The sequence below is a fragment of the Dysidea avara genome, chromosome 3, assembly GCF_963678975.1.
Source record: "Dysidea avara chromosome 3, odDysAvar1.4, whole genome shotgun sequence".
Lineage (NCBI taxonomy): Eukaryota > Metazoa > Porifera > Demospongiae > Dictyoceratida > Dysideidae > Dysidea > Dysidea avara.
In genome coordinates this window covers 8,150,693-8,294,871 of record NC_089274.1, presented here as the reverse complement: position 1 = coordinate 8,294,871, position 144,179 = coordinate 8,150,693, and the positions used below count along the sequence as shown (strand labels likewise).

Genomic DNA, 144,179 nt, shown 5'->3' with positions numbered 1-144,179 from the left:
GAATACACCCACTAGCCAAGTTATTATTATTATTATCGCTGTGCCTAGAGTCACGGCACCATGACTGGTGCTAAAGTCACGGCGCAGTCAACCAGAATTCACACAGTGGTTGTATGAAGGTAAATTTTTGTTGAGTTTGAGGCGAGCTAGGGTTGGCAGGAGTCTAGTATTCCCCGAGCATTCGACTTTAGGTCACGCGCCTAGTAGTATTCCCCGAGCATTCAACTTTAGGGGACGCGCCTGGTAGTATGCCCCGAGCATTCGACTTTAGGGGATGCGCCTTGTACTTTAGAGTTAGGGTAAGGGTTCAGGTTTAGTTTCTTCTTTATTGGTGTTATATAGGCTTCTTCATGAATGACATATATAAGGTACAAACTAAGGGAGTAGGGTAGCTGGAACCGCAGTGATACACTGGTAGAGCGCTAGGCTAGAGTATGGGACGTCCTTGGTTCGATCCTTGCTTTAGCCAAACTTTTTATTTTTCGTTTTCTAATTGCTAATGTACATTAAATTAAAAGTGATTGTATAATAATTGTTTGAAGCTGTTAACAGTTTGTTGGTTGATGATGTCTTGTGGTAGTCCATTCCATTCTGGTATTGTTCTTGGAAAAAATGAGTACTTGTAATTAATTGTCTATTGATGTATGATAGTGTAGGAATTTTTGTTCATGATTAGATCTTGTAATGGTGACAGGTGATAATGTTGGTAAGCAGCTGTTAGGTATTTCAGTTAAGTTGTGGATAATCTTGTATAATAGAGTTAATCATGCACATTTTCTCCTTAATTGGAGTGGTGGCCATTCTAATGATGTTAGCATATCAGTTATACTATCTCGCATATTCCTTCTCCATGGTCGATTCAGGACAAATCTAGCTGCTCTATGTTGTATCATTTCTATTTTATTTATGTCCTTTAGGTGGTATGGGTCCCAAATTGCAGCAGCATATTCCAGCACAGGTAAGATAAATTGTTTATAGCTTAGGTGCACGTGAACAGTTTCTTAAGTTACGTTGTAAAAACCGATTAGTCTGGTTGCCTTGTTGCATACATGGTTAACTTGTGGTCCCCAAGAAAGATGGTGATCTATTATTATTCCAAGGTAAGAATGCTGTTCAACAACTTTGAGGGGTTTGTTTGACATGTGATAAAGAAATGTTGTTTTATGGTGGTGTTTGGATAACTGAAGAATGCAACACTTGTCAAACATTAAATTTCATTTGCCATGTTTTAGCCCAAGTATTTAGTGTATTTAAGTCCTGTTGTAATAGCTGATGATCGTTAGGAGAATTTATCGGTCGATAGATAAGACAGTCATCAGCAAATAAACGAACAGTGCTCTGAATATTTGATATTAGATCATTAATATTTAGTAGAAATAGTGTTGGTCCTAAAACTGTACCCTGAGGTACTCCAGAAGTGACTTTACATGGGGATGCGTATGTGCCCTCAATGACTACTTGCTGTGATCTGTTGTGTAGAAAAGATGTAATCCACTGAAGTGTTTTCCGTCGTATTCCATAATAGTCTAATTTCTTCACAGTCGCACTGACTGTGCTAAATTGGTCTTCAGACTTACACATGTTGTTTTGGCACTTGCTGCAGCTAATTATTTTGATTTTGGCACCTTGGTACATTCTATTTATCCATGTTTATCTTGGCACCTTAACTGTCACATTGTCATGGGCGGATCTAGGATTTTTAGAAGGGGGTTTCCAGTTGTAGTGGGAGGGTCTGTGTGCTGACAAGGTTTTAATTTTACAATGATAAAGTGGGGCCCCAGGGGCAAGGAGGACGGTTCCAGTCTGAATGCACAACTTCAGCCTAGCTGTAAGCAAAGACCAAAAAAAAAAAAAAGCTTATTACACTGCTCCTCTGAAGAATAGTGTGACTGCTCTATTAGAGTATCAAGATCTGACTGCTCTATTAGAGTATATCGATCTTTTAAACAGGTATTCAGGGCCTCTTTCAGGCTGGGGCCCGGGGAAAAATTTCCCAGTTTCCCTCCTGTGGGCGGCCCTGCTTATATAAGCTGTTTAAAAACTATTTTACAGAGTTTCAGATCTGCTGATGCTCACTAGCATTTAACATGTCATGTTTTCACCAATAGTTATGTAGTTAGCTATGATAGATTGGTCTACTGAATCTTTATGATTAGTTTCAAGTATTTAGCTAGCTTTATAGCTATAGTCATGATCTGTGACAAGATTTTTGAATTGTGGGACAAGATTTTTGAATTAAACTTGGAACAGCTGGTTGATAAACCAACCCACATTAATGGCAACATCCTGGATGTCGTTTTAGCAAATTTTGTCATCAACCAGCCAACAGTATCTGATGCTCACCCTCAAGGCCTCTCATCTGATCACTTTATAATTAATTTCAGTGTTCCAACATCATCTCACACTGTGGAACAGAAAGCCTCCTATGTTGCTTACGATTACTCAAGAGCTGACTGGGACAGTATGTATAACTCTATGATGAATCACAATTTTCATGAATACTATCATCTAAGTGATGTTGAAGAAGTTTGGGCTACATTAAAACATATTCTACAGACTGCTATTCAAGCTTTTGTCCCACAGTTTTTGGTCAAGACGAAGCAGCATCCCAAATAGTTTACACCAACCATAAAGCATTGTCTGAACTGTATTCATTCTTTAAGAAGAAAGTACAAAAAGAATCCCAGTAATAATCTAAAGCTAAAGTTACAAGCAGAAGAAGATAATCTCCAAGCATTGATTGTAGAAGCTAAGAGTGACTATGAATCCAACTTAATCAGCAACTATGCTAGTGGCAATAATAGTCTCATCTATAAATACATATCCTCTCTTTCAAAAAGTGACTGCTTACCACCTCAGATGCATTTAGGTACAGACACCGCCACCTGTGACTAGGACAAAGCCAGATTGTTTAACAGCTATTTCTACTCTGTTTTTAATGATAAAGACTTGATCAATGATTCCCTGACTACCACCAATGAAACTTCTGGTGCTTCCTTAAGTGACATAGTAATCACAGCTGAAGATGTTCATGAAGCTCTAGTCTCCCTAGATCCAAACAAAGCAATGGGACCTGATGGCATCAGCCCTAAAGTATTAAAATATTGTGCAGACGCCCTTTGTCAACCCATCAGTTATCTTTTTCAATTAACCATTACAAATAGCTATTTACCATCTGAATGGCGTACACATTGTGTCATTCCAATCTTCAAGTGTGGGAACCGTACTACTATATCCAACTACCATCCTATATCACTATTATGTATCATTTCAAAGGTTTTGGAAAAGATCATCTTTAATATATCAATCAAGTTTTTATCCAACTCGTTTACCCCTCATCAGTTTGGCTTTCTACCTGGTAGATCTACCCTACAGCAGTTGTTATTATTCATCAATGAACTATTGGAAGCGAAAAGAACAAACAAGGTATCAGATGTCATTTATCTAGACTTCAAGAAAGCCTTCGACTCTGTTACTCATACCAAGTTACTACACAAAATAAGATCTTTTGGCATTACTGGAACATTATTTAACTGGTTTGTAGCATATCTTTCTAATCGAGTACAATATGTCCGAGTCAACAACAGTCTCTCAGAGTTTCTACCGGTATTATCTGGGGTTTCCCAAGGAAGTATCCTAGGCCCATTATTTTTTGTTCTATTTATAAATGATCTACTTAAGTGCCTAAAGTTTTCTAGTGCATTTATCTATGCTGATGATACCAAATGCCTGAAACATCGAAGTGGTCTGAATACAACTGAAATGAACCTCCTTCAAAAAGATCTAGATAACCTCTTCCAATGGGGCATAACATCTGATTTATATTACCATTTCAGCAAATTTGCGCACTTACAATTCTGGCTAAAGAGTTACATGACTGCTGCCTCCTATTTTATTGACAACAAGCTGATTGCTACTGTTGATAGCACTAAAGATCTAGGGATAATAATAACACAGAACTTAACATGGGAGAACCACTACAAATTAATATCAGGCAAGGCCTACAAAATTCTTGGATTAATTCGTAGAAGTTTTTCAGGTAGTGGACCAGTTGAGACTGTATATCTCACTTGTTCGTTCACAAATCTTATATTGTTCACAAGTGTGGAGACCTTATCTAATTAAAAATATCAATATGTTAGAAAGAATACAGAGGCAAGCTACAAAGTGGATTTTGAATGACTAACAATCATCATATAGGTCACGCCTGGTCACTCTACATCTATTACCACTAATGTACGTATATGAAATGAATGATATTACATTCTTCATCAAGTCCTACAAGCAACAGTCATCACATTTCAACATTACTGAATATGTCCAGTTTAGTACCTCTAATACACGATTTGGTGCATCTGAAAAAATGGTTCATCATAGATGTTCCTCCAACACTGCTCAAAACTTTTACTTTTATCACCAGTTTACCACGTCTCTGGAACTCATTACCAAAAATAGACCTAGCTATCTCTGTCCACAAACATTATTAAACACAAACTGTACAACTACATGTGGGATCATTTCATGCGGCAATTCAATGATACAAACATTCAAACTTTCCATTACCTCTGTCCCTGCTGCCACTGTTCAACAGCGTCACCATCACCAATATATGCAGTACTGTTATAAGTAATTATTTACTGTAATTAGTTGTAGTAGAGTCACTGGCAGCACTTGTCAGTGGCTTTGAGTACCTTTTTTGTGTGTGTGTACTGAAAAACAATAATTATCCAACCAAGTAACTCTGCTCCGTTCACCTACTCTATGCTGGACAGTTCCACCAACTTACCCTTTGAAATCACAGAAGTGCAAGAAGAAAAAGATCTTGGTATTTGGTGCACTGAAGACTTGAAACCATCTCTACAGTGTCGTAAGGCTGCAGCAAAAGCTATGCAAGTTCTTGGTTTGCTAAGAAGGTCCTTCAAACTTTTTTCTGTTGACTTGTTGACTTTTTTGTACAAAATGTATGTCAGACCTCACTTGGAGTATTGCATCCAGGTCTGGAGCCCTTACTTGGCGAAAGATATTGATCTCCTAGAGAAAGTACAGAGACGTGCCACCAAGTTATTACCTAGTTTATTTGATTTACCATACGAAACTCGTCTAGAGAGACGTGGTTTATATTCACTGCAGCGGCGGAGGAAGTAGTTGATATGAGGGGGGGCTGGGCTGACCCAGACTTATTTCTATAGTTTGGTAAGGTGAGACCAAAAAAAAAAAAAGGTCGCAACCAACTGACAAGAGCTTTCCACCTCACCAGCTACCATTTCTAGCTGATAAACTACATAAAAATCCTTTCATAGCTCGCTACACACTGACTGCTTTATTAGAGTGACTGCTCTATTAGAGTATCTCGATCTTTATCACGGTTTTCAGCCCCACTCCAAGAAAGATAATTTCGGTGTGATATCATTCTGAGGGGGGGCTTTAGCCCCCTAGCCCCCCCCCTTTCCGCCGCCTATGATTCACTGTATTGTAGACGTCAAAGGGGAGATCTAATTGAGACCTACAAGATATTGAAGGGTTACTATGACATCAACCCTACCTCATTTTTCACTTTGAGTAATATGGATACCACCAGAGGTTACCACCGTAAACTCTTTAAATTTCGATCTCGGCTGCTAGTGAAGCATAATTTTTTCAGTAGTTAATTTGTGGAATTCTCTTCCTGCAGATGTTATTTCTGCACCAACCGTGGCATTGTTTAAGAAGAATCTTGATGATTTATGGAGAACAACAAGATATGGGCACTCTCAAAGGCCTGCGGCTAGCTTGACAGTCTTGTACTGCCAAGCAATTTTTGTCCATTAATAATAATAATAATAATAATAATAAAGTAGTAAGAATAATACGAAATGCGGTTAAAATTACGTCATTAATAAATAAATAAATAATTAGCACATATTTATCGAATCACGTATTGTGGTTGTTGGTGGTATTAAGTATTCATCGAATTACATTTAGTAGATGCTGGTAGTATCACTATTAACTATATTTTTTGGCAGGCGGTCAGGTTGTTTAATCACGTGATCAGGTGCACGTGATCCCCTCTCAACGCAGGTCGGTGACAAGCACGTAGCTGCTATTGCGTTTTCGAGCCTTTGTTGTAATCTGTATGGCTCGATGTAGGATTTTTGGCCCCTGCAGCTAACTCGAGCCTATCTGGACGAGAGTTCCATAGCCCAAAGAAAGCCCATAATGGGGTAGCAGGGGGTTCTAAGTGGCTAGTTGGAGTAGGTTAAACCTTGTCAAAAATGATCATCTTGTTTGAGCTTGGTTTTCCTATCGCCCAGATGAGGTCTTGTCGCCTTTGATAGGCACTGTTAAGCGTTAGCGCCATAGGGTTAGCACGTGTGTCTGCCTATTCATGGCTACCTGGCCACCTCTATGTAAACCGTGCCGGCAGCGCAGTTTAGGAGCTGCAAATTGCTATTGGTTGTTGATACTGGCCGGTATAGAAAGGAATATATTTCAAAACGTTAAGTGAGTGATGTTGTATCAGTGCCATGCCCTGGTCTGGCGAGCAATCCGGCGCTGTCAGCGGACTACCCCAGCTTCATCGATACTTAGCTGCGTGACACTACAGCCTTTGTTTGATTGAAGTTTTATGGTCATAGTTATGACTTATGCTAAGACTGCTTGCTATAGGTAGAGATTTCCAACTAAATTAAATGATTTACATTCCATACATTCATTGGTATGATAAATATTGTGCATTTTTTCAGGGTCATTTTAGTGCAAACCCCACCCCAATCAGTGGTTCCTATCAAAAGATATAAGGAAAAGAAGTTGACAGTGTGATGATTTTTGTGTACAGCATTTCAATGCTTTTTATGTATATTGCATGGCACCAAACACAATATACAAAGTGTCATAAATCTAGATAGGAAACTAATAACGACATGAAATTTTCACCACATATCTATTTTATGAAGAACAGCATATGAACTAAGTAAAACCTCTCAAAAGTGACCACTTCTTTGTAGATTGACCACTCAGAATATTACATGAATAAAGCAAGTGATTCACAAATAAAACTGTGTGTATTGTGTAATTCTAAGTATACACTGGTACCCAATGCATTTTCTGGAACAGCTAACTAGAAAAATCAGTAATATTTTATAAATGGCAAGTACTGGCATCACAAGTCACAATTAACACGTACTTCGGAAACATGCATGACAATCAGATAACACAATGTAAGAGCAACATTATTTTTAAAATAGATTTGTTTGGACACTGCTCAGCTTTATTTGTCACATTGTAAGCACTAAGGATGATAATTATTATATAACACAATGACATCAATATACTACAAAGAGAAATTATAAATAGTTTCTGATCAAAAGTACAACCACTAAAGCTGCTATAAAATGGATCAAAACAGCAGTAAATACACCAGAATATAACAACAGGTACGTGTGAAGCCATGTAAGGTTGGTATCACATGCCAGTCTCCACTTTTGAAAAGATTATGCTCAACCTTGAACCTTATTTTGCAATTCCGCGCAAGACAACAAACTGCTCACCTTCAAACTATACTTGCATCGATGCAGGGGGATGCCTTGAAGTCCAGGGTGATTGTAATGCTGAATTCTGAGCAGTGTTAGATAGCGATTTACCTTTAAAAGGGTCATATTTCCATCGTAATCCAACATCAATCGTCCTCCAATCAAAAAACACATGGTAAAATCGAAATCAGCATATACGGTTTGCCCAGAACCACTTTCTTCGTCCTCATCAGCAGCAGATTCACGCGGAAACACTCGGAAACTTCGGCTATCACAGGTGCCGCATTCTTCCAATTAGAATTACGTACGCAATCATTTGTATAGGCTTCTTATGGGGATTTTTATTTCTCAAACTTTGATTTGCTATATTTCAATAAATACCGTATGGATTTTAATCCAGTAAAGTGCATTACGAAGTACGAAGCATTGGCTACCATTTACTGGAACGGCAGCTTGTGAAACGTTTATTGAAGGTGTATAATTTAAGTAGCAAAAATATGTGTGAAAAATTGGTAGGTTGGAAATCGCTACTATAGGTGTGTCACCTGCGTGGTGCAAAGTTGGCAGTATCAGTAGCCGTAGCTATAGCTTGTTATTAATCTATAATGTACGTGTGTATGCAAGTGCGTTTTAGTGGCTGCATGGCCTGTTGGATTTTTGCACTGTAGTCATGTGATGACCTAGCTGATGTGCAGTTGCGCTCTGTCCCCGGCTCGCAGTGCAGTCATAGTGAGTAATATTGGCTCACCTATTTGTGCACTCTTGACACAATCATAATTGACGTGTTCCCCGTATCCGGAGAATTGAAGCACAGCCCAGTCTGATGTGTCTATGTGTCACTAATCTGATACTGCTTAGGGCAATGTCACATCTCTATTTATAGTATAGGTATGTGTGTTAACCATGCCTGGTGTGATTTCAATAAACTAGTGCATGATACCGCTGGCATGTGGTAATGATCAAATACCTTAGTACAACTTTGTCTTGTTGCCTGAAGTAGTGCTACTAGATCTAGACTCACTCGGTTGCTTTGTTCGGTGGTCACCATAGCTGTTATAGTGTGCTGCTTATCTGTCACATCCTGACTAGCTGGATATAGAATATTCTAGTCTGTTTTTTTTGTTTTTTGTTTTTTTTTGATTGCTAGGAGTTCTAGTCAAGGTGTTCCCAGCAAGTGAGCTGTACTAGTCGCAGCTGGTCATCTTGATTATTGGTTATTGATTTAGCTGATATGTGTGTACTGTACATGTGCTACTGAACATCGCTGCCACATCTAGCTACAGCAAATAATATAGTCTGGTGCTAACGCTCAAGTTGATGACTGACTACACTGTGCTGGTCACTTAGCAGGTATAGTCATATGCTCTCGGTGTAGCTGAAGCGTGCTTAAACTGTGGCCACAGCTGCTGCAAGTCCTGCCATTTAGTGGTAGTGATCAGCTGATGTGTCACTGTACCATGCTACAAATGTAGCTGTCCTGTCCTTCAGTTAAGTGCAGTAACTGATATGCTACTGTATAGGCAACTGAGTAGCCATTTTGTTTACTGTCATCGATGTTGTCATGTATAGCTGATACATGTCTGTAGTGAACTGTGCTATACCACTGTATAACTGTCAAATATACTGCAAATGACACTGTCAGGTGCTATCGTTATAGCTGAAGCAGGAACTAGGCCTTTATTATCATCAGTGTGGGTGAAGAGGAGTCTTTAGAGCACATGGTTGGACATGCTAAGTATGTAAGATTTTGCAGAGACCAAAGCCCTCATGTGATTGCTATGGCCACTGCACTGCACTGAAAAATGCATTACTGACATAGTTGTCTCACCCACTGTGACTGATACTGAGTGATAGTGATGCAGTCAGGTGAGAAAGCTCATAGCTGCCCTGTGCTGTTACTATCTGTAAGATCTGTCAATGGTGCAGGTACAAATAATGCAACTAATGTGTAGCCGCAATCGTGATGTGGTCAGGATTATCTATCCTGGCATGGCTGTTACGTCTGCAACTAATGCGTCAGGTGTTTTCAGTATGCAGTTGAAATTCCTGACACTTCTGCTGTACATTATTCGTAGCAATCTATCTGATGTGTGGATGTAGGATTATGACAAAGCCAGATGTCACATCTGCTACAATTGATGCAGTCAGATGTAACAATATACCTGATATATGTGACTGCACAGTGCTACTGATGTAGCCGTCATGTCCACTGAAGCTGCAATTGATGTAGTGAGAGTGTGTGGCTACGCTGGTGATGTTTCTGCTACCTCCATTGTATTTGATATAGTCTGATGCTAACAGTATAGACTGTACAGTGCTACTGGTGTAGCTGTCCTGATCATGATGCAGTCAGGTGATGATGTAGCTGATATGTAGCTGCCCTGCTGAAGTTTCTACCACCTCCGCTGTGACATGTTCCTATGTAACAATATAGCTGATGTGTGGCTGTTGCTACAGTGCATGGTAATAATGTATAGCAGTACTATGGCTGTCCCATTTTTCATTTTATTATTTTTTTTACCACTGATGTAGTCAGAAGCTAGCAATATAATGACTGTACAGTGTTGTTGACGTAGCAACTACAGTTGATGCAGCTGTCGTGTAAATGTGTGATGACAAGAGGTCACGTTCACTGTGATTGATAGTCAGGTAGCTGATGTATGCATGATTGTACTGTGATACCAACATAGTTATCACATTAATTTTACTAGAATGGATGTTGCATCATTCATGTTTGAGAGCTACCAATGTAACCCATGTTTGAGTACTATGGATGTAGCCCACGTTTACTGATGTAGCTCATGGTTGAGTACCATTGACATAGCTCATGTTTGAGTGTTACTGGCGTAGCTCATGTGTGATTGCTACTGACATCACTCATGTTTGAGAGCTGCCAACTTACCTCATCTGAGTGCTACTGACATAGCTCACGTATGGCTGCAATTAATGTAGTTCATGTCTGGTGCAGCTCGTGTTTGAGTGCTAGCAGCTTACCTCATTTGAGTGCTACAGACTTACATAGCTCATGTCTGGGAGCTCCTGTCTGGGTACTATCAATATAGCTCATGTCTGAGTGTTACCAATGTAGTTTATGTTTGAGCATCAGCGATGTAGCTCATGTAAGCATGTTTGAGTACTACCAACATGGCTCATGATCATGTCCACATAATGCTAATGATATAGCTCATGTTTGATTGTTACTGACATAGCCCATGTTTGAATGTTACATGGACGTAGATCATGTTTGAGTGCTACCAACACAGCTCATGTCTGAGTGCTACTGATGTAGCTCAAGTTACCAGCTTACATCTTTGAGTGCTATGTACTAAGTAGCTCATGTATGAGTGCTACTAATATAGCTCATGTTTGAGTGCTACCAAACATAGCTCATGTCTGAAATTGAGTGCTACTGATGTTCGTAGCTCATGTTTGCATGCTACTGATGTACCTCATGTTTGAGTACTGCTGATGTAGCTCATGTTTGAGTTTGAGTGCTACCAACATAGCTCATGTCTGAGTGTAGTAGCCCATGTTACCGACTTGTATAATTACCTCTTTTGAGTGCTACTGACATAGCTCCTGTCTGAGTGCTATTATATAGCTAATGTTTGAGTGCTACTGACTGCTCATGTTTATGTGCTACCGAGATAGCTCATGTCTGATACTGAGTGCTACTGATGTTTGTAGCTCATGTTTGCTTGCTACTGACATAGCTCGTGTTTGAATGCTACCAGCGTACCTCTTTTGAGTGCTACTGATGTAGCTCATGTTTGAATGCTACTCACTCTTGAGTGTTTGCAATGTAGCTCATGTTTTGAGTGCTACTGATGTAGTTCATGCTTGAGTGCTACCAATATGTTTATGGTGGAGTTCTACTGTTGTAACTCATGTTTGAGTGCTACCGACATAGCTCATGTGTGAAAGCTTTTAACTTACCACATTAATTATGGGTGCTACCGATGTAGCTCGTGTATGGGTGCTACCGATGTAGTTCATGTCTGGGCACTACCAATGTAGCTCATGCCTGAGTGCTACCAACGTATAGTAGTTCGTGTTTACGTGCTACCGACGTAGCTCGTATTGTGAGATGTAGACTCATGTTTGAGTACCCACTTACCTCATTTGGGTGCTAGCAACATAGCTCATTTCTGGGTGCTATAGCCGCTCATATCTGGCTACTAGTGATGTAGCTCATGTCTGAGTGCAACTGACAGCTCATTTTGGGTGTTACCAACATATTGAGTGCTACCGATGTAACTCAGATTTGGGTACTACCAATGTAGCTCATGATCATGTTTGAGAACTGCTGACATAGCTCGTTTGAGTGCTATACCGTCTTAACTCATGTTTCAGTGCTGCTGACATAGCTTATGTGTGAGTGCTACCAATGTAGCTCATGTTTGAGTGCTACCAGCATAGCTTATGCTGTGTGAGTGCTACCGACATGGCTCATGTTGTGAGATGTAGCTTATGTCTGAGTGCTACTGATGTATAGTAGTTCAGTTTGAGTGCTACTGACATAGCTCATACTGTGAGCTGTAGCTCATGTTTCAGTACCAACTTACCTCATTAGAGTGCTACCAACATAGCTCATCTCTGGGTGCTATACGTGTCTGGCTACTAGTGATGTAGTTCATGTCTGGGTGTTACTGACATATTGAGTGCTGCTGATGTAACTCAGGTTTGGGTACTACCGACGTAGCTCATGTTTGACTGCTACTGACATAGCTCATGTTTGCAACATAGCTAGTGTTTGATGGTGCTACCAATGTAGCTCATGTTTGAGTGCTACCGTTGTAGCTCATGTGTGAGTGCTACCAACATGGCTCACATTGTGAGATGTAGCTGATGTTTGAGTACCAACTTGCCTCATTTGAGCGCTACCAAGTCTGAGTGTTACTGACAGATCGTGTCTGGGTGTTAATAACAAATTGAATGCTACTGACAGCTCAAGTCTAGGTGTTAATGACATATTGAGTGCTACTGATGTAGCTCAGGTTTGAGTACTACTGATGTAGCTCATGTTCGAGTACTATTGACATAGCTCATGTGTGAGTCCTACCGATGTCGCTCATGTGTGAGTGCTGCCAACGTAGCTGATGTTTGAGTGCTACTACCAATTAATGTAGCTGATGTTTGAGTGCTACCAACGTAGCTGATGTGAGTGCTACTGACGTAGCTGATGTTTGAGTGCTACCGACGTAGCTGGTGTTCGAGTGCTGCCAACGTAGCTGATGTTTGAGTGCTACTGATGTAGCTGATGTGAGTGCTACTGAAGTAGCTGATGTTTGAGTGCTACCGACGTAGCTGATGTGAGTGCTACTGATGTGGCTGATGTTTGAGTGCCACCGACGTAGTTGGTGTTTAAGTGCTACCGACGTAGCTGATGTTTGAGTGCTACTGACGTAGCTGATGTTTGAGTGCTACCGACGTAGCTGATGTTTGAGTGCTACTGAAGTAGCTGATGTTTGAGTGCTACCAACGTAGCTGATGTGAGTGCTACTGACGTAGCTGATGTTTGAGTGCTACTGATGTAGCTGATGTGAGTGCTACCGACGTAGCTGATGTGAGTGCTACCGATGTAGCTGATGTTTGAATGCTACTGATGTAGCTGCCAATCCACCTGTCCCAACTGAACCAGGCCTAGCTATCATTCCCTTTTTCCCTCCCTCCTAGGGGCTATACTTTAAAATGTGGAATCCAACCAGCTTAATTTGCGGTCAACCAATCCATAAATTCTTTTCAAAAGAAAATTCCAGCAACCTTACCCTAAAAGGCCAGGTACCCTCTACGCCTACCTCCAGGATGTACTATATTTCACTCCCTTCCTGTGTGAAGGGAGGAGAATGATCGATGACTGGTTAGTGGGGATTTCCGGTGGTAGGTGATAACTCACTCGGCGAGACGATACTGGAGCATCTACCGATAGAATCAGTTGTGATCTGTGTGTGCCACCGCGGCTAGAGCACTATTGATCAAACTAGTGCCGGAAACTTTCTTGAGAATCTTCCTGGTCACATTCTGACGGTTATCACTGTGGTTCGCGGGGTAAAAGTAGAAGTTGATACCCTATTATTCATCACGATATCATTCCGTTTGAGGTAGAGATGAAATATCATTGCTCTCCGTCTCGCACTTTTACGCACGACGAGTTGAAGTTCGATCACACGAGCCAACAAATGGCGCCTTCTGCATCACGTGCGTACTGAGGTTTTCACCAGCGTTCGAATCTGCGTGACGCCGTGCGTGAGAGCGTAGCAGTTAGCGTGATTGCACACTCAGGCTTTTGCCTTCACGCTAACCGGGTACGCTCTCACGCACGGCGTCACGCAGATTCGAACGCTGGTGAAAACCTCAGTAACTGGCTGGAGGCGTGCGTGATTCTTTTTGTGCTAACCGGCACAGTTAAGCTATTATTATTATTATTATTGTTACTGAGCAGACAGCACAGCTGATATGCTCAGGAAAAAAGCAATCATAAAATGAATTTAGCTACGTAGTTACAAAGATTACAGTTATTGAGTTCCATACAATGTTTGCAGTTCCGCTGAAAAAGAGTCAATATTGTTGCTCTCAATGATGGAAGATGGTAAGTTGTTCCAATCCTTAATTGATCTGGAGAAAAAGCTCTGTTGGTATGAATAGGTAGATGAATTTGGTAGAATAAAATGATGTGGGTGATATAGTCTGGTGGATCTTGTCATTGAAATAAAATGAGGAGGAATTGACAGTGAATAATCTTGATGTATAATTTTAAAAAGTGCTTGTAATCTGGATATTTTACGTCTCAGCTGAAGGCTTGGCCAAGAAAGATGCTGTAACATAGCTGTGACTGAGCTGAATCGATTGAAATCATTTAGGACCCATCTAGCTGCCCTACGCTGCATGTATTTTCTCTAGCTGTTGAATATTGTTATGGTGGTATGGGTCCCAGATGACTGCAGCGTATTCCATTGACGGTCGTACTATCGTAAGGTAGGCTGTTGCTTTGATGTTAGACGAGCAGCAACTCAGATTGCGTTTCAAGAAGTTTAATGTTCTATTGGCCTTAGCAGCTATATTACTAATATGTGGAGACCATGATAGTTTGTTGTCCAATATAACACCAAGGTAGGAGTGTTGGTTTGATGTACCCAAGTTGTGATTGTTTAGCTTGTAGTTGAAAATGATTGGTGATAATGATCTGGTAAACCGCATAATAGTACATTTGGTTACATTGAATCTTAATTGCCACTTAGTTGCCCATTCGTGTAGTTGATCAAGATCATGCTGAAGTTGAATGGCATCCTCCTTGGTGGTGATAATTCTGTAAAGTAAACAGTCATCAGCAAATAACCGTAGTGGCGAATTTACATGTTCTGTTATATCATTAATGTATAGAAGAAACATCAAAGGGCCGAGGACCGTCCCTTGAGGGACTCCTGAGTGAACAGCTATCGAGTCAGAAAAAGTACCGTCCAAAGCTACTTGCTGTGACCTTCTGGTCAGCCAAGTATTGACCCACTGACAGATGTGATCGTTGATACCATAGTGTCTTAATTTAACTAATAGTCTTTGGATACCAGTTGATGCGCTCATAAACAACCAGCTGGAACAGCAAGGTAATGAGTAATGTAATACTTGTACCGGTAGTTGTATTATAGGTCTACATCTTCATCCTTCATCTGGCTTGCTAGCGGTTGGAATTATTTTCATTATACCGGTACCTTCATCTGGCTTGCTGGCGGCTGGAATTATTTTCCACTCGGCTTAACTACTAGTCTACTGTGAGTCTGTAATAGCTAAACAAGAAGCCAATGCAGTGCTGCATATACAACAATGTGTAACTATCTCCTGTATGTTGTGCCTGGCTGTATGCATAATATTATAGACTGTGATCACTGTGCCAATGCCACACCGCTGATATACAGGTACATCACCAGTGGCCTCTAGTTACAACAGAGTCTGTTGTGCCATATTGGCTTGATTGCTAATTGTGCCTTCACCATATCCCTTATTCTGCATAGCCTCACTTCACTGCTGAGTCATCTTCAGAGACACGTCACACCTACAATATATAGTTACTTTCAATATAGCTAACTTAACTTGGTTTTTTGTATAGGTTGTGTTTTAGTATTGTGGTTTTCTGATGCCAGTTAAACTCCCTTGCCTGTGTACGTATGCATATGTATCATTTCCACAGGTACACGCACACTGCTCTGAGTGTTTCCTATGGCACTGTTTATACTTTCCCAATGTATGTACTTGGTTGCATGTGACGCGGTCCTAGTAATAATAATAATAATAATCAACTCTTTGCTTCTTCATAATTGGCATTTCTGCTTCGTTATCACTATTATCATCACCTTCTATATCCTCTTCTATTTGCTCTGTAGTCTTGGAAGGCTTACTACTATGTCAATATCAGGGGTGGAGAATACTACTCTAACTTGACAGAACAGTACTCTAGCTAAGTTGGGGTAAGGGGGCAAAGTCATACGAGGCGGTTAAAATTCAGGAAGTATCTAAGCAGGGGCGAATCCAGGATCTGGCAAGGGGAGGGGCACAAACAGGCCAAGTTGTAGGTGGTTGGGGAGAGCCAGCTGCAGATCCTCTTGTTAGCTAGTTGTGCAATTTTGAAGCAGCAAATAATCTCGCAAATAATACACCTCTTAGTAGTATCTCACTATTGATTTTTACCATTTTGGCCTTTTTTTTAGGTGGTTGTGAAGTCTTTAAAGGCTCTGAATGTCTCAAACAACACGATAATTGTTTTAGAGGCGCTTAATACACACGAAGGTGCTGGGTGACAATTTTACAGCTACTTCGACTTTGGTTCGCTTTAGTTTCAGGTGAATTTGTAATAAATTGCTAGTAAAAGCATATTTTCATGAGTTTCTTGGCCTGACATAAAGTTTGGTAGCTATGTTAATCAGAGGTGTGGCTGGCTCCTCCACAAGGTGAAGGGGGGGGGGGGCATTTGCCCCAAATGCCCCATCCTGGATCCGCCATTGCTAAGAATCATTAACTGCACCTTAGTGCGTAAATCACACCATTAGGGCATATAAGCCTCACAGGACAATTTTGAGAACAATTTCAGTGGTGCATTAGTGCATGAATTCAGTATTCCTCAATGACTGTCATTAAGTACTGTACAAGTAGCTTTGAAATACACACATAAATTAGTAAAGATACATATAATTGTAGATAAACTGCATCCTAAAAACAAATAAATCGTGGAACTAGTATATATATATTGCCTAATGTTTCAACTGAATGTTCTATTAGAGTAGATGACTGTTCTATTAGAGTATCTCGATCTTGTGCGCTCTCAACAATACTTGCGATACTTGAGTTTTACTACAAGAATAGTGAAAGTATCAGTTAGCAGTGGCGGATACAGGGGGTTGCAATGGTTTCAGCTGAAACCCCTCTCTGAGAATAGCACGTGCCCCAAATTTATTAACGACTCGTGATAAAATCACCACTAGTTATACGTAGTGTGTTATAGTAGGACTTTCTACTGGCGAAACTTTCACTTTTTCCTTTGAAATGGCGTTGAAGAGCAGGTTGTGACCTTTTTTTTTTTTTTTTTTTTTTTTGGTCTTCGACTTACAGCTAGGCTGAAGTTCAGTGGAATCTGAAACCCCCTCTGAAAATTTCTAGATCCGCCACTGGTTAGCAGATGAGCATTGGTGAGTATATGCATAGATAATATATACCATTATCTTATCTATGGTATATGATTCATGTGTTATGTCCTACGGGTTTGGGTATTTGAAACCATCAAAGTTGTAGTTAAGGAAGAATCAGTACACTAGTTGCCTAAAGGCTGGACAGCTGTTCTGAAGTAAGCCCAGCCCCAAAGGGGTTTCTGGAAACTCCATGCAGAAACCCTCTAAAACTGTCCCTACAATAATAATAATAATATAATAATAGATTTGATGTACATACCTCCATAAGTGGAGTATAATCATGCATATCTGAATCATAATTATGATTGTGTGTGAATGTATGTTAACATTAGTTGTTTGTCAGTTAGTTACAAGTGTGTGCATGTCTGTGTGCAAGTTGGCTTGAAAATTTTCCACTGAGTTTTGATTGACAACATCTCCCGGCAAGGTATTTCAAAGTTTAATCGATGATGGCATGTATGAATATTTGTTTGTGTCCACTCTTGTGTATGGCTGCATGAGGTGACCATGTGTATAGTGACATGTTACTGGTACTAGTATATTGTCATCAATGTCAACATCAACAACATTGTTAATTAACATTATCAGTTTTGCATTTGTTCTTCTGCTTTACAAACTAGGCCATCCCAAAGATTCCATCATTTTAGTCATGCTAGCGTACCTGTCTTTCTTATTTAAAGCAAATCTTGCTGATCGTCTTTGCACCATCTATAGTCTGTCGATGTCTGTCTGGTAGTGTGGTGACCATACCACTGATGCATACTCTAAAACTGGTCGTAAATAAGTTTGATAGCATGATGACTTTACAGCAATTGGACACACTGTTAAAAAAAGGTGTTTATAAAACACCTTTTGGGGTGCTATAGCTGCCATTTATACCAAGCTCCTCTAAGGGCATTCTGTTACACCTATAGGGTACTTCAATTACAACCATGGGGTGTAGAAGATATTTTAAAAGAAAATAGAGTGTTTTGTTTGTCATACAGCCAATCACATTTCACTGAACAATTTCAAACTTCATCATATCATTGACACAAAGAACATGCAAGAAACATGGATATGTGATAGTAATACATACATTCAGTATCATCAACTCTTCCTACCTCTTATGGTTTTCAGTTTGTATTTATAATGTAACCAATAAGCATGACTTTCGATTGTGGATTTCATTTTAAAAGGTTCTGAAGTGAATTACTGCATGGTTGTCACAAGAAATAATACAGTGTATATGTACAGGTACGTGATAATGCCATCATACTGTCATCTCACTAATTAGCACCTACACAAATCTACTGCATGTACATCTTATGCATGTGCATGAGATACATCAGTAGTAGAGTCACATGCTATATTTCTTCCATTGTTTTGCCTTCTTCATTGTTTATGATTTAATGTACATGCAATATTAATGCTAGCTGGAAGATATTTTTGTTTGTAAATACTAGCCTGTATGCTCTTATTGACTTACAAACTTAATGTGTGACCGAATTGTGATAATTTTATTAACTAAACCAGGTGTACATAACAAACACCAAGAAGTGTTCAAAATTGAATTAGTGCAGTGCAAACACCCAAGGGTGTTCCTACCACACCAAAGCAGGTGTGGGTGTTTAGGTAACACAACAACCTGGGTGTTTGAGAACACCCAACTTTAACAGTGCAGTTTGTTAAGTTTCGTCACAAAAAACCAGGCACAGAATTTCCAAATTGTGTACCTCGTATTTTCTAAGTGTTAATTGAAACATTTAGTATACATTTTGCCACAACAAGCAACATAATATAATATGCTTTTCAATTTGCAGCTGTGTAATTTCTAGTACTTAAATACACCATTGCAACTATAACTCAACTTTTATATTTGCACCTAAACTATAAATACTACATAAATCGGCAAATGCTACATATGTGGGTATGCGTGCAGCAGTGATATTTTTGGCCAAAAAAGCGTGATCCCTATAACTGTATATATGATAACTAAACCTCTTGAAAATCTAACATCTAATACTATAACTAAAATGTATTGAAGATGGCAGCTAAAACTATAACTTTAATTAAAAGTATTAAAATCTAACATCTAAAACTATAACTAAAATATATTAATGATGGTAACTAAAACTTTAACTAAGACCTTTTCTATTTACAGCTATACCTAAAACAAAAAGTTTAATGCATTACTAAAGTAACATTAGTTTCCAGAATCTTTTGTTAGTTATTGCATCTACGTATACATGCAGCCTTAATTGACATCGTACATGTAACTTTATATCCACCACACAAATTCATACACTATAGATCTAATTTACCCCCAATTATATATATTTATATACCCCCAACCAATTGTCAATTCTCCATATTCAAAATGCTGCTGGACAGACACTACAGTAATCATTATTTTATTTTGTATAGTAATTAGTTTAGCTAAATTTTTATAGGAGGTATTATTCTATTATGGATCTACAGGCACGATCTTTTATTCTTAATTACAATTTTATCACATTTTAGCAAAATTTCCTTCCAAACTACGGATGCATGTGCCCTGAGCAGCTACCTCAAATATTGAGCACTCATTAGTACACTGCAGCAGTGCAAATGACAAGCAACACTTTAACCAGCCCATATACTAAGAGTGATGTTCTTCTTTCTTGATACTGAGCTGTTCTGCATCTTTATGATGCATAATACAAGTGTGCTTTTAAATATGGGCAGATAGATAATGTTATGAATAATAACACATATAGCTTTGCCTATATATAGTAGGAACAGCTATGTGTACAAGTGCATGGGTCTTCACAGACTATCCATGAGTGGTGTGGCAGTGTTAATCGAATGGTCATGCAGACAAATAACATAAATATATGTAAGTGAAAACTGGGGAATTTCCAAGAAAAGTACTTACATGGGTTGGTACATATATCTTTGGTAGTTGGCAACCAAAATACCAACTTAAAAAACACGTCTTTATTAAGTAAAACCAGTTGCATGCAGCACTCTTTCTTGTCCAAGTTACTCCTGTCACCATACATCACAGATCTAAGTTAAACATCACCTGAACTAGGGCCAGATCTAGCATTTCCCAAGAAGCCAGGGGCATCATATAAAGGGGCTAGCAAGTTACTGGTGTTGATACTATAGTAGTGCAGTGTGACTCACACTCAGCATAAGGAGCATGCTTTATCTAAGGGGTCTGGGGAAATTCCCTTGCAGGAATTTTATTTTGCAAATTTGAGATTGAATTTGGTAATAATTTTGACTGAACCTCATTGAATAAGCATTAATTGTGAGTCAAAAACTAAGTGCCATTATTTTCTAACAGATAAAGCAAAAGGCCGTGGTATGGTTTGAGTTCAAAGTTGAAGTTCAAGGGGTCTAGGAGTTGATCTTTGTTCTTTATACTTTAAAGAGTTTTGATAATGCATGTCATGAAGTTCTATTCTAAGAGTATTTGACTGTTCTATTAGAGCATTTTGATGTTTAGCAGTTTTTTGCAGTGAAATATAAATCTAAAAAGATCTCTTCTCACTCTTTCCATGCATGTTTCATTGTCCATGCATGCTTTAGATGCAACTACATGTACCTGTCTGTAGCTTCCGCTATCTTTTCTAGCTAGCACAAAGTAAAATTTTGGAGGGAGCCCCCTCCCTAAATCCACTTTTGTGAGCTATCATTAAAGCATAAAGTTTTATCCTGTTTATGTACTATACTGTAATTCAGAAGACATTAATCATTTCTATTCTGACCTTTTTGGTTAAATGAATAGGTTGTAAAACTATAAATGTTATACTTTCCTTTTTTCACAGCTAAACCATTGCCACATTTTAAGTTAACAGTGTCTGGGGTTGCACCTTTACCTCTGGAAGCTGTGCCCCTACATGATCGATCACCCGAGCTCCACACATTTTCTATTCGTTGGTTTTTATAGCATTAAGCAAATAAAATGCTTGTGATAACTGTGAAGCTATATCCCTTCTAACATAAATGACAAAAAGTGCACCATCACCTTAAATTTCAACTTTTAGCCACAGTATGAATCAACCATAAATAACTGCCCTTAAATACAGCTGGTAGATCCAGTATTGTTGGTAGTGGTTTCATCTTTTATAGTGTTATTAGTTGATTGAGTTGATTTTAATTAATCTGTGAAAATTCACAGGGAAGAGTAAAAGGCTAAGGGGCCTATAAGAACACCCCCAAACAAATAATACAACATTTACACAACACACAACACAAACTACAAAATAAATATTTACAAAACACGAATAACAAGAAGTTAAATACGTGCAAAATGATTAAGTACAGCAGAACAAAAAACCTCACACGAATTTACATTACATACAGAAGCTGGTAATTTGTTCCACAAGAAAACTATATGTACAAAAAAGAGTAACAATATGCATTAATCACCGATGGTTTAGTCATAAGTGTCCTAGAATGGGATCGTGTGTTGTTAGAGTTAAATTTGAAGTGATCATCAAAAGTAATCAAAGTTCGGTGATGCGTCAAGTCATATAAAAATAACAATGATATGGTGATGAGCCATGCATGTGTAAACAGAAGGCCAAGCAAGTTCAGAAAGACAGGATCCTGATGATGGTGACCATGTAAACATAGAAGGGTTAAAATGGCTGCCACAAATCCAGTGAGCAGCTCAATTCTGAATAGATTCAAGTTGTTTGAGGTCCTTATTGTAATGAGGTAACCAAACTGGACAGCCATATTGGATTAGCAGAAGAACAAGAGCACAGTGTGAATGGCTTTTAGCAGATTGTGAACAACAATATAGCAAACGACGTAGCAGGTTCAAAACTTTACTAGCCTTACTGCAAACAAACTTACAGTGATCTGTCCACGTCAAATATTGATTGATGTAAACTCCTGAATGTTTCACCACACTACCCCACTGAAGGGGTTGACCACCACAGAGTTAGGTTAACAGAATTTTACAGCTTCTAAAGGGTGCACTCTTTGAGATTCAACTTTTAACAAAATACAGTATGATAGTACTGCTTCATCATCAGGGAAATGGTTTTGGGTGATGTTTTTTCATGGGCCAAAACCTTTGTGGTCCCTACTATACGGTACTATTGGTTATGTAAAACTAAGCCCAAACAAGCCTTCAGATTGATCCAAACACTTTCAACAAGTTGTTAGGCAAATTGCTATGAAATTTTAATAAAACAAGTACACAAAAAATTTGAAATTTTCAACTAGATAAGGGACCATAGCACATTGATGGAAACAACTACTACTGGAGTAGTGCATGATATTAAATCACAGTAAAACAATAAGAAGTGTTATATTCTTATTGTGTTCAAGATACCACAAGCAGTAGGGGATATGACATTTCTTATTGTTTTACTGTGATTTATATAATATTGTGCACTACTCCAGCTTGTTTCCAATGTGCTATGGTCCCTACTCTAGTTGAAAATTCCAAATTTTTGTGTATTTGTTAATTTAAACCACACTGCAGCATTTAGTACTGTGCTCTTTATTATTATTATGACATAATAGTTATACCTTTGCTAGAAAACAATGATTTCACTGAGTTAAATAAAGTGCATGGCTTGCGGTGCTCAGCTATGCTTATTCAATAAAGTTGATTACCACCCCAGAAGGTTAAATTTGCAAAACAAAATTTCTCTGTGGGGCATGCCCCTAAATAGAGCATACTCAACATGCAGATGGTGCTTCACACACTGTATTAGCTAGCTACTAGTTGCCACTTCTCTTGCATGCAACTCAATGTCCAAGCTTACCACTTTGGGAATTCCTGTTGAGTGCACACAGTAGGGGGGGAATAGCAGCCCATGCAGGTGGTACGTATATAGAGCATTAGCCTGGTAATCAAAAGGTTCCAGGTTCGATGCCGGATGCCTGGGCTTGGACTTACTACTACTGTTGTTTCCTTGAGCAAGAAACTTGCTCCAACCACCAGACCCAGCTGTTAAACCATACTGCATATAGCTAATTAGGGCACGGCTGAAGAGTAACCTACTTGGTTGATGCCGTCATCCTTGTAGAAACAAAAAAAAGAGTTATGATGAGTAGCAGATACTTTTCTGGGGAGACTTACGGAGCTAGTTAGCAGGTAGGCCCCAGATCTGGTACTGTTGGTGTTAAAGAAGACATATGTTGTGATGTCAATACTATCTGTTGAAGTGTTCAAAATTTGATTAGAAATATTAGATTTTTCAGTCAATCTGAGGTTATTAATTAAATTAATTGAATTCTGGTTAGCACTACACAACACTACTAATAGTTGGCATTCTAACCTGATTTTTAAATTTTTGGAAAAAGGACTTTTTTATATTCTCAACAGATAGAGTATTGGTTGCCAATCTCAGCTACTTTGGCATGCAGTGCTTTAAACGAAAAAAGGCCACATTTTTCTCTTGGGCTCCCATCCATTTAATGGCACAATTGAATCAGGAAGCCATGTAGCAATTACATCTTATGTTCCTGGGGGAGCATGTCCCAGATCCCCGCCAGCACTAGTTATAGTCAGAAAATCCCTAGTTTTCGTCTTTACTGGAGCATCATTATTGATGAATAACATAGTCAGGATACAAAAATAACTAGCAGCCAAGTCAAAAATCTATCTAAATGTAATATAGTTAGCACTGTTCTGAAAGGACTGGCAGGTACTGGCCTAAAACGCTTAGTTTAATGGTATCACACGGTAAAAGCAAGCAACTCCTAGAGGATCAAATTCCGACTGTAGCTCTTGGTACTCTCTCGTCTCTTGTTTTTGAACTCTGGCAGACTTGAGATGTTTTATGATTATGATTATATACTGGAAAGACAGCAATACAACTGAACCAATTATATCCAGGAGGGTTAAACCCTCAGAAAGTTTTAAAAAATTACAACAAATCTAAGATAAGAATGTAATTATTAAAGTTTCTGTTTCAATAATGTAATTTGGGAGCCGGCTATTCCACTGTTTAATGGAATGAGGAAAGAAGCTCTGTTGGTAGGCAGTTGTTTAAATCTTATCTGTGTTGCAATAGCTTTTCAGCCACTGCAACACAGATAAGATTTCCATGGTGATAACTAGGCATGTGGATAAACCCTATAGCGATTTTCATCCATTGGAGCTAGAGTTAAACGGGTTGTATACAATTATTGGACTGGACTCAAGTTGTTCTTTCTTTCTTTTGTCTTGAAGCACATAGCTATTTGGACAAATATATGGTTGTAGTTATTGCTACATTTAATGTAGAATATACAGGTAGGCCTGTCTACTTTGCACTACCTGTGCATTAGCACAATTAACACAATGAGCAGGTATAGCTATCAATTGCCATTCAATCTTGAAAGAGACAGCTGTTAACTATACATCAATGTGCTTAAAGCTTACAAGAAAGTAAATACTTATGTTTTACAGTCAAATATTTCTTTCATGGCATGATCTCCACAGAGTCATGCATGACTACCTTTCTTCTTATCGGCTAATTGAGTATAAATCATATAGAACATGTTTTATATATTTGATTCCACCCATTGGTAGCCGGGCGATACATACACCCTGTATAACTGCAGCTGGGAAAAGCTGACATATTCTGGCATGGCTACACTACTTTCTTTTCTGTGTGGAGGTGGGAGTGGTCTAACTACATAAGATTAGCATAACAAACAATAGCCAGTTGATATTTGGTGAAAACTGAAAGAAAAACAGTCCTGAGTCCAGTAGCTAGTACAGTCCAGTGATTCATACAACCGCGCGTTGGTTCATAGCGTTGATGTTGAGGTAGTTCTTCGGGAATATACGGAGAATATTAATGGAATGTCTGCTGGAATGAGTACGTCGACTGGAATGGGATTGGTCACGTGATGACAATTAGTGAGCTTTACATAGAATTAATTGTTCTCAAGGAGATAAAAATAAACAAATACAACGAGCCTTGATGTTGCGTGGACTTCAGTAACACACTTTAAATTGGTAGGTGTTATAACCATGGAGTAGTTTACAGTGTGACTCATTTGATTTGTATGTACATGGCACTTTTAAACCGGGATTTACATCTGGGGTTTAAACTTTAAATCTGCTCAGTTCACTCAGCGTCACTCATATGCGAGCTCAAGTATTAATTATCACCACCAATTTTATCTTGATATGTGTGCATGCGTGTAGTACTGTAAAATGGCCTAGTGCGCTGTACCATAGATAGTATATAAAAACAAATTCTTCAACTTCACTTTACTTCAGCCGTCAGCGCGATCGACCTTGACCAGTACCTGCCAGTTTTACAAGTGTGCAACTAAGTGGCAATTAAGTTTTCAATGTATTCAAATGTACTATAATGTGTTTTACCAGGTCTTTATCACCAATTATATACTAAATCGCAATCACACAGACATACTTACCTTGGTGTTATTAGATAACAAGTTATCATGGTCTTCACACATCAGTATTACTGCTGCAAAGGCCAATAGAACATTAAACTTTCTTAAACGTAACCTGAGTAGCTAAGCTGTTCATCCGAGGTCAAAGCATCAGCTTAGTTCGACCGTCAATGGAATATGCTGCAGTACGTTGTTTGGGACCTGTATATAAACAAAACAATATCCATCAGTTAGGGAAAGTACAGTGTAGGACAGCTTGATTGGTCCTAAATTATTTCACTCGATATAGCAACTATGATACAGCTTCTCTCTTGGCCAAGCTGCCAGATATGAAGGAAAATAGCTAGATCATAAATTCTCTTTAAGATAATGCATCAAGATTACTCACTATCAATTACAGGCTATTTTATTTTAATGGAAAGATCAACCAGGTTATATCATCCAAGGCATTTCATTTTTCCAAACTCATCTACCCTTTCATACCAGCAAAGTTTCTACTCCAGAACAATTTACCATCAAATATAATTGACTGCAACAACATTGACTCTTTCTCAATAGAACTTCAAACAGTTCGTGGAACTTAATGACTAGTTTTTGTAACTACGTAGCTATATAATTTATTTGTGATTGAATTTTTTCCTGGGCATATCAGCTGTGCTGTCTGCTAACAATAATAATAATAATGATCCCTATCGACACTTGTATTTATGTACCACACAGCCGTACATGGTGATGTGATGTGCTCGACCATGTTTTAATATAAATAATGTATTACTGTGCAGAAATCAAAAAGGTTATAACACGGTGAGCTTCGTGAATTTCAGTTTTGATGGACTGACCAGGGTATGGTGATTGTTCATGCCATCGTGGAAGTTTCTAGCTACTCTAGTTTTTACAACAGCTCAGTTTGATCGAGGTAGTGTTTGTTTAAAACTTCAGTTGACATACCAAAACTTTGCTATAGGCAAGTCTCTAACCATTTCTTTTGAGTGCAATAGTCTTATTAAAACGAATCTTATACTTAAAACGTATGCAATATACAAACCTACAGTATACTTAATCAAAGTGGTTGTTCCGTAAAAATAAAATATCTAATTTAGTTTTTAATATCTGTACTGACAAGTGTATACCCATTATATCTTGTATGTACTCTAAACATCAGTGATGGGAGCTGGAGCATCATCTCGTGGTAGTGACCGGTCACAGGCTCAGGTGGTGATCTTGCAGCCAACACATGGTGCCACTAGTTCCACTAATCATGTGGACAAGGAGATCATAAATACAGCGCTACAATCATCCAAGGAAGTTGATAACAATCCTGTTGGTGATGATGTAGCTAGGACTGCTGTCACTGAGACTTCTAGTAATGGTGCCCATGTGATCTCTTGGTCTGCAGAACCTCACAGTATCGAATCATCTGGTAAGTATGTGAAATGCAGTGTATAACCTTCATAACCCAGAAATACAGCCTCAGTAATGATACAGCTTTCGGTGAATTTTGCTTATCAGGAGGTCATGAAGTACACCTTATCTATGTTTGGGACCTACACATTTGACATGGCCACTGTATGAAGAACCTTAGCTGTATTTGGGACCTACTTGACATGGTCATTTTAATGAGGTGGTCATGATGCAGACTAAGTGTTTAATTATCTGTGTATGTTTCTTTGCAATTGTTTTGCATTGGTCACCGGTCAATTTGTCTGCTCACCATCAAGTTCTTAATGTGCTGATGTTCTTCTACAGAGGCACCAGCTGGTGATGAGGAGCAAGACATGTTCACTACATTTCGTAAACACAATGGAGAGGAGTATACAGTGTACAGTAAGGATGGGAAGAGGTACTATGTTGATTGGGAGACTCAGGTTAGTAGTTCTAATGTGTAGAGAAGGGGGCTCTGTGTGTTTTTTTTGTGTTGTGTGTGTGTGTGTGTGCGTGCGTGCGTACGTGCGTGTGTACGTGCGTGCGTGCGTGCATGTGTGTAGAATGTTTTAGCAAATTGATATCCTTAAATTTAACAACTGCTGTACATATCAGTACAATGGAGCCTCAAGGTGTCTTATTAAGAAGTGAAATGCACCTTAGTTGTGCTTGGCACCTACTTGACACAGTCAATATAAAGAGCAAGGAAAGTAATTAAGTACCTTAGCTACATTTGGGACCTACTTATCATGGTCACTGTAATGAGGTGGTCCTGGGCTTCATTCATGACCTGTTATGGACACTTCTCTTTATAGTCTAACTATTTGATGTATTGCAAACCTGTTGCACATAAATTACACTCAGGGTGAATTACAGTAGACAATTAATAATCTTTGGTTACATGAGTTGATTTTGCTGTTGTTGAAATTTTCAAGCTGCACTTTCTTCCATCACTGTGTTGTCACCTTCTATATCCATGGTTACCTCCTGTAATTCTGATTGGCTGATAATTGTGTTAACAGATTCAGCATCAACTGTCACATCATTTGATGAGGTGTCAATTAGATGATTTAGCTTTGTGCTTGAGCTATTTACTGTTAGTCTGTTTACTTCAGTTGTCGCTTTTGGCAGGTCTCCTTCCTTATAGTAACTTTTAGTTGTGTTTTTAAGACCAAGAACTTCATCTGAAAAGAAATGAAAAGACAGTTGAATACGAGTGTGCATGCTTGCATGTTTGTGAGTGTAGTGTGCATGTTTGTGTGTGTACACATGTGTGCATGCTTATTTGGGGCGTGTGTGTACACATGTGTGTGCATACGTGTACGTGTGTGCATGCTTATATAGGGTATGCGTGCGTGCGTGCTTGTGCAATTTGCAGAGTAGTCAATTATAAAGCATACATACCCAGGTTAGTTCACTGTGTGTAACTATATTCTTACCAAAGTTATTCTTTGGTCTCAGCCATGGCACAAAGCAAGACAGACCATAAACGATCCACTTGATAATCTCAAGATAACCTCTTCTGACTGGCTTCCTGACTGCAGCATAAAGCAATGGGTCAAATGCTGCGTTAAGCATTAGAATACCAATGGCAATATAGTCCACATTGGGATTGAGTGGCCACTTTGTCTGTGCTAGTATAAGGCAAATCTATTGGGAGTAAATGAAATGGAAAAACAGTATAATATTAATACTCTAACAGAATGTATTGTGCACTATATCTGCAATTTTAAAAATTATGGGTATTCCCAATTCACACATACACCCACAAGACTCAGTAACATGTATATACAAAGTGTCCTTATGAAAACAAAAATGCTACTAATGAGCATTAAAATATGTACTAATATTGTACCTCAAAGGGGAGACTACATGCGAAGAATATGGTAGAGATCACAACTGCTAGTTTGGCAAAGTTCAGCTCCAGATCATTACTGGTGATGCTTGATCTTTTACCAGATGATGACTGCACTTTCCATCTCATCTTGATCGCAGCATGACATATCTTGACTGTAGAGAATATTATCACAATCATACTAGCAGTATAACCGAACATGTTGATCGCAATGATCAATCTTGATGTGACACTGGATGAATTCCAGTCAAACAGGCAGTAGGTTCCAGGATAGTGCACTACATGACTGGAGCCAGTTATGAATGGTATTAGTGACACAAGAACACTCATTATCGTTGCTGCAAATAATCCTAACAGTTTCACTTTGAATGACTGTGTCTGGGCCACCTTCTTGTTGTACAGAAAAGGGTGACAAATGGCAAAGTATCGATCCAGTGAAATAGATGCCACTAGGTAGAACGAGACAAGGTAGCTTGCATTAAGAACAATTCCCTGAAAATTACACAAACCAGAATTCTTTGAAAGTAGGAGATGGTCGACAAACAGCACTAAGACTGCTGGGAAGAAGCCAATGATTATGATAAAGAGATCGATGAAACTGAGTGTGAATACTAATATGTTAGGCCATGTCCTTCGTGTGTGCACACTCCTTCCCATTATGATGATTGTCAACAAGTTAAGCACCGTGGCACAAACCCAGACCACCATGAAAATCACTTGATGTGCCACATCAATAGATGAAGCTTCACTCTCACTACTATTATTACACATTGCAACAATGTTCAGCTAATTCTTGCTATGTTATCACTCACTGTAAAGTCCTCTACATGCACCACTTCTCCACTACACTGTTGGATTAACCTTGTTCTATTTGATGCTCATGTGTTTGTGATGTGACATGTTGTAAACAGGTCACCTGAAAACATTAAAATTGTTTTTTATCATGTGATCCTTTTTATTTGTTTGTATAATGCATTTCTGTCAGTATACAGCATCTTCACCCTCACACACACACACACACACATATGTGTTTTACTGCAGAAATGGAGACACTTTCCTGACTCCTGGATAGAAGAAGGAGAATTTGTTAGCAGTGACATAGATCCTTTCCAAGTGAGTTGTCACAGTAAAGCCTTTTAAGATAGACAGTTTTGTTTTGTTGTGTATTTAGTGAGTTTGTCTAAAGAGATGCATTGATCTGTCCAGAGTTTATGTAACATGTTTTTTAATATAATTGATTTGGAATATAGCCAGATTCACTCATGTATATTTGTCACTATTGAAGGGTGTACTTGAACGGTAAATGTGTGTCAGCTTTTTTTTCTCCCAGAAAACTCATAAAAAGGAGATCATGGGAGAGTTTCTACACCTGTCCAGAGGGAAGATCACTACCTATCTACACTCTGTAAGTGTGGACACTACCACAAGTTACAGGTAGACTTGTTATGTTCCACGTGCCCTACAGCAATATTTGAACATCATGTACTACTTTGATGAGCCATCAGGCAGCTGGTTACCAATGCCTCTATCATGGGAACAACATGTACCATTTGTGGCTAGTAGAGTGGACCACATTAAGGTGTGTGGGAACATTCTATGTTCATTGTATGTACTGATCTGTGAACTGTACCAGTTTCATCATTGTAATAGTATGCTTATACTGTACATGCATGTATGTGTGTGTGTGTGTGTGTGTGTGTGTGTGTGTGTGTGTGTGTGTGTGTGTGTGTGTGCATGTGTATGCATATGTACGTACGTACATGTATACCAGTGTAGTGTGTGTGTGTGTGTGTGTGTGTGTTGTATGTGTGTGTGTTGTATGTGTGTGTGTATGACTTGTTGTATACTAGTCAGTCATCCCTGGCTGGAAGGACACAAAGTCAATAATAGCTTCACTCAGACAGAACAACTACAGTGTTGATGACTGCATCAATGTCTACCTCACCATCAATGATGATGGTCAGTTACTATAATGACCATCACCACCACTGACATTACATGTTCTGTTAGGCATGTTGGATATTGGTGACCACTTGTCCTCAGCCAGCAAAGATGTCTACATTAACCAACTGAAAGATGAGTTATCAAAAGCAGTAAGGAATAGTGTTTGCTGTCCTACAGCAAGGTATCTACAATGTACAGTAGTGTGGTTTAAACTGTACATGGCTTTACCTGATGGCTATTTTAGTTTTATTCACTGGAGCTGTTTGTAGGTGTAGACAGATTTTAATCTTGATCTGTTGCATGTGTTTTAATGCTCTGAATCTACTGTTGTTATTATTGTTTTCAACATCTGTGCTGAAGGTTAATCTAAACTGATAGCTCTATTGGAATAGTTTGCTCCATCTCAGAAGCTTACATAGCGTCCTGGTCAATTTTAGTCTGTTCTTTTGTGGCTAAGGTTCCACTGTAAAGTTTGGTGTCAGTAGAAATTTGTTGAATATTCTCAAAAATCTTCCACCTTTTGCCATTTCTTGAATATATGCAATCATGCGACGATGCAAGTACACATTTTCTATCATGTATTTTTGTCTGCTTTCTGCATATTACCTTTCATATTTCATGTGTTTATTGTCATCGTAGAACTCGGCTCTCAAGGAAGCAAACAGAGTTAATGATGGACTAAAAGCAGATGTAGAGGCAATGAAACTTCAGGTGTGAGAATGCGGTAGTAATAACCTTATATGTTGTTCATTCCACAATTGTCAATAATTGCAGATTGAGGAACTGGAAAATGAGGTTCATCAGCTAAACAAAGAACTTGATGCTGAAAAACTTAAACAAACTAAAAAGGTAAATAAATTGTTCTCCAGTAAAGGATGCATAATAAAAATCAGCCCAAACAAACCAGTTGTTTGTTTTTATTCTGATTGTTCTATTAGAGTATTTCGGAAACTGTATTGTAGAGCAGTCTTACTACTCTCAATGAAATTTACACGAGTTCAATGAAATTGTTAGTACTGTCACCATTCTTTAGTATCCTTGCTAACAAATGTGTACCCAGTGTGAGTACTTCTTTAAAAAGTGGGGAATCCAGGGATGACCGATATCGGACTCTGACATGGGTGAAATATTATTAAGCTTCATAGCCATAGATTGTGTATAAACACTAGCTGTATCATGATACTGATGGTGTATCAATAATTTGGTTGTGCAAACATGCGGTACAGGAGTATCAATGTCATCTTCTTTTTTTTACTAAACTCCTTTTTAACCGGTTTAATAGACTTAAGCTAGCTTTTTGTATATAACGAATGGAGTAGTATAGTTAGTACTGGACAGTAAGCCACCTATGCACCTAGATTCTTTATACAAAATTAACAATTACATAGCTATTACATTGTGTTTCATTGCACATCGCCAGTTATTGCATTGATAAATTGTGTAGTAATGTTACTCAAGCTCACATTTACCAGACCTTCAAATCAAACCGATGTCCAAACAGATTTTTTTCATTGTGTTCTCTTTGTAGCGTGCATTATATAGAGCATCTCAGTTCCACCTTGGCAGGCCCATACCATCAATGGTGAAGATTAATGAAACATTGGACATTTTGGGTGGTAATGCTCGTGGGATGCGCAGTAAACTACTGGCCTTGAGGAGTTACATAAGCAATGAGTTTCAGAGTGCCAAAAGACTTCAAATAAAGGTGAGTGTGGATATCTTTGATGAGATTTACAGTAAGACTGTACATGCACAGTAGGTATGTAGTGTCCCTATACACATTATTATTATTTATCTGATTTGTCAAAAGACAAGGTGACACCAAAAGGCAGAGCCTGTACAAGGGTGATTCCTTAGAAGATACAAAGCTGAAAAGGAAGGGACAAATACAGAGAAAACACAGCTACAAAAAACCAAGAAAGAACACATATACACATATAAATTAATTACAACAAAATAGCTTATACACAGCTTGGTGAAACTTAAGATCAAATACGTCACATAGTAGAGTGTTCCATAAAAAAACAGTGTTCACAAAGAAAGAGTACACAGAACTGTAGTGTATATAAAAACCTCTTAGTAGCTATCTGTTTTAATGAGACCACCTTTTTACAGTGGCTACTGTACGTCAAACATATACTGTAAGACCACCTCATTATAATGACCATACCAAGTGGGATTTTTCAAGCTCATGCCTGACTTCATTATTTAGTCCCATACCAAAATGATCACATGTTTTTCAGATATGAAGGATGGGTGGGTGGGTGGGTGTTTTGAAAACATGTGATCTCTTAAAAGAAGTGTTAGTATGTATACTCCTAAATGCTGTGATAGCAGTTGGTAGGTCTGGTAGCAACGGGGAGAGAAATGGAGCTCCTTCATTTTATTTCATTAGCTCCTGCACTTGTATATTCTAATAGAACATTCATTGATAGTCATGTGCAGCTGAAATAGCTCTACTGTTTTTTCTTGACCTCCCAGGGCACTACTTGAGGGTAAAAGTATGGTCTTAGTGGCTGTATCATAGTGTGTAATAAAAGGACTCATTGCTGTATTGATAAGGCTATGTAGTACACCTAAGGTGATCCAGAAGTATAGGTGTACTTCAACATACTGTATGTTACATATCTTACTTTTGTAGCTGGTAACAGCTCTTCGGCAATTATTGACAGTGTCACAGAAAAATCACAAGGAAGTAGTTGAACTTAGAACACTGTACAGAAAAGAAACCCTCCAGAGAAAATTACTTTATAACCAGGTTAGCATACCAGTGAGGTGTACTGTACATACACACTCAGTGATTTTATACAAGAATTAGTGAGAAAGCCTGTTATTGGATGTAATAAAAATCACCCTTAATCATTCATAAACTTATTCTTTATGCCTTGTCACACAACAAATCTCATCCCTCTATTGATCCTTACATGACACTTAAAGTTCAAATTTTCTACAGCTACAGGAACTGAGAGGAAACATCAGAGTGTTTTGTCGGTGCAGAAGAGATGACTCGGCACCAATCACAATTGAGTTCACCAGTGACAATATGGTCCACTGCTGGACTAGACAAGGAAGAAAACGAACCTTTGAATTTGACAGAGTGTTTGATATACAGTCCACTCAAGAACAGGTAAGGGACTAGTGATCAGTTTTGTTGTATATTTCCCAGCATACAGTAGTAATAGCTTCTGTACAACAAAGAAAATCAATACTGTATGCTTGACTTAAGTAATTTAAATCCACCCACTTCCATTCACTGATAATTATTTATTCACTAAAACTTTTTATTCAATAAAACTTTGTGTTTTATTAAAAACACTGCTCACCATGTTTCTCACACTTGTTTTCATATGATTTGTTGTTGTGCAGTTTGTTGGCCATATTATGGGATCTCTGTTAATCTGGGCAGCACTAATTAGAGAATTAATAGTACTTGCATTAACTTGAATACTAGATTGTATTTTATATCTTATTCTATTAGAGCAGTCACTTGCAATTAATTGACTCCAGGTAGTAATTGAAATTGGATTCTAGCAATAAAAAAGAAATTTAAAGCTGTTATTCATTAATCATCAAAGATCCAGCATATCCCCAATCCTTCTAATTTTATTTGGTCTGCTATATGTTTGTGCATACGCACCCCCGTATTATATCACTGCTCAAAACTTTCTATAGACAGAACCCTGTGTGTGTGCGTATGTGTGTGCAGTATATGTGTACGACATTCTTGTATGCTTTGAAATGTAGATGGTGACAATTTAATGGATGGAACAAAAAAAAACTACAATATTTGCTTCATTTCTAATTTTCCTCTTTACACAATTATCATTTTGTTGTAGGTATTTGAGGACACTCTTCCTACCATAACATCAGCAGTGGATGGGTATAATGTGTGTATTATAGCTTATGGGCAGACGTCTGCTGGCAAGACTTACACTATGATGGGGACTGAGAAGAACCCTGGAATTAACATTAGGTCAATAGCAGAACTTTTCAGAGTGTGTCATGAAAGAAAAAATATTGAGTATAAAATGAAGGTGTGTATATGCGTGCATGTGTGTGTGTGGCATGTAATTATTATAGTGTGTGGTGTGTGTGTGTGTGTGTGTGTATGTGCGTTCGTGTGTGTGTGCTTGCGTGCGTGTGTGTGTGGTATGTAGTGTGTGTGTGTAGCGTGCATGTGTGTGTTGTGTTGTGTGCATGTGTGTGTTGTGTGTGTGTGTTGTGTAGTGTGTGTGTGTGTGTGTGTGTTGTGTTGTGTGCATGTGTGTGTTGTGTGTGTGTGTGTGTGTTTGCATGTGTGTGTTGTGTTGTGTGCATGTGTGTGTTGTGTGTGTGTGTTGTGTAGTGTGTGTGTGTGTGTTTGCATGTGTGTGTTGTGTTGTGTGTTGTGTGTGTGTGTGTTGTGTAGTGTGTGTGTGTGTTTGCATGTGTATGTTGTGTAGTGTGTGTGTGTGTGTTGTGTTGTGTGCATGTGTGTGTTGTGTGTGAGTGTTGTGTAGTGTGTGTGTGTGTGTTTGCATGTGTGTGTTGTGTTGTGTGTAGTGTGTGTGTGTGTGTGTGTGTTGTGTTGTGTGCATGTGTGTGTTGTGTGTGTGTGTTGTGTAGTGTGTGTGTGTGTTTGCACGTGTGTGTTGTGTGCATGTGTGTGTTGTGTGTTGTGTGTGTGTGTGTTGTGTAGTGTGTGTGTGTGTGTGTGTGTGTGTGTGTGTGTGTGTGTGTGTGTGTGTGTGTGTGTGTGTGTGCATGTGTGTGTTGTGTGCATGTGTGTGTTGTGTGTGTGTGTGTGTTGTGTAGTGTGTGTTGTGTGCATGTGTGTGTTGTGTGTGTGTGTGTGTTGTGTAGTGTGTGTTGTGTGTGTGTTGTGTTGTGTGTTGTGTGTGTGTTGTGTAGTGTGTGTGTGTGTGCGTGCGTGTGCGTGCGTGTGCATACCTGTGTATAGTGTGCATTTGGGTGTATGTGCTATAGACAGTATGCCTTATATTCTAGTGTTCTAGGAATAAGTTTGATCCCTTCACCTTACATGCTATAGCTCAAACCTTACACTATTATAGCATGCAAAAGTTAACCAAAATGTTTGTCACCACCATACATCTTCGGCCTACAAAACTCAAAGAGTGTATGAAAATGTTACAGTTAAAACAATCATGCCTGTAAAGGGCAGGCCACCAATAACATTGTATCCATGTCTGTGTTTGAATTGTCTAATTTCCACTAGGTGTCAATGCTTGAAGTGTACAATGAAAGTATATCAGACTTGCTGTCCGAAGATGCAGAGAACTCTAAAAAGTTACAAATTTTGAAAAAGGGGAAGTCAATTGTAATACCAGTAAGTTGATTAAACGAGCTGCATTACATTGTTACACATATTTTGTAATAGGGATTAACAGAAATTGAAGTTAGATCAATTGAAGATTTGAAAATGTTAATATTGGTTGGAGAAAAGCAAAGAACAGTTGCGTCAACAGAAATGAACACCAATAGGTGTGTATGTGTGCGTGTGCATGAGTGCATGTGCTTATGCTTGTGTATGTGTACAAATAAATAACAGTGTATTCTATGTGTCATTTTGCCCACATATATGTAGTAAGGATATTAACAATGTTATTTGTTTTTTAGTTCAAGATCACATCTCATATTGACAATATCAATTAATGGTACTAATTCAACTGCTAACAGTGTGACACATGGCAAGCTCACATTGGTAGACCTCGCTGGTTCTGAAAGGATATCAAAAACAGAAGCTACCGGACAGAGACTGGTTGAAGCTGCAGCCATTAATAAGTCACTCACATCACTGGGACAGGTTTGTTGTGTATTGTTATTGCCTGCTAATACTAAAGTGTGTTGTGTGTATTTTAGGTGTTTGCCTGTCTGAGGAATAACTCATTGCATGTACCATATCGTAACTCTAAATTAACTCACTTACTGCAGCCCTCTCTTGGAGGAGATTCAAAGGTAAAATTTTTAGGAAGTGTTAATAAATACCACAGCCCATAAAGCTACCCGCTTTCCTTATGACGTGTATTTGGTTTCTTATATTTCTGTAGGCTTGTGTATTTGTAAATATTAGTCCCCTGGAGAGAAATTTAGCAGAATCACTTAGCACGCTGGAGTTTGGACAGAACATTCGACAGGTGGAATTGGGAAAAGCAACTAAACAGATCACTAAAATTACATAGCATGTGATTGTAAAATTTATTTTTGTTTGGTCATCCTTTGTACAATGATGCTCAGTATTTCCATTGACAATAACATACCAAGATGTGACATGTAAATTGTAAATTCTTAAAACAATAAGATTGCTTGTGCACATTTTAAATTAAGTATTGAACAATTTGTTTCTTAGGTTCCCTGGTAAACACCTTGTATACAGCTTTGTTCACCCTCCTGTATGTTCACTCTCCTGTGTCTAGCTATGTTCACCCCCCTGTGTCTAGCTGTGTTCACCCTGCGTCTAGCTATGTTCACCCCCTGCATCTAGCTGTGTTCAAGCTGCAGTGTTCACTCTCCTATACCTAGCTGTGTTCATCCTCCTGTGTCTAGCTGTGTCACTGATAAAGTTGACTATAAATAGTATGTAATCAAAAGTACATAATTTTGTGTTTCCTCTCAAATCAGTAGTGAAATACTTTGGAATCTTTATCAATTCACAACTTAAATGGAGTGATCATGTGAAACATCTTGCAGCCAAAGCATCCCATACATTGAACTATCTAGGTCACACACTAATTTCAAGTTCTTCAACAGTTAAAGCAATTGCATACAAATCCATTGTGAGACCAATTCTAGAGTGTACTTCACCTGTTTGGTGTTTACACTTAACAAAGGATGTGTCTCATTAGCATCAATTCAATGACGTGCAGCATGATGGGTCTGTGGTAGCAGATGGAACTCTACCAGCCATATGTGGAATAAGTTTTCAGACTCAAGAACTTAAATGGTCTCCTCTCCATACTAGATCATTTTCTTCTATTTGTCTGACTCACGATATTTTGTACAACAGATCTACAGTATCTATTCCATTTTCAAGATATTTTCGATTTTCTTCTACTGTAACTAGATTGCATTCACTGACCCTATCAATTCCATTCACTGGCTATAAGCATTCTGTGTATTCGTGTCTTTTGACTAAATTGATAGTCTAATCTAATTGACCGCCTTGTTGTGTACTGATGTAAGCATATAATGCAATCCCTGTCAGACCATAGTCACCATAGCAAGCAATTTTTGTGACATCTGGAATCTTAAGTAACTCACTATTACAGCTAGACATGTATAAGGTAGCTATAGGTACCTATAGTCTGCAGTTTGCATTCACCTGAGCCCTTGGCCCTCATTTCTTGTTAATAATTCTTGTTACAAGGGCCAGTTACTCAATCATTTTGTAGCACTGTGAAACCCTTCAAATGCCAGAACTGTGTCAAAAAAAGTGCGCTTTTGAGGCTTTAAAAATATCCCATACATTTAGTATGGACAATTCAGGAGTAAATTAATGACATAAGATAAAACAGTACATAATAAACAAAAACAAATTATCTTACATATGGGCCTCAGTGACCTGCACAGCAATCGGTGCCTCAGCAATGGGACAGCACAAACTGGACCTGGCACCGCGAATGCACATGATTGCAGACCTCAACAAAGAGAAGCTCAATTTACATCTCAGCCATCCCATCACTATTCCATAGGAAAGACTGTGCTTTGCACTCAAAAGGTTGGCCAATCTCTTATAAAACTGAGTAGCAGCATCACCCATTCCACCAGTAGTAGTAAAAATTAAGGGAGTAAATGAGGCATTCTCTACTTCATGAACCCGTTGTTGGTATTCAAGTCATGACGTCGGTATGCAGAGTGTAGGGGTTGATTTGAGGGTGCACTAGGGTTAAAAATTCTGACATCAAAGTATGACCCTCAAATCGTCCTCCCCAAAAACCATTAGCTGCAATGTCAAGCCTTGCGTTATCATCACGATTAGCTGTTTTGTATTGAAGAGTCTCACCAGAAAGAGGCTGAAGGTGGGGTTCAGTGACAACATTGTTACAGACCTCGGAAAGTAAATTGGCAGTTAGATCACGCACTTCATTATGTCTCAGAGAAGGAAACCCGCCCTTTGGGCAAGACAAAGCATGTTCTATGGTAAAAGAATGACCACAGGCACAAGAAGTAGGGCAGGCAGATGGTAGCCAATGATAGCGAAGCGCAATTGCATCACGAAAAGCAGTTTTATGAAGCACAAAATTATGCGACTTCAATGGAAGACAAGAGAGCCAATTCGATGCACCCTTCTCCTGAGCCAACATGACTGAGGAACGCATGCTAGGAGGAAGTTCATCGAACAAATGATTGGCAGATTGAAGTTGCTCTTGATGGCTCCTAGAGTGAAACTTGGATCGCAACTGAACCTGTGCATCAAGACAGTCACCTAGTTGATGTACCTGAGAGATAATCAAGCCAACGAGACCAGCATTTACTTCTACAGAGCAGGAACGCTGCTGTGACACAACAATCGAAGGATCAAACACACCAAGGCCTCCTAGCCGCACAGGCAAGGCAAATAGCTTTCTCTCAACATCACCAGGGACAGTTCGACCCAATAGACTAGAAAGGAAAACAGATTTAACAAAATGTTCAAGAGGAAGGAAAAGGTCTGTAGAACAAGAAGAAACACGAAAAAAATAGTTCCATCGGAAAGAGAGACCATGACAAAAAGCAGCATAGGAAGCATGAGGTTGTGTTTCAGCAAAGAGGCTCAAGGTCTTAAGATCATCAATCCAGCCATCGAGGCCATCCACTTTACGTCTCAAAAATAGCTGTTCAAAGGCAGGAGTGCCAATTACACCTCCCAGATAACGGTGTCCTTCAGCAGTAACCTGAATGTCACAGTCTCCAAAAATTGTTCTAGCATCAGTTAAAACAGTTTCCTTGACTATCAAGATAGTTTTAGTAGCATTTGGAAAATAGCCATAACGGGGCCCTACGGAAGATAACAAGTCCCACCATTGCTTAAGCTTGGAAAGCTTGCCACCAGCAGCAGAGTCATCAGCATACCGGCACTGCTTTACTAGACCAGTAAGACGAGAAATCAAGGGCAAAGTACCGATAGTGTACATAGCCATAGCGAGAGGATCACCCTGGGTAGTCCCTTCACTAGAAAAGATGGTACGACCTCCAGTAAACAAAAAAGCATCAGTACGATAAGTGTTAATTAAAATGGGAGCAAGAGAAGGGCAGAGGACCTCAACGTTTCGGAGTGTTACTTGACAATTTAACTCATTGAAGGCATTCTCAGCATCAACAAGGAGAACACCATCAACCTCAGGCAAGTCAAATATTTGTTTCATTGCATGGACAGCAGCTTCACAACCACCCATTTGACCAGCACATAATTGAGAGGATCCTGCAGCCTGCTGTAAATCACGCCCTATAATTCTCATCACAGCCTTTCCAATAATTCTTCGCAAAACTTCACCCACACCAATAGGGCGAACACCAGGACGCTTGTCAAGAGGAATTAGGCGACAAGCACAGTAAGCAGATAAATATTTTGAATTAACATAAGAGGTGGAAATACGATGGGAAAAAGCAGAAATAGCTGCACACAAGTCATTAGCAATTCAGGAGTGCAAACATGTTTACAACATGAAAACATGCATGTTTGTCCAGTACAAAACCATTGAGAGTGAACACATGCTCACCTCTTTGATATTACATGTACTATATTTAGCGGGGGCTCAAATGTTATAGGAAGCAAAGAACAGGAATTCAGTGTATGTGCAGTCATCTGATTCATCTCATGCATGTTAATTTGCGAAATGATCAATGGGGGCACACTCATATCCAAAACAGGCATGTGGCTGCACTATAGTGTACATACGCTAACACAACACATAAGGTACAAAACAGTATTTGGTGGGGCGGCCGCTAATTAATGCGGTTTTGTAGCCCCGCCTTGTCTAGTCAGTAATAATGCACGAGACAAGTTCAATCTCGCCCTCGTAAATCCGCCTGATGCGAGGGAGTGTCAACCAAAGCGAAGAATCAGTTAATTACTATGTTCGTCTTCAAACGATCTTCTCTACTCTCACTACTACATGTGATTCTGGTGATCGGATCTTTAGAACACGCGGTTAGTGTTGAAAGAGGTGAGAATTTATTGGGATTACGTAGGATTGTATCGATCACTGGAGTTTGCATTTCACAAGTCATTATTATGCGCCGAGAACATGGAAGGGCGTACACCTCCTAAGTTTATTGGGCTAAGTGTAGCAAACTAGAAACTAACCCCTCATCTGTCAATAGTATATAAAATTGCTTTTCATGGCAATCCATGATCCATTCTTACACAGTCAGAACGCTTTTTATTCTTTGTCATTTGGTCAAAAAGAAACAGACCAAATGACAAGAGTGGTCAGGCTGCAGAAGTCTCCACATCAAGTGAGGGTTCAGTCATATTCATAATATACATCAAGTTGCTAACCATTAAAGCATGTTATATTCACATCACTTGATGATTACAGTATGCACTTTGGAATGCACAAATTAGACAAGATTGCTGGCATAATAGCATTCCCACAAAACTAATGCTCAAGGTGAATGTCTCCAGATCCTTCCTTTTCTAATGCAAGACTATTGTGGGTATAGTGCTGGACTGTAACAAAATATTTGGTCCGGGTACATAAACAGTCCAGCTGAGCCAACTATGACAACAAAAATGGTCCTACCAGAGCAAAAATGGTTATAAATTTCAATACTAAAGCTAAGCCACTTGTCACGAAATCTCTCAGCATTCAATAAAATCCTTCAACGCCAGTCGCTTGGTTATATACTGTAGTGGAATTCGAGGCACAGTCAGACTTGGCGCGAATAGTACAAATCCTGTTTCAGGCCTTATAGCTACAGTAGCTAGCTAACACAGCTACTTGAACAACTGGTTGTTGCACAGTGAAAACAAATAGCTGGAATCAACTAGGTGTATTAAGATAGCTAAGTGATCATGCATGGCTTCAGATGAAGAGGATAACCACTGCAGAGATGTAATGAATGAAACCAAGACTGACTTGCTAGAAGATTTTATCTTTACCTAACTAAGAAATAGATCCGATAATGATGCAATCAACAATGAGTATAGACATGTCTTTTTTGCAGATCAGATGTGATAGATGTAAGCAATGGTCTCACATCATTTGCATGAACATGAAACCTGCATGAAGATGCCAAGAAAGTTAAAAGGTTCCAGTGCTGTGAATGCTTTCAGAACCATCAAATCAATGATTTTGAATATTTTATGCATATTATAGCTATAGTTGTTACTATAACATGGCAAAGCTAGTGTGTCATTATTGGGTCAGGAGGCTGATGTTTGAATAACGACAAAGGGTTGCATTGGTGTATGTATCAGGGATAGATCCAGTTAGGGTTTGGAAATGGGTGGGGGGGCACCAAGGTAGTAAGTATATTAGCTAATCAATAATGCAAAGTGGAGGCAGACCATTTATGCTTGCCCCAGACTATTTATGCACTGGCAAGGGTGGTCCTGGGGGACCAGTTATGTAAGCACAGGTGGTCCAGCCGGACCATTTATGACAGCATAAATGGTCTGCTCAGACCTTTTATATATGCCCAGTGCGTTGATAGGACAACACATCCGTATAATGCCAAATCAACCACATGCACACACACAACACACGCGCATGCACACACACGCAATCATAACAAACGTTACACACACACACATATATATGCGTGCATAACGTGTTGTAATTTAGTACACTTGTATACTGTGTGTATGTTGTTTGTAATATTTTGTACATATATTTGCTGAGAATAATGCCTGCATGCTATGTAATATTTATGGAAATTTGCACAAGTAGCTAATATTATTATGTAATGCAAAATACTTTTATTATGTAGCAGTCTATAAGTTAGCAATATATTATGGTAATTGACAGATTGTTAATACGTACACTGTACATATACGTAGCCACTATATATATATATATATGTATATATATTGCCTGTTACCAAGAGTTCATAATAATATAAAGGGAGGGCCCATTTTTATTATGAATTCTTGCTGTTACTTAGGTGTACATATCGTCAGGAGTTACTAATATGGAGAGCCTCTCCATATTTTAACCCTTGATACTGTACATGTATAGCCTAACTATTTGAGGGAGAAAATTTTGAATGTTTAGGGGTTAATAGTGAAATATTTAGAGAATTTTGGGATTGTTTTTAAATCTGTGAAAAATTTATTTTTAATTATCTCATGTTATTACCTTTTTGATATTTGTAATCATAATGGTTAGCAAGTTTTTGAAGCAGTGCATGAAAGTGCTGTTCAATATAATTAAAGTTTAGCTAGTTGGCAAGATGCTTAGGGAGTAGTGACTGAATCATTCTGACTAGTAAGTGACTGCTTTATTAGAGTATCTCAATCTCCAACTTATGTAAATTGTATATCAGGCCTGTTGTGATTTATAATTGCTTCAATATGACAGAATAATTTTCAGTATCATTATACTTCTTCAGGCTTATAAAACATATGGGAGGATTCTTGTAAATGGGTTTGGATAGACACGTATAGACATTGTTTGTAACTATATCATCCCTGCTGTGAGGCAAGCGCATACGTTAGTATGGTAACAACAACATGTGCACTTTAGACAACTGCAGCTGGTTTTAAATGTCAGTTCATCAATATGTATGCACACTGCATTTAACTACTCTATCAAGTATTATGCATTAAGTTAATGGAGTAAATGCCATTGTAATGATCTGTATTACAGCCACCTACAGGTTCACAACATGTGGTAGCAGGGATAGAGAAGGACCAACAATGATGGAGTGTACACAACATTACTGTAACAATGGATCACTTGTGTGTGGTCATCTACTTGATGAAGGCACCAGAGGATCTCAGATATTTGTTGTCCCTAGAAGTGGTAACTACACAGTGACTATTGCAGGGGCCAGTGGTGGTCATGGAGTGTGTTCTAACTATAGTGGACTGGGGGTGATTGCTAGGAATACAGTTCAGTTTAGAAGAGGTGAAAGGCTTCGAATTTTAGTAGGACAACAAGGAGTTAGTGCTTGTGATGGTCACCAAGATGTTGATGTGTGCCAACTAGCAAATGACAGAATGGCTTGTGAGAATATATGGAAAGGCTATTTTCCAGATGATGTTTTCTTTTCTGATGGAGGAGGAGGAGGAGGTGGAGCCAGCTTAATAAATATTGTTGATACTGTAACGACAGGTCTTCCAATTGCAATTGCTCCTGGTGGAGGAGGGGCTGCAGCTATATATGATGTTACTGGCTTTTTTGGTGCATTGGTGATTAGGTATAATGACTCAGATGATTTAGAAGCCATATATCAGAATTTTTCAATTGGTCATGCTTACGAAACTCACTCAATGCACTCTAATGGTACATTTGGGACGATATTGGCTGCACAGTCTGCAGGACCTGGTGCTGGATATTTTGAACCAAGGGTTTATCGTCCACAACCCTTCGATCCTGATGCCCTCATTCATAGTGCATTTGGTGGTGAAGATTGTAATGAATATGTGCGAGCTGATATGTTGTTCTTTCCTGACACTCATGGAGGGTTTGGAGGAGGAGGTGGAGGTTGTGAAGGTGGAGGTGGTGGGGGAGGGTACACTGGTGGAACAGTATTTGTACAAGGAGAAGTGGTACCTGGTGAAGGGGGTTATTCTTGGCCTAATCCTCCATGGCCACTGATAGGATACAATGATGGTGATGGATATGTTGAGCTATTTCTTGAGTCATGTGGTTGTACCTACTATTGTAACATGTCAAATGAGTCATCATTTGAGTGTTCCTGTCCACCTGATACTTCACTAGCTCCCAATGGTCTTGACTGCTATAAAGAAGGTAAACCATTGTATGTATACATGTGAATATATTACTTTGGGGAAATTATAGTTAACTTTTCTAGTTTCGATTTGTAAAGTATAATATTTTGTTTCTTCTGTCACATTTTAAATGATTTTTCTCACTGTTACAGAAGGTTATTTCTTGGAGTCTGAGGAAGATCCTATAAGTTTTTTACATTCAAGTTATGGAGTGGTCACAGCTGATGTAAAGTTCTTAAATGAGACCATATATATCTATGGTGGTGCTGTGGTGTTTAGTGATGAAAGCTCTTCACATTCTTGTGCAGTGCTATTTTTAGGTGATAGTGGAGAACTTGCAACAACTACAAAGTTTATAAACAGGTGAATAATTAAAGTATACAGCCAGTGTAATATGACAATCATGGCATAACAGCCAGGCTGTGAACAATAGCCAGTTTCAAAAGTTAATATATTAAAAATGGCACCTGAGAAATAGTCAGAATGATGGTAGTGTCAATACTAATTGGTGCAGCCATTTCTACATTAACTTTCAAAACTTTCAAAACGCAGGCTATTGGCTGGTTTGACATGGATATTATACAGCTCTTTGTATTTGCAAGCACCTAAGCCAACCTACTGTGGTCTGCTTGCTATCCTTGCTTCTTTTTCTGTGAGCATGCACAATAGAGTTGTTGAAAACAGCATCATCGTTATTAATATGTTCGACATGTATCACTCCAATAAAATTACTGCAAACTGATCTACCACACTCATATTCTAGAAAAATTCTACTGCTAGAACTGTTGAATTATAAGTTTTATATTATAAGCTACACTAATAAGGGAAGTGGGTAGCTGGCAGCAGTAACACAGTGGTTAGGCCGGACTTTAGGTGGAGGTTCTAGGCTGAAATCCATGTCAACTTTTCTCACAAACTTTTTCAATGACTTCTCTGCACTTTTACCCTATTCTATTAGGCCATGAAAAGTTAACTAGCTATATATTTTTGCATTGGTTTGCCCTGTTGAAGCATTTGCAAACATGCTTTTCTTATGTTAAGATGTGCTTGCACAAATGTGATAATATCAATCTTCAGGGTGGATCCAAAGAAAGGGACACACCCAGACCAAATGCAGTAGTCATTGACTCAAAAATTCAACACATGGTATTGTAGTGATTTCACTATTAGACTACTCTATTGTAGTATTTTTTTATGAAAATTATTTTCACTGTGTCTGAGGAGGGCTGTCTGTGCCTTCCTCTACATCTTCTTTAATGAATTTAACAAACCAGCACAATACCATACCTTTTAAAGAGCTGCACCTTGAAAGTGTAAAATGGGATAGAGAGGTACGTATGCATGCTGTATTCACCCATCATTGCTAATACTCCATGGACTAAATACAATGTGTTAAATCTCTTGTTTGGTTGGTCACCTGGTTATCTCGGTGGTCAATTTTGGGAAGTTGATAGGAACACTGAGAAACATGTAACTAACTTTGTGCAGCCTTAGACTGTCTTAATCACAAGCTTGTTGCACATGATTGGTTTTGTATATCTCTAAATACTTTAACTCCAATTTCTTTCAGACCACACAAGGTTTGCAGTGTGATGGTTAACCTATCGTTAGTATATTCTACTTTGTCTCTAGCAAGTGTTATTGTTTTCTAGATCACTATCAAGTAAACTGCAAGCACTAGAACTATTTACAGCCATTACAGTGATTGATAGTGGGAATATATCAGTCAACTTGTCTAAGGATAAGGAGTTTGTTTTGCAGGAGCCAGTTCCGTTGGCAGTAGTGGTTACGTATGGTATTGGAGGTGATTGTATTGTTGAGGAGCTGCTTTGTAATATTAGCACTGATGAAATCTATAGCTATGGTAAGGGGGTTTCAGAGATGACATGTGTATTCAATTTTGTAATGTACATAATTCATGTATGTACACTTTATAGTTTATAAGTAAATCAATGGCCAGTTCTGTAGCTTGCATTTTGACACATAGTTACAACATCAGCTGAAAAATCGCTAGTGATACATACATAATTATTCCATTGTCATTGGCATGTTCAAAATGTGGCAAATTCACAATGTACATGTATATCATTCCTGTCCAAGCCTACCCTCACTATGATTATACAATCTTGTCCAGTTGTGAATGTGAGTTTACCTGCGATCATGAGTTTGTTGTGGTTATATTTTAAATATAATGCAGTATCATGTATCCACGCAATAACAGCCAAGTTGTATAAAAGTGTGTGACCTCAAAAAGCCAGGGTGAAAAAAGTTGTGTAATCAAAGGTGGCAGCCATGAAATGGCTGCAATGATGTTAATGGTAATAAATTTTAGACGCAAAATTTATTATCATTAACATTGATCATTGCAGCCATTTCATGGCCGCCACCTTTGATCTCACAATTTACACCCAGGCTTTTTGAGGCAGCACCGTTTTATACAGCTTGGTTGTTTTTGCATGAATTTCACTTCTTTTTGTATTTTAAATAATATATCCATTAAAACTGGCTTTGAGGTTTGTTTTTGCACAATTTCTTATACAGATGCAATAAAGATGATATAAGACAAACTAGTGCTCTACCAATACAGAAAAATGCCTATACTGATTCTTTCAATTTATATTATAGTGATACAGTTTTGTGCTTACTTGTATTATCATATTATGGTGCCTGTATTAATTTTATTTGCAATGGTGTTTCATAGCCTTCCAAGTTAGGCATACATGATTGTACTATTTGTCTATTAGGATTTTGCAGTGACCGTTCTATATATTAGAGCATCTCAACTTTTCATGCAAAACATGATATGTTGTTCAATATTTAACAAAGAATATCCTGCACCTTTTATGCTAGAATACGATTTCCAGCCTGCTGTCACAAGTTTTATTAACATAGCACTTATTACGATGATTATGATGTTGACAATTGGCACTGCACTACCCCACCAATTTGTACTAAAATGGCTATAAAATATCAACTTTGATTTGATGGAATACCAGAGAAGTTGCAATAGTATTGTATTTCAGAGTTTATTTGATTACATTTGTAATGCTCTAATAGAGCGTAAATTTGTTGGAGAATTTCTAATAGAACACACATAGAATGTTCTAGATTTTCCATTGGTAGATCTATATGAAATTATAAACTTTTACTATTGATTAGAAGCTGTGAAAAAATGGTGTGGCCTCAAAAATCCTGGATGAAAAGTGTGCATTATTAATTTTTTTTAGCATTAACATCATTGTAGCCATTTCTTGGCCGCCACCTTTGATTTCACAACTTTTTTCACCCAGGCTTTTTAAGGCCGCACCATTTTTTCACAGCTTGGCTGTTTTTGTGTGGATTAGATTTTAGCTAGAATTTTCATGTATAAAGTAGAAATTTAAGTGAGGTGTACAGAGCAGCTCATTGGTAAAGGATTTAGGTGTTCAGTATGGAGGTCCCTGGTTTGAACACAGGTAATTTTTGACATTTGTCATACACCTTTTTTACCCTGCAGTGACTGAGTATTTCAACCCCACGATTTACAGTTATTTGGTTTTTTCCTTGTATCTCTATAGCTGTCAATGCGATTTCTTTTAAATCAGGTTAACCTATATGCATACTAATTTTTAAGCTATTCCCTAACCTGCATGTAGGCATGGCAACTAGTTGGCCTTCTTTAACACAAATAATTGTCCATAGCTCTATGACTATTAATCAGATTTGCACCAAACTCGATATGTGAGTGTGCCACAATATGTTCTTAAAGTGTATCAAAACTCAAGAGAATCAAGGTACGCATTTGCATTTTATAATGGTTTTTGTAAAGTGTGTGAAAAGAATAATGTAAGCCCCAAGCCCCCTAAAATGAAAAGTTTGAAGGCTCATATTTCACTATTTCATAAGGCAATCTTGCTCAAATTTGGTATGTGGGGTGCTGAAGGTAGAGGGCATTTGCAGTTTAAAAATGATTCCGATTCGAGAAGGGAGCATGGAGCTGCGTATGTGTGAAGTTTGAGTTTTGTTTCTTCCTATAAATATACTCACAGTGTGGCGTTCTGGCTTTCTTGGCTACACAATACACTACCATGTGTCTTGATATATTATGGTGTTATCTCATGTTTAGATTCTGATTTATCTGTCAACCTGTCATCATCTGATACCCTACAAACATATTTGAGTGCATTGTCTGAAGATAGTGTTACAGACAGACCTACTACATCTGATCAATCATCACTAACAGCTGGTGTCATTGCTGCAATTGTAATTTCTGTTGGTTTGGTGTTTATTGTAACAGTGGTAGTGATATCGGTGCTGAGCATCAAGTTATATCAACGTAGCAAACATTCCAAGAGTTTGTAAGTATAATTGTGTTTAATTGTTCTGGTGCTTATATAACATTATACAGTGATTTTGGCAATGGTGGTCACAGAAAGAGGAAGGTATTTTCACATGTCATGCTTATAATAAGCACATGCACACCTTCAGTAAAGTGATTATACATTTTTACAAAATTGTTCCAAATTGTATGCCGGACATAACTGAACCTTCAAAAACATTTAATAACTCAAGGATGGAATTACACAAGTTCTTGAAATTTGGTTTATTTGTAGTGCTGCTTGACCCACTAAAAATATTTTCATTCAACTTCCTGAGACAATGTTTATGGCTAATCAAAATATTCACCATATGGGGAAGTCTTACAAGTACGCCATCTGTTGTGTCTCTTTCCCGATCTCATATCAGAGTCCAATCACACATGTATGCTCTTGACAGCTTTACTGTCACCACTAATCATATGGTTGGCTGAAATTAGAGCTGTGAAACTGGACAGAATATCATAACTAGTCACTGACTGAGCAGATCAAAACTGTCGGTTATCTGGTTACTGAATTGAATGACATAGAATTCATGCTGCACTCAAAATGTAAACTATGCATACCCTTAAAATTTGTAGAACAGTTTGTCAGATCATCCTTATAGTGGTCAAAGTACATAATAGGCAAGTATGATATCAATGTCATAGTACAAGAAAAGTACCAAAAACATACATTTTTGAGTGAATATCTTAGAGATCGGTTATTCGGTTATGCAAAAAATGACTGATAACTTAAATAACTGGCCAGTTATTTGGTTTACCCGGTAAGGTTTCACAGCACTAGCTGAAATGTTATTGCTCTTGAGAAAAATATTGTCTTTCTTTTTAACTGTTTTCAACTCAACTTGACTAGCCACTAGGGAAAGCACTTTAGCACTCTGTGTAATTTTAGCTCAACTTTAGTGCATCACTTTTATAATGATGGTGGGTGTACATAAAAGCAACCATTATCGTTTTACAAACATTTTTATACTGTAGTGAACTTAGAAAAAAGTGACTGAAAAAGTCTCAGAATGAAAGTAAATAGTTCCCCAAAGTAGAATTAAACCAGCAACTCCTGACTATAAGTCTCATGCACTACCACTTCGCTACTATCACCACTCAAGTAATGTTGAGTAATTCTAGCTATAAAAATCACGCACTAGCAAAGACAATGTAAGGGAAACTCAGCTGTAAGGGCCTTCCAATTTTACGAACCTTCCTAAATCAACTTCTAAATGCCTAACCTAAATCCTAGGGGCACTTTTCCTATTCCTAGGGGCACTTTTCCTATTCCTATGGGCACTTTCCTATTCCTAGGGACGCTGCTCCTAATCCTAGGGACGCTGCTCCTAATCTAGTGTTGTTCCAGTTCTTAGTACTGGAACTAAAACAATTCCAGTTCCAGCCCTTTTTATTCCAGTTCCAGTTCACCTGGAACTAGAACAATTATTTTGTTTTCCTTAAGACTGGAACTGGAACTAGAACTATAATTTTGCTTTCCTCAAAACTGGAACTAGAACAATAAATTGATAATTAGCTAAAGGTCCTTTAGAACCACTCTGTTAGTGTTATAGTTTTTTGTGTAATAATGCTGATAACTACAGTATTAGCCACATACATGAAACAGTTAAACCCAGCAAGACTAGCATATTATAGCTTTATAGTGAGTGTCCATAATTCATTATGGACTTTTGGTAATACTTAAGTTAAAATAAGTGTATGTTGTTCTGGAAATTGAAGAATAATTCATGGTTCCAGAATTAGAACTAGAACTGTAATTTTGAAGGTTATAGTTCCAGAACTAGAGCTGGAACTGTAATTTTAAAGATTATGGTTCCAAAACTGGAACTAGAATTGTAATAACTAGCTGATACTGGAACAACACTATGTCCTAATCCTAGGGTGCTGCTCCTAATCCTATATAGGGACACTCCTCCTAATCCTAAGGGTGCTGCTCCTAATCCTAAGAGTGCTGTTCCTAATCCTAGGGTGCTGTTCCTAATCTGGCCTTGCTAGAAAATGAAAAAAATCAATGGTAACATACTGTACCTAGTGGCTAGCTGTTCTAATCATTATAATTATAAAGACTAACCGGGTGTATGATCATCGGTACTGTATTCCACGAAGCATTCCATCATGGCCAGCAAAGTTAGACAATACATGTTATACAATAATTTACAACATGCTAAAAGTGCTCCCACTAATGGATAGTCTCAACTTGCACATACTTTAACTACAGTAGAGCCAAATGACAGAATAGAGTAATGGCTGTTTGATTTTACATCCTTTTCAGTTCCTTGATCACTCTTCCTCCATATCAGCAACTCACCACTGTAAATTCATTATTGAGGTACCAGTAAGCCTTAGCATTCCTTAAAGATGGTTGTGTGTGTGCCAAGCTTAGATTTTAACTTCTGTCCGCCCTATATATAGGACCTGACTTGAAGGGAACCAGTGGTACAAGGTCAATGGCTTAGCTGAACATTTTTCTTTGTTAATTTTAACCATTAAAGGGCCAGCACATTAAGTAGTGAAAATTAGGGAGGTACTTTTTGATCCATAAGATCGAAATACTCTAATTTGAGTAGTCGATTACTTTAATAGAACAGTCTTATTAAATCTCTAAAACTGCAAGCAGCTACTTAATTGCCTACTAGTACAATTAAAAAAGTACAATTAAAAATTAAGTTAGGGCTTCAGCAATAAAAAATAGTGAAGCGCAAGATATGTGAATGATGGTACGTAGTTATTACAGCATAGCTATGTGGGAAAATCCCTACAATGGCATCTTACTACCATCTGTTCAATGCAAAGTAGCATATCGTTATGTTGTAATAACTATACCATCATTCATATGTCTTGTTTCACTACTTCTATTGCTGGAACCCTATACTTTAATTGTACTAGTTCACTTTTTTTGCTATAGCATTGCACTACACTGCCACACCACAACACTGTTAATGTAGTCTCTAGCATTTAATTGTTGTCCCCATTTATTTTAAAACCACACCCAACTATCTCCCTCCCCCCCATCAGTGTAACCAATGCACTCCTGAAATGTTTTTCTGAAATTGAACAGCCAACTACTAAGTTTGGGCAATGCTGATGCATCATTGGTATAAGTTTTGTATGCATGTTCACACCTTTAGCTAGTTATAGCAGCTTGAACTCCTTCAAAACTTTTTATCTTGAAGGCATCATTGGTATAAGTTTTGTATACATGTTCACACCTTTAGCTAGTTGTAGCAGCTTGAACTCCTTCAAAACTTTTTATCTTGAAGCTACATAATACTGATGTGTGTAATTTGGAACAGTTTCTTAAATCCAGTCACTTGCTGTGCAAATTAAAGTTTTGAAGTTATAGTGTATATGTTAATAGACCACTGTAGTACGAGTTGTGAAGGTCCACAATAAACATCTTATCAAGACAAATGAGCAAGTCAATCCTTGGGTGAGGTTCATAGGATTTATATAATATTCCATGGGTGTTATTTTACCCAGTATGAATGGATAACATCTACCTATGAAGTCATAGATGACAGTGCAGGAAGTTATGCGGTAAGTAGAAGTTATATATTTGTGTTATGCATACTGTCAATCACTTCGCTTCCAGCAAATGTAACATAATCTTTAGATGGTAGATACACAGAACAGTGCATGTTTACGTATGCTGTACGTGTTTTGAATTATAGCACTTGTCACCACCACCTGTAAAGTATTCAGCTGATTCACTGAGGTACGGGCTGCATTCTCCTCTACAAGACTACTATCATTTTAACTGCTCTAGAAAAAAAGATGTAAGCATATACATTATACTATTCACTGCATGATAAGAATTGTGATAGGACTGGAGTTATGACAGAACAAAACTTACATACATGAGAGAAATTGGAGAGGGTCAATTTGGAAAAGTCTTACTAATGTCTGCCAAGGTATGTAACAAGCACACATCAGTAAAAGTGTGTATACAAGTTTGTATTTGATGTTACTTAGGAAATTTGTGGAATTAAAGGACCAGTGCTTGTTGCAGTAAAAACACTGACTAGTAGAAATCCCAAAGATATTGAATTATTCTCCAAAGAGTTGGATTTAATGAAGAGATTCATTCATCCCAACATAGTCAGCTTACTTGGTACGTATTTGTTCTCACTACATAATCACTGAGTACATGTTGTGATCACTATAGGACATTGTAAGGCCACTAGTGATGGTGCTCCATTAATAATATTAGAACTAATGCAGTATGGTGACCTGAGGTGGTTCTTAAGAGTTAACAGGTGATGGAGCATATTTAGTTATTCATATCACTTCCTAATAGTGTGTGAAGTGAATTTTGCATTTGTATTTGCTCCTTATATTATTACACTTAAAATTAATATTGATCCCAGTAGTAGTAGGGGTGAATCCCACTGGCGAATCTAAGTGGATTTGTGGAAATATCAGAACCCCCTTTAAGTTATCTCAGTAGGAGTCAAACTAGCTTTATTGTTGCTGCATTGACAAGTCAATAGCACGAAAAAGCTATAATACCAGTATAGCATGCATGCAACATCCATTATAGATTGAACTTCCTTTCACCTCCCACTGCATTAAAATGATTGAGATACTCTAATAGTCTAAGAGCAGTCAAGTAATTACTCTAATAGAGCAATCAAAGATACAGCTTTTGAATGCAATCAACTTATTGTTTTGTTTGCAGCAAGCTAATTGTAACATTGTTTTTATAGGCCAGATGAAGTGGACACAAGTCTGATAACAGAGAATGTAGCTATCAGCATTGTGACAGATGTATGTAACATAATGAATATTGCATCTAATAGTGTCTTACATATCTACCTTCACCAGGTTGCCAGTGGTTTGGAATATCTTGCAACTAACAAATATGTTCATCGTGATGTGGCAGCAAGAAATTGTCTGAGTAAGACAGTAGCAATTGTAGAAATACAATTTAACTTAGCCATTTAGTTGGAGCTGATTTTAAAGCTAAGCTTTCTGATTTTGGACTTGCTCGTGGTGTTCATGAGACAGACTACTACAGAGTATCAGCACAAACATTGTTGCCAGTGAAATGGCTGGCCCCAGAATCATTGCTGTTTGGCAAATTTACAACAATGAGTGATGTATGGTAAGTTGTACACATAGTCATACCATTACTCCCTTTACAGTATTTTCATGCAATCATGCTAGTAGTGCTGGGCGGTATTGAAAAATAGCAAACAGTATACCTTCATTAGAGTATTTTAACCTTGCAGCGATGGTAGCTATGAACAATGGTGAAAAAGATTTTCAGCCATGTTCTTTGGTGCTTAATATGTTTCCAATATACAAAGAATTTTAGTAAGTTCAACTAGGGATCACAGAAATGAAAAGTAGTGAAACAAGGGAGGTTGCCTACACCTGAAGATATACTAGTGAATATTTATTCCCTACTTCATTCTATACCCATGACCCCATGAGGGATTAATTGTCCACTAGGTGTAGACAATTAACCTCCCTTGTTTCACTAAATTTCCTAGTAACTTTTTATTGTACTCATACATTTATTATTTTTGTAACACGAAACACTGAAGTGGCCATAATGCTTTGTTTTAAGCTATGTTCAGCCTGTTACACAGCATTACAGATGAAGAGCACTATGAGAAGCACCTCTGTAATCAATCCAGTCACTACAGAAATTACAATTCCTATTACAGACGTAGGGAAACCATTATGCACTACTGCAAATCAACACAGCAAAGAGAAATGTTACACAAAGGAGGACAAAGGCAGGTCCATAGTGCTTTCATTGTATGTACTGCAGCATGCCAAAAGGCACCTGTCAGGCTGAAGCGATGTCAAACAGTGAAAACATCAAGCCTGCAACCTTAATTGTTATTGAGTTACGCTTTTCTACAAGCATCAGTCAGTCAATAGAAAAGTGTTGTTTTTTTTTAATTTTTACGTAACCTATTGGAAGCATTTCAGGTCACACTGAAAGCACTTTTGGGCTTGGTTATACCTCACTAATACTGCCAAGGTGTCGTGAAGGTATTGTGAGGCTGGTTCTGGTCAATAATATTTTGTGAGAAAGTGCAAACCTCCATGATCCTTAATATACGGTAAGAACTACAGTATTAAAGGAAATAAGTTGCACAGTTAATGCTTGGAAATATTTACTGGTCGCTATACATTAATTTTGTAGTTTGTGTAAAAGAAGTTTAAAATTTATAAAAGTTTTGCATAAAAAATTTGTTGTGCAATGAAAAGAGCAGTGCATTGTGTGTATAATATCAACACTACATACATACTTATCAATGCTGTTAATGTTATTTGCAGGTCTTATGGTGTTCTAGTGTGGGAGGTAGCTACATATGGTGAAGTTCCACATGAACACTTCCACCTTCACGACATTGTAGAAATGGCCAATAACAAAACATTAGTGCTTAACAGGTACCTTATTATTCTGTAAATAGTGACAATAGTATGGTGTTGTTTTCAGCCCAAGGGGATGCCCAGGGATCTTAGCAGGCCTTATTGATAAATGTACTAAGATACAGCCAAAAGATAGACCGACATTCACTGAAATATTGCAGTATTGTGGTAAGGAGGACTCTTCTTCACTAGACAGTAATGTATCTGAACATGACTGAAATATTAAATTGTTTGTACAAGAAATGTGTATGTATTTAATCATAAATATTTTACCTCTGTCATTGCGTGTGCATGCAGCATGCATGCCCACGCCCCTTACACCTTATTGGCCTGTCAGATGACAATAGAAGGGTCCTGGGTCAAACTGGACCTGGCACAAACTCAGTTTGAGCAGTATTGCCGGTAGTGGGTGAGATCACCTTTGTGATGGAAAGTCTGCCACACCCACAGTAAAAGTCAGTTCGCTTTGGTGGAGGAGGTTGACCAGCACAGTACTTCAAGTTTCCTACTACTGTGGTTGTTAGTCAATATGAAATGAGATCAGGATTGTTAACAGAGAGCCATTCCAGTTTTCAATACCATTGTGAAGGAAGGGATGTGCACGTTATTGATGTTAGCAGAGATATTGTTTATGTCAACTTTCAGGTGTGATTTAATCTATTATGTATTATCAAACTGGTAGGTAATACATACAGATAGCTATCTTTCTGCATATAAGTCAGCTTCATGCAGATTAAATACATCACATATTGATCAGATAAGGTTTATAAGTTCTGCTAAGTTTTGCAGGTATGTTCATTGCTGGCAATGCATCATACTGGTTTGCATTATATTATCTGAAGAACTGATAATGCAGGATGCATTGGAGCTAACAGTGTATAGCACACAAATTTTACAGAGAACAATTACCTAATCAGTGACTTTATGGAAATACAATGCCAAAATGGTCCTCAGACACTATGCTCTTTGCTCGGAGGACACGATAGATTTTGTTTAGGTTTTATAATGTAGTTAAGTAGGTGTAGCTTGTAAGTAGTTTAGTTTATTGTAATTAGTGTGGTAGTTTGTAATTTGCTAGTCTTTGTATTCTTTTGTGTTTAATTTTTCTGTGTACTTGCTTGTTATCTTTTTTTGTAAATAATTTTATACCTTTTTCATTACCTAATCATTACTGATCTATCTCCTACAAAGATACTGTTTTAAAATTCATCATGACTCAGTGATAAAAGTGTAACTGAAATCATGTGGACCATGGATGACACGCAACCATGTAATAGTAACCAATTCCAATATACATGTATCACCATCAGCTACTTTTATTATTATATTACTGGGCATGCCGATGTGCCAAGGAGTGAGTAATGCTCCAAGGAAAAATACACAAGATAACAACAGTACTGCTTTATTATATCTACCGGTAAAGACAATACCTAACATTGCCTATACCATTTTTACTTTACAGCACAAGTATGTAGTAGCTATATGATAATGACTCAATCACTGAAGTTGGCAAATTATTTCAGTCGATGACAGCTCTTGGAAAGAAGGAATGCCAGTTCATGCAGCTAAGTACCTGGTAAAGGTAGTGGTGTCCAGTTGAACATTGTGTGGCTAAGAGGATAATGGTATTGACAGGCCAGATAAGTTGTGGATTGCCTCGTAAAAATCTCATTAAAATGCTAGCTAGCTATAACTCGGCTATAACCAGGCCAGTGCTGCATTCCTTGATCCACGCCTATTATGTTTTTACTCTTGTTAGAATATAACTTATGCACGAAGTTCTGGGACGGCTTCTATTCATTTTTAGACAGCCTCTTTACACTGTTAGCTTGCCTGTTAACCATCGGCACTACCGTACGACCACAACCACAAACCATCACCGCTACTGGTGCCTGGAATCATCTCAGCCAGCCGGCTTTGGCCCCAGCATCTTTGCTCTAGTGAAGATATAACTTTTACCATCCAGTTTACTGATGACGAAGCTTCTGGACCTGCTCTAGCTCCATGAGAGTCAACCATGGTGAAATCACGAAATCAAAATTGAAATCACGAAATCATAATTGAAATCATGAAATCACTAATGAAATCATTGATTTCAGAGAAATCACTGTGATTTCGAAATCTCGTACGCCCTTCGAGAAAGTGGCGAACCCCCCGCTAAAAACCGAGCAACCGTGCTAAAATAATTTTTTTTTGCCCTGCGCTACTACAATACTAACGCGCATCTTAATCGCGATGATAGCCGTTCGCTGTTGGACATTGTTTATCAGCTTATTGGTGGCTGCGTATAGTGAAAAACGAGGTAAACTGCTACCTAGAATTTGCATGGTTTATAGGCAGCTAGCTACAGACTAATTCTATAGTATAGTCAACAAACTTTTAAATAATGTATGTATTTCCTGCTACTGTGTGTGTACGTGTGTGTGTGCAGTGGTTAGGGCATCTGCCTGGTGATCAAAAGGTCCCAGGTTCGATTCACGGTTACGCCACTTTGGTGTTGTTGTTGTTGTTGTTGTTGTTGTTGTTGTTGTTTCCTTGAGCAAGAAACTTTACTCACATTGCTCCAGTCTACCCAGCTTTTAAAATGGGGACCTGGTGGCCTGGTGCCAACTGGGAAAGCAGCCCGCCTATCTGTAACATCAATGGGTACCTGGTGTAAACTGGGGAAGCAAATGCTCGACTGTCCATGCATGTCTCATATGGCAGTTGAAGGTTCAGGTGGGACTTCTGGTGCCCATACCTTCACCTGTGAGACATGGTACGGGTTACTAGTCCTACCCCAGGAGGGCATACCTGCGCTGACTCATAGCACCTGAGTAGCACACAGGTGCCCAGTAATTGCATACGATACGGATGCATCGTGACATAGCCTTGATAGTATTAAGTATGGTACATACCAAATGCAACGTCATCTCGTGATAGTGTGAACAATTAAACAACTCACTAATTAAAGGATGTGTCACCCGTTTTGTTTGCAACTATTCATCCCAAACAAAATGGGATGAATACTTGAGAGCAAAACAGGTGCCATGCCCTTCAATTAACGAGTTTTTTAATTGCTTGCACTCTCACAAGACAACATTGCATTTTGAGCAGTGCATATATTTGGTAAATTGTTTAGACAAATCTGTTTTACATGTGTGACTATAAGCATAATTAATGAATTTTTTCAACGTGTTTAAACTACCGCATAGCCGGAAATTTTCGAGGGACGAAACTTTCGCGAATTTCGCGAGTGATGATAGCTTCGTGAAAATATAATCGTGAAATGTTTCAGTTTATACACATAGCTATTACCCGCTTTCTAGACTTTCGTGAATTTAAAATCTTACTTTGCACAGTTTCGTGAAAGTTTCATCCGAAAATTTCCCACTATATGGTATTATTAGACAGTGCATGCACGAATATGATTAATAGAAAATAGTTCGTTTTGAATCAAACGCTTAACATTATTTGTTCAGCAGTCCTTACAAAGTAAAGCAATAATATTTGTTGTGTTTTTAGTCACCCAAGTTAGTAAACTACGTGTATGTGCACACACACGCACACACACACACACACACTCAGAGTCACCACAAGGTCACTTTTCCATTTCCATGCATACCCATATGAATCAAAGGTGTCAAGACAAACTTTCAACATTCATACTGCATTGTTACTCTAATATCAAGCCTGGTGCTTGTCAAAGTGTAGAGTGATTGAAACCTATTGCAGAACTGCAGTATTGCACAATTTTTATGTTGTGAATCATCCTCATACAAAGTATACTTCAGCTGCCTGTAATTTGGCTGTACAGTAAGAATGATGGTCTTGCATCGCTAGCAATTTGTACAGGCTATGACACAACAGCTTTGCTGTTTATACCAAATACAAATTAAAGCTTCAAAGCTTTTTGTATATTATTATGTGCGGGTAATAGCGGTATTCATATAAGATTTTAATTTTGTAATAATTGTATGTAAGCTGTGTGCACCATTGTACAGCCACCTACAGGTTCACAACATGTGGTAGCAGGGGTAGAGAAGGACCAACAATGATGGAGTGTACACAACATTACTGTAACAATGGATCACTTGTGTGTGGTCATCTACTTGATGAAGGCACCAGAGGATCTCAGATATTTGTTGTCCCCAGAAGTGGTAACTACACAGTGACTATTGCAGGGGCCAGTGGTGGTCATGGAGTGTGTTCTAACTATAGTGGACTGGGGGTGATTGCTAGGAATACAGTTCAGTTTAGAAGAGGTGAAAGGCTTCGAATTTTAGTAGGACAACAAGGAGTTAGTGTTTGTGATGGTCACCAAGATGTTGATGTTTGTCAATTGTCTGACGATAGAGTGAACTGTAACAACTTGTGGTATCAATATCAGTATAATGAATTACCACCAGAACTAGTAGTTTTGTATGATGGAGGAGGGGGAGGGGGAGGAGCTAGCCTATTAGAATATACAACCCATTCCTCTCCAATTGTTATTGCTCCTGGTGGAGGAGGAGCCGGAGCTATATATAATTTAAATTCTTTTTTATCATTGCTCAATATTTCTTATGATGAATTTAACAGATCAGAAGCATTTATGAATTACACTTATGGTAATGCCTTTAAAGTAAATTCTGATGAGGGTAATGGCTCAGCTGGTGCTATAGCTGATTTTGACTCGGCCAGTCCTGGTGCAGGCTACTATGACTTTATGAGGTTAATAGAATCTAGATCCCTTAATGCCAGTGCACATGGCGGTGAAGATTGTCTTAATTTTTTGGTTTTTGAGCTACCATTTCCCAATACACATGGTGGATTTGGAGGAGGAGGTGGAGGTTGCAATGGTGGAGGTGGTGGGGGAGGGTACACTGGTGGATCGATACTTGTAGATGGAGAGACCATACCTGGTGAAGGAGGTTATTCTTGGCCTGATCCTCCATGGCCACTGATAGAATACAATGATGGTGATGGATATGTTGAGCTATTTCTTGAGTCATGTGGTTGTACCTATTACTGTAACGTGTTAAATGAGTCATCATTTGAGTGTTCCTGTCCACCTGATACTTCACTAGCTCCCAATGGTCTTGACTGCTATAGAGAAGGTATACTAGTGTAAATACATGTGCATAATACAACATATATGTTTAACATGATGTATATGTACACCTGGCACAAAACATTGAATAGTCATCTGTTCCTATTTTATAGAAAATTACTTTGTTGAGACTGAATTGAATCCAGTATCATTAACTCACCTAACATATGGAGAAGTCACAGCCAACACTGTTACTTTGGATGATACAGTATTTGTCTATAGCACTGCAGTATTGTTCAGTAATGGTAGCTCTTCAGATTACTGTGCAGTATTGTTTGTGAACAACATGGGTAATGTAACTGCAACTAGCAGATTTATAAACAGGTATATATACTTACATTATTGTAACGCAAAGCCAGTGTTAATAATAAGCCACTCTAGAACTACAGTGATATCAAGAGTCATAATATATTCCATACGAATACTGTGATCTCTTTCGCTTGTATTGGAACTGGCTTCCTATATTATTTTTAACAGCTTCCTTTGAGATCAATAATTTGGGTATGAAGTAGTATTACTGTCCAGGCAATAACTACCATACAGTTCCTGTTGACTCTTTGACATTTGCATACTTTACTGTTTAATAAGTTTATACAGCCAACTGTATGGAATTGTTCAAGATCACGTTTAAAATTTTACTGCTTTTTATCAATAACCATATAATAATGAGCTACTTTTACAAATATGTTTCATCGACATAAAGAGTAACTCACTTAATATCGGACAGGCTCCAAAATTGGATGCAATTACTCGAGCTACAACAGGAGTTTTTGAACAACTTATATGTCTTTAGATAGTTCAAGGCTGTGAGACTTTGCACACCAAGCATCAGCTTTCATGGTTTCTTTGTCTGGTGGCAGCAGCCCTGCAAAGTCGTTTCCGATTAATAAGTATAATCCGATTGACTCATGGACACCCACAGTTTACAAATCACACTTACTAAACATGCATCCAATCAACAGTTTTATATCTTCATGCTGTAATGCAAACTCATCTACTTTCTAAATATTCCCAGTTTATTAAATCAAATTCTTTAAATCACGAATTACGAATCAAATTGTCACTGGAGTAATAATTGCACCATGAATTTAAGTGTACGGAAGTATAGAGTGTTTGTAAAAGTATACCGTACATGTTTCCCGTAAACTTATCTTAAACAACATATACTTAATCAAGTTTCCATATACTTATATTTATGGTGCGATTATTACTCCAGTGACGTCTCATTGCATTTGATTTGTAATTTGTGATTAAAAGTATTGGATTAACTAAACTAGGGATATTTAGAAAGTAGACGAGTTGCTCTACAACGTGAACATATAAAACTGTTGATTGGATGTAAGTGTGATTTGTAAATTGTGGGTGTCCATGAGTGAATCTTTTTTCTGGATTATACATATTAATCAGAAATGACTTGCAGGGCTGCTGCCATCAGACAAGAAGTCAAGAAAGCTGATACTTGGTGTGCAAATTCCCACAGCCTCGAACTATCTAAAGACATATAAGTTGCTCAAAAATTCCTGTTGTAGCTCAAATAATCGCGTCTGATTTTGGAGCCCATCGATATTTGGTGAGTTACTCTATACTCCTTTCATAGTCTTGTAGTTATATTTAATAATTTGCAGGTCAAGTGAAATTCAATACTTAAACTTGTTTATCGTGACAGACAGTGACAACAAATACACAGAAACAAATATCACGTCTGCATTAATTATGGAAGAACCACTACATGTAAACTCCATAATAACATTTGGAATAGGAGGAGGTTGCATTTTAAAAGAACTGATGGTTAATGCAAGTATTGATGGCATATATGGTAATTATACACTTTGTGTATTAACTAGTAATATTGAGCCAGTGTATGTATTTTGTTGTAATGTAGCTACATAATGCTAGTGTATAAGACAGTAAGAGTAGAATATTGATACAGGTCTGAACAAAGTCATAAGGTTTTGGTCTTGTTAATACAAAGGCTTCTTATATTGTTTGGTTTTAACTAGGCTTGAGCTAAATATGCTGGCATAATTTTGAGCATAAAGCATCAAGCATTATGCCAACATAATAGGATGATTTTCAAGTAAATGCGCAATGTGCGTACCAAAAATACACCAAAACATGAACACACTATGCCTTAATACTACATTTAATATCAAGAAAATGTTATTATTTTTATTGTTTCTAGGCTGATTATTTATACTTCACAAAAAAAGTTCAAGATGCTCTAATAGAGCAGTCACTTAATCTAATACAACAGTCAGGAAAGACAGATGTACTCTAATAAAACAGCTAACTTTGGAGCATAATCAAGCATAACTTTGAGCATAATAGGCTGAATTTTTGAGCACTACTCAAAAGCACAATAGGTTATTTTCAAAGCATAATTGGCTCAAGCCTAGTTTTAACACCTTCCTTTGTGTTCACACCTTACTATATACAACAGGAAAACTCTTTGATGTATGGCTTTACTGGAATATTATTGTGGACTCTATTTCCATTTTACTACAGTGCAATACTCTCATATTATGCAACTACATGCATTAAGACATGTACACAGACATATGGGTGTATGCAATTATTTGCATGGCCAATGAATTAATTGTGTGTACGCACAATGTGTGTGTGTGTGTGTGTGTGTGTGTGTGTGTGTGTGTGTGTGTGTGTGTGTGTGTGTGTGTGTGTGTGTGTGTGTGTGTGTGTGTGTGTGTGTGTGTGTGTGTGTGTGTGTGTGTGTGTGTGTGTGTGTGTGTGAAAAACAATACAACTATTGATGATGTGGTAACTGTTTTTTGCTACATGTTTAGAGCCTGCAATTGTTGAGCCGATTGACTTAAACTCTACTGAAGTTCTCATGAGTTTTCTAGACGTTGTCATTACTTCAGATGATACCAATAGCAGTAGCACCAACATTACTAACACAATCAATAACTCATCTTTGGCAGTTAGTGCATTAATTGGAATAGTGATCTCTATTTGTGTGGTGGTGATTGTAATTGTATTAGTGGTGGCTTCAGTCGTTTATTGCTTTTACAAGCAACGAAAACACAGGTATTGAGTATGCAATGGTATAAATGTTGGAAGTACCAGGAAAGTGTGTTTGTGTGTGTGTGTGTGTGTGTGTGTGTGTGTGTGTGTGTGTGTGTGTGTGTGGGGAGGGTAAAGGATCTGAAGCCCTTTCTCTCTCTTGGTGGCTTCTACAATCTCAAATGAGATCTGGCTGAAATTATAATTGAACTGCTAAAGTAGTTGATATGTACTCTAATAGAATGGGAAAATACTCTGATGGAACAGTCAAAGTGATTCACAAATTGTGCCACAAATAATGCAGGAGGGTGGATTTTTATTTTATTTGCTGATGCAGTACCGCCCAGAGGTAACGTTACACTTGCGAGCAGTGACATTCTTGTAGTCAATTTTTGAACTGCGATTTCTTTGGCCTTTGTGTGCTAACTAACTCGCCATGTGTACCCATGATACGCAAGCTCCCTTGGGTGGCTGCTCCAGTAACTGCATGCCTTTGCATGTGATGTATTCCAGTTGTGCATTGTGTTGAGGCGTGGCTACATTTTAAAAATAATTATGTCAACATAGTGAAAACTCACAGAAGTTCTCAAATTTGATCCTGCACTATTTGGCCTGCTCCACTTCCCTTGCCTGACACATTTTTTTTTGGAATCAGTGTGTGCTGGATTGTTATAATAAAGATTTCATGGTACATCAGAATCCTTGATACTGATATTAGACTGATAATTTTGCTATGAAGACATTGCATTACTTAAAACGTGTGTATATAATTGCTGTGATCACAACAATTTACTGTAATCCATCGTCATATAATTAATTGGTTTCTTTGCAGGGCTATTGTGATGCATAGCATTGCTGAGTTTAATGAAAACATAAAAGCAAAGGTAACCAATGACACTATGAAATACAGTAATGCTTACTATATACTAAAAGTAGGAATCAGTGTTATTAGAAATAGACTCCATACAAGACAACCAAGCTGTAAAAAGGGTGTGGCCTTCAAAAGCCAAAAAAGTTTTGTAATCAAAGGTGGTAGATCATTGCTAAATTTTGTGCACTATTAAAATTATATCCATTTCTTGGCTGCCACCTTTAATTTCACAACTTTTTTCACTGAGCTTTTGAAGGCTGCACCCCCTTTTATAGCTTGGCTGTTTTTGCATGAGTTTTACTTCCTTTTGTGTTTTAAACACCACATAGCTAGTCATAAACTGGCTTTGAAGCTTGTTTTTATCCAATTTCCTATCTACAGATGCAATAAAGATTACGGAAGACAGAGTTACAATAGTGTCAAGGTGTTATTTGACTATTTGTTAATAGAATGCAAGTACTTTTAATACAACACACATAGAATGTTCTAGGACAGTCTAGATTCTCCATTAGAAATTATAAACTTTTGATTTAAACTAGAAAATTCATTTAGAAGTTAGAAATTAAGTGAGCTGATTAGATGACTAAGTGGTTCAGTGGTTGAGAAAGGAGGTCCCTGGTTAAAATCCTTTTCAAACATTTTTCGTGTCCTTTAAAATTTCTTGGTGAAGTATTTCGACTCAGCAGGTTGGTTTTCTCCTTGTAGCTGTCAATGCAATTAAACCACAAAAGGTTGAGCTATGATGCTATGCACAGACTAATTTTCTATATTGTGGTTTACCCTGCAAATATGACAAAATATTGGTCTTATAATACAAATAATTGTTCATAACTCTGTGAACATCCATCACATTTGCACCAAACGTAGTGCATGAATTAATAATATGTCTTTGAGGTGAACCGAATTTCAAGGCGATCAAGCTATGCATTTGCTTTCTATAATGTTTTTTGTAAAGTGTGCTAAGAGATGAAAAGTCTAAGTGTTCCCAAAACAAAGAAAAATGATGAAATTAAGCTGAACTTTGAGGAACGCATAAGGTGGCCTTGCTCAAATTTGGTTTACAGGATGCTAAATGTGGAATGCATTTACAGTGTAGAAATTATTCCATTTAGAGAAGGAAGCACAGAGCTACATATGTATGAGTGAAAAAAAATCACATTTCCTTTCTTTCTGTCGATATACCCATCTGACATTCTTGGCTGCATGATACACTACCATGTGTCTTGCTTAGTTAATGGTTTTACAATAATAGTCTCCATTATTTAGCATGCCGATAAATACATGTGTGAGTGTTTTGTACCACATCAATGTGTTGATTGTAATTGTTTTAGGCAGCTGCTTTAGCTATCTATAGCGTCTCAGTCTCACGGTTTACAACAAGCCTCATGTAAAGCTAAATGTAGTGTGATTTTGTTTGTTATGACCTGACACAAGTACTTGTTCCGTGTTTCAAAATAATTTTGTGATGTTTCTATGGCTCTCCTGCCAAGATTTTATTAGCAGGACAAGCAAGACAGATGAAGTTGACATACTAATGTACCACTCTGCGTGGGCAGTTCAAAGGCACCGCCAGTGTCATAATTTGTATATTGCACTGCTGCAGACCGCAGCGAGTGCATATAACGCACTGGTTGTGGTTTTGTAGACCACAACGAGTGCATTATAAGTTATAATGCACCGACCGCAGTGCAATATACAGATATTGCACTGGCTGCGGTTTTGTGCAGCATAGCACAAGTGCCGGTGGCGAAGACCACTACGACACCTCACCTAATAGGTGGAAAGACACTTCACAGATCACTCGAATTCTTTTATAGCCTGACATGTAACGGTCGATTGTGGGCCATAACGTCACCAATACGTATAATGTTTACAAGCAGCCAATGGCGATCGAAAAAGCCAACACGGGTGGCCACAACTCTAGTCTATATATATATATATATATATATAAACGTACTTATATACCTTACTAGTCTGGTGCCATCTTAGCCCAGATCAAACTGTAGTCCACTTCGACAATGACTCAATAAAACAAATATACTCTAAATAATACTAACCTTTACGTTCAATTGTGGTAACCAGTTTTGTCATGCCACCAGATTCGAGTTTAGCCAGTGTGAATAGTAAGAATTAAACTAGTATCGTTTGGTAGTTAGGTTTTGTTTACTTAAACCGTCTATTTAGCTGCTTTTTTTCGCTTGAGAGAATCACTATGGCGATTAGTCTGGCGCTTAGTCTATATGGCGATTGAGTGATCACGCTGGCATGTTGAGCACTACATGATGAGAGTCAAACAGCGAATGCAGGCTAGTGATATAACGCATAGCGTACTAGCTTTCAATATCTCAGGTGGCTGTAGGGGGAACGTCATCGCAACGTCCGGCTTGGTTACCCACAATCGATGTTAGAAACCTGGCCTTTATAAGTGTTACAGCGGTCTTGTGAGACTCTCCCCACCTATTAGGTGAGTGGTACATAACAGTTATACAACGTGCACTCGTGCTCTGCCTGTATAAACGCACTTGCCTTCGGGCCTAACGGCCCTCAGGCTCGTGCGTTTATATCAGGCAGAGCACTCGTGGCCGTTGTATAACTATATAATATGTCCCACCCAAATTGATTGATCAAGTAATCAAGTTACAGTACCTGTGTAGATCAGTCCACTCAGTGTGGGGTTCATGGTAAAATGCCAATACAGCTATGCATTGAGTACTTACTTGTGCAGAATCTTTAATAAATACTTGGGCTGTTATTCATTGCAGTAGAAAATGACACTGACATAGTAGGAATTCACCAAATTATGCAATTGCAAACCTCAAATCGCCTCTCTGTTCTTTTATTTACTTGTTACATGCATCACATGCAGACAAATGTTTAAATGAATGGATAAAAAGTAATGAAGTTCCATTCTACATGTGTGTCAGTGACTACTGCTTTCATTATGTAGGGAGCTGCATATACTAGGATGAACAAATTTAGAGAAACAGTCAACTTATTGGTACGACATATTGTACTTGAATGCCATGTAGTCATTGCTGCATTATACCTTTAGTATGAAGGAATACCATCATCTCATTATGTGTTAATAGATAACAATGATATTGTAAGTTGGCACACGCGCACACACACACACACACACACACACACACACACACACACACACACACACACACACACACACACACACACACACACACACACACACACACACACATACACACACGCACACACATGCGTGCGCGCACACACGCACATACACACACACACACTACAGAGTTCCTTAAGTTAGTGACAATAAGTAGAATTTTATACAAGACATAGCAGCATAATCAAAGTTGATATACAAAGTACCAAACTCTAAGTAGGCCTGAGTCTATTATGCTGGTGCAATTTAAAGAGTAATGGGTGGTTAATTTTGCTAGAATAATTTTAGAATAATCGGAAGCTGTTGAGCTTATTATAATTGGCCAACTAGTATCTCAAAGGGTACAGATTCTGATCCACACATGAAACTCAGTGTATACATGTATGCTTACAGTTACATAGCTTTTTTTGATTGATGCATTCTTCAATTGCAGTTGAAACATCCTAAAAGACTTTCTAGTTGATATCATGCACATACCATATACACATAAACAGCAAGAATTATGTAAGAATAATAGGTCTCATGTTTGGGAATAATGGGTATTAAATTTAAGAAATTCTGGAAAGAATAATAGGCAAATTTGGCATAATAGGCTCAGGCCTAACTCTAAGGGAACTTTCACCACAAAAATTGTTGTACTTGAAGCAAGGATTTCAAAGCTACATGTGCATAACACTAGTGTTGTTTTAGTACTGCTAAATCATTTTAGTTTGATTCTAGTTTTAGTACTATTAGTTAGCTGTAGTTTTAGTTAGTTTAGTTCTAGTACCCCTAAATACCTGCAATTTTAGTTGGTTTTAGTTCTAGTACTCTCAGCTAACCATAGTTTTAGTTAGTATTAGTTCTAGTACCCAGCTCTTCTGTAATTTTAGTTAGTATTAGTTGCAGTACCCAATTTTAGTTAGTTTTAGTTAGTGTACTACTAGTATGTTCAGATTTTATTACAATCTGAATCTGAATCAGTGAAGCCAAATTCAACCCTTGCCATACAGAGGTTATTAATATACCCAGTTGCACACTTTCACACATCTATTGCACAGCAAGAATTTAAATTATATTTGAATGTACATTTTGTTCTTTCGCAAGAATATCTAGATTATGGTTTGTTAAACGATTTCTTTTACCTCTGGTAACCTCTCCCCCTGAAGAAAAAAATTCTCTCAACAGGAGCTGATGATGCAGGTGTTGCGAGAATTTTGCAAGCAGTTAAAGCCAGATCTGGAAACTCATTTTTTTCTTCTGCCAAAACTCAAAAGGATCGATTTTTTATCATCTTTACTAACTCTGCATTCTATGTACCGATTCAATTGTTGCTCCTCCAGCGATATTGTGGTTGATATGTTCTCTTGATGGTCCTGTTCATCGTCTTCTTCATCTAGCAGTCTACTGACTCGATCTAAATGTTTAAAGCGTTTTGCAGGTGGGGGCTGTCCATCTTGATCATCATTTGAAATTGGCAAATTAATTTCTTCATTGTCATTTTCTTGACTTCCTGGTGACGATTGTTCCGTTTCTTCAGCATGTCTGTTAATATGCATTAGTTGTAATATGAACTCTTTTGCCTTTTCTAGCTGTTTATCATTCAGTATCTTACGATATGCAGGGTTTACCAAAGTGGTTGCTACATAAACTGGATCAAAATTAGGCATATCAGGATTGGTAGCAAACATAAATCTTCGATTTAAATCGATAAGCATTCTCCTGCATACTACAGCTACTCCACTGGTTTTGCACATTTCTTCAAAGTGCAGGTTTAGTTCTTTAAGGACAGGAATAACCATTGCAATGGTTGTGCTGTTTTCGGCTGAAGTGATGTTAGTGTGGTGAGCAGATGGCTGAAGTAGTTGTTGAATGAATTCTAAATGCTTCCACTGTGTTGCAGTAAGGTTGTCCCAGGCAAGTTCATCAAGACTGGCCTTTAAATTTTTTACCACAAACTGAACCATCATTAGTTTTTACATCACACACACTTTTGTCATTGATCTTATCAAACCTAAAGTAGCCCCATACTCCACTTGACTTTGGTCTTCCACCTCCACTTGCCATTTTATACAAATAAACAAATGCTTTAAATAATTGAGTTTAAATAGCAGAAAGAAAAATGCTTAATCAGCAGAATCAATGGTAACACATTTGTGGTATGTGTATCATTTGCAAGCATCAACATCTTCAAAGAAAAGTGCTAATAGGAATAATCTTTTAGGCATAGGATTACATGAAACCTTTTAGTTAGTTCCAGTTCTTGAACTCAAAGTTGAAAAGGTTTTGGTTTAGTTTTAGTTTTTGAACCAGAAGTTTAAAGAATTTTAGTTTAGTTATAGTTTTTGAACCAAAATTATTCATAAATTTAGTTTAGTTCTAGTGTACCAAAACTAAAATTAAATAGCTGTACTAAAAGTGTATTTAGTTCTAGTACTTTAGAACCAAAACAACACTACATAACACATAACTCCAATTACAGTTGATAAGTTGTTGTACCAGCCAGCGTTGAAACCGGGTCGGGTCATCCGGGTCACATTTTCTCCGGGTCATCCGGGTCTGACCCGGTTTACAATTTATCCGGGTCTGACCTGGATTTGGATCACGTGAGAAACGAAATTGTTCGTTTGACGACGTGGAACTTATAAACGCTATCGTGTAGCTCTTTCGTGAGCCACGCCCACTTATCGCATTACCAACATATGCTCAGCCACGCCTATTTGTTAGTAAGTGCAGTATGTAGCACGAAACTGAGGGTATCTATGGTGAGGGGTAGCTATTGTCAGTAGGTGAAGACCTTTTTTTTTTTTTTTTTTTTTTTTGGTCTTCAACCTACAGCTAGGCTGAAGTTACAATATTTACTCAACACGAATCGAACGCTCAAAATGTAGACTAGTTCGCTCACCCGAGACTAGCCGAAACACGTCTCGGCTTTAATTAATTCGGGTCACATCCGGGTCAGTGGGTCATCCGGGTCAGCAGTAGTGACCCAGTTTCAACGTTGGTACCAGCTTCTTCACTGGTCTACATGATAGTCTGTCTATGTGTATTATACAGTAAATGAATGTGTATATGCATTTGATGCAGCTGTATTGTCAATAAAATTATGTGCTTACACACTTTTTATTTACAGACTACTTCAGTCGCATCACACGGGACTGTAGACACTTTGAAGTTTGGATTAATATCTCCTCTGCAAAATTATTATCATTTTAATTGCACCAGAAAAAATAATGTAAGATTAGGGATAAGGGCACTTATTGTTAATTTTATGTTTCAGATCCCTCCCCCCGTCTACATTGCTATGTCTGCCTAAATTAGGTCATCATAATGCTATCATGCAGGTTTTCAACATGATTCCATCATCTTAATGTATAATGATATTGTAGAAGTTGTAAATATTAACATGTTTATACATAACTAGGCATAGAGGAAGGAAGGCTAGATAGGCTGAAGACCAACTCAATGTCAGGAGAAGAGGCTTTTACCGGTTCACTCTGTGATAGAAGTGAAGTGGTAAAAGCCTCTTCTCCTGTAGCAGAGCGGAGCAGCTAAACTACACATTTTGATGCAATCATTCACTTTTTGGTAAAAGCACCAAATTTTCTGTGGAAGTTGAGTAAGGCATACTAAATCATTTGAAATATGATGCCACGTCATTTCTAGCTAGTCAGGAAACTATACAAGTACATTTAAAATCTTTGTTTTACTTAAATAACATGGATGTATTTCAAATTTACAGGTGCAATTAGAAAATCTTTCAAAATGTGGTAAAATAAATGGGTTTTCTAATGGAGCCAATATTTCAGTGTAAAAAGTACAAGCACAACCTAATGTGTTGCACTTCTATGGCTTTGTATACCTTGACCCTTTGTGATGGACACCTCCCTTGATCAGCTTTTGGATATGACCATCCCTTGTCTGTCTATGCAGATGCAAAGTTTTGGCATATTTGCTATTGAGCACTTTTATAGCTTCTTTAACAATATATTTTTGGTTAGTTTATTTGTCAGATTCTTTGAGCATAATATGATTGGTAATTTTAATAAGAGAAAATAGTATGAATCAAGTGAATGCTATTTAGAGCTTTTATCAAAAAAGGAATGATTTTGTTTTGCCAAGCTGCTCAACTAGTAATGAATAATGAGCCACATTTCCGCTTGATATAGGTTAACTTTCTGATCTGAAACAGAATTAACAATAAGAGGCCTAAGTACACGTGCAATAATAAACAGTCATGTAAATTTATTGCAGGATTGGAGTTACGACAGAGAAAAACTGATTTATATGAGAGAGATTGGAGAGGGTCACTTTGGAAAAGTGTTATTAATGAAAGCCAAGGTAATTACATGTGCATAGCTATTTGTTTACTAATAAAAATGTACAGCCAATACAAGACCACCTTGTAAATTAATATGTGCACATAGCTATAGGTAAATCCTTTTGCATATACAACTGTGATTATATATATATCCGTACATTTCACAAAATGACTGTGAATGAACAACAATGCACTGTAATACGTATAATATGAATGGTATTAAAGAATGATTGTGCATAAGCATCTAATATTCCCTGTACTCATGATACCATTACTCTGTTGTATGCAAGATTGTACATGCATGTGTGCCAAATAAATCATGTTTTTGAAGCTTCCATGGAAGTAGTAGCAGCCATTGCTGTGTTTCCACCAGTCATATCACAAAATTTCTTGACTCTTAGAATTCTTTTTAAATGCAGGGACTTACAGTAGTCCCTCTTTTATCTGGCCATTGATTATCCAAACATTCTATTGTCCGAACTGTGGAAATGAAGGTGTACGTTCTATTAGAGTATTTGAACAGAGTTCTATACATAAATGAATGGACTTCTATTATCTGAAATTTTCAATTATCTGAACTTTCCCAGGACCCAATGAGTTTGGATAATGGAGGGAGCACTGTATGTTGATTGTAAGACAGATATTCCTTCATCAACAAGCTCTTTAGCATGACAGCTTCTACGCATAACCTTTCTAATTCATGTAAATACTGATATTCTTGTGTATAATGTATTCTGATAGACAACTATATAAAACATGTATACATTATACTTTCATCACATGTGTACATACAGTAGCTGTAAGCTATAATTGAAATCTTAGAAATGTTGATCTGACTCATGCTAAATTTAATAAATTCAACCAACAATTGAAAGTTTACTAGTTCTTTAAAATTCTTCTTGTTAAGGATATTTGTGGTGTACGAGGATCAGTCCTGGTAGCAGTTAAGACATTGACTAATAGAGATCCAAAAGATATTTCAAGATTTTCAGAAGAAATTCAGTTAATGAAGAGATTCATTCATCCCAACATAGTCAGCTTACTTGGTATGTGTCCTCACTACATGATCACTGAGTACATGTTGTGATCACTATAGGACATTGTGAGGCCACTAGTGATGGTGCTCCATTAATGATACTAGAACTAATGCAGTATGGTGACCTCAAGTGGTTTCTGAAGGCCAACAGGTATATGGATATACAATAGTTTAATACACTGCAGGAAAGAGTGCATCAAAGCATGAATGCCCATGGTATAACTAATACCACAGTTCACTTTTTTGCAACATGATAAAAAACTTTTGTGTAAAAATATTTTCCACTGCACAAAAATTTATGTGACTGCTTTATTAGAGTAACTCAATCTATTGGTAGAAGATTTAGCTACATTCTTGATGCTTATTGTGTATATATTAGTTATAACCTAGCCAATGGCTACACAGTGTTAGGGAAGAGGCAGACTAAGGCAGCTATCCACACAGTAATAATACTGGAAATTGTCTATATTTACACCACTGTAGCTATAGCTGTGCAAAAAAATGTCATGTAAGAAATTTAGTTTCATATAATGTTTACATACATGATATTGTTTTTTACAATGAAAAAAGTTAACTATGGTATGTGCCATGTGGGTTAGTCCCCAGAAATTGCTGGCATGCTTCTCAAGTGTATTTATATTGGGCCATGTGAATTTCAATAGTGGACACTGGAAGAATAACAGCAAGGCATTGCTGTATGAGGGTTTGAATGTACCTGGGAGCGAGGCACATGATGCACTGTGTGCCATGCCTATTTAAGGCTAATGGCCCGAACAGTTACCCACACTATGTACAATCTCACTACTATTAACTCTTGGTACAACCAATGACCCAAGCCAATGTAAGCTAATAGCTCGTGCTGGGTTACTAATCACTTCAGCCAGTATGAGTACAACCACCAGCCTGAGATTCATTTTATACACATACCTGAAGACTTTGATGATGGGTGGCAACAGATAACATTGTTGCTACATTCAATATAAATGGACAAGTCCTAGGGTTATCACTGAAACATGTTTATTAAGTGCTACAATTAATTGTGGATTGTGGCCAAGTACTTTTATTACTGTAAGTTATTTTGCTTGTGTATAAAAGTATATGATCTGATAGTAATTACAATGCAGCCATTTGCAACTTGTATAACATGCATTTTTATAACCATTGTTTGTCTTGTCTATGGTTTGTCACCCTTTAATTTTGTAGACCTAGTGAAGGAAAGCCAAGCACAATTACAGAGAGTGTTGCTTTGGATATTGTAACTGATGTGAGTTATAAAATTACTTATTGTACAATGCTAGCCTTTTTACAAATCTTTAATTCTACGTATTTGTGTGTTTTACATTCAGATTGCCACTGCCTTGGAATATCTTGCAACTAACAAGTATGTTCATCGTGATGTGGCAGCAAGAAATTGTCTGAGTAAGTGAACAATGTTCTGTTTGGTCTTTACTGGAATAGATGACTTTGATAGTTGTTCTTTTCATGCATAAAGTATCCAACTCAATTTGCTTTACTTATGAAATCAGTGCCAAAATAGAATAACCTGTATAATGAAATAATATCTTCAACAGTTTTGGACTCATAAAGTGCTATATTATTGTATATGTGTACAGTAGAGTAGGGTTGGGCAATATACCGGTATGACGGTAACAAGGCAATATTACAGCTGGCAATAACCAATACCGCTTGAAAAATTGCCATACCGGTATAAACAGTTATTGCAAAATCATAGTGGGAATACAGCTACTTACATGTGGTAAAAACGCCATGTTGTACTTGTCAATCAGTATTTCAGCCTTCTTGTACAGCAAACAAGCCTAACCCATGTACTACTACATGAAGCGACACACTAATTATTAGAATACACGTGAGGTGAGGCAAGGCGAGGCAACAATTATCTGCTAGCTATATACATTGAAACTAGCTATGTCTCCTTCAAAATTTATATGCACTCCATGCTAAGTTAGGCTGGTTTTTCCAAATTCCTTGCAGTTGTGGTAGCTGATAAACAAAGTTCACCCATGCAAATATACTGTGTAAACTGTTTTGAGTGTACTTGCTATAGTTCATTTCAATACCATGATATTTGCAATAATCGTGATAATAAGCTCTACAATAACCATGGGAGAAATTTTTCAATATCGCCCAACCCTACACTAGAGCACACAGCACCATCCTCTGATATAGCCTAATCCTGGGAAGTGCCAGGGGGATTCTGAGAATCTTGTCGAGCGATCAGCCTAATAGAGCAATCACCCTTATACAACACTCGAGGATATATGCATTTGATAAAGTGCTGAAACCACTCTCATATTCAACTTCAAAGGATCTAACTTCAAAATTTCTCAGGAAGGAATGCCCCCATACCCTGTAGATTGAAATGCTTTGCATGTTAGTGTGTGCCTTACAATAAACTTCCATAATTATTTTAAGCTATATAATGCTATGTAGCTAAGCCCTGGAATCACAAAATATCTGGATTGGAAACCAGTCTTCAAAATTCCTGGAGCTGCCCGTGTAATCTCTGCTTGCACAGCTACATAAATACAATAGAACTACTCTATAATATTACTATATAGTTGGTCAAAAAGCAACCAAAAGTTATAGAGAGAGATCCACTAAATTTTACCACAGATTAGTTGCACATTACCTAAATGAATTATTCTATTATCACAGTTGGTGCAGATTTCAAGACCAAATTATCTGATTTTGGGCTGGCTCGTGGTGTTCATGAGAATGACTGCTACAAGATGGCAGCTCAGACACCACTACCATTAAAGTGGATGGCTCCAGAAGCAGTGTTGTATAGGAAGTTCTCTACTGCTTCTGATGTTTGGTATGTTGTGGAAACTGATGAGTACTTTTTAAACTGTAATACTGAGACAATCAATATACACTTTTCCTCTTTTTTGCAAGTGCCATAAATGGTATTAAGTATTGAGTTTTTGTGCTGAACTTAGAGAGTTATGAGCATCTATATCATTTTATAAACCTGTAGCTAATAGTCAATAAAAATATCATGTAATTGTCGGTCAATGGACTTAACTAATTCTCATTACAGGTCATATGGTGTACTAGTATGGGAGGTGGCTACATATGGGAAAACTCCACATAAACATCTTAAAGGTACTGATATTGTCACAATGGCAAGCGATGGCTCATTAAAGTTAGCTAGGTAAGCGTATCGTGTAAAATTACATGAGGGTAACTTAATATGAATGCAGTCCTGTTGGATGTCCGGAGGCCTTGGCTGGTATAATTGATCAGTGTATTAGAACTCATCCAGAAGAAAGACCAACATTTACTGAAATACTGGACTACTATGACAAGAGATATTACCTATCATCCTACATGTAATTTGTTTTGTGTGAAGTGTTACTGTACAAGTTAGCTATATATACTGTGTCATGATTTGTGCAATGTAGCATATGGCCTACAACAATAATATAACTTTGCTGGCTGTTTTGATGATAGCCATAGCAATAAAATTTAAATTGTGTGTATCTATCTTAGTGCAATTACATAGCTGCATTACTGGACTGTCTGTGCCAGAACTCCATGCTATTATGTAAACAGATGTGACCATACTGGATGTGACATATGACAGAAGTTAAACTTGAGGCAAATGCAAAAGTCATAACACGAACCATATCTATACAACATCTAAATAATGATAATGGAGTTTGTCACAGGTTAATGAACAGCTGCAGGTTATGGTAATGTTGTTCCAGAACAGTTGTGATGCTCTAGTCAGCTTATTTCACAGTTAATTATTTACATATAGCTTCTCACTAGGAACTCTCAACAGAAGAGAGACCAATGTTGGTCTCTCAATCAGGCATTACCCAAGACAACTTGCAATCTAGGCAAATGCCTATAGAAATCTGGGATAATATCTTCATTCAACTTCACCCTAACTTACACTTATACTGAATCACGACTTCTCATAAGTCACACCTGTAGCTATATATCATAAACCTGTGTTAACTACACTATATCTCATGTAACACTCTGCAACAGTGGATTAATAATGCATGTATTGGTATTGTAACTTTGAAAGGTAACAACAATGAGGTATTTAATTGATAAAGTGAACATTTTAAATAAATACTGATAGCTTACTCTAGATTGCCCTGCATTCCCTCCCATTGATCCCTAATGTTACACTTTTAATGGAGTCTCAAGGTCTGCATACAAAGCCTATGGATATTAGTACACGTTTACTTGAAATGTGTTCCTAAAGCCATGTTGGTCACTGCTAATTAAGTATGTTGTGATGGATATAAAAAATACTTACTCAAAAAATCTAGCAAGGAATGCGTTAATGAGATGGGACAACAGTTTGTAGGATTTTTGCTATTACCTTTTGCTGGAACTACCAGTGAAATCTGAAGAAACTTTACACTGTTTCAAAACAAATTTGGCATAGTAGAGTAAGAACATTAAGTTAAACAGTGTTAAAAATGAAGAACACTACGAGGAGCACCTCTGCAATCAATCCATTCACTATGGAAATCCCCATTACAAAACTAGGGAAGCCATTATGTGGCACTACTGCAAATCAACACCTTGAGCTGTCAGCAGTGTAGGACAAAAATAATCATGATGCATGCATTCTACATACTGTGGCATGCCAAAAGATTTGTTGGGCTGATTGACTGACTAACTGACTGATTGACTGACTAACTGACTGAGTGATGCCTTCAGGCAAGCTTAACTCAATGACAGCTAAGGTTGCAAGCTTGATTTTTCACTGTCTGACATTGCTTCAGTCAGTCAGTCAGTCAGTCAGTCAGTCAGTCAGTCAGTCAGTCAGTCAGTCAGTCAGTCAGTCAGTCAGTCAGTCAGTCAGTCAGTCAGTCAGTCAGTCAGTCAGTCAGTCAGTCAGTCAGTCAGTCAGTCAGTCAATAGAAAATTCCACTGAAAATAAAATTTTATAGCAACCTATTGGAAGTGTTTCGGGTTGTACTGAAGGCACTTCTGTGCTTGGTTATACCTCACCAATACTGTCAAGGTGCCAGGGAGGTATTGTGAGGCTGGTTTCTGGTCAATAATTTTTTGTGAGAAAGTGCCAACCACATAATCGAGCTACTACCACAAATAACTTGTCTTGCTCAGAAAATATATTCTCAACATCCCAGACAAAGCCAATTTACCACAACTTAAAAAAAAAATGTAAGTCAGTACGGCAGTGCCAACGATCTGTTAAATTTGGCAACTTGCTACACCCCAAGCTTATGATATTAAGTAATGCTGCACAGCCAGATTTGTACCCAATGACTTTAGAAGAACATCAAGTGTGTTGAACAAGTTGCACTGGCTGACTCTAGTACTGAGAAGAAACCAAGCAAAGTAATCATTTTATAATTATACACTTGAAGATTGTTGATTATATCACAGTCCCTCAACCACCTATATCAACCCTTAGGCCTTACAAAGGCTCAAGAGGATGCAGAATAGGGCAGTGCATCTTTGTAGGAATTTGTGCAAGTACAATCATGTCTTGGAGCACTACCAACATCATTAGTGGCTTTCACTGGACTCCTTTTTATTGTATCATTCTTTATGCTCGATGCATCGCCAGTTTCATGGAATGTGGTGTATACCACTGCAACCAATGTTACTGTTAAAGCCTTGTCCTTCTAAGAAGAAATCTTAAATTAAATAATCAACACCTTAAAGAAACTGCCTATTTTTCCTTAGTCCGACCACAATTAGAATATGCAAGTATCATTTGGTTGCCATGGCAAAGAAGAGACATAGAGAAGTTAGAGAAGATTAATTGAAGAGCTGCAAGGTTTGTTACAAACAATTTTTATCGTACTAGCAGTGTATCAAGTATGATTCATCAACTTGGGTGGCAACAACTAGATACTCGTACACATAACTTCCGTTTGTGCTTCCTTTTTAAGATTATTCCCACTCAGTGACATCATTTCATCTAATACCACAACAACAGCAGAATCCACCATCACAAGAAGATCTCACGCGAATAATGTTTTAGTTCCATTTGCAAGAACAGACACTTATTAGCACTCGTTCGGACCTAATGCTTGTAATATCTGGAATAACTTACCTAATCACATCAAAGAAATTACCTCTATTGAACAATTTAAGGATCAAATTAATCAATTTTAATTGCATAAATGTCCCCCCCGTGTAAAGTCTTCGCTTGCGACGTTGACACAGTAATAATAATAATAATAATAATAAACCACTTATTCTGTTTGGTAGGCATCACCATCATATTATGCATGATACTAGACCATGCTCTTTATTTGCTAATCTGCCTAGATAGCATTTAACACTTTCACAGAGACAGTTTCAGTACACTGAGGATGTCACAATGGTGGAATGGGTTACCTAATGATGAGAATTTTACTGCTGCTACTAACAACCGTCGTTTTTATTTTGTTTTTATGTGATTTGTTCAATCATCTTTGTAATTTGTCTTAAAGTTGTTGCATTTGTATTCATGTGTTTTGTGTTTGTGTCCATGTGTTAAGTTTTGTAATTGCATTACCAACTTTCTGTAGTCATAAGGCTATGATTCAAGAGAGAAAAAATTTACTGGAGACAGGAATGTAATATAAGGCAACATAGCACAGCAGTGAATAGACTGCTGTTGCCAAATAACCTCAAAAGTTATCAGCCACCTAATATTATCTGACTTCACTAGAATATTTGTGCTGTTTACACCTGGCAATTTAATTAATAAAAATAGTTATATATTTTCAATATAATTTGTATGGGTTGAAGCAATAATAGAGCATTTCATATAGGCAAAGACATTTCAAGTTCCAAATAACCTTTAATCCATACTATGGTCACTTAAAACATCAAAAATAATATTTGAATTTGGCTGATTTGATATTGACATAGCCATTAGGCTGGCAATTTTAGTTACCTGTATTTTAAAGCAACAATTTTCAATTAATTACTTTGGATAAAGCCTCGAAAAATAAAATAGGAGCCATTTTACAAGCTAGGACAAGGTCGTAATCAGCTCATAATTATGGGAATCCCCTGCATTTAACCACACACTCACACAAGCTAGCTAGCTTTTTTCTTGCTCACTCCCTCGCACACATACACGTAATTAAAATCAACTTACCATCTTGGAATAGCTGAGCAGATTCAACTTAGTTCTTGTCTTTTCACTTTTTATAACACTTATAAGGCTTCTCTGTAAGTGAATGGCTTTCTCGACTGGTAAAATAATGCATAGATTACAGATCCATGCATGGAATTTTGGTTGTTGGTTGCTACCAACAGATCTTTGGTGTTTTCACACCATAATAGTATAGCGGCACAACCCAAAAATTGTGCACATTTTCATAAAGCCATGAAACTTTCCACAAAAATAGTACTCCTCAATACATGTATTTTCAGATATAGTGCCATCGCTGATTTGACCTTTGGTAACCTGTACTGCCATTTTTGTACAGAAAATTGATCATTTTTGTCTTTAACTCCCTGAGGCAGTAATTAACTTGTTAAAACATGGTACCAAACAAAAGATCTTGCTGATAGAAACAACATGGTTTTATTTGAAGTCAATAGATGATTTCATTCTTAAGTTATGAGTATTTTTATAGTTGCAAAATTTGATAAAGTTATGCATAATTATCTGCCCACAGGTAATTCACACCTCGAGGGTAGGTAAATTTATCAAATTTTGCAACTAGTAAAAATGATCATAACTTTGTAATAAAATCACCTATTGAAAACCAAGTTGTTTCTATCAGCAAGATCTTTCGTTTGGTACCATATTTTTAACAAGTTAATTACTGCCTCAGGGAGTTAAAGACAAAAATGATCAATTTTCTGTACAAAAATGACCGTAAAAGTCACCAACAGTCAACTCAGCGATGGCACTATATCTAAAATTATATGTCATGAGGAATACTATTTATGTGGAAAGTTTCATGGTTTTATGAAAAAGTGCACAATATTGCCAATTTTGGGGGCTACGCTGCTATACTATAAAGCCTAAATAAATAAATAAAATTTACTTTCCGCTAATAAGGATAAAGGTGGGAACATTCCAGACCTCAATCCAACTAAACATAGCTAGCCTACATGTATTCAGCACTCTTTAGACAGAAATGATTAGATAGGTTAGTTAACTGAAACCCACGCTTTTTTCTTAATAAATAGGAAGGATTTTATAAGTGTTCATGCACTGTTGAATAATTTATTCAGACATGCATCAGAAGAATCATCAGCAGAGTATCCTAGATATCGCTACACCATCAGCTGCAGCACTCTGCAGCAGTACCAGATATTGTGCCACCCACCCCTCATCAGCCCCTCCCCAACCCACAAACCACTAATGAACATCATGTGAGATCATAATACATTTGTACACATTGTAAGTTAATAGTTCACAACCATCAGTGGTTTTCTTCAAGATCTTGCCCTATATAAAAAGTCAAAATATGTTACTTAAAAACATTATTACACTAATGCACATACACACAGAGTGCTGTCATCACAGCACAGCAAAGCAAAGCAGACCAAACCACAGGACACGTCACAGAGCTTGCATGTACTGCACAAGCACTATATGCTGCTCTGGCAAGGAAGAATGGCATACGTAATTCGTAAATCAATCAATCAATCAATCTGACAATCAATCAATCAATACAATTGAACTAGAGAAAGTACAACGAAGAGCAGCACGTTGGGTGTTAAATGATTTTGGCAGATTTAGTTTAGTTACTTCAATGTTAGATCAGTTGTCATGGCCAACCCTTCAAACTTGTCGTAAACTATAGGCTGTCCGGCCAGATTACAAACATTCCACAAAATACTCTACCAACAGTTATCACTTGTAATTCCTCCGTACTAGCTAGCTACCTACCTACAACACAATCAACAAGACAGTACCATCGATATCCACTACACTATATCTTGCCGTACTCATCTACTACATCATACCAGAATAGCTACTTTTCAAGAACGATAAATGATTGGAACATGCTACCGATATTTTAGACATTGACATTTTTAGAAATAAACTGCAATCACTGTTGTAATTGTATGTGATGTTTGGTTAACCTGAGCACACCAGCAGGGCTGACTGCTCAGTAATAATAATAAATCAATCAATCAGCTAGCTGTGGACACAACATGAAATACATTAATAGAACGTGTCACGTGATAAGCTTACCACAAAGGCGTGTTTAATAGACATTCTGGATCAAGTACAGACGATTGCGCGATCTTTGCAACAAAAACCGTCAAGCGAAAACCGAAAACGTGATCCATTTACTTCGAAAAGGTGCCGAATTACGTAACAAGCTCACGTTTCCATTGACTTCCTGTGTTGCATAGATTCCGCAATCGTCTGTACCGGCAGATCGCTGGTAGCGAATGCTCGTAAACTACTAGAGTAGAGTGCAGCGATTCTGAGTGAAATGATTTTCAGGATACTGCTTTGGTGTTGTGTGTTTTTAGCTACCTACACTGCAGTAACGGTCGCCGATAGTGATGAAAGAGGTACGCAATGTGTTTTCTCGTCGTGCATATTATTTCGCTATCTGTGTATAACCCGAGGTGTAACCCTGAGTGTAACCCTGCCATTCCAGTATCAGTACGTGGGTAGATACATGTGTTATACACGTACATGTCAGTTTAATATAATTAATATACATATTATTGCATCTGTCAGCAGAATCCCTCAAGGGGGAATGCCCCTCTTTAAATAAAAGAAAACAAGCACTCCTTAACCAGTTTGGCAGTGAATGGAGTACACTGAAGACAAACACTGTATAAGATTCTTACTAAAGTGAATGGCTCACTAATACGCAAGTCATATTTTGGTAACAAAACTGGGAGGCCACATTACTGTAGTCTGGCCAACCATCTGTTTCACTTTTAGTTACCTAGTAATATTAATCCTAGCAGTTGCAGTACATGTTGTGGGATGGTAAGCAAGAGTGGTCCATTTATACAACCTAATACTTACCATGCAGGGCCGGTGGAAGCACTACGGCCACTGCCGTAGCAGATTTTCACAGCCCAAGCCAGTCATGTGAGCGCATGCCTAGCTAAGCTAATATAGCTACACACTAATAAGGTAGCTCCGTATAGTAGTTAGGTCGTCATGACATACACTAATTTATAGACACCAACCATTCTAACCTTTATTGCAGTAAAAGGATGTGCAGCCGACTTCACGTTACCACTTGTTTATCCTCTATTATATTCGTGCGTCTAATGATCGAAGCACGTGATGACCAGTGCGGTGGACGTTCTTCCAGCTCTGCTGAGAGGTAGGTTATTATTATTATTATTGGGGGTACAGGTAAGAAGACAAAGCCTGTAAAAACCTGATCAATTGTATAAACGAAATTAGACTTTACAACATAATATAGAAAGGTAGTGTGACAGCTAGGGAAGTTACGAAAGTCAGTGTATGTATGAAGCAATATCTTAAAATCAACTCTTTAAAAGTGCTAAAATTGCTTCAGAATGTGGTTTACAAACACTAAACGTTCGAAATTTTCCTGGGTGGCATGCCCCCAGACCCCCCTAGAGGGTTCGCACACTCATCACACTCCCTGAATCATACCTGGCTTGTTGCCTGACCAGCCACTAAGAGCTTCCACCGGCCCTACCATGCTGGGCTTGGACCCAGTGCACTCAACAGGCTAGTGTACTAAACATTGCTGTATTACTCCTAGCTACTACATCTCACCTTTTTAAAGGCCGGTCCTCATGTGAGCATTCTGGTAGCACAAAACTTTTTGTGTAGAGCTTCACCATACCTTTGTAAGGATAAGGAACTGCAAGACTAACAATCCTGGTAAGTGGGCATGGCTTCACATATTCCTACAGGCAGCAAAAACATTCCCAAATGGTGGGTAGTATATTCAATGCATTTCCATCAATACTTGTTAATCACATGTTATCTTATGTGCGTCAGTCTCAGGATATTCGATAAAGTAGTTGAGACCTGGACAAAATGCGACCCTGGATATTCCAGATGACCTAGCTGACTCAGTGGCGGATCCAGATGGGTTTCTGGGGTTTCGACAGAAACCCCCTTTTAAATTTAGCTTAGTGGCATTCTCAATACATAAACATTGTTGTATTGACAATTTGTCATAGCAAACAACTATATACCAGTAGCATGCATGCAGTTGCACTTACCTAACACCATTTATCCCTCAGCAACACTTCACTTTTCGTCTCCCACTGCATTAAAAACGATTGAGATACACTAATAGAGCAGTCCAGTAACTACTCTAATAGAGCAATCAAAGCTACAGCTTGTAGTCACCATATTTACCCTATAGTGATTGGTTGATTTGATTGATTGATTGATTTATATATTTAACCTCCGAGCAATTGGCTATAGCCATTTTTCCTTGCCCGGAGGGACACATCAAGACACACGGTAATGTGTCGTGCGGCCCAAGAAGCCAGCGTGCCACACCGTGAGTACCATATATGACCGTATAGAAGCCCGGGCATTTATTTCCTATAAATCATTTTTGACTCGGCGTTTAAACGAGACCGGCGTTAATTTGGACCCGGGTGTTTATTTCTTACTAGCCACTTGTTGAGAATGACAGGTGCCAGTACAAGTACCTACGAAATACGAAATCCATAGCCCATCACGTACATAAAACCATTTGGACTCCTCTGCTGGGTGAAACATTGGAAGTCGGGCGGAAAGGTGACAGTGACCACGATAAATATGCTATGGCCATCACTAGAAGAGAAGACATAGTCGAACAAGACAAGACATCATAAGACTGGTGACGAGACATTACTGTATAGTTAGCAGCTGACACGAGTTTAGAACCCCGGCATATATTTCAGTGCATGTCATTTGCACCCCGGCATTTAAATGAGCCTCGGTGTTTATTATGACAGTTCCCTAGCTCTACCCGGCGTATATTTGAGCCCCTGCGTGTATTTGAGCCCGGCTTTAATACGGTCATATACGGTATATTGACAGGAAGAAAGAAAACGCGATTTTCACACCTTTGTAGCTCCGTGATCCTTCGGAACCAGTTTTGCTGCAGAGGTGCCCGCCAGGTAGGCCATCCCACATACCATATTTGAAGAAAATTGCTTTAGCCATTTCCGAGATATGAGTGCCCAAAAGTTTGTTTTTATTTCTTGGTTTTTTTTTATTCTTTGTCTTTTCGCACACTTTGAAAAATTGCTATAAAACACAAACACGTATTCCGATTGCCTCGCAGTTTGGCACACATAAAGGGAGTCCAACGACGAATCCTAGTATCACATTTGGTGCAAATGCGGTGAATGGTTCAGGAGTTATGATCGATTTTTCGCGTAAAACAAGATTGATTTGTTGTCACGCCTACAGGGTAAACCGCTTCATGGAATGAGTTGAAAATTGGTTTGTGGATAGATCAACTATTGTAGGAGTGCCTTTTGGTGGTTTGAAAACAATCGAAATTTAGATCATGGAGATATGACATGAGACCGAAGGTGTGTAACAATTGCGCGATCGAGATTCGTGAATAAAAATCCCAATAATTTTCACGCCTACCAGGCAAACCGCTTAGAGCAGTGAGCTGAAAATTGGTATGTAGCTGGAATAGTCATCGTAGAAAGTCCTTGCAGTAGTACAGAACAATCGGTTTACAAACCACTGACTTATGATCCCAAAGCCATCTTCATGTAGCAAATGTGAGATCGAGATACTCTAATAGAACAGTCACCCTAATAGAACATTCACCTAGTTCATGACTCACTCCATTAAAGATTTCTATTACATTGCAAGTTATGCTGTAGGGAGTTCAGCAGCAACCAGTTAATATTTTAGACAGTTCAGCTACAAGCAAGTCACCTTGCAGAAAGTTCAGCTACAAAGAAACCATCCTGTGGAGAGTTCAGCTACAAACAAATCACCCTGTAGAGAGTTCAGCTACAAACAAATCATCCTGCAGAGAGTTCGGCTACAAAGAAACCATCATGTAGAGAGTTCAGCTGTAAACAAATCACTCTGTAGAGAGTTCAGCTATGAAAAGATCACCCTGTAGAGAGTTCAGCTGGATGAAGTCACCTTGTAGCGAATTCAGCTACAAAGAAACCCCCATGTAGAGAGTTCAGCTGCAAACAAATCACCCTGTAGAGAATTCAGCTACAAACAAATTGCCCTGTAGAGGGATCAGCTAGAAGAAGTTACCTTGTAGAGAGTTCAGCTACAAAGAAACCACCTGTAGAGAGTTCATGCAGCTAGAAACAAATCACCCTGTAGAGAGATCAGGTAGAAGAGGTCACCGTGTAGAGAGTTCAGCTACAAAGAAACCATCATGTAGAGAGTTCAGCTGCAAACAAATCACCCTGTAGAGAGTTCAGCTACAAAAAGATCACCCTGTAGAGAGTTCAGCTAGAAGAAGTCACCTTGTAGAGAGTTCAGCTACAAAGAAACCATCATGTAGAGAGTTCAGCTGCAAACAAATCACCCTGTAGAGAGTTCAGCTACAAAAAGATCACCCTGTAGAGAGTTCAGCTAGAAGAAGTCACCTTGTAGAGAGTTCAGCTACAAAGAAACCATCATGTAGAGAGTTCAGCTACAAAGAAACCATCATGTAGAGAGTTCAGCTGCAAACAAATCACCCTGTAGAGACTTCAGCTACAAAAAGATCACCCTGTAGAGAGTTCAGCTAGAAGAAGTCACCTTGTAGAGAGTTCAGCTACAAAGAAACCGCCATGTAGAGAGTTCAGCCTCAAACAAATCACCCTGTAGAGAATTCAGCTACAAACAAATCGCCCTGTAGAGGGACCAGCTAAAAGGATCACCTTGTAGAGTGCAAACAAATCACCCTGCAGATAGTTCAACTACAAACAAGTTACCCTGTAGAGAGATCAGCTAGAAGAAGTTACCTTGTAGAGAGTTCAGCTACAAAGACACCATCATGCAGAGAGTTCAGCTGCAAAGTAATTATCCTGTAGAGAGTTCATCTAGAAGAATTCACCTTGTAGAGAGTTCAGCTACAAAGAAACCATCATGTAGAGAGTTCAGCTACAAAAAGATCACCCTGTAGAGAGTTCAGCTAGAAGAATTCAACTTGTAGAGAGTTCAGCTACAAAGAAACCATCATGTAGAGAGTTCAGCTGCAAACAAATCACTCTGTAGAGAGTTCAGCTAGAAGAAGTCACCTTGTAGAGAGTTCAGCTACAAAGAAACCGCCCTATAGAGAGTTCAGCCTCAAACAAATCACCGTATAGAGAATTCAGCTACAAACAAATCGCCCTGTAGAGGGATCAGCTAGAAGGATCACCTTGTAGAGTGCAAACAAATCACCCTGCAGATAGTTCAACTACAAACAAGTTACCCTGTAGAGAGATCAGCTAGAAGAAGTTACCTTGTAGAGAGTTCAGCTACAAAGACACCATCATGCAGAGAGTTCAGCTGCAAAGAAATTATCCTGTAGAGAGTTCATCTAGAAGAATTCACCTTGTAGAGAGTTCAGCTACAAAGAAACCATCATGTAGAGAGTTCAGCTACAAAAAGATCACCCTGTAGAGAGTTCAGCTAGAAGAATTCAACTTGTAGAGAGTTCAGCTACAAAGAAACCATCATGTAGAGAGTTCAGCTGCAAACAAATCACTCTGTAGAGAGTTCAGCTAGAAAAAGTCACCTTGTAGAGAGTTCAGCTACAAAGAAACCGCCATGTAGAGAGTTCAGCCTCAAACAAATCACCGTGTAGAGAATTCAACTACAAAACAAATCGTCCTGTAGAGGGATCAGCTAGAAGAAGTTACCTTGTAGAGAGTTCAGCTACAAAGAAACCATCATGTAGAGAGTTCAGCTACAAAGAAACCACCATGTAGAGAGTTTAGTTGCAAACAAATCACCTGCAGAGAGTTCAGCTAGAACCAAATCACCCTGTAGAGAGATCAGCTAGAAGAGGTCACCTTGTAGAGAGTTCAGCTACAAAGAACCACCACATAAAGAGTTCAGCTGCAAACAAATCACCCTGTAGAGAGATCAGCTAGAAGAAGTCACCTTGTAGAGAGTTCAGCTACAAAGAAACCATCATGTAGAGAGTTCAGCTGCAAACAAATCACCCTGTAGAGAGTTCAGCTACAAAAAGATCACCCTGTAGAGAGTTCAGCTAGAAGAAGTCACCTTGTAGAGAGTTCAGCTACAAAGAAACCATCATGTAGAGAGTTCAGCTACAAAGAAACCATCATGTAGAGAGTTCAGCTGCAAACAAATCACCCTGTAGAGAGTTCAACTAGAAGAAGTCACCTTGTAGAGAGTTCAGCTACAAACAAATCACCCTGTAGGGGATCAGCTAGAAGAAGTCACCTTGTAGAGAATTCAGCTACAAAGAAACCATCATGTAGAGAGTTCAGCTACAAAGAAATTACCCTGTAGAGAGTTCAACTAGAAGAAGTCACCTTGTAGAGAGTTCAGCTACAAAGAAACCATCATGTAGAGAGTTCAGCTACAAAGAAACCACCATGTAGAGAGTTTAGCTGCAAACAAATCACCTGTAGAGAGTTCAACTAGAAACAAATCACCCTGTAGAGAGATCAGCTAGAAGAGGTCACCTTATAGAGAGTTCAGCTACAAAGAAACCATCACATAAAGAGTTCAGCTGCAAATAAATCACTTGTAGAGAGTTCAGCTACAAAGAAACCATCATGTAGAGAGTTCAGCTGCAAAGAAATCACCCTGTAGAGAGTTCAGCTAGAAAAAGTCACCTTGTAGAGAGTTCAGCTACAAAGAAACCATCATGTAAAGAGTTCAGCTGCAAAAAAATCATCCTGTAGAGAGATCAGCTAGAAGAAATTACCTTGTAGATAGTTCAGCTATACAAACAAATCACCCTGTAGAGAGATCAGCTAGAAGAAGTTACCTTGTAGATAGTTCAACTACAAACAATTCACCCTGTAGAAAGATCAGCTAGAAGAAGTCACCTTGTAGAGTGTTCAGTTACAAATAAACTACCATGTAGAGAGTTTTGTAATAAATACATGTATTATATATATAATTTGTACATTTACTGATAAAATCAGAAATATTTAACATCTGCTTCTGAATCATCTTTTCTTCTTCCTGTGGTAAAGAAAAAAAGATAGGTTATACAAATACAAAAAGAAGTGAAATCTAATCCAAAACAGCCAAGCTGTAAAAAAAGAGTGCGGCCCTGAGATAGGCTATGGTGAAAAAAGATGTGAAATCCAAGGTGGCGGCCAAGAAATGGCTGTGATGGTAGGTTAATGGTAAAAATTTAATAACAGCAATTCAGGTGAATTTGGTGCCAAGACCAAGCAGCACAAAATTCACCTGAATTGTCATTATTAAATTTTTTACCATTAACCTACCATCACAGCCATTTCTTGGCCGCCACCTTGGATTTCACATCTTTTTTCACCATAGCCTTTCTCAGGGCCACACTCTTTTTTACAGCTTGGATTAGATTATAATACATAGATAATACACACAAAACTAAACAAAGCAAGGTATAACTGATACAAGACAACCAAGGTAAACCACTTACAACATACACACACACACACACACAAAGAAAAGACAAAAAAAACAACAACATGCATATAGTTACAATCATATTAATGTTATCAAAGGAGTGAGTCACAGTGCCGCTTGAGGACATTCACGTACTCATAAAATGGAGAATTAATACAGTCAGTTACAGATGATGGTAATGCATTCCACCATTGAATGGTTTTATAACGAAAAAAAAAACGTTGAGTAAAACATAAGCGGAACATAGGTATGTTCGCAAAATATACTGGTGTCCTTGTACTATAAGAAGTTGTTCCACCGAAAGCAATTGGTGGTTCAAGTGGAATACATTTAACTTGGTGGTACTGGTGGTACATTAAACACAGTGATTTAAACTAAGGCAGTGGCAACCATTGCAATCTATGATAAAATTCAGACACATGATCATATTTCCTTAGGTCATAACACAACCTTACTGCACGGTTCTGCATCCTCTGAAGTCTTTACAGTAGAGTGCTTCCCAGTAATGGTCCCCAAACTGTTACACAGTAAGACAAATGAGACAATACCAGGGATTCCAATAGCATCTTCATCAAACTATTGTCAATAACATGTTGATGAGACCTAAGCAAACATAGATAGTACGACATTTTACGGCACACATTAGCAACGTGATGGGTCCAAGACATAGTAGAGTCAAAAATAAGTCCTAAATACTTCTGTTTCTCAGTAACGTGTAGAACAACACCACCAACAGATATAGGAGGATGCGGAAACTTTGTGGAACGATTGGAGGCTCCAATCGTTCCACAAAGTGATAGAGTGACAGTTAGCTATAGTATTTATTAACTATTTACAGTTTAAAGCATTGAATTTCTAACTAAAAATAGCCTAAAATCTGATCTCAGAGCTTCTAAAATCTCAAAATTTTCCAGATAATTGTCACCAGATGCCTTATTTAGCTATACAAATTTCAGAAACCCCCTTTTAATAATCCTAGATCCGCCACTATGACTCACTTACAACACTGACTTCATTGTGTTACTCTGATGCTCACTGGAGGGAGTTGGTTTAACTTGATGTTCAGTAACAAATGTTTGCTCAATGAGAAGATGCTTTATGAGTTAAATTTCAGTCAACCACTGGACAGGTGGATTATGTTGATTTTATTGAATTAACAACAAACCAATTTTAAAATGGTATTGGTACCATGGCACCACAACTCAGACTAGAAAGACAAAAGTAACAAACTACCATTGGAGAGTATATAGTAGTTCACTGAGTTATAGTGTAGTGATGTGCGGTATACCGAAAATATATTGATAATTCGGTAATTGTAGATATACCGTGGTTGGCTTGATATCAGTATTGAAATATACGTATTTCAATAAATATCGCTGCATCAATATAATCGTCAAATCCGGTAAATACTGATAGTACCGCTGACTCTCGATATGCTGATGATCCTTCAATTTGGTACGGTAGTTAGTATATAACTGCAGTTACTGCCTGCTGCATGCAATGCCATTGCGCTAGTGTATCCTCACTGGTTGCACTGAGTTATTGGATTGCACCACGACACGTGCCGCTTGAAAATGGCGTCTAATACAGAATCGGATCTCGAAGACGAGGTTGAAGATGTGACGGAAGAGGTTGGGCTGGATGTTATAATTGTAGAATCGGTGAATGCAAAAGGGAAAAGTAAGGAGAGTGCAGTATGGCTTTACTTTGAAAAGACGGAGGAAAGCCTGGAAAGGACTGGATCTCACCGCGTGGCCAATTGTAAGGAGTGCGGAAAAGCCGGGTATTAAAGTTGTGAAGCTGGGGAAATACTTCAAACTTAATGAGCCAAAGCATTCTAAAATATATGAGGAAGTGAGATGGAAAACCGATGAAAAGTGCAAAAGTAAACAATCAAGCAGTTAGTCTAGTGTGCTGAAGAGACACACGCAGCAATCCTTACCTGGTATATATAATTATTACAATATAATAATACCGATATTGATACCGATACCGAAGATTAACAGCAATTATCGTACCGGAAAATTACCGACTGCCAAAATCCAATACCGCACATCACTGTTATAGTGATCCACCATGTTATGAAGTGGCCATTTTTTGCTCATATGTGACCTAATTTTAGAAAACCGTCGATATCCGCACAATTTTCAAAATGCATTTTATTTGTTCTTTGTTTTCTACAGGGACAGAGGAATGGACTAGCTAAGTTTCAGCTTCATAAGTTAAGTAGCATTGGAAATACAGCACTAGACAGCCGGACAAGCAAATAAATTATATGTACAGAAGCTATCGAGAAAAGAATCTACAGGCGCTTACATAAACCATCCTAACTTACTGATACAACGGCATATGGAATTGAATCTTCGCTCATTGTGTTCGCCATGAATTTGTGCATCCACCAAGGTATAGTTTGTACCCCAGCCATGCTTCTGTGTTCGAGAAGGAAGGCAAATTCACTGAAAAATGATCGTCGGTAAATTCTTTCGTCACCGCAACGTAAACAAATGTCTGTAACTTTGAAATCCTTTTGTGTATGGAGATGAAACAAAGATTTTTGTACTCTCTATGAACAGGTGAACACAATGATTCCCAGGATTTATCCATTGGAGGCTTAAGTCGTCCACCAGTGAGACGATAAAAACTTGCATAATTTTTTTTCTGGAGCTTGCATTTTTTACCCATAGTTTTTAAATGCGTTTTATTACAAAAGTACTATTGTGCATATATCGACGGTTTTCCAAAATTCGGTCACATATATATATATATATGCACACTCCATTAGTTTAGCAGTTGTTAATATTTGCTGAGTGCCGGCATGCAAGCAGATAAGCAACTGTTGGCTGGCCGAACAAAACCTGATTTGCATCACAACATAAACTGATAAACCAGCACAATATGCTGGCTGCATCTATACACTGCTTATTTCACATCTGCTTTTCTAGCTTCAGTTTGTACAAGACTTGTAGTGGCAGTCTGGTAACTTGGCATGGTCAGATGATACAAAAGTGTCTGTATTGGTGCAACATTATAATTTTATTAAGGTCAAACACAACTGTGTTGGCCTTTAACTACTCAATGTCTTCCAGTTTTGTGTGCTATTAATTGCCCACCCTCCAGAGCACTTGTGATATCAAGACACACAGTAGTGTGTCGTGCAGCCAAGAAAGCCGGTGCGCCACACTGTAAGCAGGAAGAAACAAAATGCAATTTTCGCGCATGTGTATCTCCATGCACCTTTCACAAATTGAAATCATTTTTGTACTGCAAATGCCCTCCACCTTCAGCACCCCACATACCTTTGAGCAATACAATTGTGCCTTCAAAATGCGGCTTTATTTTTTCCTTCTTCGTTTAGAGGGCTTAGATTATTCTTTTCGCACACTTTACAAAACCCATTATAAAAATGCAAATGCGTAGCTCGATTTTCTTGAACTTTGGTACACTTTAAGGGCATATTTTGGCACAAATCTGATTAATAGTCATAGAGCTATGGACGATTATTTGTATTAAAAAAGGCTGACTTGTTGTCACGCCTGCAGGGTAAACCGCTTATGGGAATAGCTTATAGGAATAGCTTATGGGAGTAGCAAAATCGGTATGCATATAACTTAACCATCATAACTCAAACCTTTTGTGGTTTAAAAGAAATCGCATTGACAGCTACAGAGTTACAAGGCAAAAACCAAACAACTGTAAATCGCAGAGATAAAATACTCTAATAATTAAATGTCATGATATTTGACAACATACAGGAAATAGCTACAAGATGAGGGGGCCTAGACTCAGGGGTACACAACTACCTGAAGCACAGGTAGCTGGATCCCTGGTGAGACAAAACCGTACATTACAACATACATAGTTACAATAATAACTAAAAAACAGTTAAAAGTTCCATAATAACCCACAATTCCGACAAGCAAGCATTGAAGATCCTATAGGAGCATGAAATAACAACTCAAGCAGCTTGTTCAAAAATAGGTGTAACAGAGCATTTCTGTAGATGACAAGCTCTACACAGTTGGATATCGATGACGGCAGGAACTGACCTGGACAGCCGACTTTATTTGTATCCAGTTCAACAAACAAGCCAGTACGCCCAAGGTCTGAAAGTAAAGGACTGTAGCAAGCTTCTTTTCTGGAGCTGGCAGCCACAAAGTGTTACACTCTATTGGTGACTACTGACAGTTCCAGTAAGATAATGTGACTAATTAGAAATCAAAACTATATCAGGCCCACTTGATGATGATGATAAGCTTGGTGGAACAGTGCTCAGTGGGCTAATACTAGCCAAGTGACCAGGGAGATCAGCATAAAGTTTATAACTAGGTGTTAAATTCTTCTGTAGGCCATGAACAAAAACTTGTAGGACTGAGTCATGGCGCCAGGTATATCTTCCCTGATCAAGAGCAGTATATAGAGCAACCCGTTAAAATATGGTTGGTAGTAGGCTGGTTCGAGCAGCAAAGAGGACATACTGGTCTTACAATTATATTCTATCGAGCCAAGTTCATTGGTTAGAACAGTCACCGTGGGGTAAAGAGGTACATGCAATAATGTTGAAAAAAAGCTTAATTACCAGCATTCGAACCAGGGACCTCCACACTGAATACCCACATCCTTAACTACTGAGCCACTGCTGTCACGGCCGATCACCTCACTTACTTTCTACTTTATAAATGAAAATTCTCTACTCAATAGTAAAAGTTCATAATTTCATAGATCTACCAATGAAACATTCTATGTGTGTTCTATTAGAAGTCCTCAAAAATATGTGTGCTCTATTAGAGCATTATAAAAGTAATCAAATAAACTCTGTAATACAATACTATTGCAACTTCTCCAGTATTCCATCGAATCAAAGTTGATGTTATAGCCATTTTAGTACAGATTGGTGGGGTAGTACACTACTATTAAGACCTACTCGTGCCAATTGTCATAATCATAATCATCATAATAAGTGCTATGCTAATAAAACTTGTGACAACAGGTAGATTCTAGCAAAAAAGGTGCAGGATTTGCTTTGTAGAAATAAACAACTACATGTTTTGCATGAAACATCGAGATACTCTAATAGAACAGTCACTGCAAAATCTTAATGGACAAATAGTACATCATGTATACCTAACTTGGAAGAAATTTACATTGTTATAAAGCACTAGCTATTAGTATTAGTAATTACTGGTAAAGGCAATGTCTATATGCTGGGTCAACACAATAGTACAATTGCAAAATTAATTAGCTATACAAAAGTAAATCTAGGTGAGACTCTAACAAAGGTTTAGACCCTTTTTGTGGTGGATTTGGTGGATTTTGGAGGTGTCTAAGTTACTTAGACCCTTTTCATGTTTACTTAGACCCTTTCATGTTTACTTAGACCCTTTTCATGTTTATTACGCGCACCTGCACTGGTAGCGTTGGCAACGCATCGCTACCTGAAAATTAATTTTAAACCCGTAACAACAGGCCCTGTAGTAGCGCCTTCGCTTCGCTCAGGTGCCACGACACAGGGCCATCGGGTTACTAAATTACTTAGACCCCTGTGGTCTGAAGTCTAACTATTACTTAAAACTTTTCACTGAATCTGCATTCACAACGTAGTCAGGTAAGTCGTTCCAGTCATTAAGAATTCTGTTGAAGAAATAATCGGCCCTACACTTCAATCTTGAAAAAGATTTAAATAACTTAAATTCATGTCCCCTTGTAGTAGTGTTTGCGTAGCCAGGTAAAGCAGGCATCAAAATCTGAGATAAAATAATTGTTTACAATTTTGTAAACTAGAATCAGATCCCCTTGAAGTCGTCAATAATGTAGTAATGGTAACTGCAATGTGCACAATCTTTCATCAAGTTTTCAGCAAGTTCTGGTAAACAGTGAGTGGCTCTACGTTGCACTTTCTCAACCTTTCTTTGATCGAGATAAATACTGGTCCACAAACAGAGATGCCATATTCAAGTGTAGGTCATACTAATGTAGTGAATAGCTTCACTAACATGTCAGGCTCCAAGTAATCAGAATAACTCCCAGGAGGCAATTATCCTTGGTAGTTACCTCAGTAGTATGGTTGTGGAACTTTAGGTGCTTGTCAAATATAATCCCAAGATCTTTGTGGGATGTTACACTTTCAATTAGAACACCATTAAGGTAGAAAGAGCCATAACTATGTGCTATTCCAAAGTATAGATGTTTGCACTTAGAGATGCTGAAATTTAACTGCCATTTTAGTGATCACTCCTATAGTAAATTTAAATCATTTTTGAGAGCTTTGTGATTTTCCTTGTTCCTCACAACACGAAATATCTTTGTATCATCAGCAAACAAAAAGACAAAATTGAAGGTAAATCATTAGAGAATAACAGAGGGTCCAAAGCGGACCCTGAAGGAGGGCAAGACTTTCTACCATTCAGCAATACTTGTTGTTTTCTGTTGGAAAGAAAACACGTATACCAAATGATGATAACTTATGTATTAAGCGTTGATGTGGCACAGAGTCAAACGCCTTTTGAAAATCTAGGTAAATCATTTCAGTTGGGTAGCCACTGTCCAAGTGTTTTGTAAGGTAATCAAGATTGCAAATAAATACAGGCACCACATAGCCAAGCACAAAATTATAAATTAGCTTTAGTATCGGATTGCTAGGTATTATTCTGTATTGGTAGAACACTAGTTTGTCTTACATTGCATCTGTAAATAAGAAGAGCAATGATTTGTGTAAAAAAACAAACCTCAAAGCCAGTTTATGGTTGGATTTGGGTATATTGACTATTTATAATACAAAAAGTAGTGAAATCCACGCAAGCTGTATAAAAGGGTGCAGCCTTCAAAACGCCTGTTGATGATAATAAATTTTATTAATGCACAAAGCTATCATTAAGATTTATTATTACCCACATCATGAAATGGCTGCCACCTTTGATTCACAAATTTTTTCACCCAGGTGTTTTGAAGGCCACACCCTTTTATACAGCTTGGCTGTTTTTGTGTGGATAGTAAAATGTACAAGGTATATAGTCATACCATATGATATTAGCATAAGCCTCTATATGCGGTGTAAATTTTGGTAATACACAGGAGGTATATAGCTATTGTGAACCCATCATGTTGAACGTGTGTAGTCCCTACTATGAGCTTTTTGACATGTTAATGCTTTTAATCACCTCTACAGCCACCTACAGGTTCACAGCATGTGGTAGCAGGGGTAGAGAAGGACCAACAATGATGGAGTGTACACAACATTACTGTAACAATGGATCACTTGTGTGTGGTCATCTACTTGATGAAGGCACCAGAGGATCTCAGATGTTTGTTGTCCCCAGAAGTGGTAACTACACAGTGACTATTGCAGGGGCCAATGGTGGTCATGGAGTGTGTTCTAACTATAGTGGACTGGGGGTGATTGCTAGGAATACTGTTAAGTTTAGAAGAGGTGAAAGGCTTCGAATTTTAGTAGGACAACAAGGAGTTAGTGTTTGTGATGGTCACCAAGATGTTGATGTTTGTCATCTAGCAGATGATAGAGTAGCTTGTGAAAATTATTGGTATAGTGAAACAGAATACAATCATGATGTTTACCTTTATGATGGAGGAGGAGGAGGGGGAGGAGCTAGCCTATTAGAATATCCTTCCTTTTCCTCACCAATTGCAATTGCTCCTGGTGGAGGAGGGGCTGGTGCTATATACAATTTAACTTCATTTTTATTTATTGTTAATGATTCTAGAACTTATTCGCAGTATGCTAATGCAGATCCCTTTAAAACCCTTTCTGATGTAGCTAATGGTACAACTGGTTTTAATGATTTTATAGACACAGCAGGTCCTGGTGCAGGCTATTATTTAACAGAATATGTTGCGGCATTGACAGATCCTGATATTTTAAGTGGAAATGCATTTGGTGGTAAGGATTGTTCTGAAAATTTAAGATTATACATATTATTTCCTGATACTCATGGTGGATTTGGGGGAGGAGGTGGAGGCTGTAATGGTGGAGGTGGCGGGGGAGGGTACACTGGTGGATCGATAACTTTGTTTGGGGAAACTATTCCTGGTGAAGGAGGTTATTCTTGGCCTGATCCTCCATGGCCACTGATAGGATACAATGATGGTGATGGATATGTTGAGCTATTTCTTGAGTCATGTGGTTGTACCTACTACTGTAACATGTCAAATGAGTCATCATTTGAGTGTTCCTGTCCACCTGATACTTCACTAGCTCCCAATGGTCTTGACTGCTATAAAGAAGGTATGGTTATGTGCAACCATCATATCATTTTGTTTTGGTAATTATGATGTGCAATGTGTCTTGAACTAAAAGTTCTAAGTTCTATTATGTTGTATGTATGTTAGTACAGCAATAACATAAATATTTATTTTGTAGAGTACTACTTAGGTGAGAATGATATACTTCCTGTACGTTCAGTATCTTTTTCACATCCAATCTTTGGAGAAGTCACAGCTACCATTACTTCTTTTGAAGACACAATTTTTGCCTACAGCACTACTGTAATGTTCAGTAACAATAGTTTTTCAGATCGTTGTGCAGTCTTGTTTGTGGATAGTGTAGGAAGGTTAATTGCAACCACTAAATTTGTAAACAGGTATGCATGTATATTTTGATGTGACTTTAAATTGGTGTTATACTATAACTATACAGGTCAAGTGAAATTCAGTTCTTGAATTTGTTTACTGCTAATACTGCCATCACGCAGAATGGAAACATATCAGCAAATTTATCCACTGGGAATATGTTTATAGTACAAGAACCACTATATGTAACTTTTGTGGTAACAATTGGTATCAAAGGAGATTGCATCTTGGATGAATTAATAGTCAATACAAGTATAGATGAAATCATTGGTATGTGTGCATCAATTGTTATAAACTAGTTCTTCTATTTTACTTTTTTCATTGTGTATCTGTCTATCTATTTACTACAGCATATGATTTTAGTGGATTCATTGATATAACTTCTACAGCAGTACTAAGCACTTATTTGGATTTGTTTTTGCCTACTTCCAGTGATAATAGTCAATTATCTACTGTTGTTATGGCTGTAATAATAGCCTCAGCCATTGTATTAGTGGTAGTGATTGTGGCTATGATTCTGTGCATCGTGTTCAGCTGGCACCGTAAGCATTCACATGGCCTGTAAGTTAAAAATGAATCTAGATTTAGTAGTAAATCACTATCAGCAAGGTGATGAAGAGCACTAGTAAATAGTGTATGTTAATTGTAAACCAATTATTTTAAACTCTGTGATAATAATTATATCATTTAGCAATTGTTTTGTCTTTTAGAATCACACTTGGCAGTTATATTGAATATGATGAACAACAGGCTGATAAAGTATAGGACACAATTGTATCTAAATGTGTAAAGTTTCTCTGTTTTAACAGATAAATGATAGCATGCGGCTACTGAATGGCTATACAGTAGAAGAGAGATGTACTAGGGAGAATAGTACACTATTTCATCAGGTACAGTTGTCCGACTTAGTAATAGCAGCCAATTTCATTCTATTTGTAGTATGAACAATTACACCCAACATATGAGAATGTTCAGGATGGAATTGTGAGTTGTATTTTAATAAGGTGGAACACCAATGCCTATATATTTTTGTAGTGTTGTGTTTACATATTTTTGCAATTCTGAAATTGATGGTATCGGTAAAAAAAATATAGCTAGCATGTTTTACTAAGTATTGTATCCTATACTATGATGTGATTTACAGTGGTCCCTCCATTATCTGAACTACTTGGTGTGATTGTATAATGGAAAAAGTTCAAATAAATGAAGCCCATACATTTATAGACAGAGCTCCAGTTAAAATACTCCAATAGAACACTTTAGGCAAAATACTAATAGAGCAATCACTTCCACAGTTTGGATAACAGAACATTCAGATACTTGATGGCCGGATAATGGAGAGACCACTGTACATCCCAAAACCCAAGATTGCGCTTTAGTGATATGTATACTGTATCCTTAAAATCTTGCAAGACAGGTATAGGTACGTGTTACAAATATCTGAAATTTTTTTGTACAATTACTCAATATCTTGCAGGGTAGTGAAAAATTTTGCAATGAAATAACCTTTTCCTTGCACCAAGAATCTTGTGAGATCTTTAAAAATTTGCAAGAAGTCTGCAAAAAAGCAACTTAATTATTTCTTCGCACTGATGCAAGAATCAGCAAGACCTCTTTGAATGATTTAGCAAAAGTATATAAGAATTCTTTAATTTATGGATGAGTATGATTCTGGCTTTTTTTTTACTTGGGATTACATTGCAATGCTTTTCATGACTTATCTAGCTACCAGCCATATGCATGACAAACATTTATGTTGAGATTTCAGGTTTAATGTAAATCACATTAGGAACTACCAATATCTCATAAATCCATGAAATATGGATTACAATCTCCCCTACATGATTACTACCTTTACAACTGCTCAAGGCAAAATGACGTAAGGGAACATTTACAGTATGATAATTTGATGGGTTTGCTCAGGGCTGGAGGTACGACAGAACAAAACTGACATATATGAGAGAAATTGGAGAAGGCCAATTTGGAAAAGTTTTACTAATGTCTGCTAAGGTACAAGTATTAAACTGATAGAAAATCTGGTTATTATCAATCCCTGTTCTTCAGGATATATGTGATATACAAGGATCATTAGTTGTTGCAGTAAAAACACTGACTAGTAGAAATCCCAAAGATATTGAATTATTCTCCAAAGAATTGGATTTAATGAAGAGATTCATTCATCCCAACATAGTCAGCTTACTTGGTATGTGTCCTCACTACATGATCACTGAGTACATGTTGTGATCACTATAGGACATTGTGAGGCCACTAGTGATAGTGCCCCTATGATGATACTAGAACTAATGCAGTATGGTGACCTCAAGTGGTTCTTAGAGGAAAACAGGTGATCTAACATGTCACATTGCTATTGAATTTTGGTTGTAAATTTGTGAGGGATTATTGATATTTTTTTGATAGTTATTAACAAATATGGGTACGTAGCGGCACTTAATGCAAATCGGCTGGCAATATTTGTTACTTAAAGTGCTGTTGTAATATATATCTTTGCCAAATGGTATAGTACTCACCCTGTATGAGCTTTAATGTCTGAGTAAATATTGCCATCGTTCAAGTCAGCATTGTAAGTGGGTCACTGCTGTTGACCCGTTTGACCCACTGACCCGAATAGTAATCCGGATCTGACTCGCATGTGACCCGGTTTAATTAAAATAGAGGGTGCTCCAAGAGCTAGATTAAAAGTCCACAAGTTCCACTAGTCAGCCCTACAATTTTTTACACTATAAAATTGTCTACAAGAAGTGAGTAGCTACGTATTATCAAGTGGGTGTGGCTCCACGTACGTATTATCAAGTGGGAGTGGCTCCACGTAAGTTTACATGCAGCTACAAAATTTCCAGAAGTTAGTCACCTACGTTTCAAGTAGCAACATGAATGTGGTGATGCATGCATACCCTCAGAGCACAGCTGGTACAGTTCCGATAAGTGGGGGCGTAGCTCTACTTACCCTGCACAGACAGCAATGCATATTCCTGAATGGTGGGTGTGGCTCCACGTAAGTTTCTTGAGTGTTTACAACTGCATTTCCATCAATGGACCTTATCCGCAAGGACATCATAATTGACAAAATGGCCATGTATAGTGTGGGCACTTCGTATGTAATCACTGAAATGAACTTTGTTTGTGGATTTCACAACATGTAACTATTGGATAATAAAGGTAAGAGGCTAGATAGCGTGATATAGCAATGCGAAATAGTCCCCCAGACTTAAGTTTTGATATCGATGCAAAACTATGCGCATTTGTCTTGAAATTAAGTATGCATGCCTCACCTTGCCCCTTGCGCAAGTGTGTGAACGTTAACATAGCAAACCGCCATCTCTCCCAATACCCCCCTGTACAAAGTGTCCACACTATCGGCTGCCGTTTAACGCTTTGACGTCATTGCGGATAAGGTCCATATAATCGAGCTTGTTAACTTATAGTCACACGTGATCTCATCCGGCAGATATTCGGTGAAGTGGATAAGACCCACTTGACCCGGACAAAATATGACCCAAATGACCCAGATAATCCGGATGACCCGGCCCACTTACAACGCTGATTCAAGTGGTATATGTATTTTGTGGTTACCTTGTTCGTGTCATGGGCTTTTGGTGTTTTAACCTTTAGATCATGAGTACGTAGGTGCCTACACAATATGTGTTACACACAGAACAAACTATTGAATAATTTCCCCCACTTAAAATACCATGTGTGAGTGTTCAATGTTCCATCCAGTAATACACTATGGAAAATAGACAATACTATTATTTGCTTTGATCTGTCCATACAAAATGTCACCAAGAGCAAACTCCACACTGTTTAGGTCATGTTGTAGTTTCATATTTAACTGACCTTGGATATGTTATACCATATTGTGACTTTATTTAGACAAGTGCAATATAGTTTACACAATGATGTACCAAACATTACTCATTTGGTATTTTGCACTCACAAGTTGTGATAAGCAGATACTGCATTCTGTGTATTGCTAAATCTGGAAAAAAGTTGTCACCATCCAGTATGATTGTACTGTATAGTAGGGACCTCAAAAGTTTAGGCATGGTCCATGAAAAAACATTATCCAAAAACCAGGCTCACTTTTCCCTGATGACGATGAAACAGTATTGGTTAGGTAAATCTAAGCCCAAACAAGCCTTCAGATCGACCCAAAACACTTTCACCAAGTTGCTATGATTTTTTTTTAAATTTATAAAACAGAATTTTCTGGTGACTGACTGACGGACTGATGCCTTCAGACAAGCATAACTTGATAAGGATGTTTTCACTGTTCAACATTGCTTCAGCCAGACACGTGCCTCATCAGTGTCCTCCTTTGTGTCCCATTCATCTTTGTTGACAGCGAAAGGTGTCGATTTGGCAGTAGCGCATAATGGCTTCCCTTCATAACAGAAATTGTCCATATTTTCATAATGGCTACTTTGATTGCAGAGGTGCTTTTCGAACAGTTCTTGATTTGTAATGCTGTGTAGTGGGTTGAACATAGCTGACAACAAAGTGTATTCACTTTTCAGACAATAGTTAATAGCTGAGGCGCGTGGCTCCATTTCTCTTTTGATGCGGTATGTGTGGATTCAATAGTCATAGTAATTTTATTTTACAAACAATTAACAAATAAGTACACAAAAATTTTCAATTAGAGTAGGGACCATAGCACATCGATAAAAAGTACTTAAACAAGCTGGAGTAGTGCACGATAGTAAATCACAGTAAAATAATAAGAAGTGTTATATCCCTACTGTGCGCAAGAGTGCCATAATGGAAATGCTCAGTAGATATATAACACTTATTTTTGTTTTACTGTGATTTATTATTGTGCACTACTCCAACTTGTTTCAGTACTTTTTTGTCAATGTGCTATGGTCTACTCTAGTTGAATATTCCATTTTTTTGTGTGCTTGTTGAATTTAGAGTTTTCTTTTTTGGCTAATATCATTGCTTCAAGGAATTGTCTGCACTTTCAACCAATTAAGTCTTGCACTTTCTAATTACATTAATTTTTACTCATGTTAAAGAGCATGATATTAATAAATAAAACAGGAGATAGTTTAGCTGCTACTGGTGACACAAGACGATTATGTCAATCTTCTGAGATAAGTATACATCATGTTGTCACTCAGGTGTACTGTAGAAACAAAGTACTGACTTTGTATTGTTGTGTAGAAAAAACTGACCTTTGGTGTGCCTATATCATATTGTGCTATTGTTGTGTAATAGGCCAAACAAAGTGAATACAAGTGTGGTTACAGTTGCTGTTTCACTCAGCATTATATCTGATGTGAGTAAAATATGTAATCAAAATACATTATATATATTTGGTACATAGTATGCAATGTGTCATTCTGAGGTATAGTACATTTAATGTGATGTGCAAAGTGTATTATAGCTATATAATATAACAAGAGTATTGAACAATGAATTAGTTTGTAATGTATTTGTAATAAAACTTGGCCATCCAATATGCAAACTCAAAGATCACCCTAGGAGCTAGTATTACTTTAATTTTCCCACTTCCACCTCCACTTCATTCAGAATTAATAGCATCTCCTTGATTTACATATAATCCATTATCACACTAGCCATTTCATGTATATGCAGTGCACACATGAAATGGCTGTTGTTATTCATACATGTGTGCACTTTGTGATTTAATTAGATTAGTATTTATTTACAGATTGCTAGTGCCTTGGAATATCTTGCAACTAACAAATATGTTCACCGTGATGTAGCAGCAAGAAATTGTCTGAGTAAGTAAATAATTTTATTTTCAAATGTTTATTATACTTCTCAATAAAGTTGGTAAAAACTTCAAAGCTAAATTGGCTGATTTTGGACTGGCTCGTGGTGTTCATGAAAAGGATTATTACAAGATTGCTGCTCAAACATTACTACCAGTAAGGTGGCTTGCTCCAGAATCACTACTATATGGAAGATTTTCTTCAGCGTCTGATGTGTGGTAAGCATATTTCTTTTACTCCCAATAAACTTGTTGAATGATACTGTGGTTTCAAATTTTCAACACCTTGAATGGCCTGGCAATGGTATAGAATACAATCTGAACATATAAGCATATAATGTATAGGTATAAGCTCCTCATTGTTTATACACAGGTCATATGGTGTCCTAGTGTGGGAGGTAGCAACATTTGGGGAAACTCCACATGAACAACTACCAACTAGTAATATTGTGGAAATGGCTAGTGATGGATCACTAAGACTAGACAGGTACACACTAACTATTTGTATTACATTTTTGTACATTATTTTTGTATGCAGTCCTCCTGGATGTCCAGAGGTCTTGACTGACCTCATAAGCCAGTGTACTAGAATTCAGTCAGGAGAAAGACCAACGTTTACTGAAATACTGGAGTATTGTAGTAGCAAACATGACTCTGACCTATAATAATTTGTACACGCAATACATACACTCAGTGTCTTTCTGTGTATCATAAACAAGGTGGCGCATGTGATGTTTTCTGTGTACTTGTGTACATATAACAGTGTATTAATGTGACTGGGTCTGCAAGAATCACACATGTTTGTGGTTTATGCAAGGAGATTGTGATTTGCAAAATGAATATGTGACTGGATCACTGGATTTGTGAAAAGGTACCTTTTCCACGCCAGCAAACAAAATGATGTAACACTTGACTCCTTATACTGTTTAACGTGCTCTTAGTTTCACAACACAGCCAGTTACTGGAGCTGCACTCAGCAGGCAATTATGCGCAATGATAAAAAAGTTATGAAGCTCTAAAGTTCAAAAAATGGGTCAAATTTAATGTGTGAAAAGAGTACCTGACATGCATATGTATTCAAGTAGTCATAGCTGTTAGCTAAGGCTATGGCCACTGAAATGTTTCTTACCTTTTGAAAGCATCCAGAGTACAACAAGCTGCCTGTAGATTTTCCTACCATTTTACAAGTACTGCCATAATATATGACTATCAGTCTATCACTCACCCTACAAAACTAGACTATCACAACAAAATTTACTCCCTTTAATCATGTACCAACTGACCAATTGATGATTTACTTTTTTTCATAAAATCCTACAAAACTCCCTACCCCCACTTTGACATTAACAACTATGTATCAATGAAAGCATCAGTATCCACAAGATCATCATCAGACAAGTTAGTCCATTGTATTTCGACAACCAATTCAAACAGTCATTTTAATTTTTGCTGACTACCAAGATTATGGAACTCTCTACCCTTGATTGACCTAAATCTACCATATACAACAATAAAGAAAAACAACTAACCCAATTTTTATGGTATCACTTTTTAAACAATTTTAACTCCAATAACACTTGTACGTTTCATTTTTGCTGTCCCTGTTCTTTCTGTACCAACAATACACACACCACCCCTATAAGTAGTATATTTTAATTAGGTAGTTTTTGTAATTAGCTACTGCCAGTTCGTGCCTTTAGCTATCAGCCACCCTACTCTAATCACTAATCATCATTGTCAGTCTTGTAATCAACTATATTTGTACATGTACGGTGTGGTTGTAAAACTAATAAATAATAAATTAATAATAAATATATTAATATAGCTATATGTACCTTGCAACATGGGAGACACATGGCCAAAAACCTGTGTGATTGAAGTTGCTGATGGTTGAAGTTGAAAACATTTTATATACTAGTTACCCAACACCACAGAGAGCTTATCCAGCTAGCTGCTCAGGCCTGTATTAGCTAGTGTGGAACATGGAAAGCAACACTTTATGAATGTAGCAAGCTATGGTGTGTAATCTCAGAATTGCTGTTCGCCGACATGTTGGATTTTGGCAGATATATACATCACATATTGTATATTTTTGCACATTTGCATGCATGCATACATACAGTGAACCGCTTGCTACATAACCACCTATAGCTGCCCTGATATAAAGTATGTGAATTGATACAGAAAGGTACAGTGTATAGGTACACATGAAAGCTGTGTGGCGGCCTTAATACACCTGTAATTTCTTCACCCATGAAAGTCACACACTTTTATCACAGCTTGGCTGTTTTTGGGGATATCACTTCTTTTTGTACTTTCTAAAGCCTCAAAACCACATGCAGTTGACTTTGGATTTTACCCACATTTCTCATCTATACAAACGTACACAATGAAAACAGAATTATAAATGCAAATTTATTTGAATATGATAGAACATGTATCTTTTGAGGACTTCTAATAGAACATACAGAATATTCTAGAAATTTCATTGGCAGATCTAGGAAATCTTACATTTAAACTAGAATTTTCATTTATAAATTAAGTGAAGTGTATATATTAACAATGTAAGTTTTTTGTTGACATTTTTGTGCACATTTTCCTAGAGGTTACTACTCTATTAGAGTATCTTGACCCCTCAATCTTATACACTTTTAAAAGGGGTCTTCAACAACTATAATATGAAGTTCTATAGTATACTTCTGTTAAACTTATAAAACTTCAAAATTTTATGTTGTGTACTGATCTGGCTTAATACTCTACAATATACTTTAAGCATAACTATGTACAATCTATGGATCAAGACTCATGACAGTGTATCGTGTGGCCAAGGAAAGTGAATGCATCCACACAAGTGAGAAAATATCATTTCCACGCATTCGTGCCTCAAAATTTGTATTAACTTTAGCTACTAACTGGCTGGTTTCACTGTCCATTAAGCCTTGCATTGTTGTACCTCATAGCTAGTTAGCTAGCTACTTTGAGTTTATTGATGAGTCAGTGTACCATTTGGTTTAACATTATAAACCTTTTTCAATAGCTATTAAGACCCTAAGTTAAAGGATCTTCAATCTGCATGCTCATATTTTGATACCCTATCCCGGCGATGGATCCGAACACCATGACCATTGAAGGTTAACAACAGACCCTGCACCAATAGTCATGTAGTTCCTCAGTGCATCAGTAACAATATTTGGTTAACATTTGGATAGTTTAATATGTGAGTCCACTTAGCTACTAGCCTCGCTATTAGCTATAACTACCACCTAGAGTGTGGTTCCAGTGAGCTAGCTACAGAAGAAAAATAAATACAGTTATTGATCAACTAGTGATAATGGGGACCAACCACAGATGCTATGCTACGGGCAAATCTCATCACGTGAGCTATCAATATTTATATCTGAATCCGAGTCAGCGAATTTGGCATGACTTCGAGGATAATTGTTTTCTACTATCTTTTATTTACTGGTTACGAAGGTTTGATAGTTGATGGTCGAAGTGCAAAAGGTACCATGCATTTAATGGAGTCAACACGTCTTGTATAATGACCGTCAACCCATTGGACAATTGCTGTCCACTTGCACTATCCTACTCCTTGGTCGGAACAATAAATACAACGCTAACTAACGGTGGATGGTGATGGGAAACTTTTATTTTCATGCTTAAAATGTCGGTCTGCCGTTGAGGTGCGTGGGGAGAGTAGCCATAGAAGTTGTGGGAACACCGGCACAACATTGTTTAGCTATTGTGATGCGTGTGACACTTGGTACTATAATGCAGGCCTAAAGAGCAGCTGTCTGTAAGCTTTTATCCCAATTATCATCAACCAGTAGGCCAACTCTATATGTGACCCGGTCTACGAAAAGGGGTCTTATAGCCTTTTCAATTGCATGTACTTAGCAACCTGTAACTTGACGTGTGAATGCAGTATCATCCTGACAGTTGGTCCCATTATACCCCTAACATACATAACACTATGGCTTGGTGTAATATTAAGGTGATAGGTTGAATACATGAGGAGTTATGATTAGTCAAACTTGACGATTTGGAAAGGCTATAATACCCCTTTTCGCAGACCGGGTATTATTATGCTGGCATGATGTGGCAATAGCTTCTTTGTTGGTTGCTGAAAGTAAAATTAGCAAACTGTATATAGTCAAGTTTCATTTCATCATTGATGTTTAGCTACTATACATTAATCTACACTTTATTCCAAAACTACTAGAGTAACTGTGTTAGCATGTGGTAATTGGTAGAATGCAGTGAGTGGCTTGTATAAAAACAGTGGTGATTATACTGTATATATATATATAACCTTGCTGCATATGGAGTTCTTCAGAAAAGTCCGAGAACAGTTACTAGAGGAACACATAATATAGAATAGCCATGATGTTTTATAGAGCATTGGACATACGTATGGTAGGGACCATTGGATGTGCAAACCATTAGACGTTTAAAAATTTGGACGCTCTAATACCATCTCAAAAATGACCAGTGTGAATGGGCCAATGGTAAAATTGTGCATGAAGTTTTATGTGTGGTTAAAACTATGTGGCTTATAGGAACAAAGACTATAGCAGTAGCTTTATTCAAAAGAAAGTCAGTAACTAAATATGCTTTAGTTACCAAGAAGTTTTAGGCTGCACACATAAATTGCCTTTACGGTACTAAGAAGCACCACCATCTTTCACTTTTTCTCCAAGCATTCCTGAAGTTGTGAAAAACTATTACAGACCTCCAAGGCCTGGAAAATGTACAGTAACTATCCTGTACATGTGTATGAAGTACTATATAGCTGCTGCATGTACATGCACGATTTTCATCACCCCTACAGCCACCTACAGGTTCTCAACATGTGGTAGCAGGGGTAGAGAAGGACCAACAATGATGGAGTGTACACAACATTACTGTAACAATGGATCACTTGTGTGTGGTCATCTACTTGATGAAGGCACCAGAGGATCTCAGATGTTTGTTGTCCCCAGAAGTGGTAACTACACAGTGACTATTGCAGGGGCCAATGGTGGTCATGGAGTGTGTTCTAACTATAGTGGACTGGGGGTGATTGCTAGGAATACAGTTAAGTTTAGAAGAGGTGAAATGCTTCGAATTTTAGTAGGACAACAAGGAGTTAGTGTTTGTGATGGTCACCAAGATGTTGATGTTTGTCGACTATCAGATGACAGTAGAATGTGTGGGGACCTATGGATGACCAAGAGATATTTTGTGTTTGATGGAGGAGGAGGAGGGGGTGGAGCTAGCTTAATAGAAAATGTTGATACTAAAATGACAGGTCTTCCAATTGCAATTACTCCTGGTGGAGGAGGCGCTGCAGCAATATATAATAAGACCACATATTTGCCATTGCTTAATGTTAGCAGTACTTTTGCCGATTTAGAAACTTTATATGAAAATTACACAAATGGAAATCCGTTTGAAAGTGTTTCGATGTTGTCCAATGGTACAATTGGTCAATACTTTGTGAATGGAGCAGGACCTGGTGCTGGATACCACTCTATTTTTATTCCGTCAGATTTAGATCCTCACCCTCTTAATCGTAAAGCATCCGGTGGTAGAGATTGCAGTTATGTTTTTCATGACATTCATGAATTGTTGCTCTCTCCCAATACTGATGGTGGATTTGGAGGAGGAGGTGGAGGTTGTGATAATGGAGGTGGTGGTGGAGGGTACACTGGTGGATCTGTCCTTAAAGATTCTGTCATAGTACCTGGCGAAGGAGGTTATTCTTGGCCTGATCCTCCATGGCCACTGATAGGATACAATGATGGTGATGGATATGTTGAACTATTTCTTGAGTCATGTGGTTGTACCTATTACTGTAACATGTTAAATGAGTCATCATTTGAATGTTCCTGTCCACCTGATACTTCACTAGCTCCCAATGGTCTTGACTGCTATAAAGAAGGTTCGCTAGTATGTAGAAGTCTTAACCAGGTTAAAATACAATTACTATTTTTGTGTGAATAGTACATTTTAGTTTATTTCTGTTATACGAATGGGTAACTGCAATTGTAAAACTACTCAATACCAGCTGCAAATATGTTAACATGCCTACAAATGTTAGTGCTAGTTTGCTATCATGATAACTTGGTTGCAAACAAACCTAGAATGGTTTAATGGATAAATTATGTATCTAACTTAGTTGACTTCAGTGTGAACTTACATTTGTAATTTCTCTTCCCCATCAGGGTCTTAAAATAACTTATAGTTACTGTAATGAAAAAAAGTTTGATGGATTGAAAATTTGGCAAATTTGGTAATTTAAACTCAGTATTGGATGCATGATAAATTCTCTAGCTTTTTTTACCCACCTAACTGCTTTATGCGCTGGTTCGCCAAACTTAAATTGTGTTGAACTTTTATCATTTACAATATAAATATGTACCGAGTTAGTATTTACTGATCTGAATGTATATGTAATAACTTTCTGATCAGATGTATGTGCCATTATAGTAGCCCCTTTGATGTATGAATATTATTTGTTATGCAGAGAGTATATTCATAGAATCTGAGGTAGATTTGATAACCTTTTCTCATTCAATGTATGGAGAAGTCACAGCCAGTATTGCAACATTTGGTACAATATTTACTTACAGCACTATTGTATCATTTAGTAATGAAAGCTCTTCAGATTGTTGTGCAGTATTGTTCTTGAATAATGTTAGTAGTTTAGTTGCTACAACAAAGTTCATTAACAGGTACAAGTGTTAGTTTTAGTAGCACACATAATTAGCAAGGTATTTTGTAGATCAGCTGAAGCAATTGGCTTGAAATTGTTCACTGTTAACACCATTGTGTCAGAAGATGGAAGTGTAACAGCGAATGTGTCCATTAATGCATTGACTGTCTTGCAAGAACCCCTATCCTTTACTTCTGTGGTGACATTTGGTATTGATGGAAATTGTATCTTGGACAAACTGGTAGCTAATACGAGTATTGATGATATAGTTGGTAGGTTGATAGAAAATTTAGTGTAATTCAATTACAATTACATTACTTAGAATATCATTCTAACAAGTCTGTGAACATAACATCTACAAGAATCCTACATGCTTATCTGGATTCATTTTCCCCTAGTAGTTCTAATGATAATTTTTTTACAACTACTGTTCTGATTGGCATAACAGTATGTGGTAGTGTTGTAGTGATGGCAGTTATACTGATGATTGTCTGTCTGTGTGTCATTTTACGTCGACGACGCAAAAGAATTATCAACTTGTAAGTTGACAGTAAAAGGTCAAAGCTATAGTTGTACTCTAATAGTTGTATGGAAATCATGTTCACGACTTGTGAGCAATGGAATTTAATTCAGGAGAAATATTCACAAACTGCAACATAGCCTATCAAAAATGAATGTTGTCCATGTGGTTAGTTTGTTGACTGACTAATTGCAGCCTGAATATTGAAGCATTAGCTGACAGTAAATTGTACTTACTAATTTTGTTAATGATTTGAAGTATTTGAGCGATGACACATCTGTTGTTTTAGGGGTATTCATGATTATAAAACTTAGCAAAACAACATTTGCAGAAATTGTAAAAATTGCAATTAATTTTCTTTTGCAGAAATGAAAATAATTTATTAATAGGGTCACCTTTGGGATATATGGCTTTGGATGACAAGGAGATTATGATAATGAGGTTATTAAATACACTTTAGGATCTGTCAGCAGTGACCAGTTTAACAAAGTTCCAAAGAAATAGCCACTAGATGAGCTAGCATTTCTGCATTGTTCTCATGTCTGTAGAGCTTTACATAAGCACCTGAAGGGAATATAGCTGTACTGTAGCTTTTAAATTAACTCTCTACATGGAGCTAGTGATCACATCAAAGGTAACCACCAACTACTCTTGTCATCAACCACATGTGGTAGGCCACATGTTAAACAAACAAATTGTGTCTATCTTGCAATAACAAGCTGAGAGATTTTTTGTTAATGACATTCGTGATACCACTATAGAAGGAAATATACCTAAATTTGTCACTCTTCACTGACCATTGCAAGAGATAATATTCTATATTTTCACAATGAATTTCGTGTTGGCAAGAAAAGTTTACCTTGGGCAATGGAGGCAGTAGATATAAGAAGTGCACCAAATATTTTGTACTGTTGTCCCAGTATCCAATAGTGGCTGGTTTTGCTTAGTCTTTCATACTATATTCACAAATTTTCTAACATAATACAAAATTAACAGTTCATTGTGTAGTCTTACTAAGAATAGAAACCATGCTCTACTGTGTGCAGATTTTTCCAACACATATGCTGTAGCTACTTTTACATAATTATGTCATTTTTGTTTAGTGACTTAGTAGAAAGTTATGTTGAGTACAACATTGAGGATTATCAAAAAGTAGGTGAATATATTGTGTAATAATATGTTTATCCTACGTATATGGATACACAGATATGTAATAATAAATGTACATTGAATGTTTACTCACAAGAGCTGTGGTACTCTGGTATGAATAGTTATCAGGTGATGTGTTATAGGACATGTGTATAATATACATTAATGTTTTGTAGTATTCACAGTTACATCCTGCATATGAAAATACGAACATGGATGGTGATGTAAGTTGTGTGTCATGTGTACAAAGGCTATTTATATAATTTTTTTATCATGTATCAGGACACACAATAGCATATGTCATGCGGCTGAGGAAATTAAACCAATGCATCCGGGTACAACAGACAAATGTGTATTTACAGGAACCAAGAAAACATGATTTCCACACATTTGTACCTCAGTAATGGCTGAACAGAAATAGCATATTTTTCTGCGCAACATCCCTCAGGGTGCATGGGATATCTTCCATACCAAAGTTTAGCTAAATCAATCCAGCTGTCTTTGAGATACGTTCTTGTCTTATTTTCTTTGTATTTTTCTTCGTTTCCTTCTGTTTCTTTTACAAAAATTTCCATAACCTATGTAAGTTTTATTTGATTATGTTCAAACTTGAACTTGAAGAGTGTAAAGAGCATGATTTTTGTGAACAGATTGGTAGAAGTGACAAAAGTTATGAGCAGTTTTCAAGAATTACAAGTGTAACTTTTTATCATACCTGCAGGGTAAGTTACTTTCAGAAACAAGTTAATCAATATGCAGATAGGCTGACCATTGTAGCACAAACCATTTTTGGTTTGAAAGCACTCAGCATGTCAGCTAAGGGGATATAAAGCAAAAACCATGCAAACATGAGAAACAAGTATGATCGAGATACTCTAATAGAACAGTCATCGATAAGTAAAAATACGTGCACAAATGGTTTCCTGAGCCACCTGGAAACCTATGTAGTCATCAATGTTATATTTTGAACAGAAACATCTAGAAGTACAGGAATCCATGAGACAAAGATGTGATACACTAAAGTATGGACTGGAATCTCCTCAACATGACTACTACCACTTCAATTGTTCAAGACAGAATTATGTATGTATAATAAATGATTTTGACATTATGCCTTTCTTTACATGGGGAGTTGGTAAATATAATTAATATGTTTTGGTTACTGGTTGGTATTTACTAATAACACCATTTCTATACTCTCACAAGTATAGATATTACTTCTCATAAAGTAGAAGTTGGTTGGAATGTGCAGGCATTTAAAAACGGTTGGGTTTTTAAAACACTGCCAAAATTAATGTAAACAGAGACAGAAATACATCAATAGGTGCTGTTTGTGAAGTACAGTAAATGCATTGTGCAGAAAAGCTCTCACCAGCTCAATCACAGTGAAAACATTGACCATAAGTCATGTAGATTTGTACAGTGGTAGTGTGCAATTTGGATTGGTCTATACTTACACATTCATTTGTATGTATGTATTAAAGCGCCATATTTTTTTATGGTAGGACTGGAGTTATGACAGGGCAAAGCTTATTTACATGAGAGAAATTGGAGAAGGTCAATTTGGAAAAGTTTTATTGATGACAGCAAAGGTATTTTGTAAAATAAATTAAAATTTTAACAAATGTACAGTGGTGTTGATATTATTAGGATATTTGTGGTGTAAAAGGATCAGTTCTTGTTGCTGTGAAGACATTGACTAGTAGAAATCCAAAGGACATTTCGAGATTTTCAAAGGAAATGAGTTTAATGAAGAGATTCATTCATCCCAACATAGTCAGCTTACTTGGTATGTGTCCTCACTACATGATCACTGAGTACATGTTGTGATCACTATAGGACATTGTGAGGCCACTAGTGATGGTGCTCCATTAATGATACTAGAACTAATGCAGTATGGTGACCTCAAGTGGTTTCTAGCAGAAAACAGGTACAAAATTAATGTCACAGACAACAATGACTCAGCAATTGCTATATTATGTTTTCATAGACCACATGAAGGAAAATTAAGTGTGATCACAGTCAGCATCACCCTTAGCATAATTTTTGATGTAAGTAGAACCTTCAACCATGTATTCTGATTGGTATGTTGCATGCATACATGGTCTAGGGAAGGGGGTCAAAGCCAGTTTAATGGAACAATTGACTTTTTATAGCAAATATCATTATCATACAGTACGACAGTAACTGTATAGTAGGGACCACAATGGAGTAGGCGTAGCCCACAAAATAACATCACCCAAAAATCAGCCTCAATTTTCCCAGATGACCATAAGGCACTATTGGTTAGGTAAAACTAAGCCCAAATAAGCTTTCAGATTGACCTGAAATGTTTTTAACAAGTTGCTACAGAATTTAAATTTTTTTTATTCAATGGAATTTTCTAGTGGCTGACTGACTGATGCCTTCAAACAAGCATAAATCAATAACGGCTAAGGTTATGGGCTTGATTTTTTCACTGTTCGACATCGCTTCAGCCCGAGAGGTGCCTTTTGGCGTACCGCAGTACATACAATGCATTCTTTATGGATTTACCAGTCTCCTCCTTTGTGTGCCATTCATCTTTGCTGACAGCGAAAGGTGTCGATTTGGCGGTAGCACGTGATGGCTTCCCTTCGAAACGGAAATTGTTCATATTTTTCATAGTGGCTATTATGATTGCAGAGGTGCTTTTCAAACAGTTCTTGATTCGCACTGCTGCGTAACAGGTTGAACATAGCCAACAGCAAAGCATAATGGATACTTCATTTTTCAGACGATAATTAATATAATTGGGGCGTGCGGCACTATGGCCTTTCTTTTGGTGTGCGTGGATTGTAGAGGTGCTTTTCGTACAGTTCATTATTCGAAATGCTGTGTAATGGGTTGAACATAGCTGACAATGAAGTGTAATGGATACTTCACTTTTCAGACAATAATTGATATAGCTGGGACATGTGCCGCCATTTTAGATGCAGTATGCGTGGGTTCACCAGTCATAAAATTATTTACAAAAACAGTTAACAAACAAGTACACAAAAAAATCTGGAATTTTCAACTAGAGTAGGGACCATAGCACATTGATAAAAGTACTGAAACAAGTTAGAGTAGTCTATGATATTAAATCAAAGCAAAACAATAAGAAGTGTTATATCCCTACTGTGCATTTCTGTTATGGTATCTTGAGCACAGTAGGGATATAACACTTCTTATTGTTTTGCTGTGATTTAATATCATGGACTACTTGTGCTATGGTCCCTACTCTAGTGAAAATTCCAAATTTTTTCATGTACTTGTATAGATATTATGGTTGTAATGTATTCTTTTTGGGCTGGTCCCCTGGACACATCAGACACTGTCTGTCTGTCCAGTAAATTAAAATAAATGAATAAACAATATATATCTTTATATTTTATTGACACTTGAGATGTGAATACTCATGCGACTTTGTAATCAAGTAGCTGTCAGAGATTTGATTGCTGCTCTACATAGTTACTTTAAATGACAAGGAAAATATACTCTGGAAACTATAAGATCAGTTTCAATACAAGTCAGTGTTATCGGTTAACCTTGAAGATTGTTTGTAGTCAAACAGCTAGTGCATAATGGTCTCTCAGCTAGACAGAGAAAAGGCTAATTGGTATTGATACCATTGCTGTGCTGAAAAAGGCATTTATTTAAGGCATATATAATTGCGACATGTCCTAAGTGCTGCACAACTGTGCTCATTTGATGATCAGTAGGCATCAATGCTAGGTTCCTAAACCATTAAGAGTTCCAGGCACTCTCACAATTAAGAAACACATGTAGAAGAAGCTGTGAAGTAACATTCCCATTTTTGTGTCCTAGTATACAAGTGGCCCTCCAAGGCTACAGGTCACATGAGCTATAGCACACATCATCTGCAAACACAATATCATGCAAGTGATCAAACAGCATTAGGGTAGTACATTGGTAAAATATATATTTTTGGTAAAAACTAGGTACATTTGTAATCTCTGCACATTTAGTGTTTTTCCCCAACTATCATATGAACTGAGTTGCTTAGTGTTATTGACCAAGAAATGCTTTCACAGATTGCCAGTGCCTTGGAATATCTTGCAACTAACAAGTTTGTTCATCGTGATGTTGCAGCAAGAAATTGTCTCCGTAAGTGACTGTCATGTACCCTGCATAATTCCACTATGTGTCCATTTAATATTCTGTACTAAATGCTATATTTTAATCCAGTTGGTGCACACTTCAAAGCAAAATTAGCAGACTTTGGACTAGCTTGTAGTGTTCATGAAAAGGATTCTTATGAAGTTGCTGCTAAAACATTACTACCAGTGAGGTGGGCAGCCCCAGAGTCACTTGTCTTTGGAAAGTTTACCACAGCCTCTGATGTATGGTAAGCAATATAATGGGCTAACCCATAGTTATTATCACTGTATATGTTTTAAGATCAATACAGTTGTTAGCTATATGTATTCTTCTGGCTATGAATGTAATTTTCATGCACACCACCCTGTTTGAAACCTGCTTGGCCTTTATGAAAGATACAGCTGCAATGTCTTCTCCATAAGTGGTACATAGCTAACTGCAGCTCTTGAGCCCATGTGCATATGTCAGGTAAAGTACTCATGCCAATTGCAATCACAAACTGGTATGTGATATATGACTGCACATACTCTATTAGCTTTTGGAGTACTTGAGTATTTGACATGACCAAATGTTACGCCATTACAGTGTCTCAGAGTGAAATAAGGGTCACCCAGCCTATACTATTACACAGGGCTTTATATAGGCTATATATAGTGCTTTATATAGGCTATATATAGTGCTAACCTCCATGCGTTGTTCAGTTGGCTCTGGCATACCCAACATATTATATATATATATGTCACTCAATTCTCGTGGGTGTAAAAGCAACCAGTAGACTGACTAGTAAGCTATATAACGACATTGATATATGCACGTGCAGTTATGGCCACAGTGTTTGCTGTTATACAATTGCCATTAGCTGCTTATGCTAGCTATATTGGTGAAGTTTGATCTGTGACCCCACAATCAACTTTCATATGGCAGGCTATAGGAAGTGTCTTTCCACCTAGAAGGAAAAATCAAAAATTTTTAAGTTGGATTAGGAATTAAAGAGACTGAAGTTTAGGGATTTAATGTCCACTAGTATATCTGCAGGTGTAGACAACCTTCCTTGTTTCATCACTTTTTGGCTATTCCATTGTTTCACTACTTTTTTCTTTCTTTGAACCCTAATCCAAATTAAAATTCTAACTTTTCCTTCTACTTGTTTGTTTACTTTTTTAATAACATAATTATGACAAATGAACAAACGCATACTACATTAACAGAAAGAATGGTGCCAGGAGTGTACGTTACAAATGAAGAAATAGTACGAGAAGTGTCTCTGCAATCAATCCAGTCGTTATGGAAAATATGGGCGATAAGCATAATAGTCGGTACAGCTACAGGGAAGCCACACCATGCATCAATACCATGCATTGCCAGCAAAAAGAACTGGAACACAATGGAGGACAAAGGCAAGACTGTGATGCGTGTATTGTACATGCTGCGGTTGATGTAAAGGCACATTCAGGATGAAGCGACGTCGAACAGTAAAGAAATCAAGCCTGTAGCCTTATCTATTGTCAAGTTATGCTTGGCTGGAGGCATCAGTTAGTTATAGTCAGTCAGCATAAAGTTCTGTTAAATAGAAAATTTTTAAAATTCCATAGAGACTTTTTGGAAGAGTCTGAAGACATCGTTGGGCTTGGCTGTGCCTAATCGATGCTGCCAAGCTGTCATAAAGGGAAATTGAAGCTGGTTTTATGGTGATGTTTTTGGCTGGAAAATCCCAGTTCTTCATCATCCCTAATATACAATATACTGTATATTGCACTTCAAACATGATCATGGGTTATAGCACATTCATTGTGGTTTACAAAATCATATCAAGTGTGTTTATAATGCACTATCTGCGATCTGCAGCAGTGCCATGTATGATGTATGACATTAGTGACGCTTTTGAACTGCCCCACACAAAAGTGGTACAGATTATATGGAAGAGCCACCTATAACTATCAACAAAGATAAGGCCATGAAAAGTTAATTACATGTTTCTGGTTCCCTTCCTAGTTATTTTTTGCTGAATGAATTGCACAATCACTATACAATAATTTATGATATTAATATTTATATCTGTTGAAAAGTTTTCATGTCTTGTAAACACTCTTTCTTATAAAGATGCACTAAACATTAACTTTGTTTTTCCCTATAATTCCATGTACTGCTATGTCAAATGCAGTGTGTTCTGTGTCAAAAAAAGAACAAACCTAGGACCAGAAACGTATAAATTAACTATGCACAACTTAAAAAGCTGCTTCTAATTGTGCTATGGTGCTCTGTGTGGTATTGTGTGTCAAAGCCATTGCTGGCTAGCTTACACCCATGCCTTTCAATGAACAGTGTTTTGTAAATAAAAATAAATTCAATATTACTTAATTAGGCATTCTACTTTTGAGACTGATAAGCATTGATACAATAATGAGAAATTTAATGTTAGGAAATTTCAAATGCATGGCATGTTGTTCACTCTTGAATGTTCCATGTTGCAGCTACTATAGAATATTATGTTGATATGTGAACATCTGTATAATTATAGTGTATATGTTTCTGCCAGGTCTTTTGGTGTTCTAGTGTGGGAGGTAGCAACATATGGAGAAACACCATACAAACAACTACAGACTAGTGATATAATGGCAATGGCTCGTGATGAATCACTCAAACTAGACAGGTTCGTTCTTGTAGCTATTTGCACTAATTATTTCATATTCTTTGTAGTCCTGCTGAGTGTCCAGTGATCTTAGCTGATCTCATAGCTTGGTGTACAAGAATTAAACTAAATGAAAGACCATCATTTACTGAATTAATGGAATGTTGTAGTAGGAAACAACAATAAGTTATTTTGCTGTTTTCTGTGTAGTGACTGCTATATTAGTGTGAACACTTAAATACTACTGCAGTCATGTGTGTTGTGTAATGACAAATCAAGTATATAGGCTTCAGAAAATTTATAGTATACTTAATGACCTCTTTCTCATATTTTGCTTCACACTTCACTCAAATTTCATGAGGTTAAACCATCTACCATACACTAGTTATAGTAATGTACAATACAAAATATCTTGGTAGTACATTGTGGTATAATATAACCTCATTAAATTAAGTCATCTATTGAAATGAAATCTTAAGATGACCTTTACAGTCCCTATGTATATACCTTTCTTGAGACCTATGATAATGAGGTGGTCTTATTAATAAAGTCATGATTATGATGTAGTTGCAATAAAGAAGTGGTCTTCACACAAGACAATTAATGATGTAATTCAATATGCCTTATATTAGCTACACTATGTTTGGGGCCTAACAAGTTGAGTGTGGTCTTTGTAAATATGTTAATTGTCTTTGTAAGGTGCATGCACATGGTTTTGGCGGCCTCTAACTGCAAGCAAGGCTTTAGTCTACCATTTTCTGTTTCCAGTGTCCATTTCTGCTGTTTCCTATTGCAGTCTTACCATGATCTCTAGCCCTTTTTATTTACCGCCTAGATGTGTCCTTCCCCCTTCCATGGCCAGCTCCTAGACCTAGATCTAGTTTTTACCCGAGGCTATATATAATACCTTTATATAGGTACTAGTGCATTTTTATCTGTAACTATAGAATGACAAGAACCACAACAAATTGAGTTGTAATCCCTAAATCATGAAGAAATAATTATTATGTACAGTGGAATCCCCTCTTAGATGGATACCAGAAAAACAGCAATGCTGGCGGGGATGTGCAACTAATAGCTAATTAAATTTATGTGGCTTTATTGTTTTACTTCCCTTTTTTATATACAAGAGGAAAGAACACACGTGCACAAAAATACACAACAAAACTATTCACAACAGTATTGTTGGCTAAACCAAAATTTATGCAACAAACAAAAACAGGTCTATTACAAAATTGTCTATGTTGACTGCTAATGTAGTTTTGCTCAGACTTTGATACCTACTTTACTTATGTTAGTGAACACCATCACAAGGGGGTGTATCTTAGTCTTGCATATAGCCAGACCACTACTTTTTCTATATGTGGCAGGAAAAAGTCCCCCCCCCCCCCCCCCCCCCCCACACACACATAGAAAAGGTAGTGGTCTGGCTACACGAGACTAGGTGTAGATCTAATTATTTTTTAACATTGTTAACTATTTCAGTTGTCAGTAAATGATAATTCAATTAACTGTTTTGAATTAATTGATTAGTTTAGTTTTGTGTACCATTTTATGTTGGCCTGGTATGCATATACACAGGTAGTGCATATACCAATACTAGTGCATATACCAATACTAGTGCTATAGTCTATAGTATCATAGTAGTATCAGTGACAGTCAGTCTCTTAAGGACAATCAATAAGGCTTAAGCCTGTAAATCAAAACTTTGATGGCACAAAAAAACTAGATTGCAGACAGACTAAATCTCATACCTCACTCCTCAAGCAGCATGCAGTCTAGTAGTACATTCTCAACTGACCTGGAAGTTACGTGTACTTTATGAGGGATGAGGGTTTCCAGTTATTCCCAGGAAGCTATGCGCTACTTCCATGCTACTGACAAGTTGATATAATATCTATGATTATAGTTACACTCCTAGAACACAAGGTGGTGGTGAGACTTAGGCATTATCATTTTTGGAGAGAGATAACCCAAGGGACAATCCTTCCGTATGTTTTATTGAGGGTTTGATAGTTGAAAGTGGAAGAGGTACATATATGCCAATTGTATGCAATGTACATATTCTGAAAACGTATATGCTAGCTCAGCTGGATTATGAGTAATACTATAACTCATGCGTTGCTAGTAGTATATTAAGGTATGTATATATATATATATATATTTATTTATTTATACACCCATGCCAGAGGCAGGTCTAGTATTCCCAAGGGGGTGGCTAATTAAGCAGGTTTAGTGGGGGCTAAGAAAAAGGGTAGCTGCATGGTCGATATACTATAGTAGCTAGCTAGTTATTATTATTATTTATTATTTATTGTTAATCAGCAGGACCCTCCAGGGGTATAATGCTGATGTGCAATTACATGTGTACAATTTCAATTAGTTACTTAACTATATAAGTATGTACAATTACGACAAGTTACTTAATTATATACATATGTACAATTACAATAATAAACTATAAAAATATATACAATTACGATAAGTTACTTAACCATATACATAAAAGGGGCTAATTTTTGCTTAAATTCTTCAACACAGTCAGTCTCAATAATCTCAGCATCTAATCTATTCCATTCTGGTACAGTTCTTGGGAGGAAGGAATATTTATATACATCAATTCTTGGTTGGTAAGGTACTAGTTTAAAGTTGTGTGAGTGTCGGGTCCGTAATACAGTAGATTTAAATGGGAGATAACAGTTCGGTATAATTAATAAATCTAGTGCAGTGTGCAAAGCAGCATGCAGAACATGCTCAAACTTGCAATTGGGGGGGGGGGGGGGGGGGGGGGGCATACTCACTCAGGAATTTTTGCTTGTAAATTTAGCCTTCTATATTCTGAGATTGAATTTTGAGTGAACTTTATTGAATAAGCATAAGCATTGTGAGACACTTTAACTAAGTGAAATTATTATTTTCCAACAGCTATAGTGGTAATACTATCTGTCATATAAAAGGCACAGCATAAATGTGGTAGTATTCGTAATTGTAATATTTACCCAGGGAATCTACTCAGTAAAACTTATTTTCAGTGGAGCCCTGTACATACACAAAATATTAACTACTAGCTATATACTTATGTTACAAAATTACACAAATTTCAACTAGCTATAATTACATACAACACAAAGGCAAACAAAATAAAACTACAACACAATCAAAAACAACAAATCAAGAATTCAGGTAAAAAATATTTAAATGACGGCAATGTAGCAGCCTCAGAAACACCTGCTGATAAATTGTTCCATAAGGCAGTCCCTCGATAAAAGAAACTCTTTTTACCATAGTTGGTAAACATTCAGGGGACAAAGAGTTGATTAATATTACGGCTAACATGACCTGTTATGACCTTTGAAAATTGAAAAATATTATGTAAATAAGGAGTGTAAAGACTCAAAAATCTGAATCGCTGTATGAAATCTCCAACGTTTAGTCAATGTAGTATGGTTTGAATTCAAAGTTGAATTTCAAGGGGTCTAGGGATGTAATCTTAGAAAGCTGTAATTGATGCTAATACATATATGTAACACTAAAAGATGAAAGAAATGCTGCAGCTTTCAAAGTGTTTGAAAAAAAGAAGGGCAGTTGGGAATTTCTGATTCATATTGTAGTTTTTGGAAAGTTGGAATTGATACTGAATACAATGCACCTACATGTACACTTTCAAAATACAACATACAAGTAGAAGGGATATAATTATACATTATACAGTGGTTTGTTCTACATATTTAATAATTGGATTTTTTAAATGGGGAGCTTGAAGATGCTGTAGCCCTTTAACTTTATATATGCTTAAAAGTTTACTAGAAGTAGTGTTTTAGTTGTAAAAGGAAGCATTTCAACATCAAGCTTAGATTACAGCTACAACTGAAATTACCCAATATCCACCATATATTTGACCAAAAGAAGTTATTCTCAGAATATGTAGCCTTTCAAGATGACATCAATGAACTGATGTCTTATGATCCACAGTACATAAAAAGGTCTATTATTATTTTAACTTTAAAGCAATGGCAGGATGTTTGGCACTATGGTGAGATAGTAGTGCACAGGTCAAGTTGGGAAATATTTCAATAATACTGATATTGATGTGCAAAAATGATATCAAGATACACTGTAACAAGCACAATGTGTTATAGTGCTGTTACCTTGGTAAGTATGATGCAACATCTTGTACAAAAAACATCATGAGTATAGCTCAGGCATACAATACTTAGGTATTGATAACCAGCTATATACTATGCAATAAATCAGCATTCCTGGAATTTGAAAACAAATTGGACAGGCAGGTCAGGACTAGTTATGAGTTATTTAAGAGACATATTGCAATATTAGTAGTTACCAAGATTATGGCGAGATAATGAGTCAAAAAATTATATATCAATTAATATTTGTTTTTGAAGATATTGCCCATCCCTAGGTCAAGTAGAAGAGAGCTTATAGTAATGTTCTTTGTTTCCTTATAGTTTGGAAGAGTTTTAATGATGGATACTCTATTAGTTGATTATTTAAGTATTTTAAATTTTAAATGTTTTCCCTAAATATAGTATTTTTACCCCCTTTTGATTCCTAGAAGAGACCCTTCTTGCTCTGTTCATCTTTTCATGCCCATGTATGCTTAAGATGCCAGCACATCATAAAATTTTGGAGGGGGGCTGAAGCATCCATGTGCACACACACCTCAAATCCACCCTGGAAATCTTCATAGGCATGGCCTCAAATTTATTGCTATATTAAACTTACAAATTGTGACTGGTTTAGCTAACTTTTAAAGATTGCATTGCTGCATCACAAAGCTACAATGGTGGTTTTATTGTTGACAAATGTACCTTGTAGCTACAGTGTAAACTTTTTAATAGCTAGCTATATGCATGTACAACATCATTTTGTATAATATCATGTGCTTTACGCATTTGTGACCGGATTTGCGAAAAGGTACCTTTTCCACACACAAAATTTGACCCATTTTTTGGACTTTGAAGCTGCATAACATTTTGATCATAGTATATAATTGCCTGAAATTCTCCATGAGTGTAGCTACAGTATCTGGCTATATTTTAATACTAAGAACAAGTTAATCAGTAGAAGGAGTCAAGTGTTATGTCAGTTTGTTTGCTGGTATGTAAAATGTGTGGAAAAGGTACCTTTTCGCAAATCCAGTCACATTTGAATAGCAGTATATATCTGAGATTTATCATTTTTTTAACATGGTACTACAGTGTGCCCCTCTGCCAGTGCCAGCTCCTATATAGTCCTTGATCCACCCCTGAGACCATCTCATTGACAAAGTACACAAACTAACGGAGTTTGGAAAGAGGGGATGCATGCACCAAGGTAATATAGGCATATGTGAACAGGGGGTAAACTAGGAGACCAAGAGTGTGGTAAATATACCTTGGTGTGAATGGTGTCACATCTAAGTTGGAGTAAACACATCTCCATTATTACAAACAAGACACATTCAGTTCGTGGTTTTTTTACAAAGAAATTTAAAGCAATGTTCAACTACTGTGAAATCAAAGGCTTATTTATCTAGCATTTATCAGACCTTGCATCAGTTATCTGGTCCCCACATTATGAACTCTGATATAAATACTTTAGAAATGGTACAATGAAAGGCAGCCCAATTTGTTTTAATTATTTATACTTCTCATTTTATTCACGTGTAACAGCCATGCTTCAGGAACTGAAATGGAACACTACAAGACAGAAGAATTCAGTCCAGATTGATCATGTTCTACAAAATCCTTCAATAATTTAGTGGAAGTTGACTACAACTTAGTGGGAACTTCAACTCTCATTTGCTCCTTTCTGAAACACCGATCAGAGGCCATCAATTAAAGTTTAGACAACTGCAAACAAGAATTAATTCATTTCAACACTCATCATGTTTTTGCCAGCCACAATCCGTGATTGGAATTCTCTGCCAGCTGATGTAGTTACTTCTTCTAATTTACTGACATACACAAACACACACACACATTCATTATGAGGTTGCCGCGTGCATAATAAATAAATAAATACATAAATAAATAAATAAACCATGAAGCGTAGGCTGCATGTAGTTATCTTCGATTGAACCCATATAAGAGATGCCTATCACGTGAACTGTCCACATCAATAGTCAGCAACTCTGACTTGACATGAATTCGAGGATAATCGTTTTCTACTATCTTTTATTTACTGGTTACGAAGGTTTGATAGTCGATGGTCGAAGTACAAAAGGTACCACCATGCGTAAATAAAGGCAACTGACATGTTATAACGCATCATCAGTTATAGTTTCCGTCTACCGTATAAAGAGTCTCCTGCTTCATAAGCTATTAACTGTTCACAGCTTTAGTTGATCAAGCAATATCATAAACAGTGGATGGATTGGTGATGGGTTAAAACGTGTCTGTTGCGGTGCGTGGGAATATTTTTACTATCCATTACTCATAATATCAGTAGCCTATTCTAGCTATTGTGATTTTGCTAGCTATCATACGTACATCACTTATTGCTATGGTGAATATCTGCAGTGCTTATAGCTTCATACGTACCTTTTATGTATTATCTTTGAAGGGACAACATCAATCACATGAAACATAGGTAGCTATGTAAATGGCCGGGATAGGACTTCTAGTTTGATTCATGAGTGTGGATATGTGGGGTGTTAAAGTATGAAAATTAGTGTTCTATACAGTATAAATAGAGACCTTTATAAGACATTTTGGTGAGGTAATTCAAACAGTAGATTTTGTGGTATTGCCAGCATTCATATTGACAATTTTATGCACCTTCAGTCATGATACTGGCCTCACATGTGCCTCTTCTTGTATAATCAGTTCTACTTTTGTAAGGTATAGTATAGACATGTCACCAACATACCGTATGTGTACAAATTTTCGAGGGACATAATTTTCGTGGTTGCCGCAAATAATGATTCTCAGGGTTAGCTCTATGCTTTTTAATAGGTAAACTAAGCTGAGTGACCCTCAAAAGCAAAAACCACGAAAAAATCCTGAAATTTGTTAATCCATGAAAATTACATACCTCAAAATTTTGTACGCATATGGTAGCCTTTTCCCTTTGCAAAGCGTATACTAAAGGTTCATAATAAGTATTATGAAGTCTTGGTGTAGGTTTAAACTTTACTAAAAATGAACTTTATCCAATCTTTGAGCAATTATAGTTCACTGTTAATCCTTCTTGCTCTCTCTATAGTGAAAGTAAGCAAGAAACTTATCACGGGTGCGGCCCTCCAAAAATGCCAAGGTGAAAAGGGTAAGAAATCAAAGGTGGCGGCCAGGAAATGGCTACAATGATGCTGCAGCTATTTCTTGGCTGCCACCTTGACTTTTTTCACCCTATTCTTTTTGGAGTGAACATGTGTTCACTCCCAATGGTTTTGAACTGGAACAAGCATATTTTCATGTTGTAAACATGTTTGTGCGCCTGAATCATCTATAGTAAATGAATGGGATATTTTTAAAGCCTCATAACTCACTTGCTCTTGCCCGTATCAAAGCGGCTTTTTTGACTATTAATATCATTTGTACTCTTATTTTCATTCTGTTTCTATGATACCTATATATAGCTATATAGGCCATGTTGATACTAAAGACTGGTTTTTTGTAGCACAATAATTGAAGTAAACCTGGCTTCTTTGTTGGTTTACTTTTGTTGTCAGTCATCAATAAAAAAACGTATCACATAAGCATTGATGGTTACTACATGTTTCAATGGTTGATTAAAACTAGATCTACTCATTACTCAATGAAACAAAAATATATCAGGACACACAATGGTGTGTCATGCAGCCAAGTATGGCTAGTGTGGATACATGACAGACAAGTGTGTATTTTAAGCCTGAGCCTATTATACTTCTGAAATTTCCTATTATGCTTTTGGGCAATGCTCCAAAATTTCCCTATTATGCTCTAATTATGCCTAGTTGTGTCCAATTATGCTTCCAATATGCTCGTATAAAATTGTGTCTTGACTGGTCTATTAGAGTATCTAATGCATCTGTGAAACGTTCTATTATATGACTGTTCTATTAGAGTATACCGATCTTTAACTATTCTTTTCTTCACAAGTACTTGTAAATCTGATATTTACAGTGTTTGCACACTATCCCATTCTGCATCACGCAAAATAGGCAGTTTCAGCTTCTCTGTTAACCAATGCCGAAACATTTTGCCTATTATGCTGGTATTATGTTAGATGCTTTTGGATACTTATTCTGTCCCAAATTATGCTGGCATAATCGGTGCAGGCCTAGTGTATTTTACAGGAACCAAGAAAATGCTGTCTTACGCATCTGTAGCTCAATAGTTCCTGAACAGAAATTAACCAGTTTTACTGTGGAATCTCCCTCTTGGTAGGGCAACTGCTATTCCAATTTTAATCAAATCCATCCAGCCATCACTGAGATATGCACCTTCAAAATTTGTCTTACTAGGCTTCATATTTTTCTTCTTAATCTTCTTAATATTCTGAATTCTTTTTCTATTTGCGCACTTTAGAAAAATTACAATCATTTGCACATGCTTTACTCAATTGATGTCAAATTTGAAGAGCAGTAAGAGCATAATGCAGCATATTTACATGCCAATTATCATACAGATCGAATTAAGAACAAGGGAGATATGTGTAATTTGCAAATGCGATTTGTTGTCCCACTTACAGGGTAATCCACTTGATTGAATAGCTTAAAAATCGGTCATTACATAAAGTAAATATCATAGTGCAAATCTTTTTTGGTTTGAAAGTACTCAGAGTAGTAGCTAAGGACAGCGTTGAAACCGGGTCGGGTCATCCGGGTCATCCGGGTCTGACCCGGTTTACAATTTATCCGGGTCTGACCCGGATTGGATCACGTGAGAAACGAAATTGTTCATTTGACGACGTGGAACTTATAAACGCTATCGCGTAGCTCTTTCGTGAGCCACGCCCACTTATCGCATTATCAACATACGCTCAGCCACGCTCATTTGTTAGTAAGTGTAGTATGTAGCACGAAATTGAGGGTATCTATGGTGAGGGGTAGCTATTGTCAGTAGGTGAAGACTTTTTTTTTTTTGGTCTTCAACCTACAGCTAGGCTGAAGTTGCAATATTTACTCAACACGAATCGAACGCTCAAAATGTAGACTCATTCGCTCACTCGAGACTAGCCGAAACACGTCTTGGCTTTAATTAATCCGGGTCAAATCCGGGTCTGACCCGGATTGCTATCCGGGTCAGTGGGTCATCCGGGTCAGCAGTAGTGACCCGGTTTCAACGTTGGCTAAGGATATGTAAAGGAAAAACCAAACAAGTTAAACCAGTGTGATTGACGTATTCGAATAGAAGAAGCCGAGAAGTAAAAAACATGCACAAAATTTTTCTCCAAGGTTCAAACCAGGGACCACTACACTTATATGCCCAAACCCTTTATCACTCTGCCTCTGCTGTCAGTTGCTCACTTCTACCTTGTAGATGAAAGTTTAGTACACTAGAATAATAATCTATCAGTGGAAATTCTAGAATATTATATGTGCATTGTATTTAGAAGTGCTCAAAAAATGTGTTCTCTATTAGAGTACTACAAAAATGTTATCAAGGCACATACAGCTGGTGCCAGCACACGACAGACTCATTTACGGAGCCAAGTAAACACCGTTTTCACATGTCTGTAGCTTGGTAGTGCTTGAACAGTGATTTGCTGTGGGAACTTCCTCAGGGTAGGGCACCTTCCATTCCTAATTTGAGGGAAGTCACCATGTAGACAGTAAATTCAGCTACAGAAAGTCACCCTGTAGAGCGTTTAGCCTAGTAAAATCATCCTGTAAATCTCACTGTAGATAGTTCAGCTATACATACATAGTACCCTGTAGCTACAGGGTACAGTTATGTAACAGGTCACCCTAATAACTTGTTTCAAATATATAATAAATACATATATTCACACAAATAGCAGTCTTTGACAATTCCTGTGGTAAAGAAAAAACAAGTTAAACGAAGCTTCAAAACCAATTATAGGCTGGCTTTGGAGCTTGCAATTACAAAGAGAAGTCATATCTATACCAAGGGTGCAGCCCTCCAAAAAGGCCAGGGTGAAAAGGATAGGAAATCAAACCTGGCAGCCAAGAAATGGCTGCAATGATGCCAATACCAATCATTTAACGATCACACCATCATCATTAAAAATGATTGGTATTCAAATTATTACAGCAATCTTTTGGCCATCACCTTTGTATTTCATAACATTTTTCACCCTGACCTATTTGGAGGGTCATACCCTTTTTTCACAGCTTGGCTGTTTTGCTACAGGTATAATAAACTGTTGGTTTGTGGTATTTGTAAGGTAGTAAAAGCGCATTGCTTATTTGAGAAATAGAGATGAAGAAGGTACTGTAACTAGCTTGGCAATTTGCAACTCATGATAAATAAATGCAATGTATATATATATAGCTTGTCCTGTAAACTAAGCTGAGCAGTGAAAAATGAAGTGACCCGCTAAAATAACATCAATGTACAATACCATACTAGGTACAGTTTTGTTTGAATACAGAGTATTAATACAGAGTATTAATACAGAGTATTAATACAGAGTATTTGGACAATGTTTGTACCAATACAGGAAATTTCCAAGGAGTTTTGTGACTTTATTTTGAACATTGGTATACTACTTCACACACTAAAGAGGTTCAAAGTTTATATACCCTGTATTCATATCTATTAAGACACATGATAGTGTACCATGCAAAGCTAATGTGGCTGGGCACACTGACAGCAAAGTTTGTATTATACAGGATCCAAGAAAAAGCCTTTTCACACATTTGTACTTTGGTAATGGCTAAACAGAAATAGCCCATTTTTTCTGTGGAATCTCTGTCAGGGTGGGCTATACCAAATTTGGCCTAATCCATCCAGCCATCTTCAAGTTACATGCTATCGAATCTTCTTTGTATTTTTCTTAATCTCCTTTCTGATTTCCAGGTAACTTTACATGCTAAGGGATACCTTGGGACTATTACCAAGTGTCCTGATTATGCAGGTGTCCTCATTTCAAGTGTCATGTTTAAAAGGCTCCACTGTAGTCCTCAGGAAAAATGTGTGCTTTATGAGAGTACTACAAAAATATTAAGCAAGTAGACTATACCAAACATATGTAACAGTCACGCAATGGAGATGCTCTAATAGACCAGTCAGTGACAGTGCAATTTATTGTCACACATACTGCCTAAATCATGGAATTTTCTTGCGCATGTCAGGTAAACTACCAAGGTATGAATCTTCAGTAACGAAATCTGTGGAGACATCAATACAAAAACTGACCATACATGTACGTTTCGACAGCATTTTGAGATACCTGAATGGAATAGTCATATATATACAACAAACAACATTCAACAAATTACAAAAATTAATTGTAAAAATGTCTAGTTCTTCTGTTTACCTGTAGAAAAATTTTAAAAGATGAATAAAAACTAGCCCCAAAGCCAGACAGCCAGCTTAGGTGCTTGCATATACGAATACAAACTAAAATGACGTCTAATCCAAAGCAACCAAACAGTGAAAAAGGGTGTGGCCTTCCAAAAATAGGCTAGTATGAAAAAGATATACCAATTAAATTGAAGATAACACTGTTTTTCATGGCTTGGCTATTTTGGATTAGATATGAGAATACAGTACTGTACATGTGCTAATGCATATGTACATTTTGCTATGTTTTCTAACACACCTACAGCCACCTACAGGTTCACAACATGTGGTAGCAGGGGTAGAGAAGGACCAACAATGATGAAGTGTACACACCATTACTGTAACAATGGATCACTTGTGTGTGGTCATCTACTTGATGAAGGCACCAGAGGATCTCAGATATTTGTTGTCCCCAGAAGTGGTAACTACACAGTGACTATTGCAGGGGCCAGTGGTGGTCATGGAGTGTGTTCTAACTATAGTGGACTGGGGGTGATTGCTAGGAATACAGTAAAGTTTAGAAGAGGTGAAAGACTTCGAATTTTAGTAGGACAACAAGGAGTTAGTGCTTGTGATGGTCACCAAGATATTGATGTTTGTCAACTATCTAATGACTTGATAGATTGCGAACACTATTGGCAAAGTGAAACAGAAATAGATGTTGTCTTTTATGATGGAGGAGCTGGAGGGGGAGGAGCTAGCCTATTGGAATATGCAACCCATTCCTCTCCAATTGTAGTTGCTCCTGGTGGAGGAGGGGCTGGAGCATTATATAGTTTATCTTCCTTTCTCAACATTTCTTATAGCAAACTTAATAGCTCCAGAACTTATACAAACTACACAAATGGTGATGCCTTTAACAGTGCTTCTGGTCTATCTAATGGTACACGTGGTTTTGGTTTTTCAAGTGCAGCAGGTCCTGGTGCAGGTTACTATGTAAGTAATTTCGGTGTAGCATCAATATTTCCAGATGCCTTAAGTGGCGATGCATTTGGTGGTAAGGATTGCTCTAAGCATTTTACTTTTGATGTGCCATTTTCCAATACTCATGGTGGGTTTGGAGGAGGTGGTGGAGGTTGTGAAGGTGGAGGTGGTGGGGGAGGGTATACTGGTGGATCTGTACCTACAGCTAGACAAACTCTACCTGGTGAAGGAGGTTATTCTTGGCCTGATCCTCCATGGCCACTGATAGGATACAATGATGGTGATGGATATGTTGAACTATTTCTTGAGTCATGTGGTTGTACCTATTACTGTAACATGTTAAATGAGTCATCATTTGAGTGTTCCTGTCCACCTGATACTTCACTAGCTCCCAATGGTCTTGACTGCTACAGAGAAGGTTTGGTCAAATAATATAAATAAATCTCATGTCTGGAGTTTATTTTGTCCACTAAATAATATAATCACTATAGAACAAAAAGTTTCAAATGTTTCAAAAAGTTCTTTTTGCCCTTATCATGATTATGTATGTACAGTATTAATGTGTAGTGAAATACGATATACCAATAATTTGTTAGTTAATATTCATAGTCTATATGTATCCAATCCTAGTATAGGTACTCATCAATATGCCTCTACACTTATGATTAAATGGTAGATGTAAAATGCAACTGACTTCAGTAAAATTAATATTGTAAATTTTCTTTTAGCGACAGAGTAAATAATTAAATTTTGAAAAAATTAATATACACATTGATATCTACCAATCTGTCACATTGTGTCATACTTATTTTCTACAAGTACACAGAAAAATTTGGAATTTTCAACTAGAGTAGGGACCATAGCACATCGATAAAAAGTACTGAAACAAGCTGGAGTAGTGCATGATATTAAATCACAGTAAAACAATGAGAAGTGCTATACCCCTACTGTGCATTTCCATTATGGTATTTCAAGCACAGTAGGGATATATAACACTATTTATTGCTTTACTGTGATTTAATATCGTGCACTACTCCAGCTTGTTTCAGTACTTTTTATCAATGTACTATGGTCCCTATTCTAGTTGAAAATTCTTAATTTTTCTGTGTAAATGTTTGTTAACTTTATTTGTAAATAATTATTATGACTGGTGAACCCATGCATGCTGCATCTGAAATGGTGCTGCGCACCCCAGCTACGTATATCAATTATCGTCTGAAAAATGAAGTATCCTTTACGCTTCGTTGTCAGCTATGTTCAACCCGTTACACAGCATTTCAGATCAAGAACTGTTTGAAAAGTAACTCTGCAATCAAAATAGCCACTATGAAAAATACAGATGATTTTTGTTATGAAGGGAAGCCATCACGTGCTACCACCAAATCGACAACTTTGCTGTCAGCAAAGATGAATGGGAAACAAAGGAGAACACTGGTAAGTCCATGAAGAATGCATTGTATGTACTTTGGTATGCCAAAAGGTACCTTTCGGGCTGAACTAGCGTCAAACAGTGAAAAAATCAAGCTCGTAGCCTTAGTTGGTATTGAGTTACACTTGTCTGAAGGCATCAGTTACTCAGTCAGTCAGTTACTCAGCCAGTAGAAAATTCCGTTAAATAATTTTTAAAAATTCCCATAGCAACTTGTTGAAAGCATTTCGGTCAATCTGAAAGCTTATTTGGGCTTAGTTTTACCTAACCAATACTGTCTCATCGTCATCAGGGAAAATTGAGGCTGGTTTTTGGGTGATGTTATTTCGTGGGCCATGTCCTACTCCTTTGTGATCCCTACTATACAGTACGATTGTGGGTGTATGTATAGCAGCCCTTTTTATCATCATGATATGCAATGTTATGTTAACCATTAACTTACTTCTTGTGCAGAGAACATCTTTATTGAATCCGAAGTAGATTTGATAACCTTTCCTCATTCAATGTATGGAGAAGTCACAGCTGATGTTGTAATGTTTGGCGAGACAATATTTGCCTACAGCACTGCTGTAATATTCAGCAATGATAGCTCTTCAGATAAATGTGCAGTAATGTTCTTGAATAATGTGAGCAGTTTAGTAGCAACCACAAAATTCATAAACAGGTACGTAATAATACCAGTTTTAGATATACATTTACTAACAACATTCCAGGTCAGCTGAAACACTTGATTTGAAGTTGTTCACTGTCAATACTATTGTGTCAGACAATGGAAGTGTAACAGCAGATGTGTCTATAAATGGATCGTTTATCCTACAAGAACCCCTTTCTGTTACTTCTGTAGTGACCTTTGGTATTCGAGGAGACTGTATCTTGGAAGAATTAATAGCTAATACAAGTATTGACGATATAGTTGGTAGGTTGATAGAAAATTTAGTGTAATTAAATAATTACTGTTACAATCTCTTTTCTTTAGAATATAATTCTAACAAGTCAGTAAACATAATGTCAGCAACAATCCTACATGCTTACTTGGATTCATTTTTACCTGATTCAAATAGTAGTAGATCTAATGATAATTTTTTTACAACTACTGTTCTGATTGGCATAACAGTATCTGGTAGTGTTGTAGTGATGGCAGTTGTATTGATGATTGTCTGTGTGTGTGTCATGTTATGTCGACAACGGAAGCATTTTACTAACTTGTGAGTTAAGTATACTCTAAAATATTGGTATTGATAATTCATTAAAATTAATCTTATCAAAGTGCAGTGAAATATTTGGTAATCAGTTTGTAATATCTAAGTACACTGCTAATGAATTTATCACTGCCATAAATTTGCTTTTTGTTGTTGGCTGCATTGATGAAAATTTTAAAATTATTCACTTAAGTATTGGTACCACCCACATTGGGATTTTGGTCGTGGCAGCTAATTCTATTGTACTTAACAAGGTATTGCTTTACATCAGTAAAGTACAGGGCGCTGCTATTGTTCTGATAATACTGTATAGGCAGAAAATTTGAATTTTCACTGAAATTGTCAAGTTTAATTCTGCCAAATATCCGGCTAGCTAAAGAGATCGAAATCCAAGGGAAGAACTATGAACCTACACAGCTTATTCTGACAAAGATCTAGGAAGATATATCTAGTCTACTATATAGCTATTAAGCATGGTCCCACAACTGCAGCTGGAGATTTCTTTGTACTTTTTAGATTTTTTTGAGGGCCAGAGCGAGGCACCTGCAAGGCGCATTTTCCACTGATGAATCTCATGCCAGATAGCTACTGTATAGGGACCTGCCGATTATGCTGTCATAATTATGAGCATTATAGGTGCCTGAAAGCATTGAGCATAATGCTAGCATAGTAGGAAGAATATTTGAGCCATACTACAAATCCTTGATGGTCAAAATACATATCACAGTAAAAGATCGATCGATATACTCTAATAGAACAGTCAATAACTCTAATAGAACAATCAGGTAGCTGGCTGTTCTATTAGAGTATATCAATCTTTGCATTTTGAAGATCAAAAATGTGTTTCAGCCACTTATTATGTGCCCATAACTGCAAATTTATTTGCAAAACATGGGAAATGAGGCATAAAGCTTGAGCATAATTTAAGCATAATAGGTAAAATTTTTGAACAGTACAGCATAGCATAATTAATAGGTAAAATTTTGAGCATAATAGGCAGGTCCCTACTGCTGTAGCTACATCACTGGTGGTCTCAGCAGCTATAATAGCACTTGAGCTGCTATGACTATTGCTTGGGCTTTTTGAAATTTTGAATGCAGTCTGTGCATGTTTAGCACTGGTCCATGTGAGCAAGATGAACCATCAAATTTAAATTCGTTACAAAGACAAGTTGTTCAATTTGCCACATATTTTCCCTTCAATTTTTCTGCTTTTAGTAGCAGGTACAGAAGCCTTTTCTTCTGCAAACAACTATATTGTATTGCAGACTTGCCATAATAAAGTTTTGTCATTTCACAGCATGTTAAAAATTTTGATGATGAATATTTTCAACTTTTTTTCCCCCTATTTGGCTAAGCTGACTATAGGGATTAATAATAGCATACGCTTGTGATTTAAATGTTCTTTTAACAGTGAAAATTGTCATCTGGTCACCATTGTGACCAAATATGGTTTATAGCAAGGTGGATAAAGATCACAAGATGTATCTTGGGATCCACCAAAATGGTTACTAAAATTTTGTAGTATACAGTTTGTATATGGATACACAAACCACATAACTTTTTTAGTCTATGCATGAAGCAAACTAACACATCAAAGCTAACCATCAAATACTCTTGTCATCAACCACATGTGGTAGGTCACACACTAAACAAACAAAAAGAGAACAAAAATGTGCCTAGCTTTGCAACTATAAGGATAGTAAGCCACATAAATATATTCATTATAATTATTGCCATAGAGGGAGATATCTAAATTTATCACTGTTCAAAGACAGTGCATTGCTGCTGCATCTTTACACTTTACAGATATATCATGTTGTTCTAGCATACGTAAGTAGTGCACAAATATAACGAACATTTGGTACTGTTGTCCAAGTCTGTGTTGTAGTAAAAAGTGACTAGTTTTTGCTCAGTCATTCACATTAAATGGCAATTCTTTGAATTAAGGTAGCAGTTTTTATACCATAGAGTCTGGTTGTTAAGTGTACGTATATATTAAGTGCATATTACCTGTTAAGCGCATACCCATGTCTTGTACTTAATCATACTTGATAAGTGCATGTGGATGAACACGAAGCTCCAACATGAGACAAGAGAAGAAATGCTAGAGGTTTTCTAATAGTGTATAGCATGAACTTTCATGAAGTGCACAACCAAGATACGTACCATTACTATACTTACCAAGTGAAGCAGCCTTCTATACACGAAGGATTTCGTGCACAAAAACTGGACTTAAAATATTGGTACGTGTAATGAGTGCAATTCACACCACCCCAAGGGAGTGAATCCATAATAATCACAATGAGGTTTATTTATTAGGTGCATGCGCTTAACAACTATATGTTTTTTCTTAAACTTTTATTAGACGTATGCGCCTAACAACCATGCAGACTCTATGGTAGTTTAATGTAGAACAGAAAGTGATTTGTATGGATTTGCCAAACGCATATGTGCATAAGTATTATTTTTATTACACAGTGACTTACTAGAAAGATATGTTGAGTACAACATTGAGGATTACCACAATGTAGGTGATTATATTGTATGTTTATTCTGTATGGAAGAAATATGTACAGATAAGTGATAGTGGGCATACATTAAATCATTACTCACAAGAGTTGTGGTATTCAAGTATGAATAGTTATCAGGTGATGTGTTATAGGACATATGTGTATGATATTACAATAAATTAATGTGTTTTAGTACTCACAGTTACATCGTGCATATGAAAACTCTGTCATGGATAGTGATGTAAGTTGTGTTTGCAGGTGTACATACTGTATAGTGAGTTGTTTTTGTTTTTATTTGTGTGTTTGGAGGGGGGGGGGGGGGGGGGGGGGCTGTAGGGCCAGAAACTTTACATATCATAGGAAGGGAACACACCACCAAGGTAGTTGTGATCATGGGTCAGTGCCAACTGTCACACCAGACCCCCCCCCCCCCCCACTGCCATATCTGTAGAGGCCTCCAATCTACTGCTTTATATAACACACCATACTATATAATACTATAAAACCATATATTAATTTGAACAAGGAATTTGATTATCAAATTGCTGCTTACAGAAGAGCAACCACAAAGCCATTATATAACTTTAAAGTGCAAAAAGTGGCCCAAGCAAAACCAAACGTGAGATTTCACTACTTTACAGGCCAGGACTGTTTATAATAACACAGTAAACATCACTAACCTGCTTACAGTTGAAGCAATGATCACCAAAGTTGGTTTTCCAGCATTTGAGCAAGTATGCATGTGCTTAGAGACATGAGGTCACTGTTTCAAGGCATAAAAAAGTAGCAACATGCCACTCTTACTATTTTTCTTCATTAGCAGTACCATTATCACTTTGAAGAATAGTCTACAATGCTTGTTATCAACATTCTGAAAGTAGGCAATTACATCATCTAACCGCGCGATAATGCATGACAAACTGGTTATCCCTGTTCCTCTTCACTTAAGGGTGAGGCCACTACAGGATAAGCACAGAAGCTACTAAAACACTCAACTGAAATTAGAGTGCTTAGAATGTCATGCTATGAGTGTTTATATATCGAAACCGCCATGTGGCGGTCGTGGCGATGAGAGGGTTAAAAACGTCATTGTCACAGCATAGCTAACTAACTATCATGTGCATGCATTTAAGCTTTTCTGCTGAGCATTGAACCAATCACAGTATTGCAAATTTCTTTTTGTATGCATGTAAAAGTCTCCACTCAGCAATGCATAAAAAAATTACCCTCAAAACTAAGAAGATAATGATTGTGAAAATTTACCCTCTCGAAAATTTGGATGGTGATGATTGGTAAAAATTTTACTCTCATAAAGAAACACTGTAAAAATGACTTGGTGACCATCACTACTTTTGTGGAAAATCCCAGTGAAAGTTACAATCAGTGATCTTCACTGGGATTTTCCAGTAGTTATGGTCACTAGGTTGTTTTTACTGTGTACCTCGATCTTTTGCCAATAGGTAATTACAACAATGTCACGAATTTACAATGTCACGAATTTTTTGCCTCACAAGATTAAGTGTTGCATGGTTTTATTTTTGCTCATAATTTTGTCCATGAGAAAAACCTGCTACATGGTATGTGGTATATTGGGTCAATCTTTGAATTTCATATATAGCAGGAACTATCATTTAGGTGCTTTGAACTAAGAAGTAGGCATTTTTGTAGAATCAAAACACTGAAAAATATCAATCAGTACAAGCTGAAGCATTGGTACCTGGTTTTTGAATGTGATTATACTGCAAGGAAATAAATTAGGAATTTTTTAAAGTTTGATTTGAAGGGAAAGATTAATTAATATCTATAAGCATTTCTGCAAATATGACCCAGTCTGGGAAAACCGGTTTTATCACCTATTTAAAAGTATTGTGAAATGCCGATTTTAAGTATTTAGTGTGGTGTAGCTTGCCAATGGTTGAAGCTATGTGTACCAAATTTCCACATGATTTACATGAATTCTTTACCTTCCAGAGCATCCACTGTGCAAGTAGCCAACAACTAAGTTTCCTGCCATTTTAAATAGATAGTTTTTGAACTGAGGTTGACTGTATCAGGCGAGCTCCAAAAAGGGAGGGAGGGAGGCGGGGCCCCAGATGGAGGGCAAGAGGCTGTTCAAAAAATCGAAAAGGAAGGCATATGGATGAACTATAGGCCAAGTTATGGGCCATTCAGGTCTCAAAACTGGCTGAAATAAAAAGAAATTCACAGCAGAGGTATTTATTCAACACCACGTAGCTGTACAGCCACATACAGCCATCTCCAGGTTGACCAGAGCTCCATTAAGGCCCCACACCACACGTACGGGTTGCCCCACATTGCACATACAAATCACCACTGGGCTTGGGAAAAGCAGCTAGCAAAACCAGACCACTCAAGTCTAGCTGATTTTGATTGCTAGTTTATTTGTGTAGCTTTGTGTTCTGGGTGAAAAATCGAATCTGCTAACATGGGCGATAAGACCGGTTTTCCCAGACTGGATCACAAATATGTGTTACCTGCTTTTTATTTCTATGATTCCTAATCAAACATCAAAATTTAAATTCCTTTGTACTTGTTTGTATACTTTTTGAATTACAATTGGTGAACCCACTCATACTGCATCAAAAGAAAGAATGGCACTAGACTTATCATAAAATAAATTTTACATCTGAACTCACATCCCAATATTAGCTATGATGTGTACCCGTAGATCTTGTATGTATGAACCCAAGTGGATTGTATCTGATGGTATACTGTGTATATTGTATTAATGATGCCAGTCATGATAAAATGATGTAGGATCATCGCAATGCAGCTACAGCTGAGTGTCTTGGTACCATGCACTATGGGCGAGACTGTGCAAGGGTCAATACTATCAATTACTGAAAACTGAAGTGGCCATTGTGCTTTTTTTAAGCTATTTTCAGCCTGTTACAAATGAAGAACAGTGTGAGAAGCACTTCTGTAGTCACTATGGAAAATATGGATGACTCCCATTGTAAACATGATAGTTAGTTAGCACAGGAAACCTGGTACTACTGCGAATTGACACCTTGCACTGTCAGTGAATGGGACACAGAGGAGGACAAAGAGTCCATGTTGCATGCATTGTATGTACTGAAGTATGCTAAAAGGCGGTTGTCAACATCTAACAGTGGCAACCCCATAGCCTTAGCTGTTACTGAGTTATGCTGGTCTGAAGAAATCATTCAGTCAGTCAATCAGTCAGTCAGTCAGCAGTAAATTCTACTGAACAAAAAAAAATGAAATTTTGTAGCAACCTATTGGAAGTGTTTCATGCACTTTTTGTCTTGATACCAGCCAAGGTATCATGAAAGTATTGTGAGGCTGGTTGGTTTCTGATCATTTTTTGTGAGAAAGTGCAGACCTCTATGTGCAGTTCTACTGTACTGTATGATGTATAAACCATCAAGTATGCAATTATATCACTTTTAGTCGATTTCTTTTTGATAGAAACAACTAGAAGTACAAGAATCCGTGAGAAAAAGATGTGATACACTAAAATATGGACTGGAATCTCCTCAAAATGATTACTACCACTTCAACTGTTCAAGGCACAATGATGTATGATTAATATTCATAAGGTTTTTATTGCCTGGGTGATTGGTAAATCCAAATTTTGATTTTTGCTAACTGCATGGGTTTTTGAAATGGGCAAAGTTAATTTTCATTCAGTATAGTGACTTTCTAAAGGTGTGTATAGTATTTAAGTAAAGCCATTATACTTGCTTTATTTTTGAAATGGTCAGGACTGGAGGTATGACAGGGGAAAGCTTATTTACATGAGAGAAATTGGAGAAGGTCAATTTGGAAAAGTTTTACTAATGTCAGCCAAGGTACCTTGTATAATACATGGTACCACTGTGTGAGTGTAGCTATAATTATGTATTATATAGGACATTTGTGGTGTAAAAGGATCAGTACTTGTTGCAGTCAAGACATTGACAAGTAGAGATCCAACAGACATTGCGAGATTTTCAAAGGAGATAAGTTTAATGAAGAGATTCATTCATCCCAACATAGTCAGCTTACTTGGTATGTGTCCTCACTACATGATCACTGAGTACATGTTGTGATCACTATAGGACATTGTGAGGCCACTAGTGATGGTGCTCCATTAATGATACTAGAACTAATGCAGTATGGTGACCTCAAGTGGTTTCTAGCAGAAAACAGGTACAACAAATGTCACTGACAATAAAGACAATTACTTTTGTTGTTTTCGATTGCACAGACCACGTGAGCAAAAGCCAAGTGTGATCACAGTCAACATTGCTCTCTGTATTATATCTGATGTAAGTAGTTTTTATAAACCCCTCAACTATGTAATATAATTGATTCACTGCATGTGTGTGGGCATAGTTTTTTTGGAGGTTCCAATTTGTTTTAAATGAGAAAACTCAACGTGTTCTAGTAGAACAGTCAGTTGCTCTATTAGTACAACCGTTCTTGTTAGAATTGCATGTGGAGTATCCTGTAATACCATACATCTTAGTTGTAACTTGTAACTGTTCACATTGAAACACGAAGTGTGGATGTACCCATGAGAGATTGTGTCTAAAAAGTAGTACTGTCATACTGCTCTGCTCTGCGTGAGTATTTTGATAACAGATCTTTCCTCTGTAAAGTTGCATGGGATAGAATATAGACTAGTTTCAGCACATTACATGAAGTTTGCTCATTTGAGAGACTCCAGCATCAATAAGGCCAGGCAATTGTTCTGCATCACTCCTCACTCCTCCACCTCATTGCTGCTATGAATCACATGCACATGTATTTTGATGCCGAGCAGATTGACTACCACTGAATATCTATTGCTCCTCAAAAAAGGCAGTAGAATGTATGTATTAGCTTATGGAAGGCTTCGGCTAACCTTTATGCTATATATCAGATAGTGTGCTGTTGCAGTAATTCATGACATTTCTTTACTAGTAATGACCTCTTGTCCATATGCAAATCCCAAATTTCGTGAATGAGAAATGAGTAGTTAAGTTAGTTTGGCCATGTAAACTGAATTTCCTAGTCTTACTCACCAAGAAATGCTATTCACAGATTGCTATTGCCTTGGAATATCTTGCAGCTAGCAAGTATGTTCATCGTGATGTAGCAGCAAGAAATTGTGTGGGTAAGTTATTATCATGTGATAACATCAAGAGTTCATAATATTTGAGATAACATGTAAACTTTTTTTTACACATGTATATTTAATAACATTTGACACACTGTACCAAATGCTATAACTTCATTTTAATCCAGTTGGTGCACACTTCAAGGCAAAATTAGCTGATTTTGGACTAGCTTGTAGCATTCATGAAAAGGATTATTATGAAGTTGCTGCTAAAACATTGCTACCAGTGAGATGGGCAGCCCCAGAGTCACTCATCTTTGGAAAGTTTACCACAGCCTCTGATGTATGGTAAGCAATAATGGACTAACCCATGTTACTGGTATTAATAATAATGTATGTGTTTAAAATTTATCCGGTAACATAAAGCAGTGTCCAGTGATCCATTTAGAGTTTCATGCATGTCTATAGGCAGCCAAACTGCCATTTGTGATATGATAAGATTATAGGACAGTTATTGCTTGTAACTATATATCAAACTGCTTCTAGTTCTGTTGTTGTGTGTAGTGCTGTGTGTCCAAACCATGCATTGCCAATGCCTTTCAATACAAAATGGAATTCAAATAAAATTCTAATACTTAGGCTTTCCATTTTTTGAACTGATAAGAAACAGGACTTAAGTTTTCAAAAAACCATTAATGATAGGAAATTCACATGTGAGCTATCATCTTGCATCTTTTTGTTGCAAGCATTTCATGTTGTAGCTACTATATGTGCAAGTACAAGAAAAATTAGGATTTTAAACTAGAGTCCTGACAATAAAAACCCAATAAAAAATACTGGATTGGAGTAACTAGTATGTAATGTGCAATTACTGTAAACAATAAGAACCAAATATCCCTACTGAGAATTTGTAATTGAAATGCATAGTATCTTCTTATACGTAGTTTTCTTCTCCAAGTTTCAATACTTTCATTGGGGTAGTATTGTCCCTACTCTAGTATAAAATTCCTTATACTTCGTTTGTGCATACCACAATCATGCATCAAATAAACAGATAGTATATTGGTCACAGTAAAAAATGCATCTAGAAATGCAAGCAGTCAGCAACACTTTACTAGTTAGCTAACCAACAGCACATCATAGTATTCAGCTATGCCGTGAGCTAGATTGCTGCGTCTGCAATAGTTGGTGCATATGCTTTGTGCATACCATTCTACAAGTATGTATATTTCCTGGTGGCAGAGGTTATCTGATCTTCAATGGAGAACAGCTCACTCAATTTTGTATTACAATATTTTGGTGTAATAATATTGTGTAACATATATGCACATAAGTCAAAGCCCTAGTTGAGTAACTATTTATAGTCGAGTAGTTTAGTGAAAGCCCTGTAGTCTCACACAACGTGGACTAGATGGAAGCCCTAATTGAATAAAAGCTATAGGAAGCCCTAGTTGAGCTCGTAACTGGAAACCTAATCAAGGCAGGTGATATTTTATCATGGACCATGCCCAAAGCTTGCCTGTCACTACGTCACAGTACTACCATACTGTAAGACGACTAGCTTATGCTGAGTGTAGCTATATAATATGTGATTCCATCACAGGTCTTTTGGTGTTCTAGTGTCGGAGGTGGCAACATATGGAGAAACACCATACAAACAACTACAGACTATTGATATAGTAGAAATGGCTCGTGATGGATCACTCAAACTAGACAGGTTTATTCTTGTAGCGATTTGCAGTAATTGTTCCATATTCTTTGTAGACCTGCTCAGTGTCCAGTGATTTTAGCTGATCTTATAGCTTGGTGTACAAGAATTAAACCAGATGAAAGACCATCATATGCTGAACTTATAGAATGTTGCAGTAAAAGAAAAACAATAATAAGCTAATAGACCACCTATGGTGATTGCTGTACAACTGAGTGAACACTTAATTAGCTGTTGCAATTTTGTGTCCGTGTGTATTTTGCTATCAAAGTGGTGCATGGTGCCACCTTGCATGTGATGATAATAGTAGATTAAGTTGTTGTGCTCATTTAAGAATCAAGTAAATTGAATATTCTGCAATTACATGCAATTTTTCAAACACCTAAAAGTTAAAAATATAACTATAATAATATTATTATATTGAAATGTCTAAGGAGAAAATGCAGCATTAATGCTTGCATTGCTTTTATTTAGCAAAATTAAAGGGCCTATTAATTTCCATTGCACCACTGACTGAAGATCCCAATGGCTAAAAGACTGTACTCAATAATATAGGAGTGGGAGACAGATATTTATTACACATTGCTGATTGCTTTAGTGTGTATGATGTACTGTATGTGGTGCTTTATATTTCTAAACCTTAGAAGGTCACATCATACAGTACGATAGTACTGTATAATAGGGATGATCACAAAGGAGTAGGTGTGGCCCACAAAATAATATCACCCAAAAAACAGATGACGATGAGGCAGTATTGGTTAGGTGAAACTAAGCCCAAACAAGCTTTCAGAAATGCTCATCTAAGTCAACTGCTTAAATTTGCTGATGACACAAAATGCTTTATTCATATTGCTTCTTTTCCCGACCACAATTCTCTCCAGGAAGACATCACTGCTCTGTTTACTTGGTCTAAGGACTCAGACTTGAACTTCAGTCTGCATCTACACTGTATCATTCAAGCATATCTTTAACACAAATCTACATCATGTCTGATACTACTACATCTTATTTAGACTTTCTCATAAAGATCAGTCAGAAGATTTAAGTTGGGATAAGCACTATAAATTCATTACTGCCACTTGCCAGTGCTTACAGGGCCTAAGGGGTAATACATTGCAAT

General features: G+C 37.4%; 7 protein-coding genes across 10 annotated transcripts; 6 read left to right on the top strand and 1 right to left on the bottom strand.

The window, feature by feature from the left end:
* Positions 1-25,018: 25,018 nt before the first annotated feature.
* On the top strand, positions 25,019-37,072 carry LOC136249226 (kinesin-like protein klp-3). Of its 3 annotated transcripts, XM_066041183.1 has the most exons (20): positions 25,019-25,124; positions 26,691-26,948; positions 27,275-27,393; positions 29,847-29,918; positions 30,136-30,210; positions 30,271-30,384; positions 30,656-30,764; positions 30,816-30,898; positions 31,389-31,460; positions 31,524-31,598; positions 32,278-32,454; positions 33,391-33,507; positions 33,703-33,876; positions 34,586-34,783; positions 35,965-36,075; positions 36,127-36,230; positions 36,366-36,403; positions 36,455-36,552; positions 36,609-36,704; positions 36,797-37,072. In XM_066041183.1, the coding sequence occupies exons 2-20, from the start codon at positions 26,693-26,695 to the stop codon at positions 36,926-36,928; spliced, it is 2,220 nt and encodes a 739-aa protein (XP_065897255.1). In that variant the 5' UTR covers positions 25,019-25,124; positions 26,691-26,692; the 3' UTR covers positions 36,929-37,072. The 3 variants fall into 3 exon arrangements, with proteins under 3 accessions (XP_065897255.1, XP_065897253.1, XP_065897254.1); XM_066041181.1 differs by having other exon boundaries at positions 36,366-36,552; XM_066041182.1 differs by having other exon boundaries at positions 25,026-25,124; positions 26,684-26,948; positions 36,366-36,552.
* On the bottom strand, positions 27,771-29,716 carry LOC136249227 (galanin receptor type 1-like). 2 transcript variants are annotated; one of them, XM_066041185.1, is made up of 4 exons: positions 29,618-29,696; positions 28,806-28,960; positions 28,390-28,600; positions 27,771-28,134 (listed from the first exon to the last, which is right to left on the bottom strand). In XM_066041185.1, exons 2-4 carry the CDS (start codon positions 28,932-28,934, stop codon positions 27,881-27,883), a joined length of 594 nt encoding a protein of 197 aa, XP_065897257.1. In that variant the 5' UTR covers positions 28,935-28,960; positions 29,618-29,696; the 3' UTR covers positions 27,771-27,880. The 2 variants fall into 2 exon arrangements, with proteins under 2 accessions (XP_065897257.1, XP_065897256.1); XM_066041184.1 differs by having other exon boundaries at positions 28,806-29,716.
* A 3,656-nt stretch (positions 37,073-40,728) lies between the features above and the next one.
* Positions 40,729-55,656, top strand: LOC136249225 (leukocyte tyrosine kinase receptor-like). Its single transcript, XM_066041180.1, has 17 exons — positions 40,729-40,891; positions 43,538-44,644; positions 44,778-44,988; positions 46,278-46,489; positions 48,731-48,962; positions 49,013-49,046; positions 52,344-52,415; positions 52,466-52,522; positions 52,657-52,761; positions 52,810-52,896; positions 52,958-53,096; positions 53,151-53,241; positions 53,692-53,752; positions 53,810-53,882; positions 53,930-54,089; positions 55,280-55,393; positions 55,443-55,656. Exons 1-17 carry the CDS (start codon positions 40,801-40,803, stop codon positions 55,591-55,593), a joined length of 2,997 nt encoding a protein of 998 aa, XP_065897252.1. The 5' UTR covers positions 40,729-40,800; the 3' UTR covers positions 55,594-55,656.
* A 1,926-nt stretch (positions 55,657-57,582) lies between these two features.
* On the top strand, positions 57,583-79,373 carry LOC136249224 (leukocyte tyrosine kinase receptor-like). Its single transcript, XM_066041179.1, has 18 exons — positions 57,583-57,677; positions 59,359-60,453; positions 60,560-60,770; positions 62,072-62,262; positions 63,248-63,491; positions 64,300-64,351; positions 67,286-67,336; positions 67,391-67,441; positions 70,596-70,697; positions 71,717-71,803; positions 72,691-72,829; positions 72,880-72,970; positions 74,023-74,083; positions 74,166-74,238; positions 75,496-75,655; positions 75,881-75,994; positions 76,044-76,172; positions 78,248-79,373. The coding sequence occupies exons 1-18, from the start codon at positions 57,611-57,613 to the stop codon at positions 78,447-78,449; spliced, it is 3,120 nt and encodes a 1,039-aa protein (XP_065897251.1). The 5' UTR covers positions 57,583-57,610; the 3' UTR covers positions 78,450-79,373.
* A 2,749-nt stretch (positions 79,374-82,122) lies between these two features.
* Positions 82,123-104,445, top strand: LOC136249223 (tyrosine-protein kinase receptor-like). The gene is made up of 17 exons (XM_066041178.1): positions 82,123-82,323; positions 96,474-97,547; positions 97,683-97,902; positions 97,959-98,161; positions 98,242-98,452; positions 98,602-98,650; positions 98,701-98,781; positions 98,831-98,875; positions 99,681-99,770; positions 99,815-99,901; positions 99,956-100,094; positions 100,145-100,235; positions 103,130-103,190; positions 103,587-103,659; positions 103,709-103,868; positions 104,023-104,136; positions 104,188-104,445. The coding sequence occupies exons 1-17, from the start codon at positions 82,242-82,244 to the stop codon at positions 104,312-104,314; spliced, it is 2,907 nt and encodes a 968-aa protein (XP_065897250.1). The 5' UTR covers positions 82,123-82,241; the 3' UTR covers positions 104,315-104,445.
* A 2,570-nt stretch (positions 104,446-107,015) lies between these two features.
* Positions 107,016-119,063, top strand: LOC136249222 (leukocyte tyrosine kinase receptor-like). The gene is made up of 17 exons (XM_066041176.1): positions 107,016-107,153; positions 108,481-109,572; positions 110,158-110,365; positions 110,416-110,618; positions 110,669-110,885; positions 111,970-112,018; positions 112,073-112,144; positions 112,192-112,239; positions 112,988-113,098; positions 113,521-113,607; positions 113,666-113,804; positions 113,855-113,945; positions 114,006-114,066; positions 116,071-116,143; positions 116,225-116,384; positions 118,674-118,787; positions 118,835-119,063. Exons 1-17 carry the CDS (start codon positions 107,072-107,074, stop codon positions 118,950-118,952), a joined length of 2,925 nt encoding a protein of 974 aa, XP_065897248.1. The 5' UTR covers positions 107,016-107,071; the 3' UTR covers positions 118,953-119,063.
* A 5,801-nt stretch (positions 119,064-124,864) lies between these two features.
* LOC136249221 (tyrosine-protein kinase receptor-like) lies at positions 124,865-143,429 on the top strand. Its single transcript, XM_066041175.1, has 17 exons — positions 124,865-124,991; positions 130,485-131,561; positions 133,026-133,236; positions 133,286-133,488; positions 133,549-133,777; positions 136,252-136,300; positions 136,350-136,421; positions 136,477-136,524; positions 139,737-139,847; positions 140,033-140,119; positions 140,180-140,318; positions 140,369-140,459; positions 140,518-140,578; positions 141,336-141,408; positions 141,540-141,699; positions 142,955-143,068; positions 143,116-143,429. The coding sequence occupies exons 1-17, from the start codon at positions 124,910-124,912 to the stop codon at positions 143,240-143,242; spliced, it is 2,934 nt and encodes a 977-aa protein (XP_065897247.1). The 5' UTR covers positions 124,865-124,909; the 3' UTR covers positions 143,243-143,429.
* Positions 143,430-144,179: the final 750 nt, after the last annotated feature.

Excerpts from the sequence above, each read along its gene's own strand:
- LOC136249221 (XM_066041175.1), top strand. The coding sequence starts at position 124,910 with ATGAATTCGAGGATAATCGTTTTCTACTATCTTTTATTTACTGGTTAC. Across the intron at positions 136,422-136,476 it reads CAAGTATGAATAGTTATCAG|TACTCACAGTTACATCGTGC; the intron begins GTGATGTGTTAT and ends AATGTGTTTTAG. Across the intron at positions 140,120-140,179 it reads TTTTACTAATGTCAGCCAAG|GACATTTGTGGTGTAAAAGG; the intron begins GTACCTTGTATA and ends TGTATTATATAG.
- LOC136249222 (XM_066041176.1), top strand. The coding sequence starts at position 107,072 with ATGACTTCGAGGATAATTGTTTTCTACTATCTTTTATTTACTGGTTAC. Across the intron at positions 110,366-110,415 it reads ACAACAAAGTTCATTAACAG|ATCAGCTGAAGCAATTGGCT; the intron begins GTACAAGTGTTA and ends GGTATTTTGTAG. Across the intron at positions 113,608-113,665 it reads TTTTATTGATGACAGCAAAG|GATATTTGTGGTGTAAAAGG; the intron begins GTATTTTGTAAA and ends TGATATTATTAG.
- LOC136249227 (XM_066041184.1), bottom strand. The coding sequence starts at position 29,576 with ATGTGTAATAATAGTAGTGAGAGTGAAGCTTCATCTATTGATGTGGCA. Across the intron at positions 28,601-28,805 it reads CATGTAGTCTCCCCTTTGAG|ATTTGCCTTATACTAGCACA; the intron begins GTACAATATTAG and ends TACTCCCAATAG. Across the intron at positions 28,135-28,389 it reads GAGACCAAAGAATAACTTTG|ATGAAGTTCTTGGTCTTAAA; the intron begins GTAAGAATATAG and ends ATTTCTTTTCAG.
- LOC136249223 (XM_066041178.1), top strand. The coding sequence starts at position 82,242 with ATGATTTTCAGGATACTGCTTTGGTGTTGTGTGTTTTTAGCTACCTAC. Across the intron at positions 99,902-99,955 it reads TTTTACTAATGTCTGCTAAG|GATATATGTGATATACAAGG; the intron begins GTACAAGTATTA and ends CCTGTTCTTCAG. Across the intron at positions 103,869-104,022 it reads TCTTCAGCGTCTGATGTGTG|GTCATATGGTGTCCTAGTGT; the intron begins GTAAGCATATTT and ends GTTTATACACAG.
- LOC136249225 (XM_066041180.1), top strand. The coding sequence starts at position 40,801 with ATGTTCGTCTTCAAACGATCTTCTCTACTCTCACTACTACATGTGATT. Across the intron at positions 40,892-43,537 it reads CGCGGTTAGTGTTGAAAGAG|CCACCTACAGGTTCACAACA; the intron begins GTGAGAATTTAT and ends TCTGTATTACAG. Across the intron at positions 52,523-52,656 it reads ACAGTGCAGGAAGTTATGCG|CACTTGTCACCACCACCTGT; the intron begins GTAAGTAGAAGT and ends TTTGAATTATAG.
- LOC136249224 (XM_066041179.1), top strand. The coding sequence starts at position 57,611 with ATGATAGCCGTTCGCTGTTGGACATTGTTTATCAGCTTATTGGTGGCT. Across the intron at positions 62,263-63,247 it reads AAGTATTGATGGCATATATG|AGCCTGCAATTGTTGAGCCG; the intron begins GTAATTATACAC and ends CTACATGTTTAG. Across the intron at positions 67,442-70,595 it reads TAATAGATAACAATGATATT|ACTACTTCAGTCGCATCACA; the intron begins GTAAGTTGGCAC and ends TTTTATTTACAG.
- LOC136249226 (XM_066041181.1), top strand. The coding sequence starts at position 26,693 with ATGGGAGCTGGAGCATCATCTCGTGGTAGTGACCGGTCACAGGCTCAG. Across the intron at positions 26,949-27,274 it reads TCACAGTATCGAATCATCTG|AGGCACCAGCTGGTGATGAG; the intron begins GTAAGTATGTGA and ends GTTCTTCTACAG. Across the intron at positions 30,765-30,815 it reads CCTCACCATCAATGATGATG|GCATGTTGGATATTGGTGAC; the intron begins GTCAGTTACTAT and ends ATGTTCTGTTAG.